The sequence below is a fragment of the Ambystoma mexicanum genome, chromosome 1p (assembly GCF_040938575.1).
Source record: "Ambystoma mexicanum isolate Mex_15411 chromosome 1p, UKY_AmexF1_1, whole genome shotgun sequence".
Classification (NCBI taxonomy): Eukaryota; Metazoa; Chordata; class Amphibia; order Caudata; family Ambystomatidae; genus Ambystoma; species Ambystoma mexicanum.
Genome location: NC_090921.1, coordinates 39,580,154 through 39,724,332, shown reverse-complemented (window position 1 = coordinate 39,724,332; position 144,179 = coordinate 39,580,154). Strand labels below are relative to the sequence as shown.

The 144,179-nt window shown below is 49.7% G+C and overlaps 1 protein-coding gene across 2 annotated transcripts; it reads left to right on the top strand.

Moving 5' to 3' along the window:
* The first annotated feature begins 46,280 nt into the window (after window positions 1-46,280).
* Window positions 46,281-140,410, top strand: LOC138565644 (uncharacterized). 2 transcript variants are annotated; one of them, XM_069642994.1, is made up of 3 exons: window positions 46,281-46,410; window positions 83,684-85,827; window positions 139,096-140,410. In XM_069642994.1, exons 2-3 carry the CDS (start codon window positions 84,813-84,815, stop codon window positions 140,163-140,165), a joined length of 2,085 nt encoding a protein of 694 aa, XP_069499095.1. In that variant the 5' UTR covers window positions 46,281-46,410; window positions 83,684-84,812; the 3' UTR covers window positions 140,166-140,410. The 2 variants fall into 2 exon arrangements, with proteins under 2 accessions (XP_069499095.1, XP_069499096.1); XM_069642995.1 differs by lacking the exon at window positions 46,281-46,410 and adding an exon at window positions 46,590-46,788.
* Window positions 140,411-144,179: the final 3,769 nt, after the last annotated feature.

The following is a 144,179-nucleotide window of genomic DNA, read 5'->3' as shown; positions in this document are numbered from 1 at the left end:
GGAGCACAGTACAGTCTCCGGCTTCTTCTGCAAGAGATGCCACTTCTAATGGAAGCTCTCAGGACCGTCAATGGCCAAGTCTCGATTCCTTGAAAGTCTCTTGCCTTCAAGGACCTGATTTCTGCAAGTAACAAAAACAAAAGTTCCTTTAACAAATGAAAAGTTTGTTTCCAATGTTCGCTGGTTGATGGGTTCACCTCTGGGTCCACCTCTTCTGGGAGCTGACAGTTCACGATTGTTTACCACAGTTTCACATCGGGTGATGGCTTCACCCCTGGTAACCCCTCTTCTGGGCGCTGACCATTCTCAATTGTTTAAAACAGTCCCTCTCTGTCGGGCTCGGACCCCTCTTGACTGCCAGCGCTTGGGTGACGGCTTCACCCCTGGATCTCCCTCTTCTGGGCGTAGACCCCTTGTGATTCTTAACGACAGTTCCATGAAATAATTAACAAACACAAAGTTCTGTTCTTTATGTCTCTTGGGTGATGGCTTCACCCCTGGGTCCCCCTCTTTGGGGCGCCGACCCCTCTTTGCTTTTAGACTCCCTCTGCCGGGTTCACTCTGGCTGTCTCAATTCTTTTTACTTTCACTTCTGGCTTTAACTTTCGTCAATCTTTGGGTGACAACATCTTACCCTTGAATCCCCCTCTGCCGGGCTCTGACCCCTCTCGACTGTGAGCCTCCATCCTCTGGGTTCACTGTGGCCTTCGATTAGGGTGATAGTGGCTCACCCCTGGGACCCCCTTTTCTGGGCGCTGACCTCTCTTTACTTTCACTTGTAAAGCGGGATTCACTTCCCTTGTTTTCTTTCTATGCAGGATTCACTTCCTTTGCTTTCACCTGTGGCGAGATTCACTTCCCTTACGTTCATACAGTTTGTAGATCAAAGTCTTTGGATTGTATAGGGATTTTACTAGAGAATCTGTATGACCACTTTAACCTCTATCGGCGACTCTCCTACGGCCTTCTGGTATCCGTAGTTTCGCTCTGATAGGGATCACCAGAGTCTCTTCAGTTAGCACCCATGTGGTATGGCTACCCTTTGTAGCTGGTCTCCCCTTAACACTTTTTACAGTACATTTACAGTTCATTAAACTTGGTTCAAACTTGCCACTTGCCGATTCTCACTCAACACAGCCCGGTTATTATCGTTTTCCCTTTTGACTCACCGGCTATGATGAATTGCTGGTCTTTTCTCCTTCATTGGAGTCAGGGCCGGTACCACAGTCACAGGAGCTTCCCTTGCTCCTGCTTATCGGTATAGGCTTACCCTGTGTACCGTTGACATCTGCTGCAAGGCAACTGTGCTATTGTTTGCGGTCTTAGGCTCTCTTCCTCGAAGGTTCCCGCGGGTCTGGGATGAAAAGGGCAAAGTCACTTCTCTCCTCGACACCCTCTCGATTCCTGCCGCCTTTCTCCTTCTCTTGAACTGCTGTGCCCGATTAGCCATCTTGTTGTGCTGTCCGCCGTGCTCGCCTTGCTCCCCTTGTGCTCTTTTGCTCCACCTTTTATGCCTGGTTGGGACATGTCAGGTACACAGTTTTATTCAACCATTGTTTGTCAGGTGCGTAAGTGTTTGTGTCAGAAAAGGGAAAGGTTTGAGTGTCAGAGTATCCTACAGAGTCGGAAGGAAAAGAGGTGTTATATAGAATCATTTCCCTCGTGTTTGGGCTTGCGATGATCTCAGAAGGGTAGATTTTGGAGGGTTTCTTAAATGGACGAGAATAACCGGGATGTAGAAAAGAACAGAGAAGATAGTGGGAATGGTAGTATTCTGTCATAATGGATTTGGTGCTTGGAAAATGACAATCGAAGGGACGGGATTGGTAGGGTTTGTGAGACAAATAGGAATAGCCTGGGACTGTGAAGTAAACAAGAGGGATTGTGGGAACTGTTATATTTTACCTGAGTAGCTTGAGAGTGCGGAAAATAATATTCCGAGGGATGGGAAGAAGAATGATGAGGTGTATTCTAATGGAGACCGGGGAAAGAAGAATTCTGGGAGTTATGCTTTTTGGGGGCAACCGGGTTTGGGACCTTGGAGGATTGATTGCGTACGGAGGGGTTGTTGGATCGGGGCAGGATGGATCTAATGGGAGGAAAGGAGACAGATGCAATACAGCCCATGAAAGTCTCAGATATCTTGCCCTCCACTCCTTCACTGACACTACACCGTGTATGACTTGTGGCATTTCCCCAAGCACAACCCCATACTTCCCTTACCTAGGTGATTCCCTTTTGCCCCCAGTGCTGGGATATGAGCGTGTCTAGCTTCCTTTTGCCACCTGAATAAGGGCTCCTCAAAGTTCGCTTGGGAGAACACTCTCAGGTTTCTCACACTACCACGTAGGATATTCAGACACTCTACCCACCACTTTTCCGACACAAACACTTTCTTGCACCATGAAAGACAATGGACTAACACTAGAGCCGTTTACCTGACATGTCCCAAAACAAGTGTCAGGCAATTGACCAGAACCACACACACCTGACGGCCCTTTCCCTTCCCCACAGGGATAAAATTGTGGTGTACCAGAGCACACGACGAGCAAGACAGACAGCACGACGAAACAGCTATACAAGTACGGCAGTTCAAGAGGAGGAGAAAGGTGGCGACAACCGAAGGGGTGACAAGGAGAGAAGAGACCTTGCCCTTTACAACCTAGACACGCAAAGCCTCCCTGAAATGAATCGTAAGACTACAAACAATAGCCAGCGTGTGTTGCAGCAGATGGCAACGGTACACAGAGCATGTCTATGCCTGCTGGGCCTAGAGACCCAAGCTACTCCTCACTGATGATCCCCAACAAGGGTGAAACATGTTTGGGGATGCTTGTGGTCTCGTGCAGAAGGGATGTGACCTAGCAGTTCGGGCTGGACTTCCCCTTTTGGGGTGGGGCCAAGCCTGATTTGCATATGGTCTTTCCCCTTCTGTAATGGCTTGGCAGGTGAAGAACGATGGTCTGGAGGGTTGCCCCGAGCAATGCCAGTGGTCAAGATTCAGTCTAAACCTTCCAGCCATCACCTCTTTGTTTTTGCTTTGTCACCCCGAGTGGGACGGGTATGCCCAGACGTGGGTCCCGTGCTTGCTGGGCCTAGAGACCCAAGCTACTCCTCACTGATGATCCCCAACAAGGGTGAAACATGTTTGGGGATGCTTGTGGTCTCGTGCAGAAGGGATGTGACCTAGCAGTTCGGGCTGGACTTCCCCTTTTGGGGTGGGGCCAAGCCTGATTTGCATATGGTCTTTCCCCTTCTGTAATGGCTTGGCAGGTGAAGAACGATGGTCTGGAGGGTTGCCCCGAGCAATGCCAGTGGTCAAGATTCAGTCTAAACCTTCCAGCCATCACCTCTTTGTTTTTGCTATGCTGATAAGCAGGACAGAGAGAGACGCCTAGTACTGTGGTACCATCCTTGACTCCAGATACAAGAAAAACCAGGCGGTTCATCTCAGCAAGAGTCGAGGGGAGCACCGATAAGAAACCGAACTGTGTCGCACAAAAGATGAACAGTAGCAAAATAAGGAAGGTTCAAAGAACTATTAACATTAAAGGAAAACCAGTTGCAGAGGGGTCTGGCACCACATGGGTGCACACTCGAGAGACTCTGGTTGATTCTGTGTTTTGTGAAAATCTAACGATACCAGAAGGCACTAGGAGAGCCACAAGAAAAGGTCAAAGTGGTTATACAGGGGTCTTGCAAAACCCCTTATACAGTCAAAAGTCTTTGACCTGCACGTCATTGGAAAGCTAAGGGAAATTAATCCTGCATCATGAGTTGATGAAAAAGACTGTGTGATTGGCAAAAGTGAACCCAATAGAGGGATGCCGATAGACCAGGGTTAAGTCTGGAATCCCATGGAACAGTGTGTTGACAAAAGTGAACCCGGCAGAGGGATGCCCACTGTAAACTGTTTAAAAAAACATTAAGATTTGTGAATGCCAGAGGGGAAAATGTTTTGAGCAAAAGCTGTAATGAACCCGACGGAGGGAGGCAAACAGTCGAGACGGCTCTGAGCCCGGAAGTGGGGGGTCCAGGGGTGAAAACCCATCACTTCACTGACACGTGAATGCAACAGAGAAACCTTTTTAATACAGGCCAGAGTGACCCCGACGGAGGGAGGCTGATATTCGATAAAAGGTCTGAACCTGGAAAAGGGGGACCCAGGGGTGAAGAATTCTCACCTAAAGTATATACAGAAAGGAACTTTTGTTTATTATTTTGAACCTATCAGCCCCTCAGCAGCAAGAAACTTAACTACTGAAGGTCCTGATATCAGTAAGAACATTTTGTAGATCTAAGCCTGGAAGAGGGGGATCAAGGGGTGCAAAAGCATCACCCAACTTACATTGGAAAGAAACTTTGTTTTTTATCTTGAACACATCAGGTCCTCGGAGGCAAGAGACTTTTTGTAGAAAAGAGAATTAACCACCGAAGGTTCTGATAGCTGAAGCTGGAACTGTCGTCCCGTGCTGAGAAAGCTTGAGCATGTGCTCTGCTCAGGAGTCCCGCCTTGTCCCGTGCTCAAAACGTGGGGAAGGGAGTCCCCCGGCTACCACATCCTGACTTATCATTTGTGAACACTTCTTTCTTTCTTGTGAACACTATCCCGCACTCTTTTTGGTATTTAGTTGTAAGGATTGGCAATAGTTATTTTTTAGTATATGCCCTTTTATCTGACAAGACTCCACTAGGATTGCCTTATTATTATTTGATGGTTGTAGCTTGCTCCCATCTTAGATTTAGGTTCAGATATGGTGTTGTTCCAACCTGCACAAACAGTTTAATACAAACCCTTGAACTGTGATCACTTGTGTCTGTCTTTACTGTTGCCACCATGAGTTCCTTACAGTTTCCACAAATGGAAAATTGGATAGAAACCAATTGTCTCATTTTGAATGCCTCAAAAACAGAGTCGCTAATAATACCTGCACGACTATCTGTGACTTCCACTTTCAATGTCTCACAAGTAGTTCCATTTCACAAAGTAAACATCAAATTCCAGACATCCGTACATACTTTGGGAGTCTATTTTGACTCTCATTTTCAAATGACCCAACATGTCAATAAAGAAGTTAGTTCTTCTAACTACTACCTGATACAGAGACAAATGAGGCCTTTTAACTCGGAGCATCATGCAGCATCCATAGCTCCAGCAGCCATTAGTTCCAGAATTGACTACGGAAATGCATTATTGCACAGGATTCTATCACTTCTCCCCAAGGGGAGTCTTTCCTTGTGAATCTGGGGAGGTGAACCTGCTACACAATACCCTCCCAAGGATTGAGGCAAGCCGACCTCACTGGGAAAGAATCCCCCTTGGGGACAAGGACTCCTATTCCAGTGAGGAACTCCCTAAACTCAAGATCATCATACCCTCTTTTACAAGATCTTGTGAAGGAAGACAGTAAGACCAAGTCCAGGTTTGTTATTGTCAACCAAGTATACCGTTAAGATCTCTAAGAGAAACTGGGACTTAGAGTTGGGGTACCGTTACTATGGTTACCTTAGAGACACTGGATCCATCACAAGACCTTCATTTGCTGTCGCAGACCCGACCCACAAGACACATATCCTTGCACAAAGGGTGCGACTCGATTCTATACGTTGATCGCGTCATTGCGATGTGTACACAATACAGCTATTTATCCTTATTATATCAGCTAGTGCTTTTTCACATGGTTTTGCAGCGCATCACTTTAGTGTCCTACGCATTCTCCACGGTGACCATTCTGGAACTCGACCATCCACGAGCTTCCCGTTTCTATGGACAGACCTGCAGTTTAAAGCCCATTCTCAGACATTACAGGTAATCATTTAGACACACTTTTATGAATAATTAAAAATGTGCCTTTTAGAACCTTTTAGGAACTGAAAGAGTCACATCAAAATGAGCTTCTTTTTCAGGATGAAATGCATATTTCTTTCATACATGGTTTTATAACCATTGTGACAACATAGGTAATTATGTTCCAATTTTGTATGTACACTATGACCGTAGTAACACCATTCTCTGCCAGATGATGAGGAGGCCTCAGACACTGATCTCCGGCAGAGAGGGGGCAGGTCTGTCACTTCTATAATGAGTACTATACACTCCTCCCTCTCTGAGTACTATACACTCCTCCCTCTCTGAGTACTATACATACTCCCTCTCTGAGTATTATATACTCCTCCCTCCCTCCAGTGACATGGCAATGAAGGAGCAGGTGTCTGGAGGTAGGAGCTCCTCCTGAGCTCTGCTCGGTGCTCTGCTGCTTCTGCCTGAGCATAAGGAGGCCTCAGACACTGATCTCCGGCAGCGAGTGGGGACGTCTGTCACTTCTATAATGAGTACTATACCATAGCTCTCAACCATTTCTGTTGCAAAGGCGGGTGAAATCACCCAATTTTGTTTTTGGCGGGTGAGACGCCCATTGGAATGAATGGGCATGCAGGAGGCTTGGCAGGTGAGTCAGCCCTTTACAAGGCGGGTGACACCCACCAAAAGCGTGTGAGTTGAGAGCTATGCTATACACTCCCCCTCCCTACACTGACATAGCAATGAAGGAGCAGGTGTCTGGGGGTAGGAGCTCCTCCTGAGCTCTGCTCTGTGCTCTGCTGCTTCTGCCTGAGCATGAGGAGGCGGCCTTAGACACTGATCTCCGGCAGAGAGTGGGGAGGTCTGTCACTTCTATAATGAGTACTATACACTCCCCCCTCCCTCCACTGACACAGCAATGAAGGAGCAGGTGTCTGGAGGTAGGCGCTCCTCCTGAGCTCTGCTCAGTGCTCTTCTGCTTCTGCCTGAGCATGAGGAGGCCTGAGACACTGATATCCGGCAGAGAGGGGGGAGGTCTGTCACTTCTATAATGAGTACTATACACTGCCCGCTCCCTCCACAGACACAGCAATGAGGGAGCAGGTGTCTGGGGGTAGGAGCTCCTCCTGAGCTCTGCTCGGTGCTCTGCCTCAGCATGAGGAGGCTTCAAACACTGATCTCCAGCAGAGAGGGGGGAGGTCTGTCACTTCTATAATGAGTACTATACACTCCCCCCTCCCTCCACTGACAGTAATGAAGGAGCAAGTGACTGCAGGTAGGAGCTCCTCCTGAGCTCTGCTCGGTGCTCTGCTTCTTCTGCCTGAGCATGAGGAGGCCTGAGACACTGATCTCTGGAAGAGAGGGGGAGGTCTGTCACTTCTATAATGAGTACTACATACATGCCAACATTCTGTGACCAAAAATCTGTAGGAATCTTAAAGTTTCAAAAATAGTCAGTCGAGGAGGTAATGATAGGAATAGGGCGCGTCAGCAGCCCATTGTCATTGAATGAGCCCGCCGCCGCGGGTGCATTCAATGACAATGAGGCGCCTGCCACGCCTTCTGCCATCACGCCAGCTCGGGGGAGCCCTTGAAAGACTCACCAGAGTTGACGTGGTGGGGGGGCTAATGGCGCCTTTTGTGAAAGGCACTCGCGGCGGAGGGGCGCCTTTAGCCCACCGCCGTGGACGCCTTTTACATCAAAGGCCTGCATGCTGCGCCTTCTCCCGCTACGCCAGCTCGGGGAAGTCCTTGAAAGACTCCCCCGAGCTGGCGTGGTGGGGGGCTAATGGCGCCTTTGACCAAAAGGCACCCGCGGTGGAGGGGCGCTTTTAGCCCACCGCCGTGGGTGCCTTTGACATTAAAAGCCTGCATGCTGCGCCTTCTCCCGCTACGCCAGCTCGGGGGAAGTCCTTGAAAGACTCCCCGAGTTGGCGTGGTGGGGGGCTAATGGCGCCTTTTGCCAAAGGCACCCGCGGCGGAAGGGCGCTTTTAGCCCACCGCCGTGGGTGCCTTTGACATTAACAGCCTGCATGCCGCGCCTTCTCCCGCTACGCCAGCTCGGGGAAGTCCTTGAAAGACTCCCCGAGTTGGCGTGGTGGGGGGCTAATGGCGCCTTTTGCCAAAGGCACCCGCGGCAGAAGGGCGCTTTTACCCCACCGCCGTGGGTGCCTTTGACATTAAAAGCCTGCATGCTGCGCCTTCACCCGCTATGCCAGCTCGGGGAAGTCCTTGAAAGACTCCCCGAGTTGGCGTGGTGGGGGGCTAATGGCGCCTTTTGCCAAAGGCACCCGCGGCGGAAGGGCGCTTTTAGCCCACCGCCGTGGGTGCCTTTGACATTAAAAGCCTGCATGCCGGGCATTCTCCCGGTACGCCAGCTCGGGGGAGCCCTTGAAAGACTCCCCGAGCTGGCGTGGGCAAAAAAAAAAATACTTTTTTTTTTTGTTTTTTTTTTTTACAAAAAAAAATCGGTATTTGATGTCAAAAAATCGGTAGGCGGTAGGACTGCTTAAAAAGCGGTATCCTACCGCCTAAATCGGTAGGGTTGGCAAGTATGGTACTATACACTCCCCCCTCCCTCCACTGACATAGTAATGAAGGAGCAGGTGTCTGGGGGTAGGAGCTCCTCCTGAGCTCTGCTCGGGGCTCTGCTGATTCTGCCTGAGCATGAGGAGGCCTGAGACACTGATCTCTGGCAGAGAGGGGGAGGGCTGTCACTTCTATAATGAGTACGGTACACTCCCCCTCCCTCCAATGACATAGCCAAGAAGGAGCAGGTGTCTGGGGGTAGGCACTCCTCCTGAGCTCTGCTCGGTGCTCTGCTGCTTCTGCCTGAGCATGATGAGGCCTCAGACACTGATCTCTGGCAGAGAGGGGGAGGTCTGTCACTTCTATAATGAGTACTACATACTCCCCCCTCCCTGCACTGACATAGCAATGAAGGAGCAGGTGTCTGGAGGTAGGAGCTCCTCCTGATCTCTGCTCGGTGCTCTGCTGCTTCTGCCTGAGCATGAGGAGGCTTCAGACACTGATATCCGGCAGAGAGGGGGGAGGTAAACTTCTATAATGAGTACTATACACTCCTCTCTCTCTGAGTACTATACACTCCTCCCTCTCTGAGTACTATACACTCCTCCATCTCTGAGTACTATACAATCCCCCCTCCCTCACTGACACAGCAATGAAGGAGCAGGTGTCTGGGGGTAGGCGTCCTCCTGAGCTCTGCTTGGTGCTCTGCTGCTTCTGCCTGAGCATGAGGAGGCTTCAGACACTGATATCCGGCAGAGAGGGGGGAGGTCTGTAACTTCTATAATGAGTACTATACACTCCTCTCTCTCTGAGTACTATACACTCCTCCCTCTCGGAGTACTATACACTAATCCCTCTCGGAGTACTATACAATGACTAATCCCCCACACTAACGTGAGATGGGGGTTTAGATTCTATTAAAGACAAGGAGGCGATTATTATGCATTACAATCTTTACTCTGAAACCACAGCAGCAAAGAAAAAAACGTTTACAAACAAAAAAGTTGTAAAGAACAGAACTAAATAGAGTTCAATGGGCCTCATTCCGAGTACGGCGCTAACCAATGGCGCTATTAACGCCTTGGTTGACGCCGTACCCGGACCGGCAGCGCCTTGGTGGTTGGCGGAATTACCGCCCCATTCCAAGGTTGGCGGGGCGGTAATTCCCCAATCCCCATTTACCCTTCCCCATTCCCATTCCTGCCCCATAGGGCATAATGGGAGTGGGGAAGGCGTCAATTACGCCACCGTAAATTACGGTGGCGTAATTAACATCAAGGTCCCTTAGCGCCATGGTATTTAACGCCTGCTAAAAGCAGGTGTTAAAAGCACCATGGCGCTAAGGGAACTCGGAGTATGGCGGTAAGGGATTACCGCCACCGCTCTCGTTAGCGGTGGCCGCTATCCCTTACCGCCATACTCGGAATGAGGCCCAATGTCAATGTAAGGGAGCTCCCCAATCCATGATGGAGGACAGGTGAAGCCCTGCAGGTGAACAATGAGCAGGGACCCTTCCTTATATAAGTCCATTACTCTAATCTCAATTCCTCTTTCTGTAGCTGTCTTGAACCAAACGTCCACTGCACAGATCAGACGATAAACGATGAAGGCAAATCCAGCGAAGCTCTCGTACCACGCACTCCATAACTTGTAACTGCGAGCCACACTCCCGATGAGAACCTCCACTAGAAGCTGTAAGAACAACAAGCAAGAAGGGTGGGTGGTTGGGAAGAACAACAAACCAAAGAATGTTCACTTGAACCACCTGTGTACATGGGTATCACAGTTGACATATTATATCATATCCAGGGTGGGAGGGTGGGATAATAATCGCCTCCTTGTCTTTAATAGAATCTAAACCCCCATCTCACGTTAGTGTGGGGGATTAGTCATTCTATGACAAGACAGGAGGCTCATATTATGCAAGTTCAAAGCCCTTGCATCTCATTAGTACAACATGATCCATACAATAGAGCCAATATAATAAATAATAAAATAAAACAATAGGAAAGGAAACACTTTAAAATGCTTTCATTAAATAGTCAGCTGGCCGCAAGAGAATTGCCCAAGGCTAGGTTGCCCGAAAAACTGTCTTATAAGGCATAGTCAAATCCACCGCAAGAAAACAGGAAAATGTGCCAATTCCAGCGTTCCTTACAGGTCACCAAAACCAACTGGTTAAAAGAGGGAAAAACATTGAACAAAGTTCTCCTATACTAATAGGTTAGGACAAAACTCATCTGAAATAAATACCTCTGTTGTCCAATCAAACATTTAAAACACTTAAATTCCTACCATCTTTGGGAACCTAGAAAGCAAACCAAAGAAAAATAAGCACCTAGCTCTCCTGGAGATAAAGAAAAGAACCCCATAGGGGTGAAAGTCTTGTAGGTTCCATCCCCTGCATTAAAGGAAGATATCGCATTAAAAACAGGGCATGTCACAGAACTACACTGGGGAACCAAGAGGGAAAGACAAATCTTCAAAAGGTAAAATGGGAGTAAAAGTAATTTTATAAATTTGTAATAGGACAACCCATCCTGAGCGGAGCTGAGAAGCCATAGACTTAACCCACAATTGTGTTCAGACATACGTGTATACTAAGGAAAGATGTCTTCTAGAGGCAGAAGCAGAATGGCCGAGAGGGGCTTCACCTGAGAAGCTAAACCTGTCAAACCGCCAACACGGAGACTTTCAGATCTCCCGAGCTCTCCATGACAAAAGGCAGGGATTTAAAAAACATGACCCTTAAGAGGCCAAACTCTGCAAGGAGAAACAATGTATCTACAACCAATCGTTACCATTATAAATATGTCCAGTGTTTGAACCTTGTTCCTTCCGCCCTGGTTGATAAATCCACTAGAGGATCAAAACTACAAAACTAACCGAAGGAGAACTCCTAACTTCAAAGTCTTAGCAAGATTCTAAACTGCAAAGAACTGATCACTAAACAGTTAAACTGACGTTACACACCAGAAGAGGTGTAAGCTCTAATTCAGCCAATTTGAAGATCCTTGAAGATCACAGCACCCTGAGCTGGCACATTATTGCAAAACGAACTTTTGTGAAAACCCAAAAGGTCCACCTGCCATGTAGGTGACTAGGAGAATCAAGTCGTTGACTAAATATATATATATATATACATATATATATATCCGAGCCCTCTGGGAATCGCACTGGCAGACCCCTTCTGATAGTTAATGTAGACGCTGGAACGCATCGTGATAGAGGGTCGCAATAACTTGTATGGGAAATTAGCAGCACTTCCAGACACCTCTATCCCACCAAGGGATATTGAGCCTTCCCAAAGGAGGAGAACCCTCCCCCACTTATCCAAGGGAAAAACCTTGCAACCCAGAAGAAGGCTACCCTGAGGACCACATTAAAGCCCCGCTTTACACCCTTAGGAGAAACAAATACACTTCTGCACTTCTAACCAATCCCCTGACCGTGGACGGGCTCCGCCGAACCTATTGAAATACCAGAAATGAGCGCAAAGGAAAGTAACTGACGGGGGGAAATGCTCAGTGCGAGTCTGCACTGGTCACGAGCCAGAACTCCTGTAAAAAAGGAACAGAAACCATCGGAAGCTATTCCAAGAGGTGTATATCATGATTGCAATCTCCCCCAGGGATGTCGGGAAGGGGAATGAAGGGGGAAAGAACTCTGGGATAATCATCAATGCCCCGTAAACAAAAGGTTGTGAAAGAAATCTGGGACCACTGTCCCCTCAAACCCTGAGGTCTGAGTCTCTGTATTCGTGTGAGGCTGACTGGCCACTAAGGGAATCAGGGAAAGGAAAATTAAGCCCATTGTACATATCAAAAGCACTTATATAGTACTACGACCCTCAGGTATAAGTGGTACTTATCAGTAATACGAACGGTGTGTGGTGAGGAGTTCACTTATCGATCTTAGCTGGATAAAAGACTAATTTAGACCTTTTTAAATTAGGAACCTGTATCAGTAGGGTCAGCACGGAAGTGAAATAAATAAATAACGAAAGAGGTTAAGCAACTTGAGGGTACAGAAACCTGCTTGAACTCCTCGAGCAGAGGAGAAATTGCAACACACTGTTAGACGGTTAGCTGAACCACAGGTCAAGTTTTTGGGAGGAAAAACCATGAGGCAGGTGCCATAAAGTTATTAATTGCCAACACGTCTATCTGATACCATCAAGTGTTCCCAAACACTCCCTCCAAGTAAAACATGGTTGCTCAACGTACCATGCAACAAAACTGAACAGTTACCCTCTAGCTGACCCTGTCTCCACCAATAGTCCAATAGAATAATGAATGTCCAATGGGACAAATAGTGAGGGAAAACACGTCCCCACTAAAGAGAGCATCAAGCCTTGCAGACCTCAATAGAGGCATAACGCATCATCTTTTTCTTCCTCATGATGAGAGAAAAATTACTGCAGCCTAATCAGCACAGGTATTGGGTGGAGCAATTGATATCGGGGAAAGCAAAACCTAAGGAAAGGACTGAGTTGTCCTGAAACTAACTAAGGTAAAGGGCGTCAGAATTTTACTAAAAGACGAATGTTAACACCAGCGTGATGGCTAGAGAGGAAGGTACAACCCCCCCACATGGGTCTGTTTACAAATACCTCCAGACACTCTTTTCTTTAAAGTACTTAATAAATAAATAATATAAAACATATAAATAATATAAAATATCCAAGAAAGAGGGGTTACGCCCTCACAGGGGTCCGAACCCCCCAGGCCCTTATAGAAGCAAATACCTACTGAGCTATCCGGGCCACTGACAATTCTTAAAAACGCAAATGTGTTCCAGTCAACATTTAAACAAATTGTTTAGCAAAAGAGTACACTGAGCAAGTGCACACTCAACTGCTCACCCTAGCAGTTGTGTGGCAACCAGCAGTACACGAGGGAGCACCTCGAAGTAGAATCCAGGCAAAGCCTGAAACCGAGCAGGTTATGGCATGCTCACAGAAAAATCATGACATCTGCCATATGCAGCACCTAAACAAAGTTGTCAACCTTAAGGGAGGAATACACTGAGCAAGCGTGCCTCCATCTGCTCGCCCGAGCAGGGCGTGATAACCAGCAGTACACGAGGGGGTAGCCTCACAGTAGAACTCAGGCAGAACCTGAAACCGAGCAGGTAATGGCACACAAATAGTTAAGGTAATCACCAGCGCCATATGCAGCACAAAAACAAAGTTTCCAACTTTAAGTGAGGAATACACTGAACCAGTGTACCTCAAACTGCTCCACTGAGCAGGGTGTGGAACCAGCAGTACACGAGGGGTTTACCTCGCAGAAGAACACACGCAAGCCTGCAAACAAGCATGTTTATGGCTCCCATACAGTGAAAGAAATCACCCATGCCATATGCAGCACCTAAACAAAGCTGCCGACCTTAGGGGAGGAATACACTGAGCAAGTGCACCTCAAACTCCTCACCCGAGCAGGGAGTGGAACCAGCAGTACACGAGGGGTTTACCTCGCAAAACAATACAGGCATAGCCTGCACCAAGCAGGTTTACGGCACTTACAGTGAAGGTAACCCTTTATGCCATATGCCGCACTTAAACAAAACAGCATACTAGTAGACTTCGCATCAGGCCCTTGAGCGGGCAGGCTATTGTCAGGTAAATGTTAAAATCTTCATTGTTTAAAAAAACAAAAAATGTAATTAAAATGTATATACTTTAAAATATATCAAAATAAAATATGAACTGGACCCAACGGGAACTGAACCCAGGTCTTCTTGCATGAGAAACAGACAACATCATCATTGAGCTATCCAGCTCTTCGAATGAAACAGAAGCTCTACTAAATAAAGAACACATAGCTCGTGTGGGACCATACTGGGCAGGCAAGCTCATTAGGCTACCGCACCTGGAATTTCCAGGCATCTTGCACTGAAGCGTTTGTAAAATAAACACAGATGGCCATGCGTGCTTGGTCTGAAGCTTTAGCAGCTTCTGTCAAACCAGTGCGTGACGGAACCATAATAGGGCAGGCAAGCCCTCACCCAGGTGTTTACACAAAGAAACAAACATGGAGGCCCACCGCCGTATAAATGAAGAGGAAAAAGGAAAAGAAAAATGAACACTTTTATTTTCTGGTGTGTTTTGCGGTTACAGTCCGTATTCAAGGCTTGAACCCTGGTCGTCCTGCTTGCAGGCGAAGAGCTTGCCTGTCGTGCCACTTGAGCTGCCCTTCCCCCATGTCTGCCAGCCTGAAGCTTAACAGCTTCTTTCATGGGCTGCGCTCACGGGTACAGCAGGAGAATCTCCTCCTTAAATACGCGGCTACATGAAAGGGAAAACGAAACACCCCGTGCACGCCGACCTGAAGCTTAACAGCTTCATTACTGCCCGGCACACAATGGGTCCACAAACGCCTCATAAATCAAGAGGCTCACCATGAAAAGAAAGAAAACACGTGTGCGCCAGGTCTGAAGCAGCAGTTTCAGCTCGACTGGCGCACACGTGTTTTAACATATTACGCTCTAACCCCAGAGGTTTAGAAGCGCGAGCGTATTTCACCCACAATAGTAATTTTTCAAAAAACGTCATGAACGCTTGCCACATTGTGAAATATCACTCGTAGGAGGTAGCAGCCAACAAATACCCAATGTGTGAACACACATTAACCAAACACCTATAAATTAAGCAACGGCCGCACGCAGCCTCTCAGATACAATGTACCCTATCAGTAAACCTCCCTTACATAATAAAGGTACTGAAATATATTCACCAAATATATTATATGTATATAAATTATGGCCTTAATATACTATTAAGGACTACTACTGATGAACATGCAAGACACAACTGAAAGGCGTGACTTAGCTGTGGTATCAGCAGCAAAGAAAGAGGAATTGAGATTAGAGTAATGGACTTATATAAGGAAGGGTCCCTGCTCATTGGTCACCTGCAGGGCTTCACCTGTCCTCCATCATGGATTGGGGAGCTCCCTTACATTGACATTGAACTCTATTTAGTTCTGTTCTTTACAACTTTTTTGTTTGTAAACGTTTTTTTCTTTGCTGCTGTGGTTTCAGAGTAAAGATTGTAATGCATAATATGAGCCTCCTGTCTTGTCATAGAATCCCCCCTCCCTCACTGACACAGCAATGAAGGAGCAGGTGTCTGGGGGTAGGCGTCCTCCTGAGCTCTGCTTGGTGCTCTGCTGCTTCTGCTTGAGCATGAGGAGGCCTCAGACACTGATATCCGGCAGAGAGGGGGGAGGTCTGTAAATACTATAATGAGTACTATACACTCCTCCCTCCCTCACTGACAAAGCAATGAAGGAGCAGGTGTCTGGGGATAGGAGCTTCTCCTGAGCTCTTCTCAGTGCTCTGCTGCTTCTGCCTGAGCATGAGGAGGCCTGAGACACTGATATCCGGCAGAGAGGGGGGAGGTCTGTCACTTCTATAATGAGAACTATACACTCCTCCCTCTCTCCACTGACACAGCAATGAAGGAGCAGCTGTATTGGGGTAGGAGCTCCTCCTGAGCTCTGCTCGGTGCTCTGCTGCTTCTGCCTGAGCATGAGGAGGCCTCAGACACTGATATTCGGCAGAGAGGGGGGAGGTCTGTAACTTCTATAATGAGTACTAGACACTCCTCCCTCTCTGAGTACTATACAATCCCCCCTCCCTCACTGATACAGCAATGAAGGAGCAGGTGTCTGGGGGTAGGCGCTCCTCCTGAGCTCTGCTTGGTGCTCTGCTGGTTCTGCCAGATGATGAGGAGGCCTGAGACACTGATCTCCGGCAGAGAGGGAGGAGGTCTGTCACTTCTATAATCAGTACTATACACTCCCCCCTCCCTCCACTGACACAGCAATGAAGGAGCAGGTGTCTGGGGGCAGGCGCTCCTCCTGAGCTCTGCTCGGTGCTCTGCTGCTTCTGCCAGATGATGAGGAGGCCTCAGACACTGATCTCCGGCAGAGACGGGGGAGGTCTGTCACTTCTATAATCAGTACTATACACTCCCCCCTCCCTCCACTGACACAGCAATGAAGGAGCAGGTGTCTGGGGTAGGAGCTCCTCCTGAGCTGTGCCCGGTGCTCTGCTGCTTCTGCCTGAGCATGAGGGGGCCTCAGACACTGATCTCCTGCAGAGAGGGGGAGGTCTGTCACTTCTATAATGAGTACTATACAACCCCCCCTCCACTGACATGGCAATGAAGGAGCAGGTGTCTGGGGGTAGGAGCTCCTCCTGAGCTCTGCTCGGCGCTCTGCTTCTTCTGCCTGAGCATAAGGAGGCCTCAGGCACTGATCTCTGGCAGAGAGGAGGGAGGTCTGTCACTTCTATAATGAGTACTATACACTCCCCCCTCCCTGCACTGACATAGCAATGAAGGAGCAGGTGTCTGGGGGTAGACGCGCCTCCTGAGCTCTGCTCGGTGCTCTGCTGCTTCTGCCTGAGCACGAGGAGGCCTCAGACACTGTTATCCGGCAGAGAGGGGGGAGGTCTGTCACTTCTATAATGAGTACTATACACTCCCCCCTCCCTACACTGACATAGCAATGAAGGAGCAGGTGTCTGGGGGTAGACGCTCCTCCTGAGCTCTGCTCGGGGCTCTTCTGCTTCTGCCTGAGCATGAGGAGGCCTCAGACACTGTTATCCGGCAGAGAGGGGGGAGGTCTGTCACTTTTATAATGAGTACTATACACTCCCCCCTCCCTGCACTGACATAGCAATGAAGGAGCAGGTGTCTGGGGGTAGACGCTCCTCCTGAGCTCTGTTCGGTGCTCTGCTGCTTCTGCCTGAGCAGGAGGAGGCCTCAGACACTGTTATCCGGCAGAGAGGGGGGGGGTCTGTCACTTCTATAATGAGTACTATACACTCCCCCCTCCCTGCACTGACATAGCAATGAAGGAGCAGGTGTCTGGGGGTAGACGCTCCTCCTGAGCTCTGCTCGGTGCTCTTCTGCTTCTGCCTGAGCATGTGGAGGCCTCAGACACTGTTATCCGGCAGAGAGGGGGGAGGTCTGTCACTTCTATAATGAGTACTATACACTCCCCCCTCCCTGCACTGACCTAGCAATAAAGGAGCAGGTGTCTGGGGATAGGAGCTTCTCCTGAGCTCTGCTCAGTGCTCTGCTGCTTCTGCCTGAGCATGAGGAGGCCTGAGACACTGATATCCGGCAGAGAGGGGGGAGGTCTGTCACTTCTATAATGAGTACTATACACTCCTCCCTCTCTCCACTGACACAGCAATGAAGGAGCAGCTGTATGGGGGTAGGAGCTCCTCCTGAGCTCTGCTCGGTGCTCTGCTGCTTCTGCCTGAGCATGAGGAGGCCTCAGACACTGATATTCGGCAGAGAGGGGGGAGGTCTGTAACTTCTATAATGAGTACTAGACACTCCTCCCTCTCTGAGTACTATACACTCGTCCCTCTCTGAGTACTTTACAATCCCCCCTCCCTCACTGACACAGCAATGAAGGAGCAGGTGTCTGGGGGTAGGCGCTCCTCCTGAGCTCTGCTCGGTGCTCTGCTGGTTCTGCCAGATGATGAGGAGGCCTCAGACACTGATCTCCGGCAGAGAGGGGGGAGGTCTGTCACTTCTATAATCAGTACTATACACTCCCCCCTCCCTCCACTGACACAGCAATGAAGGAGCAGGTGTCTGGGGGTAGGAGCTCCTCCTGAGCTGTGCTCGGTGCTCTGCTGCTTCTGCCTGAGCATGAGGGGGCCTCAGACACTGATCTCCGGCAGAGAGGGGGGAGGTCTGTCACTTCTATAATGAGTACTATACACTCCCCCCCTCCCTGCACTGACATAGCAATGAAGGAGCAGGTGTCTGGGGGCAGGCGCTCCTCCTGAGCTCTGCTCGGTGCTCTGCTGCTTCTGCCTGAGCATGAGGAGGCCTGAGACACTGATCTCCGGCAGAGAGGGGGGAGGTCTGTAACTTCTATAATGAGTACTAGACACTCCTCCCTCTCTGAGTACTATACACTCGTCCCTCTCTGAGTACTATACAATCCCCCCTCCCTCACTGACATAGCAATGAAGGAGCAGGTGTCTGGGGGCAGGCGCTCCTCCTGAGCTCTGCTCGGTGCTCTGCTGCTTCTGCCTGAGCATGAGGAGTCCTCAGACACTGATCTCCGGCAGAGAGGGGGGAGGTCTGTAACTTCTATAATGAGTACTAGACACTCCTCCCTCTCTGAGTACTATACACTCGTCCCTCTCTGAGTACTATACAATCCCCCCTCCCTCACTGACACAGCAATGAAGGAGCAGGTGTCTGGGGGTAGGCGCTCCTCCTGAGCTCTGCTCGGTGCTCTGCTGGTTCTGCCAGATGATGAGGAGGCCTGAGACACTGATCTCCGGCAGAGAGGGGGGAGGTCTGTCACTTCTATAATCAGTACTATACACTCCCCCCTCCCTCCACTGACACAGCAATGAAGGAGCAGGTGTCTGGGGGTAGGGGCTCCTCCTGAGCTGTGCCCGGTGCTCTGCTGCTTCTGCCTGAGCATGAGGGGGCCTCAGACACTGATCTCCTGCAGAGAGGGGGAGGTCTGTCACTTCTATAATGAGTACTATACAACCCTCCCGCCCCCCTCCACTGACATGGCAATGAAGGAGCAGGTGTCTTAGTGTAGGAGCTCCTCCTGAGCTCTGCTCGGCGCTCTGCTTCTTCTGCCTGAGCATAAGGAGGCCTCAGGCACTGATCTCTGGCAGAGAGGACGGAGGTCTGTCACTTCTATAATGAGTACTATACACTCCCCCCTCCCTGCACTGACATAGCAATGAAGGAGCAGGTGTCTGGGGGTAGACGCTCCTCCTGAGCTCTGCTCGGTGCTCTGCTGTTTCTGCCTGAGCATGAGGAGGCCTCAGACACTGTTATCCGGCAGAGAGGGGGGGGTCTGTCACTTCTATAATGAGTACTATACACTCCCCCCTCCCTGCACTGACATAGCAATGAAGGAGCAGGTGTCTGGGGGTAGGAGCTCCTCCTGAGCTCTGCTCGGTGCTCTGCTGGTTCTGCCAGATGATGAGGAGGCCTCAGACACTGATCTCCGGCAGAGAGGGGGGAGGTCTGTCACTTCTATAATCAGTACTATACACTCCCCCCTCCCTCCACTGACACAGCAATGAAGGAGCAGGTGTCTCGGGGTAGGAGCTCCTCCTGAGCTGTGCTCGGTGCTCTGCTGCTTCTGCCTGAGCATGAGGGGGCCTCAGACACTGATCTCCGGCAGAGAGGGGCGAGGTCTGTCACTTCTATAATGAGTACTATACACTCCCCCCCTCCCTGCACTGACATAGCAATGAAGGAGCAGGTGTCTGGGGGCAGGCGCTCCTCCTGAGCTCTGCTCGGTGCTCTGCTGCTTCTGCCTGAGCATGAGGAGGCATGAGACACTGATCTCCGGCAGAGAGGGGGGAGGTCTGTAACTTCTATAATGAGTACTAGACACTCCTCCCTCTCTGAGTACTATACACTCGTCCCTCTCTGAGTACTATACAATCCCCCCTCCCTCACTGACATAGCAATGAAGGAGCAGGTGTCTGGGGGCAGGCGCTCCTCCTGAGCTCTGCTCGGTGCTCTGCTGCTTCTGCCTGAGCATGAGGAGTCCTCAGACACTGATCTCCGGCAGAGAGGGGGGAGGTCTGTAACTTCTATAATGAGTACTAGACACTCCTCCCTCTCTGAGTACTATACACTCGTCCCTCTCTGAGTACTATACAATCCCCCCTCCCTCACTGACACAGCAATGAAGGAGCAGGTGTCTGGGGGTAGGCGCTCCTCCTGAGCTCTGCTCGGTGCTCTGCTGGTTCTGCCAGATGATGAGGAGGCCTGAGACACTGATCTCCGGCAGAGAGGGGGGAGGTCTGTCACTTCTATAATCAGTACTGTACACTCCCCCCTCCCTCCACTGACACAGCAATGAAGGAGCAGGTGTCTGGGGGTAGGGGCTCCTCCTGAGCTGTGCCCGGTGCTCTGCTGCTTCTGCCTGAGCATGAGGGGGCCTCAGACACTGATCTCCTGCAGAGAGGGGGAGGTCTGTCACTTCTATAATGAGTACTATACAACCCTCCCGCCCCCCTCCACTGACATGGCAATGAAGGAGCAGGTGTCTTAGTGTAGGAGCTCCTCCTGAGCTCTGCTCGGCGCTCTGCTTCTTCTGCCTGAGCATAAGGAGGCCTCAGGCACTGATCTCTGGCAGAGAGGACGGAGGTCTGTCACTTCTATAATGAGTACTATACACTCCCCCCTCCCTGCACTGACATAGCAATGAAGGAGCAGGTGTCTGGGGGTAGACGCTCCTCCTGAGCTCTGCTCGGTGCTCTGCTGATTCTGCCTGAGCATGAGGAGTCCTCAGACACTGTTATCCGGCAGAGAGGGGGGAGGTCTGTCACTTCTATAATGAGTACTATACACTCCCCCCTCCCTGCACTGACATAGCAATGAAGGAGCAGGTGTTTGGGGGTAGACGCTCCTCCTGAGCTCTGCTCGGGGCTCTTCTGCTTCTGCCTGAGCATGAGGAGGCCTCAGACACTGTTATCCGGCAGAGAGGGGGGAGGCCTGTCACTTCTATAATGAGTACTATACACTCTCCCCTCCCTGCACTGACATAGCAATGAAGGAGCAGGTGTCTGGGGGTAGACGCTCCTCCTGAGCTCTGTTCGGTGCTCTGCTGCTTCTGCCTGAGCATGAGGAGGCCTCAGACACTGTTATCCGGCAGAGAGGGGGGGGTCTGTCACTTCTATAATGAGTACTATACACTCCCCCCTCCGTGCACTGACATAGCAATGAAGGAGCAGGTGTCTGGGGGTAGATGCTCCTCCTGAGCTCTGCTCGGTGCTCTTCTGCTTCTGCCTGAGCATGAGGAGGCCTCAGCCACTGTTATCCGGCAGAGAGGGGGGAGGTCTGTCACTTCTATAATGAGTACTATACACTCCCCCCTCCCTGCACTGACCTAGCAATAAAGGAGCAGGTGTCTGGGGATAGGAGCTTCTCCTGAGCTCTGCTCAGTGCTCTGCTGCTTCTGCCTGAGCATGAGGAGGCCTGAGACACTGATATCCGGCAGAGAGGGGGGAGGTCTGTCACTTCTATAATGAGTACTATACACTCCTCCCTCTCTCCACTGACACAGCAATGAAGGAGCAGCTGTATGGGGGTAGGAGCTCCTCCTGAGCTCTGCTCGGTGCTCTGCTGCTTCTGCCTGAGCATGAGGAGGCCTCAGACACTGATATTCGGCAGAGAGGGGGGAGGTCTGTAACTTCTATAATGAGTACTAGACACTCCTCCCTCTCTGAGTACTATACACTCGTCCCTCTCTGAGTACTTTACAATCCCCCCTCCCTCACTGACACAGCAATGAAGGAGCAGGTGTCTGGGGATAGGAGCTTCTCCTGAGCTGTGCTCGGTGCTCTGCTGCTTCTGCCTGAGCATGAGGGGGCCTCAGACACTGATCTCCGGCAGAGAGGGGGGAGGTCTGTCACTTCTATAATGAGTACTATACACTCCCCCCTCCCTGCACTGACATAGCAATGAAGGAGCAGGTGTCTGGGGGCAGGAGCTCCTCCTGAGCTCTGCTCGGTGCTCTGCTGCTTCTGCCAGATGATGAGGAGGCCTCAGACACTGATCTCCGGCAGAGAGGGGGGAGGTCTGTAACTTCTATAATGAGTACTAGACACTCCTCCCTCTCTGAGTACTATACACTCGTCCCTCTCTGAGTACTATACAATGACTAATCCCCCACACTAACGTGAGATGGGGGTTTAGATTCTATTAAAGACAAGGAGGCGATTATAATGCATTACAATCTTTACTCTGAAACCACAGCAGCAAAGAAAAAACTTTTACAAACAAAAAAGTTTCAACAACAGAACTAGATAAAGTTCAATGTCAATGCATGGGGAACTCCCCAAACCATCATGGAGGATAGGTCATACCCTGCAGGGGACCAATGAGCAGGGACCCTCCTTTATATATGTCCATTACTCTAACGCCAACCCCTCTTTCTGCAGCTGACTTGCACCAGACGCCCAATGGAACGGTTGAACTGCGTAGCGCAGAGAAAAAGGATCCAGCGAAACCGGAGATCTCAACCTTTCCGCAGCCTGAAGCAATGAAGAAGTTCTTCTGGATAGGACTTCTCACCCGAAATCACGCACTCCAGAACTTGTAACTGCGATCCACACTCCTGAGCAGAACCTCAACTCGTACCTGTAAGAACAACAAGCAAGAAGGGTGGGTGGTTGGGAAGAACAACAAACCAAAGAATGTTCTCACTTGAACCACCTGTGTACATGCGTATCACAATTGTCATATCATATCATATCATATCCAGGGTGGGTGGGAGGGATAATAATCGCCTCCTTGTCTTTAATAGAATCTAAACCCCCATCTCACGTTAGTGTGGGGGATTAGTCATTCTATGACAAGACAGGAGGCTCATATTATGCAAGTTCAAAGCCCTTGCATCTCATTAGTAAGTACAAAATGATCCAATATAATAGATAATATAATAAAATTAAAGGAAAGGTAACATTTTTTAAATGCTTTCATTAAATCAATCTGTTGACCAATCAGAGAATTGCCCAAGACTAGGTTGCCCGAAAAGCTGTCTTATAAGGCAAAGTCAAATCCACTGCAAGAAAAACAGGAATGTGCCAAATCCAGCGTTCCTTACAGGCCACCAAAACCAACTGGTTAAAAGAGGGGAAAACATTGAACAAAGTTTTCCTATACTAATAGGTTAGGACAAAACCATCTGAAATAAACACCTATGTTGTTCAATCAAATATTCAAAACACTTAAATTCGTACCATTTTTGGGGACCTAGAAAGCAAACCAATGAAATCAAACACCTAGCTCTCCTGGAGATAAAGAAAAGTACCCCATAGGGGTGAAAGTCTTATAGGTTCCATCCCATGCATTAAAGGAAGATATCGCATTAGAAACAGGGCATGTCACAGAACTACACTGGGGAACCAAGAGGGAAAGACAAATCTTCAAAAGGGTAAAATGGGAGTAAAAAATCATTTTTATAAATTTTGTAATAGGACAATCCATCCTGAGCGGAGCTGAAAAGCAAGAGAATTAATCTACAATTGTCTTCAGACATATGTGTATACTAAGGAGGGAAGTCTTCTGGAGGCAGAAGCAGAATGGAAGAGAGGGCCCCACCTGAGAAGCTAAACCCGTCAAACCGCCAACACGGAGACCCTCAGACCTCCCGAACTCTTGAAGAAGGACTCTGCTACCATGACAAAAGGCAGATATTATAAACCTGATCCTTAAGAGGCCAAACTTGGCAAGAAGAAAAAATGTATCCGACATCCAATCACTACCATTATAGTGATATCTAAACTTGAACCTTGATCCCTCCTCCCTGGTGATAAATCCCATAGCGGATCAAAAGTAACCGAAGGAGGACACCAAATTTCCAAAATCTTAGCAAGACTCTAAACTGCAAAGAACTGATCACTAAATGGTTAAACTGAAGGTGTACACCAGAAGAGGTCCAACCTATATTTCAGCCAATTTGCAGATCTTTGAAGCTCACAGCACCCTGAGCTGGCACCTTACTGCAAACAAACTCTTGTGAAAACCCCAAAGGTCCATGCAGGTGACTATGATAATCAAGTCATCAACCAAATATATATCCCAGCACTCTGGTAATCGTAGCGGCAGACACCGTCTGAAAGTTAATGTATAGACTCTGGAACGCATCGTGATAGAGGGTCATAACGTGGATGGGGGATAGTATCACTCCCAGACCCCTCTATCCCACCAAGGGATATTGAGCCTTCCCAAAAGAGGAGAAACCTCCCCCACTTATCCAAAGGAAAAACCTTGCAATCCAGAAAGAAAACTACCCTGAGGACCACATTAAAGCCCCGCTTTACACCGTTAAGAGAAATAAATACCCACTAGCGCCTCTAACCAATCCCCTGACTGGACAGACTCCAGTTAACTTATTGAAATACCAGAGATTAGCACAAAGGAAAGTAACAGACGGGAGGGAAATGCTCAGTGCGAGTCTGCACTGGTCACCCGCCAGAACTCCTGTAAAAAGGAAAAAACTGAAACCATTGGATACTCCCAGAGGTGTAATATTATGATGCAATCTCCCCCAAGGATGGCAGGAAAACTGAAACCATTGGATACTCCCAGAGGCGTAATATTATGATGCAATCTCCCCCAAGGATGGCAGGAAGGGGAATGAGGGGGAAAGAACTCTGGATAATTATCAATGCCCTGTAAATGCAAGGTTGAGAAGAAATCTGGGACCACTGTCCCCTCAAACCCTGAGGTCTGAGTCACTGTATTCATGTGAGGCTGACTGGCCACTAAGGGAATCAGGGGAAGGAAAAACTAAGCACATTGTCCATAGCAAAACAGTACTTATACAGTACTACGAACCCTCAGGTATATGAGTGGTGCTTAACACTACTACGAGCGTTGTGTGGTGTGAGGTGTTCACTTATCGATCTCAGCAGGATAAAAGACTGATGTAGACCTTTCCAAAATTAGGAACCTGTATCAGAACGGTCAGCACGGATATGAAAACAGCACTCTAAAGAGGTTAAGCAACGCTCATGAGGGTACAGAAGCCTGCGTGTACTCCTCGAGCAGAGGAGAAGTTGCAACACACTGTTAGACGGTTAGCTGAACCATAGGCCAAGCTTTGGGAGGAAAAACATGAGGCAGGCGCCAGCAAGTTATTATTTGGCAACTCGTCTAACTGATACCATCAAGTGTTTCCAAACACTCCATCCAAGTAAAACATGGTTGCTCAACTTGTCATGTAAAAAACTGAACGGTTACCCTCGAGCTGACCCTGTCTCCACCAGAAACCAAAAGAATAAGGAATGTCCAATGGGACAAAAGTAGGGGAGAACAAAGGTCCCCACTAAAGAGAGCCTTAAGCCCTACAGACCTCAATAGAGGCATAACGCATCATCTTTATTCTTCCTCATGTTGAGAGAAAATACTGTAGCTTAATCAGCACTGGTATTGGGTGGAGCAATTGAGGTCGGGAATCAAAACCTAAGGAAAGGACTGAGTTGTCCTGAAACTAACTAAGGTAAAGGGTGACAGAATTTTTAACTAAAAGATGAATGATAACACCAGAGAGATGGTTAGAGAGGAAGGTACAACCCCATATGGGTCTGTTTACAACCACTTCCACACTCTTTTCTTTAAAGCACTTAATAAATAAAGAATATATAATATATGAAATATATATAAAATATCCAAAGAAGAGGGGTTACGCCCTCACAGGGGACCGAATCCCCAGCCCTTATATAAGCTGATACTCACTGAGCTTTCTGGGCCACTGACAATTCTGAAAAAACGCAAATGTGTTCCAGTCAACACTTAAACATATTGTTTATCAAAGCGTACACTGAGCAAGTGCACCTCAACTGCTCACCCCAGCAGGGTGAGGCAACCAATAGTACACGAGGGAGCACCTCGCAGTAGGAACAAGGCGAAGCCTGAAACCGAGCAGGTTACTGCACGCCTACAAGACCAAACAATGGCGTCAGCCATATGCAGCACCTAAACAAAGCTGCCGACCTTAAGGAAGGAATACACTGAGCAAGTGCACCTCCAACTGCTCGCCCGAGCAGGGCGTGATAATCAGCAGTACACGAGGGGGTAACCTCGCATTAGAACTCAGGCAGAGCCTGAAACCGAGCAGGTTATGGTGCATGCCAGTTAAGGTAATTACCCAAGTTGCCCACTTTAAGGGAGGAAACACTGAGCAAGTGTACCTCAACTGCTCACCCTAGCAGGGTGTGGACACAGCCGTATACAAGGGGACCCCTCGCAGAAACCCCAGGCAACCTTGCCACCGAGCAGGTGACTGCACCTTTCCAGGGAAGATAACCCAAACAAAAGAAAACTGTCAAGTTGAAGGTAGGATACACTGAGCAAGTGCACCTCCAACTGCTCGCCCGAGCAGGGTGTGATAATCAGCAGTACACGAGGGGGTAACCTCGCAATAGAATCAGGCTGAACCTGAAACCGAACTTATGGCACCTACAGTGAAGGCAAAGCACATAACTTAAGAAATAAGTAAATGAATAAATAAACAAAGAAAATAAAATAAAACTGCAGACTGGCAGTGCATCGGGTTCTTGCGCTGGATGGTCAGACTTTGACCTAACAAACCCACAGTCTATCAGTAAACATTCTTTCTTTCCAGCACTAAAGGTAAGGAAATGTGTTGTGTCACCAGGGATACGAAATTACAAACATTTAACAAAACCACATTTTTACTATTAAAATGTTTGTGCTATAATCTTTCTGAAGAAGTCATGAACCAACCAAATGCCCATTAGGAAATCCCTGCTCAACTGAGCAAAAAAGGTGACAATCAAATACCTCCATTGTAAAATACAATTATTTAAAATATAACAATTAAAATATCTAATCTTAAAATATACAAATAAACATGCGCTGGTCGGCCGCGAACCTGGGTCTTCCTGCATGGGAGACCTGCAGCTCTATATTTGAGCTAACTTGGCTCAGTACTGAAACAGAGGCTTTTGTTACAAACATAAGCCACAGGGGCAGGCCGAACCCAAAGCCTGCAGCACCTGGAATCCCCAGGTGACCATAAATCTGTCAAGGGGCACGAATTCAAACAGGCGAAATGAAGAGGGAACAGTGTAAACAACACTGCTCTCGCGCACGCCGGGAGCGAGTTGATTAATGCACTAGAAACACCTGAGTTTACAAGCCGAGAAATTTTTAAAGAAGAAATAAATTAGAGAGCTCCCTCGAACTCACAACCTCATGGACTGTAGTCCGAAATTCAACCATTGCACCACTGCTTCAGCTGAAACAGGAAGTATGAGCATAATACATATTTTCTTTTTGAAAGACACCAAAATGAAACCAACGGCCGCACGCGGCTATCCAGATACATTGTATCAAATACACAAATTCCTTTATAATAAAAGGTAATTAACACATATTTACCATATAAATAATATATGTCATATTCAAACTAATAAAGCCTACTACTGACAAACAATGTAAGACACAACTGAAAGGGGTGACTTAGCTCTGTGGTGTCAGCAGCAAAGAAAGAGGGGTTGGCGTTAGAGTAATGGACATATATAAAGGAGGGTCCCTGCTCATTGGTCCCCTGCAGGGTATGACCTATCCTCCATGATGGTTTGGGGAGTTCCCCATGCATTGACATTGAACTTTATCTAGTTCTGTTGTTGAAACTTTTTTGTTTGTAAAAGTTTTTTCTTTGCTGCTGTGGTTTCAGAGTAAAGATTGTAATGCATAATATGAGCCTCCTGTCTTGTCATAGAATCCCCCCTCCCTCACTGACACAGCAATGAAGGAGCAGGTGTCTGGGGGTAGGCGCTCCTCCTGAGCTCTGCTCGGTGCTCTGCTGGTTCTGCCAGATAATGAGGAGGCCTCAGACACTGATCTCCGGCAGAGAGGGGGGAGGTCTGTAACTTCTATAATGAGTACTAGACACTCCTCCCTCTCTGAGTACTATACACTCGTCCCTCTCTGGGTACTATACAATCCCCCCTCCCTCCACTGACACAGCAATGAAGGAGCAGGTGTCTGGGGGTAGGCGCTCCTCCTGAGCTCTGCTTGGTGCTCTGCTGGTTCTGCCAGATGATGAGGAGGCCTGAGGCACTGATATCCGGCAGAGAACGGGGAGGTCTGTCACTTCTATAATCAGTACTATACACTCCCCCCTCCCTCCACTGACACAGCAATGAAGGAGCAGGTGTCTGGGGGTAGGAGCTCCTCCTGAGCTGTGCCCGGTGCTCTGCTGCTTCTGCCTGAGCATGAGGGGGCATCAGACACTGATCTCCTGCAGAGAGGGGGAGGTCTGTCACTTCTATAATGAGTACTATACAACCCCCCCCACCCCCCTCCACTGACATGGCAATGAAGGAGCAGGTGTCTTAGTGTAGGAGCTCCTCCTGAGCTCTGCTCGGCGCTCTGCTTCTTCTGCCTGAGCATAAGGAGGCCTCAGGCACTGATCTCTGGCAGAGAGGACGGAGGTCTGTCACTTCTATAATGAGTACTATACACTCCCCCCTCCCTGCACTGACATAGCAATGAAGGAGCAGGTGTCTGGGGGTAGACGCTCCTCCTGAGCTCTGCTCGGGGCTCTTCTGCTTCTGCCTGAGCATGAGGAGGCCTCAGACACTGTTATCCGGCAGAGAGGGGGGAGGTCTGTCACTTCTATAATGAGTACTATACACTCCCCCCTCCCTGCACTGACATAGCAATGAAGGAGCAGGTGTCTGGGGGTAGACGCTCCTCCTGAGCTCTGTTCGGTGCTCTGCTGCTTCTGCCTGAGCATGAGGAGGCCTCAGACAATGTTATCCGGCAGAGGGGGGGGGGGTCTGTCACTTCTATAATGAGTACTATACACTCCCCCCTCCCTGCACTGACATAGCAATGAAGGAGCAGGTGTCTGGGGGTAGATGCTCCTCCTGAGCTCTGCTCGGTGCTCTTCTGCTTCTGCCTGAGCATGAGGAGGCCTCAGCCACTGTTATCCGGCAGAGAGGGGGGAGGTCTGTCACTTCTATAATGAGTACTATACACTCCCCCCTCCCTGCACTGACCTAGCAATAAAGGAGCAGGTGTCTGGGGATAGGAGCTTCTCCTGAGCTCTGCTCAGTGCTCTGCTGCTTCTGCCTGAGCATGAGGAGGCCTGAGACACTGATATCCGGCAGAGAGGGGGGAGGTCTGTCACTTCTATAATGAGTACTATACACTCCTCCCTCTCTCCACTGACACAGCAATGAAGGAGCAGCTGTATGGGGGTAGACGCTCCTCCTGAGCTCTGCTCGGGGCTCTTCTGCTTCTGCCTGAGCATGAGGAGGCCTCAGACACTGTTATCCGGCAGAGAGGGGGGAGGTCTGTCACTTTTATAATGAGTACTATACACTCCCCCCTCCCTGCACTGACATAGCAATGAAGGAGCAGGTGTCTGGGGGTAGGCGCTCCTCCTGAGCTCTGCTCGGTGCTCTGCTGGTTCTGCCAAATGATGAGGAGGCCTCAGACACTGATCTCCGGCAGAGAGGGGGGAGGTCTGTCACTTCTATAATCAGTACTATACACTCCCCCCTCCCTCCACTGACACAGCAATGAAGGAGCAGGTGTCTGGGGGTAGGAGCTCCTCCTGAGCTGTGCTCGGTGCTCTGCTGCTTCTGCCTGAGCATGAGGGGGCCTCAGACACTGATCTCCGGCAGAGAGGGGGGAGGTCTGTCACTTCTATAATGAGTACTATACACTCCCCCCTCCCTGCACTGACATAGCAATGAAGGAGCAGGTGTCTGGGGGCAGGCGCTCCTCCTGAGCTCTGCTCGGTGCTCTGCTGCTTCTGCCAGATGATGAGGAGGCCTCAGACACTGATCTCCGGCAGAGAGGGGGGAGGTCTGTAACTTCTATAATGAGTACTAGACACTCCTTCCTCTCTGAGTACTATACACTCGTCCCTCTCTGAGTACTATACAATCCCCCCTCCCTCACTGACACAGCAATGAAGGAGCAGGTGTCTGGGGGTAGGAGCTCCTCCTGAGCTGTGCCCGGTGCTCTGCTGCTTCTGCCTGAGCATGAGGGGGCCTCAGACACTGATCTCCTGCAGAGAGGGGGGAGGTCTGTAACTTCTATAATGAGTACTAGACACTCCTCCCTCTCTGAGTACTATACACTCGTCCCTCTCTGAGTACTTTACAATCCCCCCTCCCTCACTGACACAGCAATGAAGGAGCAGGTGTCTGGGGGTAGGCGCTCCTCCTGAGCTCTGCTCGGTGCTCTGCTGGTTCTGCCAGATGATGAGGAGGCCTCAGACACTGATCTGCGGCAGAGAGGGGGGAGGTCTGTCATTTCTATAATGAGTACTGTTGAGTTCCTGCGACGTCGGAACTCGAACAATAAGTTCCAACAATGATCGGAACTTCGTATGATGCAATATACTCAAATAAATCAAGGCCGCACAATGAGACGCGGGAGCCAGGGTAACAAGATCTGCTTTTCTTTATTGCCGGCGCCAAACTGGCATCGGAGGCGGTAGCCCCGCCTCTTCCCTTCTTGTGGCCACGCCACAACTTTTCATGAACAAGAAGAACGGACATAAACAACAACGAATGAACAACATGTCCATAGAAAGAGGACACAACATCTCCCGCCCACTTAAATGAGGAGCGCACGTTATTTCATTTCTTCTATCCACCGAGTGGGTCGGCGAATGGTCCTTTTGGACGGGCTTCTCCGTGGGGTCTTCTCCCGGTGCACGGGTGTGTCACTGTCGCTGTTGTCCGCGTCTCGTACTTCCACCTGGTACTCTGACTCCACATCTGATGATTCATAGTCAGTCCTCGAGCGATCAGTGATCTGTTCCGAGTGTCCCTCAAAGTTCTTGAAAAATGACGAGTTTCTCGTAATGGTCCCTTTGGGACTGGCTGCTGTTATCATGGAGCCGTTGACGTGCGTCACCTCTAACGGTTCAGGTCTGAACGCCGGGGTGTCCTTGGTGTTTTGTTCCTGCCTTACTAACACCACGTCGCCCACTTGAATGTGACAGGGTTTAGCCTGTCTCTTTTGATCAGTGTATGCTTTTGTCATTTCTTTGCTCCGCTTGTCTCTTTTGATGGCGTCACCAACGGCGGTTGGCGACGGTTGGGCATGGGGATTGTGGGGCAGTTGTGTTCGTATGATGCGCCCAAACATTAGTGTGGACGGACACACCCCTGTGGTGCTGTGTGGAGTGTTCCGGTATTCGCGTAGGAGGGTGCAGATGGCCTGCATGAATGAACGATTTGTGATAGAGCATACTTGGAGAGTTCTCTTGAGGGAGCTCATGAACTTCTCAGCCATTCCGTTTGCTTGTGGCCACAGTGGTGTGATTGTTCTATGCTGGAAGCCAAGGTGTTCCGCGAACATTGCGAAGTCATGACCACTGAATGGTGGGCCATTGTCTGACTTTACTATTGAGGGTATGCCATAATCAGAAAAGGTCTTGTCCAAAGCAGGTATGACAGCTTGGGCACTTGTTGAGTGAATGAGATGTACCTCCGGGAACCGTGACATTTCGTCCACAATTACCAGCACGTATTTCCCGTTTGCCAGGGGTCCAAACATGTCTACGGCCACTCGGTCCCACACCTGCGGAGGCATCTCTGACGGTTGGAGGGGTGCTGGGAATGTTCGGGGCGCCACCGCTTGGCAGGTGAGACAGTTACCTAGGATCTGTTCCACTTGTTCATCCAGTTTTGGGAACCAGACCTTTGTTCTCAGTTGTCTCTTGGTGGACACTATTCCACGGTGGCCAGCGTGAGCTATGTCCAATATTTGTTTCTGCAGGCTAGTGGGGATTACAATTCGGTTCTCTTTGAGAAGCAAACCTTCTGGAGACACGGATAATGAGTGACGTATTAGTTTGAAAACACGAAGTTGAGCCTTTTCTGCTTCTGTCAGTTCTTTGACATGCCACCGGCCCGTTCGCAGACACTCCTTTATAATGGGCATCAGCTTGTCTGCAGATGTGGCTTCCACAAGTTGAGCAATGGAGACATGCTTTGGAAGTGCATTGTTAACTAAGAAGTTAATGTATTGGTTTGCTTTTATGGACTGTCGTTCTACTTGAGCTGGTAGTGGGTATCTGGAGAGAAAATCAGCAGGGTTGTTTTCTTTTCCTGGGCGATGTATGATCTTGAAAGAATATTCTTGTAGACGCAGACCCCACCTGGCAATTCGGGGTGGCATTTTGGCAGTGGGTTTGCCATATATCGTGGTCAGCGCTTGGTGATCGGTCACGACTGTGAATGGGCGGCCATATAAGAAGAGATGGTAGTGCTCACACGCCCATACAACTGCGAGACTTTCCTTTTCAGGTTGCGAGTATGCGCATTCTGCCTTTGATAGACTCCGACTGGCATAGGCTACAATACGCTTGGGTGAGTTGGGTGGTGCTCCCGGTCTGGATTGAGCTAAGATGGCACCCAGGCCTACGGGACTGGCGTCCACTGTGAGTTCCGTGTCGTAATCAGGGTCGTAGTATGCCATGCACGAAGCTGATGATATGCGTCGTTTGATTTCCTGGAATGCCTTTTCGCATTCCGTTGTCCATTCAAATTCCTGGTCTTTGCCGGTGAGAACTCTTAACGGGGTGCTCACTGACGCAAAATCTTGGATATATCTTGTGCAATAGCTCGCCATGCCCAGAAATGATCGTATACCCGATGATGAAGTGGGAGTGGGGGCATCCACCAGGGCTTGTACCTTCTCTGGATCTGGGCGCATGCCCTTGTTCGAAAATATGTGTCCAAAGAACTTGAGTGTGGTCTTGTTAATCTCACATTTTTCCGGGTTGAGCGTGAGGTTGGCATTTTCTAGCGCCATGCAGACCCTTCTTAGCGTGTCATCGTGGCTTTCTTGGGACGTGCCGAAAATGAGAATATCATCACTGTAATTTAAGCAGTGTGGAATGTGTTTAATTATTTGGTGTATTTCATTCTGAAAAATCTCGGCCGCAGATGATACTCCGAAACTTAGTCTCTTGTATCTGAAGAGTCCTAGATGGGTTGAGAATGTGGTTATATATCGTGATGACGGGTGAAGTTCAAGTTGATGGTAGCCTTTATTCAGGTCGAGCTTCGAGAAGATGGTGGCCCCATGTAGAAGGTGTATCATGTCAGTCATGCGTGGAGCTAGATGTCGTTCTCTTTCAATGGCTACGTTTGGAGCACGCATGTCTACGCAGATGCGTATCTTGGAGGTGCCATCTTTCTTGGGTACCGGGACTATTGGTGAAACCCATGGAGTCGGGCCTGACGCTGGTTCGATTATGCCTTGTTGGAGTAATGAGTGAATCTCATCTTCTACTTGCCGTTGTATATTGAGGGGAATGCCCCGGTAATGTTGAGCAATGGGTTTTATCTGTTGATTGATGTGTAGTTTGATTTGCTTATCCTTTAAACACCCCAGTCCTTTGAAGAGTGAAGGAAATATCTTTTGTATCATGTCTTTGGCGCTGGAGGTGTATGCAGACATGATCTGATACATGATGCTAATGAGACCCATTTGTATCGCTGTGCGGAAGCTTAGGATGCTTCCTCCCGGAACTTCCCCTTTGATTACATATATTTTTACTTTCTGGCTCTTCTCCTTGTAGTGACAGTGAGCGTTGAACATTCCTATACAGTCTAGCGGTCTGTTGGACCCGTACGGGTATATTAGCGTGTCAGCTTTCTTTAAGTCTTTCTTCACTTCCAACGATTTGTAAATTATGTCGTTGATAACATTCACAGTGGCACCTGTGTCGATCAGAAATTCTAGATTTTGGCCATTTAATTGGAGTAGCAGGGTCGGACTGTATTCAGCCGCTGTGGCATTTCCGATGGCATGTACGTATGCTCGTTTTCTTTCTCCACTGGATGAAGATGACCTAGTTGCCTGTCTGTCCTGAGGCGAATCATCCACATATCTGATCCTTTGTCTTGTTCTGCGGTGCGGGGAGTGACGTCTGCTCTCTCGGTGGTTAGACGTTTCTCTCTCTCTCCTCCTCGAGGATGGCGCGTATTTCTTGGCTGAACTGTGAGAGCGCCTCCTCCCCTGCGTGGAGCCTCGATGTGAACATTTGCGCGGGCTTTCCCGCCTGGAGCGTCCACCTTCTTGTCTCCCGGCTTCTCTTGTGCTTCCTGAGCCTTGGAGGAATTTAATGTTCTTGCAGACGGACTGGAAGTGGTTTTCCCCCCCGCATTTATCACACTGATGTCCAATCGCAGGGCATGGGCCTACATGGGGAAAACGAAATCCACATCGATAGCATTTCTTTTGTTCTGACGGGCCAACAGGCGTGCGGATGGGGCAGAGAGACGCTGACTTGGCGTTTTGCGTGATGGAGATATTGCCTAGAGACTCAGTTTGTAGGGTTAGTGCAGCGTCTGCTCTTGCAATTTGAAGGATCTCTTCTAGCGTCCTGCTCTTTTGTAGCAATTTTCTGCGAAAATCAGGGGAACCGCACCCTGCGATGGCTTATGATTTTAGTGCCTCTTCAGTGGAGTATTTGTCGAAGTCGCAGTACTTGGCTCTTTTCCTTAGCCTCATGATAAAATTATCCATGCTTTCATCTTTGTCTTGTGTCGTTGTATGGAAGACATGTCTCTCGTAGTCGACATTCCGCAGGGGTGCGAAATACGCATTTAATGAGTCAATTATGCCTTGAAACGAGTTAGTGTTGGCCTCAGGCATTTCGAACACGATGTCCCGCACCATGGGACCCAAGGAGTGAAGCAGGATGCCTCTCAAACGGCGTTCTTCTCTCACACCAGAAGCATCGATGTAAATGTGGAGTTCTTTTGGCCAGCGAGCCCATCTGGGTGCCAGGCTGTTGGTATCAGTCATGTCAAAGTGAGGGACTGCTTGTAGCTGCAGAGATTCAGAGGAGTTGTCCTCTCCATTGCTGGCTGCTCTCGGAGTGGAGCTGGCTTGGGGGCTCTGTAGGCCGCTGTCAGTGTTGTCTGCCGACATGTTGGTTGGTATGACTGGGCTGCGCTGCTCGTGAATATGTGCGGTGGCGCTGCGCTGCTGAGGCACTCTACTCACTGGAGTGGCGCGTGCTGAGGGTCCACCTCCACTTCCTTCCTCAGTACGGCCTCTCCGGCTGAATGTAGGGGCTAGCGGTGATCTGGCCTGCATGGGGCGTCATGGACAGCAGGTGGCCCTTAAATATTGTGCTGCGTGGCTTCTTTCCTGCAGCGTGTGAGTTGGCGGGAGCTTTCCCTCCACCGCCTCTGTTGCTCGGCGCGGCGCCGACGAAACGAATGAAGTGCTGCAGTGCCTGAGGCTGCGGCGTTCCTCCGCGGCCCGCACGCGGTGCCGGAGCTGCCTGTGGGTGGGCGTGGGTGAGTCGTCCTCGTCGCCAATGTTGAGTTCCTGCGACGTCGGAACTCGAACAATAAGTTCCAACAATGATCGGAACTTCGTATGATGCAATATACTCAAATAAATCAAGGCCGCACAATGAGACGCGGGAGCCAGGGTAACAAGATCTGCTTTTCTTTATTGCCGGCGCCAAACTGGCGTCGGAGGCTGTAGCCCCGCCTCTTCCCTTCTTGTGGCCACGCCACAACTTTTCATGAACAAGAAGAACGGACATAAACAACAACGAATGAACAACATGTCCATAGAAAGAGGACACAACAAGTACTATACAACCCCCCCGCCCCCCTCCACTGACATGGCAATGAAGGAGCAGGTGTCTTAGTGTAGGAGCTCCTCCTGAGCTCTGCTCGGCGCTCTGCTTCTTCTGCCTGAGCATAAGGAGGCCTCAGGCACTGATCTCTGGCCGAGAGGACGGAGGTCTGTCACTTCTATAATGAGTACTATACACTCCCCCCTCCCTGCACTGACATAGCAATGAAGGAGCAGGTGTCTGGGGGTAGACGCTCCTCCTGAGCTCTGCTCGGTGCTCTGCTGTTTCTGCCTGAGCATGAGGAGGCCTCAGACACTGTTATCCGGCAGAGAGGGGGGAGGTCTGTCACTTCTATAATGAGTACTATACACTCCCCCCTCCCTGCACTGACATAGCAATGAAGGAGCAGGTGTCTGGGGTAGACGCTCCTCCTGAGCTCTGCTCGGGGCTCTTCTGCTTCTGCCTGAGCATGAGGAGGCCTCCGGCAGAGAGGGGGGAGGTCTGTCACTTCTATAATGAGTACTATACACTCCCCCCTCCCTGCACTGACATAGCAATGAAGGAGCAGGTGTCTGGGGGTAGACGCTCCTCCTGAGCTCTGTTCGGTGCTCTGCTGCTTCTACCTGAGCATGAGGAGGCCTCAGACACTGTTATCCGGCAGAGAGGGGGGGTCTGTCACTTCTATAATGAGTACTATACACTCCCCCCTCCCTGCACTGACCTAGCAATAAAGGAGCAGGTGTCTGGGGATAGGAGCTTCTCCTGAGCTCTGCTCAGCACTCTGCTGCTTCTGCCTGAGCATGAGGAGGCCTGAGACACTGATATCCGGCAGAGAGGGGGGAGGTCTGTCACTTCTATAATGAGTACTATACACTCCTCCCTCTCTCCACTGACACAGCAATGAAGGAGCAGCTGTATGGGGGTAGGAGCTCCTCCTGAGCTCTTCTCGGTGCTCTGCTGCTTCTGCCTGAGCATGAGGAGTCCTCAGACACTGATATTCGGCAGAGAGGGGGGAGGTCTGTAACTTCTATAATGAGTACTAGAAACTCCTCCCTCTCTGAGTACTATACACTTGTCCCTCTCTGAGTACTATACAATCCCCCCTCCCTCACTGACACAGCAATGAAGGAGCAGGTCTCTGGGGGTAGGCACTCCTCCTGAGCTCTGCTCGGTGCTCTGCTGGTTCTGCCAGATGATGAGGAGGCCTCAGACACTGATCTCTGGCAGAGAGGGGGAGGTCTGTCACTTCTATAATGAGTACTATACACTCCCCTCTCCCTCCACTGACACAGCAATGAAGGAGCAGGTGTCTGGGGGTAGACGCTCCTCCTGAGCTCTGCTCGGGGCTCTTCTGCTTCTGCCTGAGCATGAGGAGGCCTCAGACACTGTTATCCGGCAGAGAGGGGGGGGTCTGTCACTTCTATAATGAGTACTATACACTCCCCCCTCCCTGCACTGACATAGCAATGAAGGACAGGTGTCTGGGGGTAGATGCTCCTCCTGAGCTCTGCTCGGTGCTCTTCTGCTTCTGCCTGAGCATGAGGAGGCCTCAGACACTGTTATCCGGCAGAGAGGGGGAGGTCTGTCACTTCTATAATGAGTACTATACACTCCCCCCTCCCTGCACTGACCTAGCAATAAAGGAGCAGGTGTCTGGGGATAGGAGCTTCTCCTGAGCTCTGCTCAGTGCTCTGCTGCTTCTGCCTGAGCATGAGGAGGCCTGAGACACTGATATCCGGCAGAGAGGGGGGAGGTCTGTCACTTCTATAATGAGTACTATACACTCCTCCCTCTCTCCACTGACACAACAATGCAGGAGCAGCTGTATGGGGGTAGGAGCTCCTCCTGAACTCTGCTCGGTGCTCTGCTGCTTCTGCCTGAGCATGAGGAGGCCTCAGACACTGATATTCGGCAGAGAGGGGGAGGTCTGTAATTTCTATAATGAGTACTAGACACTCCTCCCTCTCTGAGTACTATACACTCGTCCCTCTCTGAGTACTATACAATCCCCCCTCCCTCACTGACACAGCAATGAAGGAGCAGGTGTCTGGGGGTAGGCGCTCCTCCTAAGCTCTGCTCGGTGCTCTGCTGGTTCTGCCAGATGATGAGGAGGCCTCAGACACTGATCTCCGGCAGAGAGGGGGGAGGTCTGTCACTTCTATAATCAGTACTATACACTCCCCTCTCCCTCCACTGACACAGCAATGAAGGAGCAGGTGTCTGGGGGCAGGTGCTCCTCTGAGCTCTGCTCGGTGCTCTGCTGCTTCTGCCAGGTGATGAGGAGGCCTCAGACACTGATATTCGGCAGAGAGGGGGAGGTCTGTAATTTCTATAATGAGTACTAGACACTCCTCCCTCTCTGAGTACTATACACTCGTCCCTCTCTGAGTACTATACAATCCCCCCTCCCTCACTGACACAGCAATGAAGGAGCAGGTGTCTGGGGGTAGGCGCTCCTCCTGAGCTCTGCTCGGTGCTCTGCTGGTTCTGCCAGATGATGAGGAGGCCTCAGACAGTGATCTCCAGCAGAGAGGGGGGAGGTCTGTCACTTCTATAATCAGTACTATACACTCCCCCCTCCCTCCACTGACACAGCAATGAAGGAGCAGGTATCTGGGGGTAGGAGCTCCTCCTGAGCTGTGCCCGGTGCTCTGCTGCTTCTGCCTGAGCATGAGGGGGCCTCAGACACTGATCTCCTGCAGAGAGGGGGAGGTCTGTCACTTCTATAATGAGTACTATACAACCCCCCCCCCCTCCACTGACATGGCAATGAAGGAGCAGGTGTCTGGGGGTAGGAGCTCCTCCTGAGCTCTGCTCGGCGCTCTGCTTCTTCTGCCTGAGCATAAGGAGGCCTCAGGCACTGATCTCTGGCAGAGAGGAGGGAGGTCTGTCACTTCTATAATGAGTACTATACACTCCCCCCTCCCTGCACTGACATAGCAATGAAGGAGCAGGTGTCTGGGGGTAGACGCTCCTCCTCAGCTCTGCTCGGTGCTCTGCTGCTTCTGCCTGAGCATGAGGAGGCCTCAGACACTGTTATCCGGCAGAGAGGGGGGAGGTCTGTCACTTCTATAATGAGTACTATACACTCCCCCCTCCCTGCACTGACATAGCAATGAAGGAGCAGGCGTCTGAGGGTAGACGCTCCTCCTGAGCTCTGCTCGGGGCTCTTCTGCTTCTGCCTGAGCATGAGGAGGCCTCAGACACTGTTATCCGGCAGAGAGGGGGGAGGTCTGTCACTTCTATAATGAGTACTATACACTCCCCCCTCCCTGCACTGACATAGAAATGAAGGAGCAGGTGTCTGGGGTAGACGCTCCTCCTGAGCTCTGTTCGGTGCTCTGCTGCTTCTGCCTGAGCATGAGGAGGCCTCAGACACTGTTATCCGGCAGAGAGGGGGGGTCTGTCACTTCTATAATGAGTACTATACACTCCCCCCTCCCTGCACTGACATAGCAATGAAGGAGCAGGTGTCTGGGGGTAGACGCTCCTCCTGAGCTCTGCTCGGTGCTCTTCTGCTTCTGCCTGAGCATGAGGAGGCCTCAGACACTGTTATCCGGCAGAGAGGGGGAGGTCTGTCACTTCTATAATGAGTACTGTACACTCCCCCCTCCCTGCACTGACATAGCAATGAAGGATCAGGTGTCTGGGGATAGGAGCTTCTCCTGAGCTCTGCTCAGTGCTCTGCTGCTTCTGCCTGAGCATGAGGGGGCCTCAGACACTGATCTCCTGCAGAGAGGGGGAGGTCTGTCACTTCTATAATGAGTACTATACAACCCCCCCCCCCTCCACTGACATGGCAATGAAGGAGCAGGTGTCTGGGGGTAGGAGCTCCTCCTGAGCTCTGCTCGGCGCTCTGCTTCTTCTGCCTGAGCATAAGGAGGCCTCAGGCACTGATCTCTGGCAGAGAGGAGGGAGGTCTGTCACTTCTATAATGAGTACTATACACTCCCCCCTCCCTGCACTGACATAGCAATGAAGGAGCAGGTGTCTGGGGGTAGACGCTCCTCCTCAGCTCTGCTCGGTGCTCTGCTGCTTCTGCCTGAGCATGAGGAGGCCTCAGACACTGTTATCCGGCAGAGAGGGGGGAGGTCTGTCACTTCTATAATGAGTACTATACACTCCCCCCTCCCTGCACTGACATAGCAATGAAGGAGCAGGCGTCTGAGGGTAGACGCTCCTCCTGAGCTCTGCTCGGGGCTCTTCTGCTTCTGCCTGAGCATGAGGAGGCCTCAGACACTGTTATCCGGCAGAGAGGGGGGAGGTCTGTCACTTCTATAATGAGTACTATACACTCCCCCCTCCCTGCACTGACATAGAAATGAAGGAGCAGGTGTCTGGGGTAGACGCTCCTCCTGAGCTCTGTTCGGTGCTCTGCTGCTTCTGCCTGAGCATGAGGAGGCCTCAGACACTGTTATCCGGCAGAGAGGGGGGGTCTGTCACTTCTATAATGAGTACTATACACTCCCCCCTCCCTGCACTGACATAGCAATGAAGGAGCAGGTGTCTGGGGGTAGACGCTCCTCCTGAGCTCTGCTCGGTGCTCTTCTGCTTCTGCCTGAGCATGAGGAGGCCTCAGACACTGTTATCCGGCAGAGAGGGGGAGGTCTGTCACTTCTATAATGAGTACTGTACACTCCCCCCTCCCTGCACTGACATAGCAATGAAGGATCAGGTGTCTGGGGATAGGAGCTTCTCCTGAGCTCTGCTCAGTGCTCTGCTGCTTCTGCCTGAGCATGAGGAGGCCTGAGACACTGATATCCGGCAGAGAGGGGGAGGTCTGTCACTTCTATAATGAGTACTATACACTCCTCCCTCTTTCCACTGACACAGCAATGAAGGAGCAGCTGTATGGGGGTAGGAGCTCCTCCTGAGCTCTGCTCGGTGCTCTGCTGCTTCTGCCTGAGCATGAGGAGGCCTCAGACACTGATATTCGGCAGAGACGGGGGAGGTCTGTAACTTCTATAATGAGTACTAGACACTCCTCCCTCTCTGAGTACTATACACTCGTCCCTCTCTGAGTACTATACAATCCCCCCTCACTCACTGACACAGCAATGAAGGAGCAGGTGTCTGGGGGTAGGCGCTCCTCCTGAGCTCTGCTCGGTGCTCTGCTGGTTCTTCCAGATGATGAGGAGGCCTCAGACACTGATCTCCGGCAGAGAGGGGGGAGGTCTGTCACTTCTATAATCAGTACTATACACTCCCCCCTCCCTCCACTGACACAGCAATGAAGGAGCAGGTGTCTGGGGGTAGGAGCTCCTCCTGAGCTGTGGCCGGTGCTCTGCTGCTTCTGCCTGAGCATGAGGGGGCCTCAGACACTGATCTCCTGCAGAGAGGGGGAAGTCTGTCACTTCTATAATGAGTACTATACAACCCCCCCCCTTCACTGACATGGCAATGAAGGAGCAGGTGTCTGGGGGTAGGAGCTCCTCCTGAGCTCTGCTTGGCGCTCTGCTTCTTCTGCCTGAGCATAAGGAGGCCTCAGGCACTGATCTCTGGCAGAGAGGAGGGAGGTCTGTCACTTCTATAATGAGTACTATACACTCCCCCCTCCCTGCACTGACATAGCAATGAAGGAGCAGGTGTCTGGGGGTAGACGCTCCTCCTGAGCTCTGCTCGGTGCTCTGCTGCTTCTGCCTGAGCATGAGGAGGCCTCAGACACTGTTATCCGGCAGAGAGGGGGAGGTCTGTCACTTCTATAATGAGTACTATACACTCCCCCTCCCTGCACTGACATAGCAATGAAGGAGCAGGTGTCTGGGGGTAGACGCTCCTCCTGAGCTCTGCTCGGGGCTCTTCTGCTTCTGCCTGAGCATGAGGAGGCCTCAGACACTGTTATCCGGCAGAGAGGAGGGAGGTCTGTCACTTCTATAATGAGTACTATACACTCCCCCCTCCCTGCACTGACATAGCAATGAAGGAGCAGGTGTCTGGGGGTAGACGCTCCTCCTGAGCTCTGCTCGGTGCTCTGCTGCTTCTGCCTGAGCATGAGGAGGCCTCAGACACTGTTATCCGGCAGAGAGGGGGAGGTCTGTCACTTCTATAATGAGTACTATACACTCCCCCTCCCTGCACTGACATAGCAATGAAGGAGCAGGTGTCTGGGGGTAGACGCTCCTCCTGAGCTCTGTTCGGTGCTCTGCTGCTTCTGCCTGAGCATGAGGAGGCCTCAGACACTGTTATCCGGCAGAGAGGGGGGGGGGTCTGTCACTTCTAATATGAGTACTATACACTCCCCCCGGGTCTGTCACTTCTACAATGAGTACTATACACTCCCCCCTCCCTGCACTGACATAGCAATGAAGGAGCAGGTGTCTGGGGGTAGACGCTCCTCCTGAGCTCTGCTCGGTGCTCTTCTGCTTCTGTCTGAGCATGAGGAGGCCTCAGACACTGTTATCCGGCAGAGAGGGGGGGGGTCTGTCACTTCTATAATGAGTACTATACACTCCACCCTCCCTGCACTGACATAGCAATGAAAGAGCAGGTGTCTGGGGGTAGGAGCTCCTCCTGAGCTGTGCCCGGTGCTCTGCTGCTTCTGCCTGAGCATGAGGAGTCCTCAGACACTGATCTCCGGCAGAGAGGGGGGAGGGCTGTCACTTCTATAATGAGTACTATACACTCCTCCCTCTCTGAGTACTATACACTCCCCCCTCCCTCCACTGACACAGCAATGAAGGAGCAGGTGTCTGGGGGTAGGCGCTCCTCCTGAGCTCTGCTCGGTGCTCTGCTGCTTCTGCCTGAGGATGGGGAGGCCTCAGACACTGATCTCTGGCAGAGAGGGGGGAGGTCTATCACTTCTATAATGAGTACTATACACTCCTCTCTCTCTCTGAGCACTATACACTCCTCCCTCTCTGAGTACTATACACTCCTCCCTGTCTGAGTACTATACACTCCCCCCTCCCTCCACTGACACAGCAATGAAGGAAAAGATGTCTGGGGGAAAGCGCTCCTCCTGAGCTCTGCTCGGTGCTCTGCCGCTTCTGCCTGAGCATGAGGAGGCCTCAGACACTGATATTCGGCAGAGAGGGGGGTGATCTGTAACTTCTATAATGAGTACTATACACTCCTCTCTCTCTGAGTACTATACACTCCTCCCTCTCTGAGTACTATACAATCCCCCCTCCCTCACTGACACAGCAATGAAGGAGCAGGTGTCTGGGGGTAGGCGCTCCTCCTGAGCACTGCTTAGTGCTCTGCTGCTTCTGCCAGATGATGAGGAGGCCTCAGACACAGATCTCTGGCAGAGAGGGGGGAGGTCTGTCACTTCTATAGTCAGTACTATACACTCCCCCCTCCCTCCACTGACACAGCAATGAAGGAGCATGTGTCTGGGGGTAGACGCTTCTCCTGAGCTGTGCCCGGTGCTCTGCTGCTTCTGCCTGAGCATGAGGAGTTCTCAGACACTGATCTCCGGCAGAGAGGGGGAGGTATGTCACTTCTATAATGAGTACTATGCACTCCTCCTTCCCTCCACTGACACAGCAACGAATGAGCAGGTGTCTGGAGGTAGGAGTTCTCCCTGAGCTGTGCTCGGTGTCTGCTACTTCTGCCTGAGCATGAGGAGGCCTCAGACACCGATCTCCGGCAGAGAGGGGGAGGTCTGTCACTTGTATAATGAGTACTATACACTCCCCCCACCCTCCACTGACATAGCAATTAAGGAGCAGGTGTCTGGGGGTAGGAGCTCCTCCTGAGCTGTGCCCTGTGCTCTGCTACTTCTGCCTGAGCATTAGGAGGCCTCAGACACTGATCTCCGGCAGAGAGGGGGAGGTCTGTCACTTCTAAAATGAGTACTATACACTCCCCCCTCCCTGCACTGACATAGCAATGAAGGAGCAGGTGTCTGGAGGTAGGAGCTCCCCCTGAGCTGTGCTCGGTGCTCTGCTACTTCTGCCTGAGCATGAGGAGGTCTTAGACCATAGCTCTCAACCATTTGTCTTGCGGGTGAAATCACCCGATTTTGTTTCTGGCGGGTGAGACGCCCATTGGAATGAATGGGCGTGCAGGAGGCCTGGCGGGTGAGTCAGCCCTTTGCAAGGCGGGTGACACCCGCCAAAAGCGGGTAAGTTGGGAGCTATGTCTTAGACACTGATCTCCGGCAGAGAGGGGGAGGTATGTCACTTCTATAATGAGTACTATACACTCCCCCCACCCTCCACTGACATAGCAATTAAGGAGCAGGTGTCTGGGGGTAGGAGATCCTCCTGAGCTGTGCCCGGTGCTCTGCTGCTTCTGCCTGAGCATGAGGAGGCCTCAGACACTGATCTCCGGCAGAGATGGGGGGGAGGTCTGTCACTTCTATAATGAGTACTATACACTCATCCCTCTCTGAGTACTATACACTCCCCCCTCCCTCCACTGACACAGCAATGAAGGAGCAGGTGTCTGGAGGTAGGAGCTCCCCCTGAGCTGTGCTCGGTGCTCTGCTACTTCTGCCTGAGTATGAGGAGGCCTCAGACACTGATCTCCGGCAGAGAGGGGGAGGTATGTCACTTCTATAATGAGTACTATGCACTCCTCCTTCCCTCCACTGACACAGCAACGAATGAGCAGGTGTCTGGAGGTAGGAGCTCCCCCTGAGCTGTGCTCGGTGCTCTGCTACTTCTACCTGAGCATGAGGAGGCCTCAGACACTGATCTCCGGCAGAGAGGGGGAGGTATGTCACTTCTATAATGAGTACTATACACTCCCCCCTCCCTGCACTGACATAGCAATGAAGGAGCAGGTGTCTGGAGGTAGGAGCTGCCCCTGAGCTGTGCTCGGTGCTCTGCTACTTCTGCCTGAGCATGAGGAGGTCTCAGACAGTGATCTCCTGCAGAGAGGGGGAGGTATGTCACTTTTATAATGAGTACTATACACTCCCCGCACCCTCCACTGACATAGCAATTAAGGAGCAGGTGTCTGGGGGTAGGAGCTCCTCCTGAGCTGTGCCCGGTGCTCTGCCGCTTCTGCCTGAGCATGAGGAGGCCTCAGAAACTGATCTCCGGCAGAGAGGGGGGGGAGGACTGTCACTTATATAATGAGCACTATACACTCCTCCCTCTCTGAGTACTATACACTCCCCCCTCCCTCCACTGACACAGCAATGAAGGAGCAGGTGTCTGGAGGTAGGAGCTCCCCCTGAGATGTGCTTGGTGCTCTGCTACTTCTGCCTGAGCATGAGGAGGCCTCGGACACTGTTATCCAGCAGAGAGGGGGAGGTCTGTCACTTCTATAATGAGTACTATACACTCCTCTCTCTCTGAGTACTATATACTCCTCCCTCTCTGAGTCCTATACACGCCTCCCTCCCTCCACTGACATAGCAATGAAGGAGCAGGTGTCTGGAGGTAGGAGCTCCCCCTGAGCTGTGCTCGGTGCTCTGCTACTTCTGCCTGAGCATGAGGAGGCCTCAGACACTGTTATCCAGCAGAGAGGGGGGAGGTCTGTCACTTCTATAATGAGAACTATACACTCCTCCCTCTCTGAGTACTATACACTCCTCCCTCCCTCCACTGACATAGAAATGAAGGAGCCGGTGTCAGGGGGTAGGAACTCCCCCTGAGCTCTGCTCGGTGCTCTGCTACTTCTGCCTGAGTATGAGGAGGCCTCAGACACTGATCTCCGGCAGAGAGGGGGAGGTATGTCACTTCTATAATGAGTACTATGCACTCCTCCTTCCCTCCACTGACACAGCAACGAATGAGCAGGTGTCTGGAGGTAGGAGCTCCCCCTGAGCTGTGCTCGGTGCTCTGCTACTTCTACCTGAGCATGAGGAGGCCTCAGACACTGATCTCCGGCAGAGAGGGGGAGGTATGTCACTTCTATAATGAGTACTATACACTCCCCCCTCCCTGCACTGACATAGCAATGAAGGAGCAGGTGTCTGGAGGTAGGAGCTGCCCCTGAGCTGTGCTCGGTGCTCTGCTACTTCTGCCTGAGCATGAGGAGGTCTCAGACAGTGATCTCCTGCAGAGAGGGGGAGGTATGTCACTTTTATAATGAGTACTATACACTCCCCGCACCCTCCACTGACATAGCAATTAAGGAGCAGGTGTCTGGGGGTAGGAGCTCCTCCTGAGCTGTGCCCGGTGCTCTGCCGCTTCTGCCTGAGCATGAGGAGGCCTCAGAAACTGATCTCCGGCAGAGAGGGGGGGGAGGACTGTCACTTATATAATGAGCACTATACACTCCTCCCTCTCTGAGTACTATACACTCCCCCCTCCCTCCACTGACACAGCAATGAAGGAGCAGGTGTCTGGAGGTAGGAGCTCCCCCTGAGATGTGCTTGGTGCTCTGCTACTTCTGCCTGAGCATGAGGAGGCCTCGGACACTGTTATCCAGCAGAGAGGGGGAGGTCTGTCACTTCTATAATGAGTACTATACACTCCTCTCTCTCTGAGTACTATATACTCCTCCCTCCCTCCACTGACATAGCAATGAAGGAGCAGGTGTCTGGAGGTAGGAGCTCCCCCTGAGCTGTGCTCGGTGCTCTGCTACTTCTGCCTGAGCATGAGGAGGCCTCAGACACTGTTATCCAGCAGAGAGGGGGGAGGTCTGTCACTTCTATAATGAGAACTATACACTCCTCCCTCTCTGAGTACTATACACTCCTCCCTCCCTCCACTGACATAGAAATGAAGGAGCCGGTGTCAGGGGGTAGGAACTCCCCCTGAGCTCTGCTCGGTGCCCTGCTGATCTCTGGGGGGGAGGGGCGCAAAGCCACTGGTCATGAAAATTGACGGGTTCAAGCCCCGAGGCCGGGGTGTACATGCGTCTACTACAGCTTGTAATTCACTTCACTTTATTTCCTGCGATTTATAAAGTTTGATTTCCGTTTTGGAAGCAGTTTACTTCCGGGTGAAATCGTCTCATTCACTTCCGGTGTCAAGGAGGCATCACCCCGTTCCCCCCGGATGTTCTGCCAGAAGCTCGCGTGCCGCAGAGGAAATAAAATAGGTGAGCACGGTTTAATTTATTTAATGGAGGGTACCAGGCAGCGCCCTGGAGCGCACAGGGCTGAGGCAGATTTTCGGAATAAAAAAATGTGTTAAACTTTGAAAAAACCAGGAGATGCGCAGGAAAAAATAAGCGCAACGCCCCTTCAATAGAAGCCCAAAAACACGCGGCCTCCCATCCAAACAAGCGCAGGCCTAAAACACCGCGGATAGGCCCCAAAAGTCAGTCCCGCTGCAACATACATAATATGTTACACCAGGAGGCTTTGATTCCCATTTCTAGTATTCTGACAATTAGTGTCTCTGCATTACGTTGCATGTTTGGAATTTATCAAAGCGTGTCCGTGGCTCTGCTGCTCTGTGCCCCAGCTGGCCCTTGGTGAGTTGGTCCTCAGCCCCGTGAGTCGGTCTCCCCTCTGGCCCTTGGTGAGTTGCTCTCCTTTGGTCCCCAGCTCTGTGATTCTGTCTCCCTTCTGGTCCTTGGTGAGTTGCTCCCCTTTGGTCCTCAGCTCTGTGAGTCGGTCTCCCCTCTGGCCCTTTGTGAGTTGCTCTCCTTTGGTCCCCAGCTCTGTGATTCTGTCTCCCCTCTGGCCCTTGGTGAGTTGCTCCCCTTTGGTCCTCAGCTCTGTGGGTCTGTCTCCCCTCTGGCCCTTTGTGAGTTGCTCTCCTTTGGTCCCCAGCTCTGTGATTCTGTCTCCCCTCTGGCCCTTGGTGAGTTGCTCCCCTTTGGTCCTACAGCCCCGTGAGTCTGTCTCCCCTCTGGCCCTTGGTGAGTTGCTCCCCTTTGGTCCTCAGCTCTGTGAGTCTGTCTCCCCTCTGGCCCTTGGTGAGTTGCTCCTCAGCCCCATGAGTCGGTCTCCCCTCTGGCCCTTGGTGAGTTGCTCCCCTTTGGTCCTCAGCCCCGTGAGTCTGTCTCCCCTCTGGTCCGTGGTGAGTCGCTCCCCTTTGGTGCTCAGCTCTGTGAGTCTGTCTCCCTTCTGGTCCTTGGTGAGTTGCTCCCCTTTGGTCCTCAGCTCTGTGAGTCTGTCACCCCTCTGGTCCTTGGTGAGTCGCTCCCCTTTGGTCCTCAGCTCTGTGAGTCTGTCTCCCCTCTGGTCCTTGGTGAGTTGCTCCCCTTTGGTCCTCAGCTCTGTGAGTCTGTCACCCCTCTGGTCCTTGGTGAGTTGCTCCCCTTTGGTCCTCAGCTCTGTGAGTCTGTCTCCCCTCTGGCCCTTGGTGAGTTGCTCCTCAGCCCCGTGAGTCGGTCTCCCCTCTGGCCCTTGGTGAGTTGCTCCCCTTTGGTCCTCAGCTCTGTGAGTCTATCTCCCCTCTGGCCCTTGGTGAGTTGCTCCCCTTTGGTCCTACAGCCCCGTGAGTCTGTCTCCCCTCTGGCCTTTGGTGAGTTGCTCCCCTTTGGTCCTCAGCTCTGTGAGTCTGTCTCCCCTCTGGCCCTTGGTGAGTTGCTCCTCAGCCCCGTGAGTCGGTCTCCCCTCTGGCCCTTGGTGCGTTGCTCCCCTTTGGTCCTACAGCCCCGTGAGTCGGTCTCCCCTCTGGCCCTTGGTGAGTTGCTCAGCTCCGTGAGTCGGTTTCCCCTCTGGCCCTTGGTGAGTTGGTCCTCAGCTCTGTGAGTCGGTCTCCCCTCTGGCCCTTGGTGAGTTGGTCCTCAGCTCTGTGAGTCGGTCTCCCCTCTGGCCCTTGGTGAGTTGCTCCCCTTTGGTCCTACAGCCCCGTGAGTCGGTCTCCCCTCTGGCCCTTGGTGAGTTGCTCCCCTTTGGTGCTCAGCTCCGTGAGTCGGTTTCCCCTCTGGCCCTTGGTGAGTTGGTCCTCATCTCTGTGAGTCGGTCTCCCCTCTGGCCCTTGGTGAGTTGGTCCTCATCTCTGTGAGTCGGTCTCCCCTCTGGCCCTTGGTGAGTTGGTCCTCAGCTCTGTGAGTCGGTCTCCCCTCTGGCCCTTGGTGAGTTGCTCCCCTTTGGTGCTCAGCCCCGTGAGTCTGTCTCCCCTCTGGCCCTTGGTGAGTTGGTCCTCAGCTCTGTGAGTCGGTCTCCCCTTTGGCCCTTGGTGAGTTGCTCCCCTTTGGTCCTCAGCCCCGTGAGTCGATCTCTCCTCTGGCCCTTGGTGAGTTGCTCCCCTTTGGTCCTCAGCCCTGTGAGTCTGTCTCCCATCTGGGCTTTGGCTCTCCTGCAAAGCTGTCAGGGAGCCCCACATCCTATGGGACAAGGTGGTCCAGTCTCTGCATTTCCTGTTGAATGCTAGACTGACATTTTGGTCCTCCCCATTATAGGTATGGGCCTACAGGTACCAGCATGCAAGTGAAAACCAAGGGCTCATGGTATCGTGCATGCAAAGGGCCCATTGGTCAGCTGTGCCCTTGTGATGTGCTCCTTTGGCCTATCGTGCCTCTGGACCTTGACTCCCTGATGAGTCATTTTCCTCTGGTCCAGGGCGCCCTTGCAGAGATGCCAAGATGCCAAATGTCATATGTGACAACGTAAGCCACTCTGCTAATTTCTCGTTGAATGCTGGGTTTGGTATTTTTGTTCTTCCCGCTACAAGTATGGGCATAAATGTACCAGAATGCAAAGGGAAAGCCCTGGTCTCAGAATCCGCAGGTTTATCACTCACACTTTCCTTACCACTAGGCCACTCCTCACCTGATGATTTTGTGTGTGTCTTTACTGATGCGTCGGACGAGCTTTCCAGCTTTTCCCTCCAGGCAGTTGTTGTCTTGGTGGCCTTGTTCTTTCGTTTGACGGAATAGGGGTGAGCTCCCCCGGAGGTCACCTTGCCTAGAAAGCTATGAGCCCGGCAGCGGGGGACTCCGGGGAGCCCACCCCAAACCAGGGAAAAGCTTTGCTGAAAAACCCTGGAAGATCTTGTAGCTGAAGTAAGCAGTGGTGGTTGTAGTTATCCAGATAGACAGTTGTAGGTGTGTGCTGGTATCCGGACTCCAATACCCAGCATACACGAGTAGAAATGTATAGTTCCAACGTACTCAGTTTCAGAATGTAAGTCACTGTGAAGCAGAGCCGCAATGTCCAGCTCTGTCGTGCTAGAGTTCAGAGAGTACGGGACCACAATAACCAGCATGCACTGGTAAATCTTCGTAATGGATTAATGAATAGAAATCCAGTGCGGAACAGCACAGGCAGTACAGAACTCTGGTGTACTGAAACAAAGTAGCACTTCCAGCCTAGAGCATCAGCATCTGATGGCAGGTGAGATGCTGAGGGAGGAACGCGTGCAGGAAGGCAGCGCCGGGGTGCTGCTCAACAGCGAAAGCACAACACACAGGTAAGCAATTAGAATGGGAGGAACACCACGGGAAGCGGTAAAAGGAAAAGACCGGCAGAAAAACCAGGAAGGCAGGCAAAGAATCACAGAGGAACAATGGGAGGTAGAGAACGAGCATTGTGAAACTCACATAGGTAGCAAGAAAGTTGCAACGCACAGGTGTTCTCATTTCCCAGGTATATTTTAGGTGTAACAACAAAAAGTCTAGACCGCACCATGCAGTGTCTCTGAGTCTAAGTCCTTCTTCCACATCGCCCATCTGCTCCATACTTTCCATGGGCGATATGACACCTGGTCTTACTCATGGTGTCACGCCGAACACAGGTGTACTTGGCAGCTATTCCTTTGTGAGTTGTTGTCTGGTCTGTCACTTCTCTGATCGTTGACTGCCTAGTGAGTCACTCTAATGTGGTCAGTCACCCTTCTGGTCCTTAATCTGGTTAATCAACCCCTGGTCATTGGCTTCCTTGTGAGTTGCATCTCTGGTACCATCATGTCTCTGGTGCTTGGGTTGTGGTTGGCTTTGCTGGTGCAAGTCCGTCTGCATTGTACCCTAACCCCATGTAAGAATGAGCAGTGCCATACATGCCAACATGCCCCCATTCCATCCGGCAGTGCTAGATCAGTCCTCATTTTAACTTTGTATTCTGGGACCTCTTGCCGCAGACTGTTATAAATCGGGAGTGACAAGTGCCAGAAGGCACAGTTAAATCTAGGACTGCACTAGCATACCCTGACTGGCCGGTATGCCTTATTGCAACTGGGAGTATCTTTGAGGAGTCCGTGAGCAGTCATAATGGAAGACCTTTGAAACTTGTCAGAAACCGTGGTCCCTACATTTTTGCCATGTCATTGACACCTGATTTAGCAACACTTAGCCTAAAATTACATTTTATGGTATAAGAAGGCATACCACCTGGGGAAAGGTTGTTTTGCATTGATGTAAGCAAATAAATGTGACCTACTGTTATGTTTCCAAAGTGGAAAATGTTGTCTCCTGTTGTTATTACATAGCATGTTCAGCAAGATATGGTATTTGTATTTTGTTTGTTTATATAGCGCGCCGGGCCCAAAGGCATCTGGGCGCATATCTTAGGAGGCAAAGTTACGAATTACATACAAGAAAACATAAGGTGGCTCTACCAACTTACAGACAACATGTGGGTAGAGCTACTGTATGACAAGAATAAATACAATATAAAATACAAAGCATGTACAGGCAAGAAAGATATACATAAGGTGTCTACGTACAGGAGATATGAGCAGAGAGTAGTACAGAGGTAATATGCACAAGAGCTACACATTAGGATGCGAGAGATTAGTGGCAGATTGACCGTATCCGTAGTATAGCGTCTGATATCTTATGTGTTTTGTGCTAAGAGCCACCCTTTGGTTTTGCTCTTAAAGGAATGAAAGGAAGGTTCAGCTCTGATAGCATTCGGAAGGGTATTCCAGAGCTTGGAGGCCAGGACAGGGAAGCTAGCAGCGTCTGCTTTTTGAAGTTTAAATCTAGGCAGGGATAGGCATGGGCTTGGGCCGCTCCCATGGGTCGAGAGGAAGTGTGGGGTGTGAGACGGTTGGCAAAGTAAATAGGAGCCTGGTTGGACAGGCACTTGTGAGGGCAAGTGTTTTCAGAGAGATTCTATGCTTAACAGGAAGCCAATGTGGGGTACGTCTGTGGTTAGAGATGTGGTGGTTTCTAGGTATGTTTAAGGCAAGGCAACTCGGTCCAGGGTGCCTAAACCCCCTCACACACCCCTGTGGTAACCCAGACAGAATGGCACCACTTTGGAGGGTCTCTGTACAGAGCCCGCCAAAAGTGGAACAAAGGGCTCGACCTTTGGTTTAGGAGTCACAGAGACGAACACAGACGCCATTTTAAAAACCGAGTTCTGGCAGAAAATACCATCCGATAGACTTATTTAAGATAAGTAGACCGGTGGTATGTTAGAGATTAAGGAGAAAAAGTATCAATCTCCAACAATGGGAAGAATCCCATAGGGTTATATTCGGGGTCGAATATAACAAGTAGTTTCCACTGCCACCAGCCAAAACTCGACGATGGGGGACGGGACAGTGCCCCCTCGAATAACAGACCTAGGAGTAATCGAATTACCCCTACTAGTACGTCCATAATAGGATGGTTTGTACTAGTTCTGTTAGTAAATTTAGGTCTAGTAAAGCCAATGGTGACTTTACATGCCCGGGGAGACAGTAGTCAGTCCCTGGGTATGGAGTCTATGATGGAGGTCCGCTAGGACGCCCCAGTGCTACGGCACGGAGGGTGTGGTGTAACACACATAGCAAAACATATGAGACCCTATGGAGTAAAAGACCCCATAGCCCATAGAACACATTGACATTCAAAGGAATTACACACATTCATGTCCAAGAGTGGGAGAAAAAGAGTCTCACTCTTGGCAGGATGGAAAAAAGCAAACTCCAGAAATCCAGCAAAGCTGCTGGGGGACTCACTAGGTTAGGAAATTCAGCCTAAACAGAGAATTCTCCCTAACACCAGGATTCTGGCTATATCTAGGGGAAGAAAACTAAATAGTAAGCTATGGTCCATAGAAATATTCCTATAAGGACCTTTTTGAGCTTTGTCGATCTGGGTTTTCACTTTGGTGTGCAGCCTGGTCTGAAGAGTCTCCGTGAAATACTAGTGAATAAGTCAACAATGCTTATCAATCAAGGACTTGGAGTGGATAGGAAATATGGCAGATTTTCTATCAAACCAGTTTTAAACTTTTATGAAGGGAAAATGGTCCCCAAGCTTATCTATTCCTTAGAATTATTTGACGATAGTATCTTTAAACTGCTGGATAAAATTGAGGCCACATTTTTCTACGAATACTCAAGATTTCAAATGCTGTTCCACTAGCCGCTTTAAAATTTGAAGTAGGGATCATTTCACTTGGGGCTTGCATTCAGTGGCGTTTGCTTTCACTTTTTTAAAAACTATAATTTCCTCAATGACCAACTCCTTGTACGAGGACTTTGGTGCACTTCTTTCTCCAAATAACGTCGTCTCAAGTAAAATGCAATTCCTAAAAGCATTGGGAGCCAAATGGATAAGACAACCGTGATCGGCAATCCAGATATAGTAAGGAAGGTACAACTGTGAACGGCAATCCAGATATAGTAAAGAAGGTACTCTATGATCAGGATTGGGTGATAACTATGGATCTCTTCCATTCTTATTCCTCCATGATGCACCTGGCACAAGAACATATAGTTTATTGTGTTACAATTCCCCAGCCATTTCTATAGATTTATCCTCCTGAGGTTACAGTGGAATGTACTCTTAGCTAAAGAGATCTTGTTTAGGGGCACCTTATTACTGAAAAGGAGATTGGTTGCAGGTTTTGTAATGAGGGATCTACCAAAACAGTAAAGCATTTGGTGTTGGAATGTATTGCGTTGAGGGAACGAATGGAGAAATTACTGACTGGGCGTATTACTTTTGATGCTGATTATATTTGGAAGAGATGTGTAAACATTATCAATGTTCCTGAGTGGTTGGCGTTGGCTGGCCTTTATAAAAACAATGTATTTTTTTATAATTCTGGCTATTATTGGGCCTGTTTTAATTATGTATCGCTATATGTCTGTTTTTATCTCAATGGAAGTGAAGAAGTATTGTTTTTTTTAGTAATGTTTCTATTATGTATGAATGGTGTCAACAAATCTGAAATGCATTCTTTTTCTGTTTTTGTAAAAGTTTTTTTTAAACCAAATACATATTTTTAAAAACACTATTTGATCCTGGCACTATTTCTAACAACTCATAATCAGGAGGCTTCCTCCTGAGGTGTGTTGACCTATCCTTCAGCCAGTTTTCAATGGATGTGCTTCACTTTAGTCTCTAGTGATTACTTTTATCAGTTCATAGAGGTCATGCATTGTTTTGGACCTTTGAATCTTTTCCTGTTTTCTTCTATAAGGGTTGAGCCGTTTCTCCCCCTCTGGTAAACCTGTCATGGAATTATCTTTTCCTTCTGGGCCTTTTCCTATTTTCCTGAACAGTTCCAGCTGGTTCCCAGGGTTCCTGCCCATACCCAGTTCTTTTAATCCACTTAGGCCTTATTTGGTATGAATGATTATGAGCTGGGTCATTCCCATAATATATGGGAATTCAGTTCTGTATGTACTGACTGTACAACACTTTCTTGTGGATTAAGACGAGTATAAACAGCTGAACATTAATTCTCATTCATTCTTGTTATGCTTTCTCACTCTTGACAGTGACAAGTATGAGCATTCCAATATCAATGGTTTTCATCCACTCCACCGGGTCTCCTGTTATCCCTATTACTTTCAGTTTGTAGGGCTAGCGTTACCAGGGTGTGTTAGTTGAGGATTGGCTTCCCCTCCCCCTAAACTGGATTCTCCTGTCCTTTCACCAGCCTCTCTTCCCTCCATTCGTCTTGGATGACAATTCAGTATTTCTGTTGTCAGCTTCTTCTGAGCTGATTGTAGCAAAACAGTTTTTGCATTGTCTCTCTCCCTCTGCCTCGTGCTGAAGTTAGCATTTATCCCAGTGAAACTCGCAGGCTCCTCTTGTATTTCCCTAGCCCGCCCCCCATTCTTCTTTCCCCTTCTTCGTCCCAGTGGAATGGGAATTTAAAAGGAGGATTTCCAGTTTGTTATTGTAATAACACATACTGACCTTTTCTTCACAGATCGTCTCCTCAGAGGTTTAAAGGTGTTATTTTGCCCTCTAGGGATTTCCTCCTGGGAATCCTGGTCCCCAAAGGAGGGTTCTCTCCCAGTGAGGTTGAACTTGCTTCTACTACTAGTGAGAGTATTGCATAGCGGGCTTAATTCCTTAGCCTCACAGGGGGTGCTCACCCTTTGGAGGGAAGGGATGAATACCTGTGATTTGTCAGTCTGGACCCCTTTTTCATGAATTGACAAGACGCTGGAGGGCCCCAGAGCAGAGACTAGATCTCTGGCATGCATTCCTCCTTCGTCTTGTCGCTGTGTATTTTAGGATTCTAGCAGTGGGACTGGGTGCACTGGATGAGAGGTCTCCCCATCACAGACAACACCCCACAGCTACACAGGAATCCCAAGAGACTTAGGGTAAGTACATACCCAAGCCAACACAGGACCTCAGCATTGAAGAAAATTTTGCAGCAGGTGGACTTCAGGATCTGCAGCCAAAAACCTGGTCAGTGGATTCCTTGTCCAGGTGACTGAAAAGAGGACCTTGGAAGGGACTTTGCAGCAGGGATTAATGAAGGAGGCTCTAGGCAAGGTTTTTCTCATGGCTGAATGCAGTTCTGCAGATTTGGCGCCTTTTCAAGGAGCACAGAAGAAGACAGAAAATCACAGTTGAATTCTCATTGTTACAAAGGTCCAGCACTCTGTTGAGGGGACTTGTTGAACTCGATTCTTGTCTCTGGATATCCACCGCACAATGGCACGTGGTCCCAGGGTATTGGGGTATTGCAGCAACACAAGGTCGCAGCAACACAAGGTCGCAGCAACGCGTGGGATTGCTCAAAATGCAGGTCGTCTTGCGTCTAGTGGGTCTCACCAGGCTCTTGATCGTCATTTCCAGTGTCCCCAGGTCGATTGGAAGGAAGGGCTACAGCAGACTCTCCCTGCATTTTACAACAAGGGGCGGTCTGGTTGTCCATTCAGGACAGCCAGCCCCCCACTGGGATTTGTCCCCATTCAGACAAGGAGGAAGACAAAGGGCTGTGGAGTTTTTGGACTCCTCCCTCGCTTCTTGCCCTCACAGACCGACTGGAGACTGGGCGCAGAGTCCAGGCGACTCCCACCGAAGATAAAAATCACACAAATTAATTTCCCACCCTGGATGTCAGGGGAAGGAACAAGAAAGGAGAAGAAACACTAAAATGGTGAAAAAAGAAGACAGGCTTATTTTGGTAAAAATTAGCACCCTTAGGTGCCTTTATTGCAGCTGTGAACACAGCCCGCGGTAAAGGTGCACCAAATTAATACAAGGTATCACTGCCACCAGCTATTGAAGGTAAGCTTCTCCAGCATAGGGTCTGGCATGGATTCACATGCTCATGAATATTCCCCGTCGACAGGCTGGGAATCCTCGGTAAAGAAAAAACCAGTATCAGTTTCGTTTCTGATCTGTCTTTCGTAGTAGTAACCAATCACTGATCTCTGCGTCATACTGACCACAGCCAATGACTGCCCTCTACCTAAGCCCCGCCTCTGGCAGCCATCTTCAGATTTTTACCGCACGTTCAAGTGTTGGGATCCTCGTGCTATTGCTCTCGAGCGTTAGTGCTATTTTTTTCAAGTTTTTTCTCCTTTTGTCTTTACTGCCTACATGAGGACAAGACGCACATGGAGAAGGACTGTGCGTTTTGCGGCAATATGTCGGAGCGGACCATGACGGACCGCCATCAACGTCTCGCCAACTGGCTGGAAGGTAAGAGCCCGTCAGGCGAGAAGAAGAAATCCGAGCGGTCTTCTAAGACCTTTGAGGACGCCCCGGCGACGGGGGTCCAACACAAGGCCAAGCACCGCGAGTCCGCTGGCACCGCGAGCGCCGAACGGTCGGGCTCTACGGGCGCCAGACAGGGCGCATCCTCCCCGGCACCATCAACCACAAGCCAACGCTCTGGTTCGGGTAAGAGGAAGGCCGAGCACCCGGCGAAGCTCCTGGAGAGGCCCCGGTTGAGCTCGAAGGCCCCATCGGAGGGAGAGCGAGGCAGTGACCCTTCCCCCAAGGAGAAGGCGGTGAGCGCACCTAAGGTGGGGCAGGAGGTCGTCGTGGATTCGGCCTCAACCTCTGAGGAAGAGCTAATCGAAGTCTTAAGCCACGGCGTTGGCGTGGAAGAAGACCAGCCCGTCAGGAGGGACCCCGATGTAGGAGACGACGATAACGTTGAGGGTGCGGACGGGGCCCCTGACCGCCTGTCGGACTCCCCTCAACCAGTGCCGCAAGACAACTCGGTGGCCATTTTGTTGGCTATACAGTCCTTATGCTCGGAGATGAGGACGAGACTGCCGTTACCACCAGCGGAAGAACCGCTCCCGACGGGGGACCCGGAGCCAGGCCCTTCTGGGAGCCCTCCCCCTAAGAGAAGAAGGATTCATCCTCCACCTCCTGTTCAGCCATCGTGCTCTGTTCAGCCCTCCTCCCCGTCCACGACTCGTGGGGATGATACGGGGACTGACACGGCCGCGACGGGTACGGACGATGAGGTTTACGACGAGGATCTGCCATCGTCACCTCCCACCCGGGCTTCCCCTCCCGACGAGATTGGATTGTTTCACTCCATGATCGCCAGGGCATCCGAGCTTTTCCAGCTCTGCCCGGAAGAGAAGAAGAAGGAAGGTTTCCTTTATCAACGGCGCGAGGCCAAGAGGAAGACGGTCCTCTCCGTACCTCTACTGGACGACATTTGGGATGAGGGCCTCGCCCTCCTCAAGAACCCATCCACGACGCCGGCTAGAAGGGATCGGTACGAGAAGAAGTACCAGGTCCCGGACGCGGCCCCCTTGTGCCTTCGGGCACAGCCGACCCCGGACTCGGTCGTCTCCGCGGCGGCCAGGGAGAAAGCAGGGGTGGAGGGCGCGGCCTCTACGTCGACCTCCCCGCCGGACGGCGAGGGAAAGAAATTGGATACGATGGGACGCAGGGTCATCTCGTCTGCAGCGACGACGATTAAGGCGGCCAACGCCTTGGCTATCGTAGCCCGCTACGACAGGGAGTTGTGGTACAAACTGGCCCCCCTGCTGGACTTCCTACCGGACGACATGAGGGCGGATGCCCTAGAGATCTTGCAGGAAGGAGAGGTGGCGTCGGACCACGCCATTACGATTGCGAGGGACATCGCTGACACTGGATTTCGCCAGTTGGGCAACGGCGTGTGCCTTAGGCGGCGTGGATGGCTCAAGGCTACTGACTTCCGTCAGGACGTGCAGACCAGAGTCTTGGACATGCTGTTCGACAGAAACGACCTGTTTGGGAAAACAGTGGACGATTCCCTTCAAGCCATCAAGGCAGACACGGAGACGGCCTGGGCTCTTGGGGTTCTCCAGCAACGGCGGCCGCCCTTTCGAAGCGGCGGAGGCAAACAGGGTGGCTCCAAAGGTTCCGGCGGCGGATTTTCCACCTACCGTCAAGCGGCCCGTTCGTCGTCGCAGGAAGCTTACAGGGGAGGAGGCAAGTCAAGTGGACCCAGCCGTCGTTGCCAAGGAGGTCAAGGCGGCAAAGCCTCATCGAAGCAGGACTGAACCGGCCGTGGGGTCGGGCCCCCACCGAAGCACCCCGGTGGGAGGCCGGCTGGCGAGCTTCGTCAGCGTGTGGGAGTCCATCTCCACCGACCGTTGGGTGCTGGACGCCCTAGCCCAGGGTCACGCGCTCGAGTTTCTAAAGAGGTGTCCGCACGTCCCCCGTGTGGCCAGGAAAGAACATCACGTCCCTCAACTTCTCTTGGAGGTAAAGGCGATGCTCAAGAAGGGCGCCATCGAGCTCGTCCCAAAGAGGCTTCGGGGCTCCGGAGTTTACTCAAGATCCTGGACCTACGACGACTGAACAAATTCATCAAGGCACAGAAGTTCCGGATGGTCACCCTCCAACACGTCCTGGGTCAGCTGGAGGAGGGAGATTTCCTGTCGTCGTTGGATTAGGAGGATGCCTACTTCCATATTCCCATCCTAAAGGGACACCGAAAGTTTCTCAGGTTCGTGGTCCAAGGGCGTCACTATCAGTTCAGAGCCCTTCCCTTCGGACTGAGGTCGGCACCCAGGGTGTTCACCAAGTGCCTTGCACCGGTGGCGGCGCAGCTGCGCCGAGAGGGGATCCACCCCTACCTGGACGACTGGCTCATCCGAGCGAAGACGAAGGAGCTCGCCTTGGAACACACGGCAAGGACCGTCCAACTTCTCACGGACCTGGGATTCTCCATAAACTACGCCAAGTCCCACCTGGTGCCCGCGCAAGACGCACTGTTTCTGGGAGCGAAGCTCGACACAGTGTCGCTTCTGGCCTCTCCGTCGGAGGAAAGTACGAGGGCCATTTTGGGCAAGGTGCAGCGGATGCTGGTTGCGGACGCGGCCAGAGTGAGGTCCATCAAGTCCCTCCTCGGAATGATATCTTCTTGCTTCGAGGAGAGGATCACACTCGACGAGAGTTTCCGGCGAGCGATCCGGTGGTGGGGCACCCGCGCGCATCTGACGGCGGGCATGGACTTCCAGACCCCCGGCCACCAGGAGACAGTGACCATGATGCCTCCCTGGAAGGGTGGGGAGCGCACACCGAAAATCTGCACGCGAGGCCTTTGGCTACCGACGGAGAAGTCCCTCCATATCAACGTCCTGGAGCTCGGTGCAGTGTTTTGGGCCCTCGGGTCCTTCCTTCCGTCCCTCAAGGGCAAGGTGGTGAGGATCTTCACCGACAACACCACCACCATGTTCTACATCAGGAAACAGGGCGGACCCAGGACCCCAGCCCTGTCCAGGGAGGCGCAGGATCTGTGGCATTGGGCCGTCGCCCAAGGGATGTTTCTGGTGCCGTTTCATCTGGCAGGGATAAAAAACACCATCGCCGACTCACTCAGCAGGGAGCTGCGCTCGTGCCACGAGTGGGAACTACGACAGGATCTAGTGGACCGCCTCTTCCGACGGTGGGGCACACCCCAGAGCGATCTGTTCGCGACGGCGACGAACTCCAAGTGCCGGAGGTTCGCCAGCAGGTTTCCCCAGCCGAGGAGCATGGGCGATGCTTTCTCGTTCCCCTGGGAGGGCCTATTTCTATACGTGTTCCCTCCATTGCCATTGCTGATCTGGCTCATCAACCAGCTCAAGAGGTCACGGTGCAGGATGATCCTCGTCGCACCTGCGTGGCCGAGGCAGATATGGTTCCCGGAACTTCTGGACTTGTCAGCGTCCCCGTCAATCAAGCTGCCAGTGGACGCGGATCTTCTCTCCAGGGAAGGAGGCGCCATCCTCCATCACGACCCAAAGTCACTGAACTTGCAGGCCTGGCTCCTGCAGCGTTTGGAGGATACGACATACCGGCCGACTGCAGAGAGGTTCTTGCAAAGGCCAGGGCGTCCTCAACTCTTAAATGCTACGGACACAAAAGGAAGAGGTTCTCTGTCTGGTGCCACGCACAGAAGATTAACCCTCTACGGATTACGGCTCCCCAAGTACTGCCGTACCTACTGACGCTGGCCAAAGCTGGACTGGTGCACACGTCCATCAAGATTCATCTTGCTGCGATCTCCCGATACACCAGAACCACGGGACGGACGTCTTTGTGGTCTCATCGTCTCGTGAAAGAATTCATGAAGGGACTGTTCAGATCGTTCCCGCCGGTGAAAGCTCCGGCCCCGGCGTGGGAGCTCAACGTGGTGCTGACCAAGCTCATGGGACCTCCGTTCGAGCCTCTGCACTCGGCTCTGCTGAAGTTCTTGTCGTGGAAAACAGCGTTTCTTGTGGCCATCACCTCCGCACGACGGGTGGGAGAGATCCAGGCCCTTTCCTGCAAGCCCCCGTACTTGACTTTTCACGACACGAGGGTAGTGCTCAGGACGCACCCCTCCTTCATGCCCAAGGTGCCGTCGGACTTCCACCTCAACGAACCCTTGGTGTTGCCTGTTTTCGTCCCGTCGCCTTCGTCGCCGGCTGAAAGGACTTTGCACTCGTTGGATGTGGCTAGAGCGCTGAAGTTCTACGTGGACCGCACGAAGTGTTTTCCGGCTGTATCATGTACTGTCATCGGTTGGCAAACCTACCGCTGCCTGGCCGTCCAAGAGCCCATTCCACCAGAGCGATCGCAGCTACCACGGCGTTCCTATCTGGTGTGCCCTTGCTGGACATCTGCAGGGCTGCTACGTGGAGGTCGACGCACACCTTCACGAAATTCTACTGCGTCGATCGGGATTCCAGGGTCGGCCAAGAAGTGCTGCGCAACCTGTTCGCCTGAGGTGAGCCTGGTGAGGAGGTAAGATTTGCTTAATGTTGAGTTTGATGTAATGCTTAATGTTGAGCCTTTGCCACCTCCCGTGGTTGTGCATGTGTGTACTGCTATGTATTCTTTATTCATGAGCATGTGAATCCATGCCAGACCCCATGCTGGAGAAGGAACAAGTTACTTACCTGTAACTGTTGTTCTCCAGCATGGGTCTGGCATGGATTCACATGCGAACCCTCCCGCCTACCCCTCTGCGGCTCTTCACTTGGTCATACTGCCACTTCAAGTGCTACCAAATCTGAAGATGGCTGCCAGAGGCGGGGCTTAGGTAGAGGGCAGTCATTGGCTGTGGTCAGCATGACGCAGAGATCAGTCATTGGTTACTACTACGAAAGACAGATCAGAAACGAAACTGATACTGGTTTTTTCTTTACCGAGGATTCCCAGCCTGACGACGGGGAATATTCATGAGCATGTGAATCCATGCCAGACCCATGCTGGAGAACAACAGTTACAGGTAAGTAACTTGTTCCTTGTCCCTATAACAGAATTGTTAGTTTTAGTGTGAAAGGGGATACATTGTATCTCCCCAGCACTCCACATAAGGTGGGGTGTACTGGTTTCACAAAATGTAAAAGGGATCCAAAGATCTTTTCTACCCTTGGGAACTGTACTTCTCTCAAGGTTAGCCAGACAAAGTTAAAAGGAGAGCCCCTAGGGCAACCCAGCAACAACAGGCACTTATTGCCAAAAAGTTGTCAAATAGGATAACTTTAAAAAGACACTATGGAGAGTCTAAAAAAATGACACCCATAAAAAGAGTACAAGATTCTGTGAGTGTGAAAAAGGTTCCCACTCACTGAGGTATTAAGGACAAATATCCCACTAGTAAAGCAAAAGGTTCTGGGGTTTACCCAGGTCAGGAAGATTAACCATTTCTATGAAAATCTTACCTAACATGGAGCATGATTTGTTAGCGATTAGAGATGAAAGAGGAGATCCAAGAGGGGGCAGTATGTTTGATTCCTAATGAGTGTAACCTGTCTAGGAGGATGGTGTGGTTTATGGTATCAAAGGTGTCAGAGAGGTCAAGAAGGATGAGTACAAGGCAGCCTTCTACATCCGCTGTTCTTTTTAGATTGTCCCAGGCGGACTCTTGGGAGGATTCTGTTCCTCTGAGGGGTCGGAAGTCAGATTGTGCAGGATCCAGGAAGTTGTTGGCTTAAGTGAAAAAGCCAAGCTGCTTGCATTCTGCACGGTCCATGAATTTGGCCATGGAGCGGGTGTTGGGAGATGGGACGGTAGTTCTGAGGGGTCGATGTGGGGGCAGGAGGGGGGGGGTTGGCGAAGTGGGTTGAGTAGGTTTTGTTTTTTGAGGGGTTTGATGTAGGAGGTTTTTAAGGCTTCTGGGAAGGTCCCCGATGTTAGGGAGTGATTGAGGATTGAGTGTGCGATACTGCCTGCACAGGTTGAGGCTAGGATGTTTTTGCGGATGGTTGGCAGGCAGGAGTCCTTGGGGGAGCCCTAATTGCTGGCTTTGTGCTAGGAGCGAGAGGAACTCCTGGTGTGAGTTTTGAGAGAAAAGGGTGAAGATTTGTATATCGAAAGGGGGTTTCGTCATTGGTCGGGGTGTGTGTGTCGGGGCAGGGGCATGTGTTTCAATGTAGAGATGATGGCGGAGTGTTTGTCGATGGTGGCATTGTAAAAGTGTTCTGATAATGTGTCACATAGGGATTAGGAGATGGGTGGGGGGTAGAGCAGGCTGGAGAGTTGAATTTGGAAATTATTCTATGCAGTTCCTTGCTTGGGCTTCAAGAGTTTAAGATTATGTTCCCATAGAATGCTTTCTTGGTTTTTCTGATTTCCAATCTATATGCTCTGTTTTTTTTCTGTGCCGTAGGGATGGTTTTCCAGGTCTGTTCCGGACGGTGCTGGAGGGTTTTTAGTGATTTGAGGTAGGCGTTGAACCACTTGGGTGTGGGCCCTGATCTCTGAGGGGGCTGTTTTGTTGAGGAGAGGGGTGCGAGGACGCTCAAGAGCCAGTGGTCGAGTTTGATGGGGGTATGGGGGGGCCTTCCTATAGGCAGAGTGCTGGGAGTGAGGTCGGTGCTGGTCACGTGTGGCCCGTGGTCGTTAGGGACAGTGCTGCTCTTGGTAATTCCAAAGCCTTTCCAAACACCCACTCTGCGTCATTTAAAAATAGGTCATTTTGTTAAATGTGTTCGCACTGATGGATGTACTAACTGTTACCATGGAGGAAACCACAGACCCGACCAGCATCCAAATGGGAAGGCCAAGCGACTTGCACATAAACATATTGTGTAGCTTTTGATGTTGTCTAAATTATAATACTAACGCACATTTTCTATTGAACCCTGGTATAAATATATACATTGATTTAAGAACTGAGATTCTTTATCGACCCCTATTCGGGAGTCAACAACCATCACACTCACCTTTTCAAATAATTTGTTTATACTAATCCTTCACATGCGACTACACATCATCTTGTTCTTGCTAATATATGGAACACTGTAGCCCATAGGCGTGACTACTAGGCCAAAGTGTGATTCTGATTGGCTGTGTGGCGGGGGATGTAAGAGGGGGCCTGGTGCTAAATTGGCGTATTAGTCGTTCCATTGAAGTTATCTGCCCAGTTATAAAGAGCTGAAGGAGGTTAAAGTTGGTTAATAAGGGGCAAATGCATCTTGTTGGGTGTCATGTCCCTGGGTGATCGGGGGATAATGGGACCCCATGGCTGGGTGTGCATGGAGTTTCGAGAGTGTTACAAGCCTGGTCTCTGTTAATTAGTGGACAGGGTGAGTGCCGTGTGGCGTTGGGCTGGCCCCAACCATAGCTGTAGTTGTTGAGGAGGGGAGGATGTAAGTTAATACTATATTCGGACTGTGGACACGGTTTGGCTATCTGACCCCTGGGGGCAGCCGTGGAATTAAGGTGTGCAATGCAGAGTGCTCAGGTGGGGGGATGGGAAGGCATAGTCGCAGCTAGCAGAAGGCCAGTTGCTGTGTGTGTGCGGCAAGGCGATCCAAGCCAGCATGAGGCGATGCCAAGGGTAGTTTACCAAGGAATCCAGGGAGGGGGGGTCCATGTCAAAATAATAGCTTAGCATGTGGCAATTAAGTTGGTAACAGGGGCACACATGAGGCATTGGTGATCCAATTACAGTTTTTACACTAATGTTCATAAACCGTTCCCAGGAAGACGTTGAGCTCATGATCAGAGTTTAGGCCTAAACTCACACTTATGTATTTGTAGATTAACATGGCCTCAGGTTGTCGTAACCTAATTAGTCTGTCACCACCTCTGGGATCACATGGGATATCTTCGAGCCCCATAAATTTGATATCTTCTTTCTTGTCCAGCTGATGTTTTTCCTCCCAATGTAGATCCAGCAGATATCTTGCATCTTGTGGGTTGAGTAGAGCTAGATGTTCTCTTATATTCTAGTCCTCAATTCTCTGATGGTGCTACCAATGTATTTTAGGTTGCAAGTGCAGGTGATGCCATAAAGCACACATTTCGATTTACAATTGATAAATTCTGTGACTTTGTGGTTCTGTGTGCCATTGAAGTTAAGAGTCTTGGCGTTCCTCGCATGAGGACACATGGTGCATGTTCCACATTTGTGAAAGCCTACTGCCTTCGTAGACGTAAGCCAAGTCTGATTCTTGACTTTTAGGGGTGCCATGCATGATGGACTCACCATGGTGCGTCGGGTGGGTGCTCTGGTTTATGTTAGTTGTGGCCTGGGGGTTATCCATTGTTTGATATCCGTATCAATACTTATGAGGTGCCAGTGTTTCTGGAGTATTTCCTGGACCTGATGACTGTCATGGTTGAACCTGCTCACATATCTGATTGCTTCTTCTTGGACTTCTGTTCTTGTTTTGCCTTTGGGAGTCAGTAAGGTCTTGCAAGCCCTGTTTGTTGCCATGTTGAGTACCGATTCGATCGCCTTTTCAGTATATCCTCTTTCTGAGGATCTGTTTTTTTTATAAAAGTTCACATTCTCCGTCAAAGGATTCTTTACAGCTGCAGTTTAATTTTGCTCTAATGAATTCTCCTTTGGGGATGATATCAATTTCAGTTCTGCGATGACAGCTGGTAGCAAACGTACAGAGTTGACCTCCGTTGGTTTTCTGTATCAGTTCCTGATTATTCACTGTGGTATTTATGTCCAGGAAGTCAATTGAGTAGTCGCTATGTGTACCTGTTAGTTCGAGGCCAAACTGGTTGCTGTTGAGTTATTATTTGTAGCAGTTATGCTGATCTGTAATGCCCATCCATATCATCAGGACGTCGTCAATATATCGATACCATTTATGGATGAATTAGTTGAAGCCTGAATTTGAGAATGCGTGGACATGTTCATAATGATTCATAAATAGATTGGCCGTTGCTGGAGCGTAAGTTGCTCCCATCGCGGTTCCCTTAGGTTGTTTGTAAAAGACTTGGTTGAAGTGGAGTGTGGTGTTGGTCAGTGAAAATTCTAGGAATTCTTCAGTCAGTTCCAGGTGGGAGTAGAAGGATGCCGAAGTTTTGCTGAAGGTAAAGTAAATGTTTTTTTTTTTTAAGTGCCAGGTTATGGTCAATTGCAGTGTACAAGGCCTTGACATCCAAGGTGACTAGCAGGTAATGTGGTTCCCAAATGAACTCTTGGAGGACGAGTAAGGTATGCCTTGTGCCTCTGGGGTACGTGGGTATTTTCGGGACCTCTGGTGCAAGGATGTTTTTTCTTTTTTAAATAATTTTTATTGGTTTTCACAAAAAACAAAACACAACCCACACACCCGACATTTCCGGTTACCTGCTTCATAGCATACATTTACATGTTAATTTATTGCATTCCTCTCCCTCCCCCCCACTTTAACTCGAGCTTCCACCTCAGTTCCACGGGTTCCCCTTCTCTGGGGGCTCATCCCCTTCATCATTCTCAGACGTGCCACATTCACTGGGTTCAGCTAGGGAGGATCCTGACAGTGTGGCTACCATTTGTCTCCATGCTATTAGAGGTCCCACTTTGTCTCCCCCCCCCCCTTCTGCTTGCAGCCTCATACCATGCTATTGTCTCGGCATCTGCCCATTTCAGGAGATCGTTCCACCATACCTCCAATCTGGGTCTGTGAGCCGCTTTCCATCCCTTGGCTATTCTCCTTTTGGCCAGAATGTAGGCCAGGTCCTTGAGTTTACAAACTGCTTTAAGTTCCGTGGTCTGGTAAATCCCTCCCATCTTGCACGCCCATACAGATTCCACATCTAGCTTAATTCCCTTCTCAGATAGACGTAGCTTGACTTCCTCCCAAAATGTTCCCACCTCCGGGCACGCCCAGAACATATGGATCATCCCAGCATCCACCTCCCCACACTTGGGGCATTTTTGTACATCTATACTCCCGAACTTGGCGATCCTAAGGGGGGTTATGTATGCCCTGTGGGTGACATATAGCTGAATCTGCTGCAGCCTGGCATTCCTGGACACTTTTTTAATGATATCTCTGGGCCCTTTCCCACTGTCCAACTTGCATGGATTCTCCCACTTCCTCCTCCCACTCTCGTCTCAATTGGATCAACTCCTTACCCACTCAAGACATCACTAGTTCATAGATCCGGGATATTTCGTGCCCACCCTCCGAGACATCATGCATCGTTTCTATGGTAGTGTCGGGTTGTTCTGCTAGTACCGCCTCAGACCACGTCTCCTTTACCCGCTTGATTATCCTGGTATATGTAATATGTTGCCCCCTGTGTACACCTGTTTCATCCGCTATCGTTTGGAAGTCCTGTGCCTTCCCTTCTTGCCATATATCTCCCAGGGTCGCCAGGCCTACCGGTTCCCAATATTTGCGGATCCCTTTCCTCAGTTGCTCATCCACCCAGCGTAGCGCCACGAGTGGCGCCTGCGGGGAGCTTGGAGCCGGGTTTCCCACAGCTTGGCACGCTTTGCGCCATGTCTTCCAGCCTAGTTCCAGCAATCCCGAGCACCCTTGCAGCTCTGGTTTGGGTAGCCATATCAGTTCTTTTAGGAAGTATGGGTCGCATTCACCCCTCAGCAGTCTAGATTCTGCTGTCTCGTCTTCCGACAGCCACCTAGCGACATATTGTAGCTGTCCTGCCAAGTAGTATATTTCGAAGTTCGGCAGGTTTATGCCCCCTCTGTCATACGTATTCTGCTGTTTCCATAGAGCTATTCTGTTTCTGGAGTTGTGCCATAGGAAACCCCTACATAAGCTCTGGAGTTTAGTAAAGAAGCGTTTGGCAACATGTATGGGATATTTGCAAAAAAGTGTAGTAGCCTAGGCAGGACCACCATCTTGAGCAAGGCTGCCCTCCCCACCATGGCTAGGGGGAGCTTTGCACAGAACCCCATGCTGTTCCTAATACCTTCCACTGCCCTCTCTGTGTTGTATTTGTGGTCATTTGCGATCAGGTGGTATATGTTAATCCCCAGGTATCTGAATGTTCTAGTCTGCCAGGGTATCTGCAAGATAGGTAATTTCTCCTGTGGGACTCCTCTGTATGTCCCCAGGGGAAACATGCATGACTTTTTGGGGTTTACCGCTATGCCTGAGAGTCGCGTAGTGCTCCATCACCTCCAAGACATATTGCAGGTTTTCCTCTGGGAAACGCAAGTATAGCAGCATATCATCCACATACAATGATATCAAGTGCGGTCCCCCTTTAGTATGGACCCCTATTTCCTCGTACTGCTGTCTTAGACAAATCGCTAGTGGTTCTAAAGCCAGGATATATAGCATTGGGGACCATGGGCATCCATGTCTCGTGCCTCTGCTAAGTTGCCATTTGTCTGAAATGATCGCCCCTGTTTTGACCCTGGCTATAGGGGAGCTGTACACCATTTTCACCCACCGCAGGTACCCAGTTCCCATCCCGTACTCTTTCAAGGCCGCCATCATCCATGGCCACCTTACGGAGTCGAAGGCTTTCACTGCATCTAGCGAGACTATTGCTATTTCGCTCGGGTCTCCCTCTGCCTGTTCTATGATGTGGTGTAGCCTTCTGTGGTTATCGGATATGCTTCTGCCTGGGACGGAGCCGGTTTGATTGGGGTGTATATGTTTGTTTATTACCCTCTTCAGTCGGTTTGCTAGCACTGTCGTGAGGATTTTGCTGTCCTGGTTTAGCATGGATAGGGGTCTGTATGACCCACAATCCGAGCTTGGCTTATCGGGTTTGAGGAGCAGAATGATTACCGCCTCCCTAAGAGATTCTGGGAGTCTCCCTTTCTCAAAGGCCTGGTTGAGCATTGCCAGTAGCGGGGGGAGCACTTCCAGTCTATATGTTTTCTAAAATTCGCTGGGGTGTCCATCTGTCCCCGGGGCTTTGCACGTGGGCAGATGTACTACCACTGTCTGTAGTTCCTCTAGTGTGATAGGGGCATCTAGGTTCTCCCTTTCCTCCTTGCTCAATTTAGGTAATCCTATGTCTTCTAGTGTCTCCCGGGTCTCCTGCTCTGCAGTCTCCCCTGCGTCTTCGTAGAGGTGTTTGTAGAATCTGAGGAATCCCTCGTTCACTCCCTTCTGGGTGTTCTAGACTTGGCCTTCTTCACCCATTATCTCCCTGATTGCTGGTCTCGGTGTCTCGTTCTTATATAGCCATGCGAGCAGCCTCCCCGGTTTGTCCCCCCCTGCATGTTGTCTTTCGATGTATTTTTTGTAGTTCAGATTACAGAGCCTCTCCCAGAGCCCACCACAAGCCTGTTGTAATTGGCCAACCTGATCAGCGTCCTCCTGTGAGGTGCCCACCCTTTTCATGATTCCTTCTAGTTTATTTTCCGTCTCATGTAGCGCTCGCTCTATGCCCCCTTGGAGCCCTCTAGATTTAGATATGGCCACCCCCCCTCATTACCACCTTAAGGGCCTCCCAAAGCGATCCCTCCGACTCCACACTCCCCGTGTTATTGTCAAAATACCCGGTTATCTCCTCCCTTAGGTCCTCTCGGAATGCAGTATCCTTCAGTGCTTCGACCCTGAGCCTCCATGTTGGGATTCTGGCTCTGTGAGGCTGGTGTCGCCACACCAGGACCAGAGGGGAATGGTCCGATAAAATTTGCGCCTTGTATTCTGAACCCGTCATTTCCCCAGTTAGTTCCGGAGTGGCGAAAAAGGAATCCATTCTCGTGTACCGGTTGTGTGGGGCGGCGTGGTGTGAGTAGTAGTGCCTATCGTTCGGGTGTTGCTGCCTCCATATATCTTCTAGACCAAAGTCTCAGCAGGGCCTGTAGAGTTTCTGCTGCGGGGCTGGGTTTATCTAATTTAGTGTCCGACCTATCCATTTTGGGGTTCAGTGTGCAATTGAAATCCCCTCCCCGTATGACCGCGCCTGCTATGTGGGGGCTGATTTTACAATATAACGTCTTGAAGTAGGCCACTGTGTCTTCGTTGGGGGCGTATGTGTTTATGATGCACAGTTTCCTGTTCTCTAACAGCCCCCGCATCACTACCATCCTCCCGTCTGGTTCCACTGTGGCCTGAAGCACTTGGAAGGGCACGTGTGGTGCCACCCAAATGATCACCCCTCTGGCGTAGGCTGAGTACGTTGCTCCTATGGTGGTCTCTCTCCACTTTTTCTTAACCACCTCTAGTTTCTCCTTGGTGAGGTGGGTTTCTTGCAAAAGGGCTATATCTACTTTTCGCTTTCTCAGATACATCATTACCTTATTTCTCTTCAGGTAGCTGTTGAGGCCTCTGACATTCCAGGTTACTATTCTAAGGTCTCCCATTGTCGGCCATATCTTATCCCTTCTCCCTCCCTCCTAGTCCTCCACTTCGATTTAGCCTGGCCAGAGTGTAAGCTCGTTCCCTGTCCAATTTCAACATAAACTCCCCAATTAGCCCCCGATCCCAAGTCTCCCCAACTAATTTCACTGCACACCTCCCCCTTCCCTCCCCTCCTCCCTCCCTTCCCGTTCCCAACTGTAGCCCAGCTCCATCCCGGTCAAGTGGCACAGCGAGTAGAGCGCTCGCTTTGACACCCGTGCAGAGCCTGTTAACGCAGGTTCGAATCCCGGCGGGGCCAAACTCAGCCTTTCATCCTTCCGAGGTCGATAAATGAGCACCACACACCGTGGGTAATAATAAGCAGCGCTCGGATACCTGAGGGTTTGTAGCGCTATATAAAAGCCTAATTATTATTATTATTATTATTATTATCCCTGGTTCTCAGCCTATCCTGCATTTGGTTCTTTCCTCAGTGATACCGATCTCAAGAACCCAGCAAGGGGGTTGCCGATCTAACGGTAGCCTACCTGAGCTATTTATGGGGGTGTGAGAGCGAGTCCCTCAAGTCTCCTGCAATTTTGCATTATTTCACCCTACCCGGACTATTATGATTATGCAACCCATCTCACGATTATCCCAGCAGGCATCGCCCTATCTTATATTCCAGTCCCAGTGTCTGGTTTGACAGCGCCTCGTATATTGCCGTCACTGATTTACTTATCTGCTCCATCTGCTTTCTGGTTGTCCTTTTCCGACGGGCAGTTGTGGGCATCCAACCACTCTATCGTTTCCTCAGGGGTGTCGAAGAACAGGGCTCTGTTATTGAGGTACACCTTCAGTCTCGCCGAGTACATCAACATGTATTTGTAGCCCGCCTCTCGCAGTCTTTTCTTCACTGACCCATAGTTCATTCGTAGTCTCTGCACCAGAAATGTGTAGTCCGCTGTGATATTCGCCGATGCCCTTTGTATCGTGCCTCCTTTCCGGAAATGTTCTAGGATCTTCTCCCTGCATCGATAGTTCAGGATTTTGGCAATTATTGGTCTTGGGGTGGCGGAGGGGCGGGTACCTGGTGATGGTCTCGTAGTTAAGGCTCTGTGCGCCCTCTCCACTGCAAAACCTTGGGTGAGCGCCCCTCCGCCTATTTCTTGCAACAGCATCGTCTTGACATAGTCCGTTGGGTTTGATCCCTCTGCTCCTTCTGGTAATCCCGCGATGCGTATGTTGTTTCTCCGAGCACGTCCTTCCGCTCTGTTTTCCAGGTTACTCACTCAGGATGTGGATCTCCGATGTGTGGGACGCACATGCAGCTGTGTTTGGGGCCACCTCTTTTTCCAGTTTGCCAGTGCGTTCCGCTAGCGCTCTGACATCTTGTCTGAGCAGATTCACATCCTCCTGGACTGCTCCAACTTTGAGTTCCAGTGCTGCTTTTAGTTCGACCATGGCGGACTCCAGTTTAGTTTCCCACGTTAGTTTCAGGTCCGCAATCACTTCTAGGATCTACTGGTCATTGCGAGCCGTGGTGAGGTCTGTGGAGGGGGTCTTCTCCTTGCTCCTAGCCTGTTCCGTCGACTGCGGGGTCCTAGCGTATTCCTCCAGCATGGGTTGTTTCGCTTTTATCTTGGTCTGTTTGTTTGCCATCTCGCCGTTATCATGTGCCTCGAATTAGGCTGGCGAGGGTGAGGCTTCTCGCGCTACGAGACTGTTTTGTGGTCAGCTATGGTTCCTGCGGGCGGCTGCGGTTTGGCCCAAGTACGCTGTTCGTATTGTCCCTCGAGTGGGTTGTGCTCTCCCACGTCCCTGGCTGCTGTTACTTCTGCTGCCTTGGTGCACCGGCTCTTGTTGGGCCTTGTCACTGCCACCACTCCCAGGAATTAGCTGCTGTGTGCTTCAGTGTGCCAGTTGCACTCGTTACTTGTTCTGCGTTATGCCAGGGCTTGCCACCCCGGTGCACCCCTACGTGTCCCTTGTAATGTGCCAGTGCCTTGCCCGAGGCTGTTATGTTTATAGTTCTGCGTGGGGCAGTCTCACGTTGCCTGGCTCACGGCCTGCCAGCCAGCGCCTTTGATGCTTTCAGAAGATTCTGAGCCCGCAACCTGGAGTTCGTGCGTTTTGCGCTCCTGTGTTGCGCATGGATTGGGCCCGACGGGCGTACACAAAGCCTAGTCTTGTTCTGGGCCCCCTTGAGTTTGGCTACAGGGAACCGCGCCTCTCTGGCGCCAAAAATATTGTTTTGGGCCACAGCAGGGCTCTTCGTTCCCACCTTTCGGTCCGGGTCTTTCCACCTGCAACTCTCCTCAGCTAATTGCCTTGGCCCACGCCGCCTCATGCGTGGGCTCCTTGCTGTGGCAGGCGGGCTCCCACTCTCTCCCAGTGGAGGCCCACCAAGCTTGGTATGTTGCTGGCCCACTTCAAAGTCGGTGCTATGGAGCACCGTGCGTGCGCCTTCAGGCACGCAGCAAGTGCCCTCACAGTTGGCTCGGGGGAGGCGCAGGGCACCGTCCTGGCTTGTGCTTCCAGGCGGGCCACCGAATTATCCACAGCCGGGCTGATCGCTGGTCTCGCCTGTGTCACGGCGGTATGTCTAATACGTCTGCCCAGTCATGTGCCCATATCTAGAAACCCCACAGTCTCGTGGGTGCCTTTGTTTCTGTCCGTTGGGCATCTCCCTGGGCTAGCCGTGCACCCGTGTCCACGACTTGTGCTGGCGATGCGCGTTCCCCCGTACCTGTAGTCTGCGCGAGCCTTTCCGCTCCCTGTGCTGTCTGTCCGGAGGTTGTTGCCCAGTGTCCCTCTTATGCGTTGGCTGTGTTGGTGTGCCTGCTCAGATGGGTCCTCGCGTAGTATTGTATCGCTGTGAGCCCTCCGCCACTCCGTGGCGTGTGGGCGCCTGATGTGTCGGTTCCCCACCTTCCTTGTACTGGCTTCCGTGTTATTTGTCGGGGCCCCTCACACTTGGGCAATGGCCTGTGCGCTGGCTGCTGTCTTTTCAGGGCTGAGTTCCACGGCCAGTCAATGACCGCTCACCTTGCGGCTGGTGTGGGGTGCGCAGTCCCCGCCGGTGCTCTGCTACGGTATCTGGTGCAAGGACGTTGTTGATATATTTGGCAAAGGGTTCGGTAATCCAACCACCCACGCTCCGTACTGGTCTTCCTTCTAGTATTTTTGTAAATGGCTTATGCACTTTCGGGAGAAAGTAGATGGTGGGCATTCTGGGATGTTTGGGTTGGAGAAAATTCCACTCCTCATCAGTTAATAGCCCACATTTATGCCATTTGTTAAGAAGTTCATTGGCTAGTTTTGTGATGTTGTTAGTGGGGTTGCTGAAATTTTTTCTTGGCACCCTTATATTGACAGATGTGTTGTGGCCATATTAATATAGTCAGTTCTGTCAAGTATGACTATATTGCCACCCTTTTCTGCTTCTTGGATTATTATACAAGTGTTTTCTTTTAGGGTTTTCATGGATCATTGTTGCAGCACACGTCACCCAGAAGAGACAGACAATCCAGAATGTTTCAGTATTGCTTGCATACCCGCCCACACAATCCACACCCTCTAAATTATTTTTTAATGTTCCCTGTTTCCCCATTATTGTCATGTTTCTGCATCTCTGCCTATAGGTGGCACAGTCTGCAGAACTGCAGGGTGTTTTCTACCATCTCCAGAAAAGACCTTGAATCATTATTTAACAGTTCTGTATATCCGAAAACATGGACTTCAATTCCCATAATGCACCTTGTGGCAGTTCTCATTCCCTGGTTGGACTTCAATTCCTATAATGCACCTTGTGGCAGTTCTCATTCCCTGGTTGTTCTTATGCATCAGTCTTGGAACCACAATCCCCAGAACCCCTGGAGATCAGTGCTACTTTCACTTTCCTGGGACCGGAGAAGGAGGAGGCAGATTACCTTCAGGTGTGCTGGTCCAGGTGCTGCTAATTAGCCCGCTTCAGCATAGGACATTATGTAAGCAGCTGCCTGCAGAAGTACAGAGCTCTGGCATTAAGTTCGCTCCCAGCCCTTGTGCCTCGATCCTCGATATTCTGCTGTTTCCTGTTGCTGACATAACTTGCTTCAGTTCCTGTTCCAATACCCTGTGCTTCCTGCACTGCAGCCCTGCTCCCCTGTTGCAGTCTGTTCCCTGTCTGCAGCCCCTTGCTCGCTACCACGTATTATCTCGTTCCCTGTCTGCTAATAGACAATTGTGCTCATGATGTGGACTTCACTCTTCCTAGTGTGAGGGACTTGTCCGCCACCATGGAATCGCAAACCACTGTACTGCAGGATGATTGGCTATTAAGGGAGACAGAATACACTGGGTCTCATTACGAGTGTGGCAGTCCGGAACCAAGGGTGCCGGTAAGTTTACTGGCACCCTTGTTTCCGGATCGCCACACTAAGAGTCTGCCTGCCGGGGCCGTAGAGTTTGGGAAATAGAGAGGTGGTGAGGGTCCATACAAGAAGTGGAAGAGTTCTGAGTTCTGTGGAAAGGGAGAGAAGTCAAGTGAGATGATGGGTAGCGTGGAGTGAAAGAGATGATTGGGATGGGGCAGAGTTGAGATGGTTAAGGGCAAAGGAGAGCAGTAAAAGGGAAAAGAGGCAGCAATGGCATTGCCTTGTTAAAGGAATGATGGAAGCTATAGTGGGTGCACAGCAAAGCCAAGTCTCGTAGGTGAAGAAGCAAAGCGGCTAGGGAGTTCACCCTTAGCAGTCAGCCCTTTACTGGAGTCCCCCGGGGCTCAGTCACCCCAGTCACGATGGGTTATGTGAGGTGCAGGCACAGAATTGCCCAATGGCGTGCAGGGGGGCGGTGGGCCCAGTAGCCACGCAATGTTGAGCAGGCTGGCAGATGGACACCTGAGCAGCCTCAGTCTTGATGGTGCCGGGGGCGGAGGGGTGGCAAGTAAGAGGCTGCATCGGTCTAGAGTTTGGAGGCCTTGCTCTGAGGCTGTGGCCATGGCGCGGCTGTCCCGCCGAGGGGCAGACTGGATGTGGCCTCACCTTGGAGCAGAAGGAAGGAGTCCCTTGATGTTTGTCTAATGGCATACTGGAAGAGGCGGGGTCAAGCACCACTTGCTACTGAGCAGGCTGAGAGATGGAACTCCTGGGCAGATGCTGTGGAGGCACTGGTAAGAGGCTGGAGGGAGGAGGCCTTTTCCTGAATGTGCAGTTCTTGCTGGAGTGCCCTTGTTTCTTGTATCTCTTGCTGTGTATTTATTATCATTCTGTAGATGTTGCTTTGCTCCTTATCTGTAGCATATGATGCCTTCACTTTTGCTCATGTATGTGTCTGGAACCCTCACCCACATGTGGTACAGCCACCAGGGTCAGCTCCTTTGTTGCCAGGCTGAATCTGGGAACATGGTTGGACTCAACACTACCTTGGTGCAGTCGGCAAGCGTCACAAGTTCCTGACACTAGAAGCAAGCTCCGACAAAGATGGCCAAAGCGTCAACCTGGAAGCATCGACCATCAGGACAACCAGTCGACCTCTAAAAGTGTGAAGGACTCTCCTAAATGAAAATAAATGTCTCTCAACTGCCATGGGACACCTCCAGACCATTTTCCTTTGGGTAATTAGACCATGGGTACATAGCCTTCCCGGGGTGAAAGAGAAAGCCCTGTGCACTGGTATTTAGCGGGCATTATTAATATTGTTATGCGCACTTGACGTCCATGTAAATTATGTGATGGTGTTACAGACTCCACGCTGTTGTTAACCCCTCGTCTCCCCTCAGAGCACCTACCTTTTTCCATTGCCCTAGACCCTCCAGTAAGTGTAGAAGCTGGCGAGGCAGTCGATTGTCTATTGTTTGTATTTGGCAGGGTTTGTTTTGAAGAAGATGGGGTTTCATATCTCTTCCATATATTGTGGCTCTCAGTATTATTGCCCCGTGCCCACTTCTGTTTGATCTTTATTAGAAATGACAATGCTGTGAATAATAGTAGGGCATAGCCCTTCATAGCTGACCCTTTAAGCTGATGACTCATTGATGCTCATCTTGGTCGCAGCTTCTCCCCCCACCCACTGCATCCTTTCAAATTCTGGACCACTTTGCTAAGGTTTCTGCTATAAAGTGAATAGGGCCAACACTGAAATATTTGCCATATCACTCACCTGTCACAAGGCCTCTGTTTAGAGGTCTCTATGTTGGGTTAGAGAGGGACCGAGCTACCAGAACAATCCTAAAAGCATCTGGCTTCCTGAGAGCTGTGAGTCCGCGGCTGGAGAAAATCTGCAACCCAAGCAAAGCGGTGGAAGAGCACCCACCTGTTTGCCCCAATGATGAGCGATGACAACCTCCATGAGAAATAAAGGTCCTTTTTTTGTTTCTTGAGACTTTAAGAAACTTTGCATTACTTTGCTTTGCACCTTTCTTTTGGCGTGAACCCCTCATGTTGGATTTCTGGAGAAACTCATTATTGCTTGGGTGGTCTCCTTTGGAGTAAGATGGGAGGACCCTTTTTGTTGAAAGCGTGGCTCCATCCTTACACATCACATCCTGACACTTTCAGACATGAATATTCTGGCATTTCATTTATCACCTTCTATCACTTCCTTTTTGTACTGTACACAAAGAGTATTAAATGTCTTGAAATCTTGTGTATCAGATTCTCCTTTCTGTGAGCATTGTGCTAGTGTGACAATCACACTCATGCTACAGCCCTTTTACCACCGCCCCCACTTCTCTACTAAGGATATGGCTATACACAAGGTTTCCGGTCATTGCTTACGGGACAAGGATTCCAATATTCACTGTACACTTCAGTGCTGAGTAGCAGTTTTGTGCTTTTTACTAGCACACGTTGATATTGAGAATTTCTCAACTGGATAAACAGTGATGAGACTGCTGGGCTGTCATGAAATCCAACTCTCTTAAGCCACTACAATAACTTGTCTCTCGAGGGAGACACTTCTTTCCCTTGCTAGGACTTGTCCAATGGTGCTTCATGTCCTGAACTTATGGAAATTAGTAACGTAAACTGTTATCAAAATACTCTGCCCTGTGTAAAAATCCCCCATTACATAAATGGAAAGAAGTCAACTGGATAATACTCGGGCAAGCAGCTATGATTTGTTATTTTAAAGTAACCATGCTTAACGGCTCTCTTGTGCGTGGTTGATGTGGTCATGCAACTGGTTCCCTAAATTTGCATCCGTACTGCTTCACAAATCTACAGCAACCGTTTGCTTCTTTTGCCCTTTGCTCCAGTTTCTGCATCAATGCTATACAGGATGTTGAGTGAAGAAGAAAGCATCCCAGGCACGCTTGTAGCAGGGCCCGATAGGATGCAATCTTCAAGAAGCCACTGACTGTGCACTGTGAGAAACCTGAAGGTGTCTTCCTAGCTAGTCACCGGGGATCTGTCATCCAGGTGGCCAGGACACGGCCATTGCTATTGGATCCAGTTCCTGGGGTTGGACCAGTGAGGGAGGATCACCTGGATGGGGGGTCTTCTTGGAGCGGGACAGCGACTGGGGAATGCGTTATCCCGCTTCTTTCAACACCTTTTCCCTATCCTATCCCATAGGACATTCAAGACCACTGCCCTCCCCTTCCGACACGAATACATTTGCTCGACACACCAGAGAACGAACTAACACCAGACCCATGTACCTGACATGTCCCAATTAAAAGGTCAGACAATTCATCAGAATTTCACACACACCTGACGGCCCTTTCCCTTCCCTTCCCCACAGGAATAAAAGGTGACGCAAGAGGGCACAGTACGAGCAAGGGAGACCGCACGACGAGACAGCTATCCAGACCCGCCAGTCAAGAGGAGGAGAAAGGCGGCAGATATCGAGAGGCGGACGAGATACACGACCTTGGCCTTTTTGACAAAACCCTGAGAACCCTCTTCTGAAAGAAACATAAGACCAAGGACAATATCCCTAGTGTGCTGCAGCAGATATCAACGGTACACAGGGCAAGCCTACGCCAAGAAGCAGGAGCGGGGGGAGACTCCTGCTTCTGTGGTACTGGCCTTGACTCCAGTAAAGAAGAAAGCCAAGTGGCTCATCAAAGCCGGTGAGTCGAGGGGAGAGCTGATAAGAACAGGGCTGTGATGAATGAAAGTCACAAAGTGAGAAAGTTCAAAGAACTGTAAAATAGTAAAGGGGGAAACCAGCTGCAGAAGGGGATCTGCACCACTTGGGTGCTACTCCGAGAAACTCTGGTTGAGTAAAACTACAGAAACCACAAGGCTGTAGGAGAGCCGCCATAAGTCAAGTAGTCCGACAGGAGATCAAGCAAAATACCCATACAGTCGAAAGCCTTTGAACTGCAAACTTTAAAGAAAGAAAGGGAAGTCAATCCCGTAAACAGTGAAAGTGAAAGTGAATGTGAAGGTGAAGTTGGCAAGTGTGAACCCGCACGCGAGATGCTGACAAGAAGGGGGCAAGGTCTAAAGTACCAAGAAACAGTGTGTTGACAAGAGTAAACCCGGCCGAAGGGTTGTCCACTGGAACTGTTTAAAAGACTTTAAAATTTGTGAGCGAAGGAAAAGCCATAGTGTACCCGGAGGAGGGAGGCTGAAAGTAAAGAGGGGTCAGCGCCCAGAAGAAGGGGACCCAGGGATGAAGAATCCTCACCCTCCTTGAAACTTGTTTTGTTATTGAATACGTCAGGCCCTCGAAGGCAAGAGACTTTCAAGGAAACAAGACTTAACCAGCAACGGTCCTTATGGCTGCAAGCGGAACTGTCGACTCGTGCTGGGAAAGCTTGAGTGTGTACTGTGCTCCAAGATCCCACCTTACCCCCGTGCTCCAAGCTACCGCATCCTGACCTATTATTTGTGAACACTTCTTTCTTTTCTTGAAAACCATCCCACAGACTTTTTGTATTAGTTGTAAGGTTTGGCAACAGGTTTCTTAGTATAGGCCCTTTTATTTGACACAACACTAAAAGGACTGCTTTATTTTCATTTGATGGTCGATGCTTGCTCCCATCTTAGATTTAGGTCTAGATTAGGCGTTTTCCAACCTGCATACAGTTTAATAAACACTCTTGAGCTGTGATCACTTGTGTCTGTCTTTACTGTTGTCACCATGAGTTCCTCACAGCACCGATGGATGAATCTGAGTTATACGCAATATGTGGTACATGGTTTGTATCCCCCACCTCCCGTTATGTAGCAAGGTAGATTACTCCCGGCGGACCACTGATGAACATTTAGGAAAGCGAGAGGAACAAACCTACGTTCTGATGACTAGTTGCAAAGGCTAGGGCTAGTGTCTGGGGTGTCCATCCTGAAAACCTCACCCCATTTGTAGCCTGGGTCTTTTCTTGCTGAGATCGTCTCTCCCGGCTCTTTATAGGCATTTGCACAACACCAATGACTCGGGGGGGGGGGGGGTGGCGATGGGGGGGGGGGGGGCTTCCTTGTATATTTTGTAAGGTGCCCAAGTAAATTGAATCATTGACACATATAATATTAGACTGCGCCGGACTCGGGGGAAGTGAGATTTATGCATAACAATATGCCTTTGCACTCGTTGGAGTTTGGGTCACATTCGTTTGCGGCATTGAAAACTCATTAACCATAAATTCTGAGTCTTGTATATTCGTGAAATGGAAGTCTCTGTATTAGTGTTTGTTTTATTCTGCTAGGTTAACACATTTTGTACGGTACATTTTTAGTTTGGAACACTTTTTAATTTAATATATGTTTCTATCTTCCGTATTGTGTAAGGTTTTAATAAACCTTTGAAAATGGAATTAAGGTGTTTAAAAAAGGGGCTCATAGGGCCGTCCCCACTCTCGCCTATAGAACGGAAGACCCTGCCTAACCCAGGCGCCCCTACTCTGCAGGTTGGTATATACTGCTTCTTTATGCCTATCGTCAAGTTCTGACTGGCCTTCTGTGAGGGCCTAAAGTTAATTGCCTTATCCATCTAACCTCTCTGGGACATCATAGGTGGGACCTACTCTACGGTTGAGTTATTCTTCCAGCAACTCCAGCCACAATCCATCCTCTTTCTGGCCCTGATAGTCCCCTACCTATCTCTGTTCTCCCTTCCTCCCACTACTCTCTACCCTCAAATAATACTATTTCCTACTCTCTTCCATGCTACTCTCCACTCCACCTATCCCATCTCCACTAGCACTCTCCCCTCACCCATCCCCTACTCTACCTTCTACTCTGTCGCTCTCCTCTTACACTCTTGCTCATCCACCTTACATCCACACTCGCAACACAATACCACTCGCTCTCACCAACCAATACCTCACCTTTTTATTTCAATTGTCTACACACTCCAGTCACTGTCTTTCCTACTGTTGATCCCTTCATCTGCCACTTCCTCTTCCTTCTCCTCTAACATCCCCCAAACAACCCACACCTTCCTGTTTCCTGCCACACTTCTTATCCTCTCCTCCTTCTCCTATTGTTGGTCTTGCCCTAGCCAATTTTGCTTTGTTTTTCCCATCCGGGAGGTGTTACCAATGCCATAATACGTTTAAAAAGGGGCAAATCCCCATCCCTTCTTTCTGCATGGGTCCACCGTTCCAGGATAATGCCAGTCCATGTTGGAAAATGTTTCAGTTTGTGTTAGAGGGATAGGAATGTCTCTGGTTTTATCAGGAAGCCTCTCCCCTGCAAGTTTTGTAGTAAGTAGGTCCTGATATAGGAGCTCTGTTTCAGCTGATGGATCACATTGTGCGCTGGTGTCAGCTGGCAACGTGCAGCATTCTTTGAAGCAGTGCAACCTCTTTGCTGCTACCCTTGGCCAGTCCCTCTTCCATTTGGGCAGAGCAATCTGATAAATAGTGTAGTCTGCCTGGAGGCTCTGGTGGGCTGTCCGCCAAGACCTTTGTTGCCTGAAATGAAAAGATAGATTGAAGAGGTATGGGGTGATCCACAGTGGTACGATGGGGACAGATACTGGGTTCCTCCCACTTGCACACCTCCCTCTGCTGTACGGAGGGCTTTAGCTCACACCCTAGTAGGCATCCAGCCATGGGCTTAGTGGCGATCCCTGCCCGCTTGACCATCACACCATTTAGTGTGTGAAGATTAGGTGGTGGGGCCGATGGGGAAGCCTAGTGACTAGACTGGTGTGGTGAGGGATGTGTGCAGATTGTCTGTGGGGCGTTTTCATTCCAGGGATGAGGTTGGTTTCTGTTTGTGGGTCATACAAGGAAGTATTCAGTTTTGTTTCGGTTGAGCTGGAGCCTGTGGAAGGTTGTCTGGGTAGTGATGCTGTAGAGACAGTTTTTGAGGGTGTGAGGTTGTGCGGGAGAAGAGATTTGCAAGTTTATTTTCATTTCTTCTGGATACTTTTGAAAGTGAATGTTGTGGTTGCTCAGAGTCGGTCTTGAGGGATTTAAGATGTAGTTTAAAGAGGAGGTGAGATAGAATCCCATATTTAATTTTTAAAAATGTTTACAATTTTTTTTATAGTTGTACATCAACCTTTACAAAATAGAACTACTTCTTGTCATAAAATTCATCCAGTATATTTAAATAGGATGGGGTTTAATTGATGGAGGGCATGAGACGATGTGTGCCCTGCCAGTGAGGATGGAAGTAAACCAGTCGAGCACAGTGCCTGAGAATTTTATCCTGTGGGATAGGATGTTTAGGATGCTTTGGTTGATTATGTCAACTGTTGCAGAAACGTAAGGAGAGCTAGTTGGTCTGTAAACCTTTTTTTGGTGATATTGTGAAGGTCCAGAATGTGGAGTGTCGCAGTCCCAGTGCTGTGGCTGAGCGGATACCTATTTGGAAGGGTTTGAGGAGGTTCGTTCTGGTGATGTCCTGTCGGAGTTTGCTTGCAACAAAGCATTCCATGATTCTGGATAAGTGTGGCAGGTTTGTGATGAGACAGTTGATTTCAGTGAGCATGTGCCTGAGTGTTGGTTTCTGTGACAGGGACCCCTCCCAACCTGTGGCAAGGGGCCTATCCTGTGTTTGCCAGAGCCAGTCCTGCCTCAAAGGTGGGGTAAGGGAGTTGGAAGGGCCCCAGTTCCTTGAACCTGTGTCTGGCTGCAACTGTCGAGTACCACCTGTTATTACCCCATACCTGCTGTGCCCTGTTCTGGTCAGTATACCTTTTCATCTCTTCCAGGACTACAGAGCCCAGAAGTCCTTGTGGGGGAGTAGGGAATGAGCAACCCAACAGCGAAGCGGTGAACAGCTTGTGGTACATACTACATACCAGTCCCCCTCCACCCCAACCCCCCCCGGAAGCTCCAAAATACCCTAATAAGAACTTTAGGATTGATTGTTTTGGTCGAGACTGACATTGCAGAACTCCGGTGGACCCGTGTTCAAGATTGCGTCGTGGCTTCATAGGCATTTTAAAGCCTTGTATCTGCATGACATGACCCCCGGTCTAGAACAAGATGGGGACTGGCCTGGGAGCCAGGGGGATGCCATGACCAATGAAAGGGAGTGGAAGAGCATGAAAGAGGGCACCGTAAACGGGGCACTTAGTTCTTCGGTTTTGCAAGTGAGATGAAGTCCGACTGAGGGACCAGACGGAGGAAGGACAGTGCTTCAGAGCCCAGAGGAAGATTATGGAGGGTGCGTGCCGGATGAGGTATTGGATGGTGAGAGTTGGTGGTACTTGTGTATATGGTGGGGAAGGGAGTAGTTTCTTACCTGTAACTCCATTTCTCCAGCATTGGTATCTTTCATGGATTCACATGCTTAGAATATTCCCCGTCGTCAGACTGGGAACCCTCGGTACACATATATAGTCATTTCCAATAGGAAAAACTTCCGACACTTGTGTGTCCTATCCCCGTCTACGTCCTCTACGGGGCCGCCCACGTACGCCCCGTTGGACGTGATGGTATATAAGCCCCGCCCCCGCGGGTCCCTTCAGATTTCAACCGTCTCCAAAGATAGTGGGATCTCCTCGTGTAGTTTCTTCGGATACTTATCGAATTATATTCTAACTCCTGCGAGTTTGTTGTCTGGTCCTGCAATAATGTCGGGTAAGCCTCTTTTCCGCCCGTGTGCCACGTGCGGTCTAAAGCCCGGACCTTCACACCGCCCGACTAGATCGGTCGTGGGCCCAACTGCTCCAACAGTCCAGGAGGAAGGTGAGCTCTCGGACTCCCTCTCTGAACAGGGGTCAGCTTCTGATATCTCCCTCTCGCCGTCGAGGGACCCATCATGGGTTTCGGATGTGGAGGTGGAACCTCCGAAAAGTCCCATTCACCCGTCACCACCGGATGACATAGGGGCCTTCCATTCCATGATGGAAAAGGCCTGCAAGGAGTTCGGTCTGACCCAACAGGAAGAAAAGAAGGACTGCTTCCTCTTTGACCACATGGGCAAGAATAGGCGTTCCATTTTTTCGATACCGATACTGGACCACGTATGGAAAGAGGGCGTCCAAACCATGCGGCACCCATTCTCTGAACCTGCGGTCAAGGGCCGCATAGAGAAAAAATTTAAAGTTCCAGACTCGACGCCAAAATGCCTCCTGGGGTGTTCGTACCTTCAGCACAGTGTGGGCTCGTTTTTGGCTTCACCGTCCTCCGACTGCTCCCTGGGTGTTGCCTTGTATGTGTGCTACAACAGTGCTGCTCCAAAGTAAGTCGCTTTGGCAATTGCGGGTCTGTATCACGCCCCATTTCTCCAGCACACGTGGTCTGCTCTTCCACAGTGCCTCTTCGATGTCTTGACTTCGGTGAATAGGATACCGGTGCATCCTATGTTGTTTTGTTCGGCTTCTGTCTCTCGTGGTTTCTAGTTGCTCAGGACTCACACCCTCTCTGAAGTGGCAGTCCTCTGCGAGCTGTCATCAGGCTCCTCCCACCACGCTAACTGCATGCCTGTCTGCTCCTGCTGGTCTAGAGCGTCTCCCTCTGTTGCTCATGGAGGAACCTAAATACAGTGCAATCGAGAAGGAGAGAATCGGCCAGAGGTTTGAGGAACACCGGCCGGTTGCACTGTATTTAGGTTCCTCCCTGAACTGAGGAGGAGATTCCATTGGTCCTGAATTTCAAAAAGAGGTGGTAACGGTACGTGTCAGAAACCAAGCCATCCACCTTAAAAGGGCCCTGAACCTGATAACCCTGTTCAGTTCCCATATAGCCCATAAGTGTTTGAGACATTGCAATGGGGGGTAGGGAGGTGAAAGGGAATCCCTACTTAGACATTCCTTGTCACCATAGGGTGGGGTCATCCTCCAGTGGTGACCTCACTGGCACAGTACATGCATCATTTATGGCAACTAATTGTTATTTATTGGATGGATACAGTTAGAAAAGAGGGGTCATGGGAAGGGGACATACCATACAATTTGGACCCATTTACTCTACAGTTTGGTTATAAACATTCTTTTCAATTTTTCCTCTTTTTCAGACGCCTGCGACTTGGACAATCAAAAATCTGTTTATGGAAAAGAAAATATATAATTGTAGTACTTACCTGACCTCCAAGAGCAACACCACCAGGCAGAACAGATTTAACTACACTGCTACAAGATCCAAGCCAAATCACCTTTCCTCTTCTAGATCGTCTGGAAACAAAAACAACCCTACCAACCTGGATCCCCTGGAACCCTGGCCAGCTCTCACAGCGTGAAGCTCCTGCAAGCCAGACCATCTTTTGCAGCTTGGACCCTCTGCAAGCCGGACCAGCTCTCGTAGCTTGGACCCTCTGCAAGCCGGACCAGCTCTCGTAGCTTGGACCCTCTGCAAGCCGGACCAGCTCTCGTAGCTTGGACCCTCTGCAAGCCGGACCAGCTCTCGTAGCCGGGAACCTCTGCAAGCCGGACCAGCTCTCGTAGCCGGGAACCTCTGCAAGCCGGACCAGCTCTCGTAGCCGGGAACCTCTGCAAGCCGGACCAGCTCTCGTAGCCGGGAACCTCTGCAAGCCGGACCAGCTCTCGTAGCCGGGAACCTCTGCAAGCCGGACCAGCTCTCGTAGCCGGGAACCTCTGCAAGCCGGACCAGCTCTCGTAGCCGGGAACCTCTGCAAGCCGGACCAGCTCTCGTAGCCGGGAACCTCTGCAAGCCGGACCAGCTCTCGTAGCCGGGAACCTCTGCAAGCCGGACCAGCTCTCGTAGCCGGGAACCTCTGCAAGCCGGACCAGCTCTCGTAGCCGGGAACCTCTGCAAGCCGGACCAGCTCTCGTAGCCGGGAACCTCTGCAAGCCGGACCAGCTCTCGTAGCCGGGAACCTCTGCAAGCCGGACCAGCTCTCGTAGCCGGGAACGTCTGCAAGCCGGACCAGCTCTCGTAGCCGGGAACGTCTGCAAGCCGGACCAGCTCTCGTAGCCGGGAACGTCTGCAAGCCGGACCAGCTCTCGTAGCCGGGAACCTCTGCAAGCCGGACCAGCTCTCGTAGCCGGGAACCTCTGCAAGCCGGACCAGCTCTCGCAGCCTGGAGCCTCTGCAAGCCAGAACAGTTCTCGCAGCCTGGAACCTCAAAGAGCCTAAAGACTTCGTCTCTGGACAAGGGAAGGCAGGTAGAGAATTGGAATTTACCAATGCCGTACACCATATTGAAAAGATCCTGTCAGGACCCTGACCCCAAAAATGATCAAATACATGATCAAACACAGGAAGCAATCAGCTTGTTGGCAAGTAAAGGTAATATTCTGGCGGCATCCAGTAGGAACGGTGCTTGGCAGATCCATGAATCTGTGCCTGCTGTTTCGGAAGTACCAAACATGGTCTCCTTAGCCACACTACAGCGCCTTGAAGAAAAAATAGATCACTTGCAGAATACCATGGAGGGCATGCCTGTTACGGTTACAGAGCTCATGAAGCAAATCTGGCTAACGAGAGCCGAGGACTACTTGAAGGATAATGTAGCATCAGTGGAGGTTCGGAGTCCAGTGACGATCAGAGACGGCAATGTCAGCACGTTTACAGGGGACTCGAGCTGGTGTCCTCAACCAAGGTTTCCTCCTGTACCAGGACACCAACAGGACCAGTATATACAACCAGGGATGCCCACTGGCCAGGACCAACCAATTCTGTGTGTACAAACAGTGTTCACTGATGAGCAAAGCCAACAACAGGACCAGTGCATGCAACCAGTCTTCCCCGATGGAGATGACCAGCAACAAAAACAGTGCATTAAAGACATGTCCCCTGATGAACAGAACCTCAGTTTGAGCCTCAAGCTGGAACCACCTTGTCCTGACGACCAGGAGCAAGAAGAGACACAAGTGCGTCAGAGCATGTTTTCTGAAGAACCGAGTCAAGAACTGAATTGCAAACTAGAACCATTGTGCCCTGATGAGCAGAACTGCAAGCTAGAACACGTGGTACCAGTTGGGCATGATGTTGATGAAGATGACCAGCTAGAACCAGTGTCTCCTGATGGCCCAGTTGCAGGTCAGGAGCACAATTCCACACCACTGTGTCCTACTGGGCATTGTTCACTTGATGCGTTGCCCTCCCCGGGATCAGATGCACTTCCTGTAGATGGAGCCGTCTTCACAGACTCATTGGTGAAAAGAAATGCAGAATCCAGCGTTCTGAAAGCTGCCCCAGGTGTGTATGTTTCATCAATTGTTATGCATTTGTAGTTTGGGATTTGATGTAGTTTAATATAGAACCCAGCGTTCTGAAAGCCGCCCCAGGCGTGTATGTTTCATCGATTGTTATGCATTTGTAGTTTGGGATTTGATGTAGTTAATATAGAACCCAGCGTTCTGAAAGCCGCCCCAGGTATGTATGTTTCATCGATTGTTATGCATTTGTAGTTTTGGATTTTATGTAGTGCAAATCTACCTGGGAAGCAGCAGAGCCCTGCACATGTCGTAGAGGGTTAACGTATGAGGCAAGTGGGGGGAACAATATGTGAAGATGGAGCACCAGGAGCCTATGTATTGAACAACGTCCCTTCCTGAACTGCAAGAGCATTGGCACCATGCAGACTGCCACCAGAAGGGTGTTCATTAGGCAGGGGCAATGCACATCGACTGGCACCGACTCAGGCCTCAAGTGTCCTCTTCATATTCAACCCTCCGCAGCTCGTCCCATTTGATTATTTTCTTTTGTAATGTTTTAAAGGGCAAATTACAATTGACACAATATCAACACATTCATTTACACATCTTATCTTGTTTACACAATCCGCTTTCTCCAAAGGGGAGATGGCCTTCTGGCGCAGGTGGATCTAGGTCATGCGACTTCAGTCCCGCGTCCCTGCCAATCACTGCTAATCTATTGGTCACTTCTCGTTTTGCTGCTTTTTCTTTTCCCCAGCCCTTTCTTTCCCTGCTTTTTTCTTTTTATTGATTTTCTATAACAAATATACATCCAAATAAACCATACAAAAAGAATAAACAAACTGAAGAAACATTGTTAAAACATATAAACTACCCCCTGCTACCAATATTCCCGCCCCTTCCCCTCCCCCCCGCCCCCCCCCCCCCCCGCTTCATGTGTACATAGGCTCAAAAACCAATCTAGGAGTCAGTCAGTGTCCAACAGTTTCAATCTTTGTGGGCATAGCAGTGCTCTATAATCACCCTTCAAATAACACCATACGAGTGCTTCTTCGTTTAAGCATGGTCGGTCGGACCATTCCCGGGTATCTGGTAGAAGGCCCGAAAAGTTGACGCCGCAGGAGAAGGGCTTGGCCAAGTCAAAGGACTCCTCATCGAAGCGCTTGTCTTCCGGGGACCATCACAGGTCGTCCTCTAGCATAGAGTACTCTAAACACCGGTCCAGCGCTGCCAAGCAGGTCCGGTCTCCGGTGACATCTACACAGCAGGTAGCGGTACCGACGATGACCTCTTCGACGGTGGGCCCGTCGTAGACGGTTGCTCTCCAATCTACAGTTCTGTCGTTGACGGTGGTGTCATCCACTCCGGCGACGACAGTGTTTGATAAGGGACCAATGCTTTTCTCGTCCACGAGAATTGACACGGAAGGATTGTTGCTGACTAGTGGGGCATGGCAGTCTTCCGCCTTCGACTCGCTTATGCCTTGACACCATTCTACATCAAGATACGGCAGCTTTTTCAGTGTCTTCGGAGGTGGACGACGAACAGGAGCCTGTGCTGGGCCTGTCGGCTTTGGGACTGCAAAGTGTTGGGCCCTCGACGTCGGTGGGACGGGGAGCTGGTCCTGCTACTTATCCACTGGTTAACTCGCAGTATATGTTGTTGCTCCAAGTTCTGTCCACGCTGCAATCGTTGTTGGGCCAGCCGGAGGCGAGGTTGCCTCCTTGGAATGTGACCCCGGTGGGGCCTGCACTGGAAGTTCTGGGTGTGCCTCCATGTGAATCTCCTCCGGCAGGGTTGCCGGTGAGAGAAGACTGTCCACGATCATAGGATGAGGAGGGCGAACTGCCAGAGTCAGAGACCGGCAGTGTTCCACAGGTACTATGTCTACTGGTTCATCGTCACCGACGAGGGATGACGCATGGGACACGGACAGGGAGGTGGAACAGCCTCGGAGTCTGGCGCAGCGTCCCCTCCCACCCCCGATGATGTTGGGGCGTTCCATGCCATGATGGCTAAGGCGTGTGTGGAGTTTGGGTTGACACCAGAGGAAGAGCGGAAGGATTGCTTCCTGTTCGATCACATGGGCAAGAGAAGGAAAGCTGTATTCTCTGTGCCTATTCTGGACCACACATGGCAGGAGGGCCTGCGCACGATGCGCCATCCTTTTTCGGAGCCGGCTGTCAAAGATAGACTTGAGAAAAAGTTCAAGGCCCCAGAATGTACCCCGAAGTGCTTGGTGTCGCAGCCCACGCCTGAGTCTGTGGTGTCGCTGGCGGCCAGCCGTAAGGCCCGGAGTCAGCACAAGTGTGTTACTCCTCCGGACAGTGAGGCAAGAAGACAGGAGGCCTTCGGGAAGAAGGTTTTGACTGTTGGGGCGACGACGGTGAAAGTGGCTAATTCCTTAGTGATCATGGCACGCTATGATCGTGAGATGTGGCATAGGCTGGTGCCTATTTTGAAACATCTGCCAGAGGAGCACCACAAGAACGCCATGCTATTGGTGTGTGAAGATGAGGAGGCTTTCAGTCACAGTATAAATACTGCCGTTGGCCTGGCGGAGTCCGGGTTTAAGCAGATTAACAATGGGGTAGTGCTTTGTCGCCAAGCCTGGCTAAAGTGCACTGACTTTCGCCCGGAGGTGCATTATAAAGTTATCGACATGCCCTGTGAGGGGGAGCATTTGTTTCGTGAAAAAATTGATGAGGCCCTCAAAGGGATGAAGGAGGACACAGAGACGGCTAAGTCCTTAGGGGCTTTGCAGAGTGGACGCTCTTTTCGCTCCTTTCGCCCGTTCCCGGGGGCTTTGGGTAATGCCCGGTTTGCTTCCACCAGGGATGGGGTTACTATCAATCAAGTTATTCCTCCCAGGGGTACCGGAGGTCGGCGCAGTCTGCACAGAAGAGTCGGGACTTTCAGGCTCAGCGGAAAAGGGGTTCGCAGTCCTCCACCTCTAAGGGGAGGCAAGCTAAACCACAACAATGACTGCCTTCAGGACAATCTACTGGGGGGCAGGGTGGTGATGCACGTGGACGAATGGTGCAAAATAACGTTGGATCGTTGGGTGTTGGACACAGTGCGTCTGGGCCACTCGTTGGAGTTCAAGTGTTCCTCAGTTTCCATTCCACCGGTGTATGCCTTGCAACAACATTTTCACGTCCTGCGGCAGGAGGTGGTTCTTATACTAGAGAAAGGGGCTATAGAACCATTTCCAGTGGCAGAGAGAGGCCAAGGGGTTTATTCCTGCTACTTTGTGGTGAAGAAACCCAACGGCAAATGGTGACCCATTCTGGATCTTCGGGCGTTGAACAAGACTCTGCAACGCCTGAAGTTCAAGATGCTCACTCTTCAGGAAGTCATCCGGTCGGTACAGCCCGACGAATTTCTGGCATTGTTGGATTTACAGGACGCATACTTTCACATTCCCATGCGTCGACAGCACTGCAGATATCTACGGTTTGTCGTAGGAGCGGACTGTTACCAGTTTCGGGTACTCCCATTTGGTTTGAAGTCGTCCCCCAGGACGTTTACAAAGTGTTTGGCACCAGTGGCAGCATTTCTCCGACGGGAGGGTCATCACGTATACCCGTACCTGGACGACTGGCTGGTGAGAGGTTTGTCGCCAAGGGATGCGCAGGAAAGTCTCGGAGCTACCATGCAGCTGTTGCAACGACTGGGATTCGCCATCAACTTCGAGAAATCATTTCTGAAGCCTTCCAAGGCATTGGTGTTTCTGGGGGTGGAGTTTGAGACTCGACTGGGACTGGTGAAGCCCTCAGGCGAGCGGGTGCTGAAGCTCCTGCAAAGGGCAGCCAAGTGGAAGATCGGCACAAGGGTGTTAGTCCGGACCTACATGTCACTGCTGGGGGCCATGGCGGCATGCATTCCGCTGCTGATAAACTGTCGTCTCTTCATGAGGCCGGTTCAAGAGTTCCACCCGTACCGGTGGGCGCAGAGTCGCGGTTCTTGGTCCGACAAGATGGTGGTCAACGACACTCTGGTGGACAATCTTCGATGGTGGAAGTGCTTGGACAATCTGGTTCGGGGCATGCCGTTGCTGGAGCCGGAGTTCCAATTTACGATTGTAGCAGATGCCTCTCAGATGGGATGGGGGTGCATCTAGGCAACTCAAAGTTCAAGGCCTGTGGTCTCGGGAGGAATCCCGGTTCCACATCAATGTGCTCGAGTTGAGAGCAGTACACTGGGCCCTCATGCGTTTCTGCCGTGCATACGCGGTTCGGTGGCGAGGGTGTTGACAGACAATACCACCACAATGTTTTATCTCCGGAAACGGGGGCACGCATTCCAGGGTGCTGTCGAGGGAAGCACAGGACCTTTGGCATTGGACTCTGCTGCATGACATCGGCATTGTGGCTTATCTCCCGGGAGTGTTGAATGTGCAGGCAGATGCGCTCAGCGGGACGTCGGTCAGCTGCACGAGTGGCAGCTGAACGTGCAGCAGGTTTCCATAATCTTCCGGAAGTGGGGCCATCCCCCATTGGATCATTTTACGATGGAAAAAACAAACAGTGTTGGGAGTTCGCCAACAGGTGGGCTCACCCCGAGTCTCTGGGGAGTGTCTGGGGGATGGGTTCCCGTGGACGGGCCGGTTCGTATATGCATTTCCCCCATTTCCGCTCATACGGCAGGTCCTCCAGTCGATTTGGAGATGCCAATGCCGTGTGATTCTTGTGGCTCCGTTCTGGTCCAGGCAGCCGTGGTTCTCTGATCTCCTTCACTTGTCGGTAGCAGAGCTGCAGGCATTGGTAGTCGACCCGCCATACTTGAGATTCTTGAAGGACAAGGTTATTTTGGCCACCAATCCGCACTTATCCCCAAAGTGCCAACGGCATTTCACAAACTCTTTTATTGTTTTGCCCTCATTTTTTGCTGCAGCATCCACACCAGCAGAACAGGCTCTGCATTCTCTGGACGTTAAGAGGGCGTTGAAGTTTTATTTGAATCAAACTCATTATTTCAGAAAATCTAAACAGCTGTTTGTGGTTTATGGGCAGTCCAACAAGGGACGGGCATCTCCAAACAAAGACTTTCTCGTTGGGTGTCCTCTGCTATTTCGTTATGCCACACTAAAGCTGGGAAGCCTTTGGGAAGGACTCTGAAGGCACACTCAACACGGTCTAGGGCTTTGTCGGCAGCATTGTGGTCGGGGATTCTGCTGGTGGGCATTTGCCAGGCGGCCTCCTGGGCGGAGCTGCATACTTTTACCCGGCATTGCTGTCTGGGGCAGCAGCATGGTGAGGATGTGCAGGTGGGACGGGCGGTCCTGCAACGCCTATTCCAATAAGGTAAGCCCCGCAGCTTCAGGGTGTTTATTTTTTAACTTGGTCACTGGATGGGTTTATTGTCTCATGTATGTGATTCTGTTTATGTATTGGATTGCCTTTACACTCCACCACGCATGATTGGTACTGCTATGTAATGTATTCACATCATGTGAATCCATGAAAGATCCAATGCTGGAGAAGGGGGTAGTTTCTTACCTGTAGCTCCATTTCTCCAGCGTTGGTATCTTTCATGGATTCACATGCGCCCGCCGGCCGCCCCTGCAGGCAAACCTTGGTTCAGGTTCCCTCTACTTTGGCCCCTTCTCCCCCATTCTGTTTGCTCTCACAATTGAACCCATGGCTGAGTTCGTTCGTCTGGTAGAAACGTGTACATAGAGGCATCAGAATGACAAGCCCTCCGCAGATGATATTGCTCTACGTGGATGATACTCTGCTTTATATTCGAGACCCTGAGCTAAACCTGGAACCCATCATGACCGACATACATGACTTTGCACGCTACTCTGGGTATAAAATCCATAACTCTAAATCTGAACTGTTTCCTCTCATGCCCGCCAGTAAATGCCCATCCAATATTAATGGATTTAAATGGTCTCAAATACGAGTCCACTGCTTAGGCACTATCGTATCCAGCGGAAAAAAAACACTATGCAGACCATTATGAGGATTGTTTACAGATACTAACAGCTAAACTCCAATTGTGGACCAAGCTCCCCATCTCTTTATACGAACGTTGTGGCACTTCTCAAAATAGTCATTCTCCCCAAAACTACTGTTCTATTTTGGTAATGTTCCCCTCTGTAGCTTTGTGAAGAATGCCTTGCCTGGCCAATCACTAGCTACGTCATTTATATGAGGAGGGAGGGCTCCAAGAATGAAATGGGACAAACTGGTGGAGCCATACTCGAGCAGCGGTATTGCAGCACTTCAAACCTTGATGGCACAGGCCCCATTCGCGAAACACTGGTTCGACCCTGGTGACACAGCCACACATATTCCTATAGAGAAATATGCATCTTCCCCTACTGACCTCAGGTCTGCCATTTTTAGCCAGAGCAACAAAGACCCCTGCAAGTTTGACCTCGTCAGCACTACTGCACATGCATGGTTCAGGATATACAGAAGAATCGGGGTAGCTGTTCCATATGACCCTGAGGTTCCGCTCTGGCACTTCCCTGGTATTTCCCCCCCACCTTAGATAAAACATTGCAGATAACATGGGACCCGGATAAACAGCTAAAAATGCGGAACATGTTCCCAGAAGGTACGTATGTGAGTCTGGGTGATTTTGTGAACACTGCTCGGGGTGGACAGCTTAAACAACATCAATATCACCGCATGAGTGCTGTGTTTACCGCGAGATGGCCAACGTTTCCTGAAGAACCCACTACACATGAATGCATACGTGCCATGATAGCAACTAATGGGGCAAAGAAGGGGCTCTCTAATTTATATGCCTTAGTGCAAACACCTTCCAGATCTCTTAACACTATAAAAACAACCTGGGAAACGGACTTGGGTGTAACGCTGAGTGTGGAACAATGGCTTCGATGCTGCCAACTAACCAAATCTGTCTATTTGAACACTGGCTTACGCTTAATCAATTTAAGATTCTCAATCGGGTCCATTATATCCTGGCCAAGTTGGCTTAAGTTTGGGGTCGATTGCTCTGGGGAATGTCTGAAATGTGGCGAACCAACTGCAAACGCTTTTCATATGTACTGGGCATGTCCTTTGATAACTGTGTTCTGGAGTTCTGTTGCAGAGATCCTTGAAAAGATTACGTCAATCCCGGCATCGTTGCCCCCCTTGAAATATTTGTTCAGGGACATCACTTAGGTAGCTGAAACCACCAGACGCATATGTAATGTGGCATGTGTTGTTGCAAAACGTTGTATATTGAAATGTTGGAAAGCCACAAATGCCCCTCGTATTGATGACTTTTTACGTGAGCTTACATTTGTCAATGAATGCGAAGAGCAATATGTACTCACTAAGTCGGTGACTAGCCGCCCCAAAGACATATGGGCCTCTTTCAGAGACTACCTACGTAACATGTTAACAGCATGGCATCCTCGGCAGAGCATAGCCGGTCGGAACTCCCCACAGTACTTCTCGGTTCCAGCATTGAACCCCTGCATTTACTGCAGGGAGCTGTTTGAAACCAATCGGATCCCTCCAACAACTAGACCACCCACTTCAGTCAAGCTCAGCAATCTTCATTCCGGTTGCTCTCTTCCTCGTCAGTCTTTTCTTCATTCCGGTTGTCCTCTTCCTCGTGTCAATCTTTCTTTATTCACCATTTCTTTTTGTTAAAGTCCTTCTCGTGGTTTACTCTGCACGCCAAACCAGGATTGGTCCCTTTGTTCATTGCTTTTTCATGGTCTTCCACACAGAAGCCCTCCTTTAGGCGCCTGAGAGTCTGGGTAGGCCGGATGTGAGAGAGGGGTTTTAGGACCCCTGCCATGGGTTCCCTTGGTAACCCAAGTCGCACTCCTATCTGATTGGCTAAGGGGACTGGCCTTGCCAGGGCAGCCACCCTGCTGTGTGATTGACAGCCAGGCTGTATGAATGGGGGGAAAACTGCATAAAAAGCAGGTCTCTTGGACTGGAAGAGCAGAGTCGCCACTGGAACGAAAGAACCAACGATGAACTGGAAGAAGAGGACTCCTACAACGACTGAACCGATCGGTGAAGCCATGCTGCAGATCCGAATCTCCAGAATCCGACGACAGAGAAGATCCTCCAGGAAATCTCTTCCCATGAGCTGGTGGGACTAACCAGTTCACCCCAACTGCAAGCCAGGACCCCTCCTCTGGTCGAATTCGCTGTACAGAGCTACAGTGGGCCGGATAGCCAGGAAGGTCGGACCCTGCTTGGGTTTTAAGGAGCGCACTTTTTATTCATTGCTTTGCTCTGCTGCTGGTTTCTTCCCTGGGTAGCGCAGGACCCTCCAGACTTCCTACTTCTGATCAGTCCGACAGTCGCTTCAGGAACCGTGAGCCTGCAGGAACTACCAGGAACTTCTGCCTCAGCTACAGCTCCCTCCGTTTTAAGGTACTGTGAAAATCCGGTTGTGCGTTTTGTTCAGCCGCGGTGAAAGTGTTTGAAATCTTTCCCAATCCGAGGGCTTGTCCTTCTCTTAACTTTGAACTAACTTTTCTACCAACCAACCTCGTCCGGAAACCGTGCCACGGACTTTACAGCAAACTACCCTGAATTGTATTATCATGAGCAAAAGACTTTTGAACCATTGACTTTGGCCCTAAGCCTTTTCTATCTGATTTTATCATTGTAGTGTCTCTTGTTCGCTTGCCCTGAGTACTTACCTGTTGGTGTGGATCCATTTCTGTTAACTTTTGTCTTTCCCTCCCTTTTAAATTGCTGGAGTGCCATTTTGCTCCCACTTCATTTTGTGAGCTTAACTTGTCTGGAATTTAAAGGAAGTGGTGTGGTGTATTAAGAGTGTGAATTTTTTTTTTTTAAGACTGCTTATAATAGTGTAGTGTTATACAAAAGAGTGAAATAAATGTATATTCTTTTACTTGAAAACCTTGAGTCAGTGTTTGCCTGAATCATAGTAATTTCTGTCCTTTGTGTAACTATTTGATACTGCTCACTTACTCTTGAGATAAGTCTGCCTGCTCTGCTACTGCTACCACTTTAACTGTGTAGTACAGGCTTGTACCAAAGGTGAAATTGTACTGTCACTTGAAGTCTTAATTGTGTGTGGTGTTCCCAAAGGGTGCTGCATATAATTCTGCCTAACACTGGCCCCTAATTGAAACGGGAGGCACATTCCCTACAGCTTATACCACAAACTGATTTATACAGTCTCAGTATTTGGGGATATCTTAAATATACCAGTGATAATAGGAACTTGAGGAAAACGTATGCCCCTAGATCTTGATAGAGTTGTGTTGTAGAAAAGTCCTGGCAGGAGAGTATACCAGGCACTGGCTAGTCTGGGGCCGGCACTCAAGTTGTGTAAAAGAACTGTGCAAAAGAACCTGACAGGGGAGTATACCTGGTGTTATGTGAGCTTGGGACTTGCAAGTTGAGGTAGTTTGAAAGCAAATTCATACTATTAGGATTTCGAATTGCAATGAATTTGGAAAAGCTTTGGGTAAAATGTGTTATTTACTCTGGAGTGAATTGCACCGCCAACAGGAGGGTGTTATCCTCTTGTTCTACATAGAAATTGGTTATTCTTTTGAACTTTTGTTTTGGTGGAGCGAAACCTGGAGAAGGGAGCCATTCCCTGGAACTGTGAACAATTTCCATTTGTGTCGCACACTCAGCTCATGCTGCACACTCTGTTAATAATCCCAGTATTCCCTCAGCCCGACGATGTCCTTCAGTTACCTCTCACAAGTTCCGGGACTCGCATTTGCAGTGAGAACCTTTTTATGGACGTGCACAACATGTCGGCTGCACCCCGCAGTCCCGGTTACGTCCGTTTCTCCACTGGCAATTGCCGTGGCGACTGGGAAACGGGAAAAGCAGGAGAACGCTTCCGCGTCGCGTGACCACGGTATTCCACTCACATGATTCGTTCTCGCGCTCACGTGATGCGGCTCCGTCCCACGTGATCAGGAAGTAGATGGTACAAAAGCCGTGCTCGCGGTAACTACATCGCTTCACAGCTGTTTCCTGCAACTCTGTTGAGCATCGCGTATCCGGTTTGCTGATCTATTTTGGAATTCGAACTCGACTTTTGCTTCACTGACTTCTTTTGGATTGCCCTCTCGATTTCTGGTACTCGATCTTTGGACTGATATTCCTGGTACACGAATCTGGATTGTTATATGGACTCCATTGGATTTCCCCACTAATTTGGTATCCCGTTCTCCTGAACTTCATTCAGCTCTGCTTGGAGTAGCACAGGAACTCCATCAGTGGTTCCTCAACAGGTGGGCCGTTTCCTGCAACAACCAGTGTGCTTTCCACAGTCCAATAACAGCAAGGACTGCTGCCCGCGTGAGTCCCGGAACTACCCCTTCTCCACCCCATATGGTTAGCAGCCCTTGTCCTGCCATCACATGGTAAGTAACTTCCTGCGCCTTCACATATTGAATTACTGTGATTGTCTGGCACTTAACCCTGTTTCCTTTGCAGCTTCCTTGGGGTTCCAGCACTTCGTGGTTCCGGATTTATCCCACCTGTGGCTTCAAGGGTTGCACAGAGAGTGACTTTGCGTATCTTTCTGTGTGGCACTTGGGGATGGAGGTCTCTCATATCTGCACGACAATCAAGTTACGACAGACTGTGAAGCCTCAGTCGTGTGGGTATGGAGGGAACCACGGATGACCCCATGGCTGCTATGATCCAGGCCATCACGGTACTTCGTGCTGACATGACTGCCGTTAACGCGGCTATCCATCAACGCCTTGGCTCATTACAGAGCGTTCAGCATCCCCTATCTGCGGACCCTGAATTCGGGAACACCGCCCCTGCACCACCCCTGCTTCCAACTCCCAACGCTCAAAATCCTGTCCCTGTGGTTTTGCCCTCTCCATTCCTGTTAGCAGCCCCTGAATGATTTCATGGCGATCCCAGGAAATTTAGAACGTTCCTCAACCAATGCAAACTGCATTTCTTGTGCAGGCCCTTGGCTTTCCCAGACTACCACCAAGGCTGCATTCACGTTGTCACACTTAGCCGGCACAGCTGCAGCATGGGCTAATCCTTTATTAGAGAATAACCACCCTGCCCTTTATGATTTTGACCTTCTCGTCACGGAAATGTCACGGGTGTTTGATACCAGACACAAAGCCCAGTCCCGTGATTTAGAGTTACTGGAGGTAAACCAGGGTAGGGGGTCTCTTATTGAATACATTACCCGATTCAATCAATTAGCGGCCGAAACATCATGGCCAGAAAGCAAGAAATCAGTGGTTTGAGTAATTCTATGAAAGACACACTCTCAGTTGTCCCCTCCTTGCCATCCCAGTTCCATGGTCTTGTAGATTTAGCACTCCAGGTGGATGACCGTCGATCTGAACGTAGGTCTGAAGCCAAGTTTTCCCAAACCACGACCTTGTCTGCTCCCTCGTCCTCCTCTGAAGCCTTGGGGGAACCCATGCAGATCGGGGGTGTTCGGAGCCCGATTACCTCGGTGGAAAGAGAACGAAGAAGGGCGGACAACGCTTGTTTCTATTGTGGCTTGGATGGGCATTTTGTCAAGGAATGTCCTTGTCATCCAAAACCAAAGAACCAGTTTTTTCGGACTGCTCGATCATAGATCCGGGGGCTGGATCGAGCACTCCTTGCCTTACCCCGGATCCTGTTCCCGCTTTCGGCCGTGTCAGGCCCATCCATGTACAGGCTGTCCTCCAACCCACTCCAGGTACTAAACATCCAGTCACAATCATCATTGATTCAGGGGCCATAGGGAACTACATTGAGATAACTTTAGCCCATTCCTTAAATCTACCACTAGTGAACAAAACACGACCTGAACCTGTACAGGTTGTTGACGGTACTGCCCTAGCCTCTGGTCCCATCAAACAGCAGACGGCACCGTTAATACTGACAATCCAGTCAGTTCACAAAGAAACCATAAGCTTCGATCTGATAGCCATGCCACAGTTCAGTGTTATCTTGGGGATACCTTGGTTACAAGAACATAACCCGCTTATCAACTGGAGAACGGGTCAGGTGCAGTTCGAGTCCTATATTTGTCAGAACTTCTGTCTTCTCACAAGCAGAGAGGAGGTATCAGCGCTGGGGGATGTTGCTCATCTCACCTTACAAGACATTGAGGGCCCCTCTGAATCACATGTAGTGGGTATGATCGCCTCAAACATCTCTGCAGAATACCAAGATTATGTCCAGGTGTTCGATCGGGTTCCTCTGAGGTTCTTCCACCACACCACCCCTATGATTGCCCCATTGATTTGACCTCCGGCGCCACAGTACCCACGGTCCGCATTTATTCACTCCCCCCTCGCCCCCCCCAGAAGAACAAGCCTTGAAAGAGTACAGACAGAAATCCTTACGTTAATAGGCAATATACGCCCTTCCAGTTCATCAACTGCTAGTCCTGTATTCTTTCTTCCAAAGAAGGAATGCGATCTCCGTCCCTGTGTGGACTATCGCCAACTCAACGCCATTACAGAAAAAAAACGATACCCGATACCCCTTATAACACCACTGCTAGATCGCCTGACACACGCTTCTGTTTATACCAAATTGGATCTGAGTCCGCAAAGGGGACGAGTGGAAGACCGCCTTTTGTACTCGGTATGGCCTATACGAGTATACAGTCATGCCCTTTGGTTTATGTAACGCTCCGGCTACGTTTCAGCACTTCATGAACGACATCTTTAGTGACATCTTGGATGTCTTTGTGGTGGTTTATCTAGACGATATCCTCATTTACTCTCATGATCTGGACGAACACGTGCCACACGTCCGAGAAGTACTGTCCCGCCTGAGGAAGGGAGGCCAACGCCCTGAATATCCTGACATATAATTTCTTGGCCACTTCTCTTTAGCATAACATTGTTTCCCACACTAGAAGTAAGGATTGGCAATAGGTTTATAGGCCCTTTTATTTTGACAGGCTCGACTAGGACTGCATTATTATTATTTGATGGTCGTAGCTTGCTCCCATCTTTAATTTAGGATTTGATAGGCGTTTTTCAAACCCAATTGTATTTCAATAAACACCTTTCAACTGTGATCACTTGTGTCGATTTGATACTATGCCTTCCCTACATTACCAAAGCCAATAGAAAAATAACTTCGGCAGTTGTCTTGCCCTCCCTGAAGGAACCATGAGAGCAAGCTCAGTGCAGAAAGGAAGGCGGAAGTAGACCGGGGCGGCAAGAAGGGAGCTGGAAGATTCAAAGCCATTCCAGGACAAAAGGACCATACAGTGAGCTGGCAGACAGAGGCTCCAGCCGTTCCTGTAAACTGGGGAGCATGTAGAGGAAAAACCCTGCTGCTAGGAGGAAGGCGGCGACTGTAGAGTTGCCACAATCCGAACGAAGTCCACGAAAGCCACAGGAGCCCAGCAGCTGATTACAAGCGTCAAGGAGAAACCGGAATCCTCGCAGACCAAGCACAAAGGTACCCAGGTTACGGAAAGTGGCAAGTAAGAAGGGGAGAGAAAAACCATCAATAGACCTTGATAGAGTTGAAGAAACCTTCAAACATTGGGTCGTATGATATAGTACTTGGCAGGAGAGTGAACTGAGCCTATCAAGAAAGAAGTATAAGCAAGAAAGGTGAGTTTTGGACCACCACCCATAAGAGGAAAATGTCATCACTTATCCTCAGTCACAGTACCTTCCCCATGACAGTGTGAAATACATTGGAAAACCTAGAGAGGGTTAGGGGGAGGGAATCGTCCGCCTAACATTTGTTTATAAGAGGCTTTCTTTTCATTGTACATTGGCGGGGTGCAGATGCAAGAAAACTTCAGACACTTCTGATTTGCACTTTCTTTTTGGAGAACTTTTATTTTCATCACCTGGGGATGAACATGGATCAACCACCCAGAAGAAGGAAGTCATTTGCCAGAACTAAGCAGATCACCACTTTCCTTTTGTTTTGCTTAGCTTAGAGTGTAAGGGATGTAAATAGGAATTTGACACAGGACGGTGGGTTATATGCTTTAGACGGAGGTGCTGACGGAAAACCCTTCTTAGAACTAGGGTCAGGAAGTGTTTTCTCTTTATTTTCTCATGAATAAAAGTCTTTTGCAACCGTCAAGCCACCCTTACAGCACATATATGAAAGTAACCAAAAATCCCAAGTGTAAAATGCTAGGTTGATGCAAGGTATCTCCGCTGCACTGCACTGCGTTGTACGATGCTGTGTGCTCTGTCACAGAGTTACCAAAAAGGTAAAAGGACAAGAGGGAAACAGTTTCCCAGTACTGATAGTCTGAGTGTCTAGTCAGTTTCCCCATAACAAAAATGAGCAACAGGCCAGGGGAGTGAAGCTGGAATAGTCGGGACAGGTTTAAAAACAAAAGCAAGGGGGGCGGTGTGTGCGTGGCCAAGCGGCACCTAAAATGCCGGCATAGGTGAGAGGCTCCCCGGAACAGCGAGATATTTTTCCAAAATACCAACTTCTCAAACAACATTGAGATACACTATATAGCAGCAGGTCTTTATACTGTGGTGTTTACAAACCGAAACGTACACAGAACTCGCTTACCTTGAAGTGGAAGACTTTGCGTGTGAGGAAACGTGACATTCCTGTCCCGCCAAGTTCATCTCTTTTGGGTCTTCCTATGGACTTCCATGGTGAGACAGGCCGGAGAGGATAAGCAAAACTGCCTCAGAACACCAAAAGGCAGCGTCGCGCTCATGCTGCCTGTGAGTGCTTCATTTGTCGTCTGTCTCTCCTCGCTGAGGTAAATCTTCCCGAGTAGTTGCCACAATACGCTGTGCAGTTGCTCCCATTGTTGCGAAGATACGCTTTCAGGGAAAGGGTTCTTGTCACCCTCTGTGTGCCCATAACGTTTTCTTTTGTTTGCGCACCCTCTCCGGCGCTCACCAGGGTGCATGTATTATCCCTTACATGGCTACCTGGCTTTCTGATTCACGGTGTAACTCCCTGGCTCATACAAGGTCTCTGTGGCCTACTCAGTACTGACCCCGGTGTCTGAAAAATGGATTGCGTGCCTCCTATTGAACTAACCTATTTCTGTCATATTTTATTTACATTTCCTCACAACACTAAAGGCACTCCAACACCAGATAATTCATCATTTATTTTGTGCTTGGAAAAGATTCTGGAAGAATTTAGCAATATTCGCTCTTCCATCTCTACATTAAATTCTCGTTCCTCCAACATTTAAGATGAAATTAAAGGCTTCAAACATGAAATAAAAAAGTTTTTATGCAGACTGGATGAAGCTTAGGAAAGAATTTCTGTTGTTGAAGGTAAGAGTTGAAGGCCTCGAAAATATGCAGCAAAAAATTCTTCAACTTGAACTTCACGCTACAGAATTAGACAGAGACAACATAGAAGCAGATGAACCCATAGATTTTCTTAACAAATGGATCCCCTCTGCTTTAGGAATTACTTTTTTGCCCCCATTGGAACTGCAACGGGCTCATCGAATAAAGCCTCGATTCTCGGGCAATAAATCTACTCCCAGACCATTCATTTCTTGTTTTCTGTGACCTCAACAAGCGCGCCAAACTTTACTAGATGCCAGAAAGATTTCTCCTATTCTCTGTCAAGGACATGAAGATCTTCATCTCTCCAGACTTTTCCAAAATTACCCAAACCAAAAGGAAGACATTTCTAGATATGCGAAATCTCATGAAGACCCTCGGCATCTGATATGGACTAAATGGAACCAGCGAAAATGATAATCACCATACCGAATGGGCCGACTAAAGAATTAACGGAACCCAGCGATCTCTACAACCTGCTCCAGTCTCTTCAATGTACTCCAATGGACACTACCTCACTAGAATCAACATCCTGCTCCACTATATCAGACCCCCGTTCTCAATAACCTCCATTTAAAAGATCAAAGAATCAACATGCCAAGTTTCTCGAAACGTAGCAAATCTGTCTCATCAATCCCTCAAGGTTCCTCTTCTAACTGTTCTTGTCCCAGAGACAAATCAAGATATCCTCAGAACCTGCTCTTTCTACATTGCAAACTTGATTATACTATGACTCTTCTTTCAGTCTACCCTCATTTACTCATGTCAACAATGTGTCGATATGTATATTGTTCTCATAACCTTCATATCGTAACCCCATTTATTTTTCTTCTGCATATTGCCTCGTGTACTCCCTGTTACTATAATATTGGTCATTATCTTTATCTCCTGTAAAGCCAGCTCTTTCTCACCCTTGCCTCCCTCGTCTCAGTGCTCTTGTATCCCCCATGATTATTTTTTCTATTATTGTTATAACTGGATTCTTCTCATTCTTACTACTTACTCTTTCATACATGACTACTTTTACCTTAATATATTCCTTGCGTTCTCCCATCTGTCCTCTTCCCTTTTGTTATAGTCCCTTCCTTGTGTTCTTCCCCATATACCCTAGTGGTTCTTTAATGCATACAAAGTTAGTATTCGATCTGTTCATCACATATCTTAATGACATATATATTGCCTGCATGTTCTATTGTATTCATTTGTACTGCATACTCTGGTCATGCTATATATTTATTCATGATTACTAATGCCTATTAAGCTTATACTTGGAACGTTAAAGGGTTAAATCATCCCATCAAACGTAACAAAGTTATTACCCAACTCTCAAAAATGAAGGTAGACATTGCTTGCCTTCAAGAGACCCATTTAGACTCGGACAGTGAAAATCGCAAAATCGAAGCTTCATGGACTAACCACACATTTTTCTTGAACGCCTTAGACAAAAAAGGCTGGGTCTCCATTTCAATTAATAAACACCTGCCCTTCTCCCTTATCAGTGAAGATAAAGATCCCGAAGGCTGCTGGATCATTATTGAAGCTACTCTTAACCACTTACCAGTAACTATTATCAATGTATATGGTCCCAACGTCTCTAACCCCCTGTTTTGATCCAACTTTAAGGCAAAATCTGTTCAAAAGATTGTAGATAGACTTATTTTATGTGGAGATGTTTATCAAATTATAGATTTTTCTCTCAATAGTAAATCTACCTCCAATTTTGTTAACTCCAAATCCCACAATAATTTTCTCAATATGATATGCTACATAACCTTAATCTGATTGACTCTTGCCGTTTTTGCCATCCAGACATAAAAGACTGTTTTACTCTCCTCTTCATTATTCTTTCTCTAGACTAGATTACATCTTCGTTAACCCTTTATTAACCTCTGCCATTATTAATTCAGAGATTGGCTGCATTACCATTTCTGATCATGCCCCAGTATCTACCATTTTAGAATGGATACCTATACCCAAAATCTCCCAAAGATGGAAATGTAACTCTTTCTTACATGAGGATAGCTCCTTCTTCAAGAAACAAACTCTTTTATTGATCATTTCTTTCTCCGTAATCGCCCGGAACATACTTCTTTCCATAATAATTAGGATGCCTTCAAAGCCACCCTATGTGGTTTTATTATTCAATTCTCCGCTACTAAAAAATGACTATCTGAATCCACTCATAATACACTATTAACCTTCAATAAAGATCTTGAGAGATCATACTATGCTACCCTGATCCCACTATTGCAAAATCATTTTGAATAGACCTATTGATTCAATAAATTATGCACTGACAAAGCTGCTAATTCCATACTCTGCTCTAAATCAAAATTTTATTGTGGATCCAACAAAGCCGGAAAAAAATGGTGGTATCTTATTTAAAAAGAAAGAAAGAAAAATCGCTCCTCATTCACTTCACCTCCTCTGAAGGCAACAGACGGACTAGTCAGAAAGATATAAATGGAGCCTTTCTAGACTTCTATTCTAACTTATTTTCCTCTGATGCCTCAATAAAAGAATCTGAAATGTAGTCCTTTTTTTCAAGGCCCAGTTCCTGATGTATTTTCCATTGATTTTTATAAAACATTTATTGATTCCATCTCTCTGAAACCTTTACAATTATATTCTCATTTTGCCAAAATTGGCCAATGCCCTGGCTCCTTTGGCGAAGCCCTGCTTGTATTCTTCCCCAAACCTGATAAAGACCCCTCTCTAGTTAAAAATGACAGACCTATCTACCTTATCAACTCTGATTTTAAAATATTTGCCAAACTCTTAGCTAAACGATTAGAAAAATATCTTCCCAAACTCATACATTTGATTAATCAGGTTTTTATTAAAGATCAATACTCCTCCAATACTAGATTACTTTTTAATATTACATCACATTTCCAAAAATCCAATGACCCCCTTGGCTCTTCTTGCATTAGATATGGAAGAAAGCCTTTGATCGTGTCTCTTGGACCGTTGTTTCGTTCATTAGAATGGCATGGATGTTCCCCTTACTTGATCAATCTTATTCATTGGTATGACATGGCAATCTTTTCATATTAAATATCTAGGGCTTCACATCTCCAAAGATATTCATGCTACAATTACTCTTAACACCAATCAATTACTCTTAACACCAATCTTTTGATAGAAAAAGATAAAGAATGGTTCTTATCTTGGTGGGGACGCCTTGATACTATAAAAATCACGATGAGCCCCATAATCTTCTATTTAATATCCATGATCCCTGTTGCAAATTCTACAAAAAATGGATTCCTTACTTCTTAAATTCTTATAGTATCCAACAACGCCAAGAATTGCATAATAAACTTAGATTCCCAAAGCTTCTAGGAGGAGTAAAATTTCCCAACTTTCAACTGTATCCTAAATCTTTTATTTTAAAACATCTAATCGCATTTCACCCCTTAAGTACCAGGCCATTATGCAAATCTATGCAAAAAGATGAGCATACTCGTCCTTGGCACTTTAGGGGTTAAACACTACGAAAATCACATTAGTGACGCCCCTCATGGATTAATATAGAGGCAAATATTATTGGCCCGTTCTCTCTCTCTCTCATTTCTTAGCCACTTCCACATGGCCTAACATCACCTTAATCCCTTTTCTACATTTCTTCAAATCCATTTGGAATAAACTTACTCCCAACTTTTACTGTAACTGAACCAGGAGACATTTTCCTTTGGTTTACTAAACACTGACCTATCAAATCTAATACTATTGATATGCATAGATGGTACCTATCAGGTATCAAAATGGTTAAACATTTGTTGCATGGTTCTATTGAAATCCCTTTCGCACAGCTTTGTATACAATACAATATCCCCAAATCTGATCTACACCTTCACGCATCTCTAATCAAATCGCTTACTAAACCCTCACCCACTTTAACCCAAATATTCCCTTCCCCCTTACTAACTTGTTTAAATAGTAATCCTTACATTAAAGCTGCCAAATTATATACATATCTAAATGATCCCTTGTCTCCCAACTTGTTGAATTCTAGTATCTTTAGGCAATGAAACTAAGAAACTAAGAAGATCTGAACCGATGAAATACACATAGCAGTATATAAAAGCTAATGTGAACGCAAATACAGAGAAGCGAACAGAACTAAGGAGCACGTAGAACTGATGAGGGCGTATAAAATTAACTTTGCTGAACCAACAAACGTATAGACTAGGTGAACGCGTGGATAGACAATCGTATACAAGCGAACGAGCATATAGAGAGGATGACCGTTGAGGGCGGATGTGTGTTGAGGGCGGATGTGTGTTGCGGGCGGATGTGTGTTGCGGGCGGATGAGTGTGGAGGGCGGCCGGGTGTGGAGGGCGGCCGGGTGTGGAGGGCGGCCGGGTGTGGAGGGCGGCCGGGTGTGGCGGCCGGCCGGGTGTGGCGGCCGGCCGGGTGTGGAGGGCGGCCGGCCGGGTGTGGAGGGCGGCCGGCCGGGTGTGGAGGGCGGCCGGCCGGGTGTGAAGGGCGGCCGGCCGGGTGTGAAGGGCGGCCGGGTGTAGAGAGCGGCCTGGTGTGGAGGGCGGCCGGATGTAGTGAGTGAAGACATATGTGGAGTGAAGACGTGTGTGGAGTGAAGACGTGTGTGGAGTGAAGACGTGTGTGGAGTGAAGACGTGTTGTGGCGAGAGGACGTGTTGTGGCGAGAGGACGCGTTGTGGCGAGAGGACGTGTGGAGGGCTGACGAATGTGCAGAACGGACAAATGCTTAACTGCATGACGTCCATATTATACCTAGAAGAACATACCTCATATCACACCCCACGCTTACTCTCTCCTTACTCCACCACCCAACTAGAACACAGGGATACTATGACACCATTCGGTATAACTGTTCTCATATCAACATCTGACGCCGCTCACTCCACATCACTCTATGTAATCACTGCTGGTCTCGCACCCCCAGCCAGGCGTTCTCCTCAGGCCTTACGCTGCCACTCTCGGTCTGGATAATTCCTGCCAGATTCGAACACATACTCCTAACCTCTCACCCACCACACCTACCGCTATGAAGCAGCTCCCACAGGAATTTTCACACCAGCTGCACACATACCAGATGCGCACTCGCACCTTTTGGACCCTCTCTCCTCCCTCTACTGACAAGAACTTCGGTTCCCAAGGGCGTTCAACCTACCAGCGCCTTCAGACCATACCAATGGTATATAAGGCGCTATATAAGTGCAAAATAACATAACAACATAACATAACAATGAGAGCTTGATTGGAACTTTCAACCCACATCAGAAATGTGGTAAAAAATATGGAAACTATATTACTCAACATCTGTAGCTGCCGACCTAACCCAAACTCATTTCCATTCCTTACACCCCTGAGAATTGCAAAAGTAGCGGGTAACACATCTAACAATGGTTGGTCATGTCATTTACCAAATGCCAATTTTATTCATTTAATTTTTGTGCATAAATTTGTATATGCGTTTTGCCAAAAATCTGGATATGCTTGCAAAAGATATTTCATGTTAGAGAACATTTGTCAGTCTCAAATCTTATGATTGGCTCTATTGTTAACCCTTATATGCAACGGATTGAATCACCAGCACTATTTAATGTATTTATCAGCATTGCTTACCACAATATTACTTACACCTGGAAACATACTTCCAACTTGTCTTATAACACCTGGTGGAACTCCATCTGCTCTACTCATCGGATTGAAAAATGTCACGCAATTTCTGTCGATTTGTTTACACAAAATTAACAAAAAAGGAATGTTTTTATTCAATACCTTTTAATAAATAATACTGAATAAGTAAAATTAATGATATATCACCAGTGCCACTAAATGTTAGCCCGCTCCTTCACCTTCCCTATTGTATTCCGTCTTGTTTGTCTCCCGTGTCCGTCTCATTATTAATTCGCAAAAATAATCGTTTCCCATTTATTATATCAACTTGTTATATCAATTTTAATGGTTTAATGTTCCATAAAAGTATAAAAATGTTAATACGTTATGTTTATATTACTTGTAAACGAACATGCCTAATACAAAAATATTAAACAAAAAAAAAGGCAAGAAATGTGGGTATCCATAGAATAAGGAGAGAAAGTTTCCTAAAGAGAAATCTTTTCTAACGCCTCTCACCGAACAAAGGACAGAAGATTGCACTCCCAGCAATCCCCAGATGATCCATTGTAACCGCTGGGAAAATCGGAATTAGATGGGGATAAGTAAGCATACCTGCGCCCCTTCCCCCTGTCCTCCATAGGATAGCGTTGGGTGCATGCACCCAGTCTTCTTACTTATCTGTGGTTGTCGAACCCGTCTCAAGTATTCTGCCCGTGGGTTAGGAAAAGAGGAGATAACTTGCCTCTTATGACAAATTGTTATTGAACTTGAAAATACTTTTGAACTGTCTTACATCTCCACATCAAGCCCATTGCATCCCTGTAGAGGACACCTTCCCTGGAGAAACCCGTGTTTGTCACCTATGACTTTTGGGCACAAGGCCCCTTACATCCTGGAGCTGGGCCTCTTAGGTAAAGGGAATTGTACTTGTGGCTGGTTCTGATCACTTTACCTACATCTGAGCACTTATCAATTCCCCTGGTTCGTTATTGAGTGACATTAGTAACTGCTAGTTTCATTTCTTGGTGTGTTCTTGAAGGCCTAAATAAATAACTGTACTATTTTAAAACTGTTTAAACTGAATTATTACTGGCTCATTGGGGCCCCTAACCAAGTGCTCACTCTCCTGAGACTAAGCCTCAACTGCTCTCCACACTACCTTTATTGGGCTTTGGCTAATCCCTCAGAGTTCCCCTGTTCACCATAACTAGGTTGGCCTCATCAGGGTTGATTTTAGAAACCCATCTGCCCAGCAAGAGCAATTCAGGCACCAGGATGTGGACTTGGACCAGCCAGTCCCAACCCCCACCTCAGCCCAAACACACAGACCGCCCCTTAGGCCGCTAAAGCAGCAGCTTTCTCCAGTAAAGGCCATTCCACTTTACATTCCTGAGAGGGCAGGAAGAAGGACAAAGAACGATATGGTGAAAGGACCGGCAAGTGTCTCGTGGCACGGCCACCTTAGAGTGGTATCCACTCCAAGTAGCCGGTTGCAGTAATTGCAAACAGGCATAAGTATAAGTCAAAATGATGGTAGAAAAATATCCACTACCACTGGCCCATCCTGCACACATTATAATTGCAACTACAACGTTACAAAAGTAGAAGTTAAAAGGATACAATGTATCCTTACCGCACTTGACTATAAGGGGATGTGTGCATCTTTAGAAATACAATACATTCACTAAGGGAGAAAGTCTCCCAGTACTGAGTCTTAGGGACTGCTCAGGTTCCCCATAAGAGTGAGCAAGAAGCAAGGAAGTAAAGCAGAGGGCTTAACTTGCATCCCTATAAATCAGCAAGCAGAAATTAGCCAAATGCTAGGGTATCCCAAGCAGCAAAAAAAAAAACCTTTGCTTACACTTCTCAAGTCTTCTGAAGGCAGGATCTTCATGCAGGATCCAGACTGGTTGGGCCCACCAGTCCATGGGTTAAAGCACGACTAGCCCCTTCAGGTGATCAATGGAGGGAGACCGGGAGTTGGCGGGACGCAATGCTGGGTTCTCTTCCTGGACTGCTCTTTTTATACCAAATTAGAGCCGTAGCACCCATCCCTCCAATGGTTAGAATCTGCACCAAAAAGACCAGGGTTGTCCAATCATGGACTGGTTTTTGACCCTCCTCTGCAAAGCAAAACATACCCAGGCTAAGCCGTCCCAGTCCACACAGCCGGTCAGATACTCACGCCATCGCTTTGCCCGGGAAACTCTAGGTTTTGCTCAGGAAACCGTGCAACATATATGGTACTTCCTGACATGAGAAGGCATCCATGCCAAGGGACAAGATCTCTCAAGGTGAAGGGAAAAAACTTGTTACAAAAAAGTTACTAAAAGACAAAAAGGGGAACGCTGCAAAAAATGTAAACTCACCATAACACCATAGGAAAATGGAAGAGCGGAGCAGAGTAACCAGAACTAAGAGCACAAGGAGGTAGTGGTGTATTCTGCAGGAAGAGATCCGCTTCAGTCACTGTAGAAGCTCATGGCTCACTTTACACCCCTGTATAAACTACCGTCCTCATCAGAGCTAGCTGGAATCTTCCTGGAACACATTTTCCACCTACATGGACTTCCTTCCAAGATCATATCAGACCGAGGACCTCAATACGTCCCACAATTTTGGAAACATCTCTGTCGCGTTCTGGGAATCCAACGCGCTCTCTCATCAGGTTATCATCCACAAACCAATGGAGCTACGTAACGTGTAAACCGGACCCTGGCACAATACCTTCGTTGTTTCGCCACAAAGGTTCAGGATGACTGGTCGCTCCTAATACCCGTGGCTGAGTTTGCGTACAACAATTCCGATCATTCGGCAATCAAGACCAACCCCTTTTATTGCAGTCAAGGATTCCATCCATCAGTGTTACCCTCTGTTCTTCCACATCCCACACCTGTTCCTACCGTTGACTCCTGGATGGAAACACTCATCAATGTACACAAGGAAGCCAAGGAACACTTAGAGAAGGCCAGAATACGGACTAAACAAAATGCTGATTCTAAAAGAAGACCAGGGCCTTCATATGCAGTTGGTGATCAAGTCTCGTTGTCCTTGAAGCTACTACCCCGACACTTGAGGCCAAACAAACTGGCCCCCCGGTACTATGGTCCATTTCCCATCAAGGAAATCATAAATCCTGTCTCATACCGATTCAAGCTATCCGACTCCTGGAAGAAGATTCACCCAGTTTTTCACACTTCTTTATTAAAACCCTACATCCGATCTTCCCGGAAATCTTGCAGACCCCCTCCGGTGGTGGTGGACGACCAAGTGGAATATGAAGTGTCCCGAATATGCGATTCCAGGTATAAACGGGGTCAGCTTCAATACCTGGTTGAATGGAAAGGATATCTTCCAAGTGAAAGAACCTGGGAACCAGGTTCTAACCTGAATACCCCTCGATTGCTCAGAAGATACCATCTCATACACCCGGGCAAACCCGGTGGAACAAGTCTTCGGAGGAGGCATGCTGTCATGATCCACAGAACACGCCCCTTTTGGACCTCATGGTCCTTGTCACAACGGGGCTTGCACTCCTTGATCTCCCAATATGGCCGTCTGACGTGCAACATCTTCCTTGTCTTTACGTCAGATGTAGCGTATTTACAAATAGGCCGCGCCCCCGCGGGTCCGCGCGTCTAAATGCTACTGCAAGCAGCGACTAGACGTGTGCTCCGTAGTTCGCTACACTGTTACCCTTGTTCCTGGACCTCCTAATTCCATTCCCATTACCCTCTTCCTTCTTCCTTGTTTCCCAGACTCGTGTGCTGTGTGCTCACCTTCTTCGTTCCTGGATCCCGGAGTGTCTGAATCCTGGAGCTCTGAACGCACGCTGGAGCCAGAAAAGGCTTGTGCAGGCTTATACAAGACCAGGTCCGTGCATAAGAAGACACCGCCCAAGAAATCCTGCAAGGATCGCTCCCAGGTGAGAAAGGGGGAATTCCGTGACACTGAGAGGTATTACATCGAATGACATTGCTAGGATATTTTTTGCAGATACCTCTAGATTGGATCAGGTAATGGTGTTTTACAAGTCAAAACTGGTTATGGACACTGTCCTGAAAGAAAGAGACAGTCTTAGATGCCTTGGATATGATCTGGTTACCTGTGTCCCTAAATCATCAAGTGGACAGGCAGGGCGAGCTGACCTGGGGAAAATGGGGAAGAACTAACTTGCAACAACATCTACAGAGACAGGCTATAGTTGAAGAACAAGTACTGTCTCTAAAAAGGAAAATAATGGCATTGGAGGAATCTATAGACTGGTCTTGGTTGCTACCGTTTCACTTGAGTTAGACTTGCATTGGATGCCCTTCGGACAGTCAGCCCGTGCCTGGACCTCAAGCCAATCATGCATGGTTGTTCTCAGTTGCACGTCTTAACACGATAGGCCCTGCTCACCTTTATAACAACTGGGAGTTAGCGGCCTGCATGAAACAGTACACCTTGATTAACTTGCAAGAGACCTGGCTAAAGAAGGCCCCAGCGTTTGATGGCTACACGGTCTTGCATCAAGCAGCACATCAGGGGGTGAACGGGCGTCCTTTTGGGGGTCTAGTTACTCTCATAAAATCCTCTCCCTTTTGTGAAATTATTTCCTCACGTGATCTTATTTGGAATATTAGTCACTCACATTAGATTCAACTCTCGTAACATCTTGATGGTAAAAACGGATTGGCATAGTGGTATGGGTCAGTGTTTCGATCTAATATCGATCGGGGTGTGTGGCGGATTGGCTTAGTGTTACATCAGATGGCCAGGTTATGATGGTAGGGGACCTAAACTCAGATTGTATGGGGGCCTTGGAACACCGTAATTCTTGGCGGAGTAAGGAGATGGGATGAAAATGAAAAATGGAAGAGCATGGTTGGCCTTTTTTTTTTTTTTTTTTTTTTTTAAACTCTGGTCTTGTCCCTCTTAATGGTGCCTTTAGTGGCGAGATTCCACACTCATCCACATGGACAATTGGAAAGATCTCCTCTACAATTGGTTTCGTTTTTGTGGATGGGGAGGGGATGGAAAGATGCATGGATTTTTAGGTATTGCCTATGAATATCAGTGACCACTCACTTCCTGTTGCCCACTTTTCTTTGGAAGATCTGCAGGTGTCAATCATGCAGGCAGAACAAATGGCTCCAGGTAGAGGCATAGTTACATCTAACCAGCAAGGGAATAGACTGTTCTGGTCTCCCTCGCGAATTAATAGAGCAAATAAGGACCTGGTGGGTAGATTGGCAGAGATATCTAGTAATGAACAGGCAGCAGTTTTTGCGCTTGATAACTTTGAACCCTTTATCTCCAATGCAATGGGGAATTCATCACAAAGGGATGGGGGGAAAACGACCATGCAGGCAACCGCACCCTCACGTTTACGATCTGGACCTGATTTAAAAAAAGAAGGGAAGGGAAGGGAGGAAACGTAAAAGACGCATTAAGAAGGATGCCCTTTTGAATTCCTCAATCTCTGAATTAGAAAGATCCATCAGGCCCAGAACAACTGCATCTGAAACACGAGCGAGCGGCGGCTACAGATCGATGCTGAGCCTATGTTGGCAGTGCTGGTTCAAAAAACACCAGTGCATTTTGGTCTCTCATTAAATCTGGAGGAAATGGACCGGTTGGAACCCTGGTGAATGCGTTGGGGGAAGTGAAGTGGGTGGAGCATTTTGAGGGCCTGTATGCATCTCCAACTCTGGGTGGGACACGTATAGAGTCATTTGGCGTGTAAAGAGAAGGTTCCTTCTCTAAACCTGTTCGGGAAATTGATAACTGTAATAAGTAGATATAGTAATTCCAATGCACCAGGCCCAAATGGTCTTTCAAATCGCAACCTCAGACAGAATGGACATTAACTGCTGCGAGAGCCGCTTCCCCTTTAATGCCGAGGATCATTCAGCACAAGTTGCCAATGTGCGTTGCTCCCGCTCCACCCGTGAAGCACTAGAAGCCACATTTCCAAATCTTGACCCCACAAAGTAGAATTTGCTTTCTAAGCTTGCGACAGCTCACCGTGGTAGTCTCGCCTGTCCTCTGTTCAAGCACGGGCTAGATAAGCAAATAGTTAACAACTATCTAAGTTGGGCTCTAAAAGTAACAGTGTCTGCCAAATCCTTTCGCGGAGCGTGCAACAATGTTTCTCATCACCGGGAGAAGTCAGAGTGCCGGTGCTCGCGGCCATGTCGCGAAATCACTCGGTGGCATGCTGCACGTTTACCAGCACACAAAGGCTTACCCATTCTTCAGTGTACAACGCCCCACCACAAACCACCAATAACCACTTTCAGACCACTTCCTGTCTGCGTCGCGCTGGACTGGTTTTCCTAAAGTTAATCGGGTTCACAGTGCTACACAATGCCCCTCCTCCTCCTGAAGTAAACGCAGGAAACAGACTACAGAGCGTGTAATGGCCCACCAATAACCACTTTCAGACCACTTCTTGTCCGTGCGGGAAACAGTCTGCTGTGAGGCAGGCATCGTACCAAGAGAGGGAGAGAGAGAGACTCAAAAGTAACAGTTTGAAAACCTTTATTATAAACTTTGTAGGGTTGGTGTAAATGCCTAACTGGCCCTATCTCTAATGGGTTTGTTCCCTTAACTGATGCTTCTAAGGACCGTCGATGTCCAAAACCAAAGTCTGTCTGTGTCAAAACCTATGCTTGCCCTGACTCTTAAAACAAATGTGATGTTGGGTCTTCTTAAAGAAAAAAATGGTGGGTCAAAAAGAAATGCAAACCAAGGCTGGTTTCAGGTAGCCTTACCATCAGGTTTAGTTCTGCCAGTTTTATCATAAATAGTTCTGCGCAAAAGAGGTGCCCTCAGAATCTTCCCGGTAGGGCTCTGGTAGCAAGTCAATCAAGTTCACAATGAGCATCATTATAAGATTGCCGGTCTGGGAACTACGGTACCAGGTCGGGCCTGGCGGGCAGAGCGGCACCCACAAACACAGCATGTCTGATGCACCTGCGCTCGTGAATGGGCAAATACCGGGTCCGGCGGGGCCGGAATGCCCCGGTAATTGCCTAAATTTTTGGAAGTTTGGAAGTTTTGGAAGTTTGGCAGCAGCCTGCCGGTTGTACCGGCAAGGCTACCACCAAACATCTAATGAGGCCCAATGTCTCTGGGTCTCTTGGTTTTCCCTTCCCCAAGCTCTTACCCTTCTGGTTCCAAAAGAGAGTGTTCCGTTTTGGTCTGAGTTCCCTTCCCCAAGTCTAGGCATCTCTCCTTTCAACAGTATCTCTCGCAATTTCTTCTTGAGCCTCTCAGGGGTTCCTTCCCGAAGTCTAGCCCCCCCCCCCCCTTGTCTCAAATGGAGATTCAGTTCCTTTGGGTTCTCTGGGATACCATTCCCCAAGCCCTAACCCCTCTGGTTCCGAAAGAAGAGAGACCAATCATTTGAGGCCACCGGGGTTCCCTTCCCCAATCCTAGGCTTCTTGTCTCAAATAAAGATTCACACTTCCTTTCACAGTTTCTAGGCCTCTGTGTTCCCTTCCCTAAGCCTTGGCCTTTCTTCTTATAACAAGTCTCTCAATTTTCTGTGGGCCTCTCAGGGTGCCCTTGCCCAAGCCTGAGCCTCTCAGGGTGCCCTTCCCCCAAGCCTAGGCCCCTCTTGTCTCACACCAAAGGTCACCTTGTCAGGATGTACCTCTCAAAGCATAGTTCTTTCACAGGGCAGTAGCAGAGACTTTCGAGAGCGCATGGTTTTTTCTCCTCCCATGCAGGACCCCCAGACTCCTAGCCCCTCTACTTGCACTCTGTACTTTTCTCCGGGCACCTTATCCTTCCTGTGCCTCTTTCACTCTGTCTTTGTTGTTTTACACTTGTATTCCTTTGTGGTGCCGCTTGCATCCTTCTTTTCCTTTGCTGTGCACACTTGCACACTCCTTGTACTCTGCCTCTGCCCTGCCTCTTGCTCACTCCTTTTACTTTGCCGTGCCTTTTGCACACTTCTCTCTTTTGGGTCACTCACATCCTCTCTTTGCTTTCCGTTCTTTTGGGTCACTCGTACCCTCTTTGCTTTCCGTTCTTAAAAACCTCGCTGTTCTGCTTTTCCTGGTTTCGTGCCGCTAGCGCACTTTCTTTCACTTGCTTTCTCTGGTTTTCCGATTTCCGTGATGCTTGCACCTTCCGAGCTCCTGCTCCAGCCACTCCTCTCCTTCTCCCTCTGCCTCTTCCCCTACCTCTCCCAGTAGCACGGCGCTAGTGGGCAATTTCCTCAGGATGTGTGGGTCGAGGTCATGGGCTCACCCCCATCCCCTCAGACAACCCTGGGACCATCAAACATCCCAGGGGAACAAGCACTGGCCTGGATACAGCCAACAGGTTACAGCTTTCCCCGACACTGCTCCCTCGACACGCTGTAACCCCTCTGACACACTCCTCTACGCAGGTGATCCTACCCCGCTCGTCCACCCCCAGGGTTGGGATCCAGAAGTGATGGCCCCAGGTTTCTCAGACTGCACAGCGTGTAATCGCCCACCAATAACCACTTTCAGGCCGCTTCTTGTCTCCTGTTGAAGCTGGCCTGGGACAAACAGGAATTGCATCTGGGGTCTCGGCTAATCCGTTTGTTTACAGACTTCTCGATATCAGTCCAGCAAGAACACAGCCAATTCATGGGTGTGAATAAACTCTTTTGTGAATGCAATATACAGTATGCTATGCTGTATCCAGCCAGGCTGCGCTTTCAGTTTTAGGAATAATTGTACTTTTTTTTAAGTGCCCCAGGAGGCAGTCAAGTTTATCCAGCCTGGGCTGCCCTCAGGATCTCCCAGGACCTGAAGTGGATGGTTGTGTTGTATTATTGGTAGATGCTAATGCATAAAGCTGCAATGTGGCTGAATTTACTAATTGTGGAATAAGCTAAAATGCCGTAGAAAAGCGCCATGAGCGGCGATGGTTAATCCGCTGCAATTGCAAACTTGTTGTTGGTGGGGGCGGGAAGTGGGGTGGACAATGACACTGCGAGTTGTGGGAGGGCAGTGTGGGTTTGGGTGGGCTATAAAGGGAACGGTTAGGTAGTATAGTATAAAAATACTTGGTGGCATGCAATTTTCGGTTGTGTGGAATGACATGCGAGGTTAGTCACACATGTACTGTACTTGAATTACCATGCATGGGACATGTGGCGTAATGAGTCAGATTAAATTGCTGAGCTGGAATCTTAGGGGACTTGCTAATTGTATAAAGGTCAGGAAGATTGTGCACAAGCAAATCGCCTTGGTGTTAGTATACTCTTCCTTCAGGAGTTACATCTCATGGAACAGTTGGCCCTGAAAGTGGCTCTGAACTGGGGCAAGCAGCGGCATTTCACATCGTATTCCACTAAAGCCTGTGGCGTCATGATACTGATACATAAAGCCTTACAGTTCACTTGTCAACGGTCCATCATAGATATGAACAGATGGTATGGTATGTTTTGTTACATGGTTATTATGTATGTATGTATGTATGAATGAAGGATAGTTATGACCCCATCTTTGATGATGCTAATTTCTATTTGGACGTCCTGCAACAGTTTTTTTTTTTAAAAACTATTTTTATTGGTTTTTACAATCAACAAACACCAAAACGCACCCGACAGTGCAAGTAATTAGCTTCCAAACATCATTTACATTAACGGAAATGTACCACTGCCATCTCCTTACCCCCCCCCCCCCCAACCCAAGCCTACTCCATTACACCATCAGTTATCATTCCTCCGGGGCACCCCACATTCCGTGCTCCCCGAGGTGTCGTGTTCCCTTGGACTGGCCTGGGCGGACCAAGATAATGTGGCCACTAGTTCTCTCCAGGCCATCAGCGATCCCACTTCATCGTCCTCCCCCCTGTAGGCCGCTTCATGCCATACTGCCGTTTCCGCTTCAGCCCATTTCTGAAGATCATGCCACCACACCTCTAACCTGGGTCTGTGGCACACTTTCCATCCCATAGCTATTCTGCGTTTGGCTAGAATGTAGGCCAAGTCCTTAGGTTTGCTCCCATGTTTCAGGTTACGTGGTCTAGTGAATCCCCCCACCATGCATGCCCACACAGATTCCACATCTAGCTTAATTCCTTTCTCAGTTAAGCGATGGGAGACTTCACCCCAGAATTTCCCAATCTCCGGGCACGCCCAGAACATAACGTCCTGCAACAGTTAGCTGAGATCCCCATGCCCGATATTTTGTGGCGTGGGGACTTTATCACTATAATGGATGTGACTTCGAACCGGTCTAATACAAGCCCACGTAATATTACGAAGGTGGCTCGCACAATAGCAAACGGAGTGCGAGAACTGGACATGGTGGACATATGGAGAATACGTTTTAGGGAGAGAAAGGAATGCACTTTTTCTCAGCAGTGCATGAAATACACTCCCATATTAATCTATTGTTCATCTCGGAGGCCTTGCTCTCAGACATACCGTATTGTGTAATATACTCAAGGACTCTTTGTCTGACCACTCACCGTGCGGTTAGTATTAAATTGGTCCTCTGAGGGGCAACATACACCCTCTTGGAGATTCAAGTCAGAAGCATCGTGATCCAGCTTTTGCACTCAGTTTGCAGGAGAGTATAGAATTTGTATTTGTATTTATTTATTTTTTTTAGAATGTGGGCTCTGTCTGGGCCATTGCTATGCTGTGCCAGGCCTTTAAAGTGTACGTCAGGGGCATCACCATGGCGTCTGAATTTGAGGTCTTGTAGTCCATCAGGCGTGAACTCCAAGCGGTGGAAATGATTGAGAGTATTGCAGGATCGATATATACAAGAGACCCTACACCTGAAACGCTAGCTGAGACAAAATTCCAACTTGATAGCTTACGAGACTTGGCACAGAGGGAGATCAGGTTTTTGGATAGGCCAGTTATGGTGCGCAGTTATGGGGAAGCTGACCGGCCAGGGCGACTGCTTGCACTAGAAGAAGGCATGACCCCTATTACGTACATTGATGATGGATCAGGTGAAAGGGTGTACATGGACACAGACATAAATGTAGTGTCCTGTCCCTTTTACATAGTATTGTACCAGCCCAAAGGGGATGCCTCTGGGGCTGAAATAAAGGAGTACCTAGAAGCAATACCAATGTAACTGTTGTCTAGAGACGCGGCAGATGTTCTCGAGTCACCACTGACAGCGGAAGAGGTCAAGGAGGCGATCATGAGATTGCCAAATGGTAAGGCGCCAGAGACGGATGGGTTGGTGGCAGAGTTTTACAAGGGATACGGTGACATGCTGACCCTTTGATTGAGATGTGGGAGGAGGTGCTGGGTAATGGGCAACTCTCGGAGGCAGTGCGGGAGGCCATGGTAACATTATTTTTAAAGCCTAGTAAGGTCCCTAATAAATGTGCCGTGTACCACCTGCTCTCTTTAATAAATGTGGACGCAAACATATTTGCAAAGACAATTGCTAACCGGCTACTACCACTGATGCCTCATTTAATCCAGAAGGATCAGTCTGGGTTTATACCCGGGAGGGCCACAGCTCTAAATTTGAGAAGATTATGTAATGTGATGTCTGTAGTCACCCCCGACTCCTGAGCTGCCGCAATATCCTTGGACATGCAGAAGGCATTTCATACCGTACACTGGCCGTTTCTGTTCCAAGTACTGGAGAATATATGGGCCTCGATTTATATTGTGGGTTTAATTGTTATATACTGCACCAATAGCCAGGGCAAACACAAACGGGACTACGTCTGGGGTCATTTGGTGGAAGGCAGTATGAGGCAGGGGTGCCCGTTATCCCTGCTATTGTTTCCCTTGGTAATAGAACCGTTTGCGGACCTTATTATTATATTCCAGCAAATGCGGTCTCCGACTGGGAGGAACCCAACGTTAATATCACTTTATGCAGATGATATATTGCTGTATATATTGCTGTATATCCGTGATCTCTTGGAGAACGGTGCTACAGTGTTAAAAACAGTATAAGAACTTGGGAGGTTCTCAGGACTACATCGCAAGAGATAAAAAGTGTTCCCCTTAATTGGCGTCTCCCTAGAACTATCTGAAGCACATGACCTAAGAATTGTGGTGACCTCATTGAAATATCTGTGTATAGTGGTACACTAATCGCTGGATGAGACGGTAGCATTGAATTATTCTCCATATATATTGTAACTCAAAACTAAGCTGGTCAACTGGGGGGAAATGCCAATGCCGATGGGTCGGCTTTCACTGATCAAAATGATGCTGTATCTGTTCCATAATAAACCAGCATGGCCGGTCACAGCGGTGTTCAAAGAGCTATGGTTGTTATACACATCATTTGTCTGGGGTAACCGTGGGGTTCGCATGTGGTGGCTATCGCTGACCAGCCCCTGGGAGGAAGGTGGGGTAAGCGTGCCACACTTTGAATTACACTACCTAGCTGCCCAGTGACTATATGCAGTGTGTTGGCAAAAATCAGATGATCCCACACCGCATCTGTCTAGAAAAGAGTGCAGCAGGTGGAGTCCCTTTACGTACTATTCTCTATGGTGCCAAGGACAAACCTGGGGTCCGTTAGATCATGTGGAGGCTTCAAGGAAAGCTCGGACAAGGCTTCGAAGTTACGGGGAAAAGAGTCCTATGACAGGCAAGCTCCTATATGGGGAGTGCAAGACCTAGCGCTGACACTAGACCCATTGATTGAAAAGAAAAGAGCTGGAGGGCGGCGGGAGTTGCCACTGTGGGGTGTATGTACGTTCAGGGGGAAGTTCATTACTTGGGAAGACTGCAAGGAGTATGTTGGGGAATGACCGCTACAGATTATGTGCTACTTCCAAGCGAGCCACTGATCATCCCAGGGGCGTCATATATACATGAGGCTATTGCGGGGGTAAGGGCTGAAAGCATATTGTACAAGCGCCTACACAGTGAACTTGGCTCCAATGGCCCAAATAATGAAGCAAAGTGGCAACGGGATTTTCTCCATTTCCCGAGAAGCGGCGGCTTGATATTTGCATTCGAAGTAAAAAGATTTCATACAACTCCAAATTTCGCCTCATCCAACGTATGATTGTAAATAGGCTACACTATTCTCCTGCCAAGGCCCGGTTGTTTGATAAAGATTGTACGGGCAAATGCACCACCTGTGCTGAAGGCGAGGTAGACTTATTACACATGCTGCATATCTGCCCACAGTTGTCCACGTGTTGGGAGGGAGTGGCTGCTATACTGTGTGAAGTGATTGGGCAACGGGGACCCTTACCCCCGCAGGTGTGTTTTCTAAGCTTCAGTATGAAAATGGCTGAGGAGAAACGTAGATTCCTGAACCTAGGACTGCTGATTGCCAGAAGATGTTTATTGATGGCATGGACTTTGCAATGGCCACCAATGGTTGATGAATGATTTCACGATGTACCTTGGGCTAATGACATGGAAGAGGTCTATGGGACCCTTGTCCATGCTAGCAGTAGGCCTAAAGACATTTGGCCAGACTTCCGCCAATAACTGGGTGATCATTTTGGGAGGGATACAGAGTCTGATGAGAGCAGTATGATCGGCGTGGGATTATATTGGAATTGTTATAGTGTTGGAAATGTGTGATTTATATGTACTGTGGACTTTGTATTGTCACCAAGTAAACCTAAAGAAACTTTTTTTTACTTTTTTTGAAAAGACCTATGTTCCTTCCAAGCTTGTGACATGTTCACAGTCCCGGCATATTCATTGTTGTCCCCTAATTGAAGCAGAGGTCTGAGCAGATTGAACAGTCTAAATCTCCCACCCCATCCCCCTACCACAACCCTGCGTCTAAATTAACACTCGTTGAATGGTGTGGGTTTCTTCTATCAATGCCTCAGAGACAATGGTTCTCATAGTGTCTGTGTATAACCATTGTCGGCTCCCTTCCAGGACTTTCCCCCTCGTTTCCGCATCCCACTCCGTACACCCACTGGGATAGTCTGCGTGATTATCTTTCTCCAGTCCCCATTTGAGCAGCAAGGCACACCATTCAGCTTGAAATTCTTCAATCCTATCATTCACTACCACAGTAAGCTTCCCCATTATCATCATGTTGTGCACTTTTCCTTCCCATACCACTTTCGTTAAAAAAATAAATATATTATTTATTTATTTATATAGCGCTACAAACCCTCGGGCATCTGCGTGCTGCTTATTGCCCATGGTGTGTGGTGCTCATTTATCGACCTCGGAAGGATGAAAGGCTGAGTTTGGCCCTGCCGGGATTCGAACCTGCATCAGCAGGCTCTGCACAGATGTCAAAGCGAGCGCTCTACTCGCTGCGATATCTGAACGGATATATTTGTGGGGAGCGTTTCATTTTTCCAACATTGGGTTATGGCCAATCTCGCCGCTGTTAACATAGCTTTCCACATCTTCTGAATTCTATGTTCTTCCCTATCTTTTTGTGGGAACCCTAGTAAAGCTTGCTAATGGGATGGTCCTAGGCCAATTGGTCTAGGCCCAACCCTATCCCTGTGATCTCTTTCATCCAGCTCAACACCTCTTTCTAAAACACTGGTACCTTGGGGCACATAGGAGATGCTCCCGCAAACATTTTGGACAATTTCACTGGGTCCCTGTGCCATCCCATTAGCTTTTTAAAGTTGTGCTCTATCGTCGAAGTAAACAATCCTCCCTGGAAGAGCACTCTGTATATTCGTGCCCACTCCTCCTCAGGGATCACTTTACCCACCAACCCTGCCCAATACCTCTGGAAGGTCTCGTTCATAGCTTTGTATAGGTTGGACAGTATGCCCTTCCTTGTTGCGGATTGGTCTAGGACTTTTTCCACAGCTGTTCATTTTTTAGCTGCCCCTTCGCCCACTTTGTCAGGATACCCTTAATGCGGAGATATTTGAATATTGAAATTGAGTCCCCTCCCAGTACATCCCGTACCTTAACCCATTCCTGGAAGCTTCCAACCTCAAACAGTTGTCCCACCCTCTCAAGCCCTGCATCCAACCACCTCTGTGAACGGGCAAATCCCTGGTGTCCCAACTCAAACGGCGGCCCTGTGTGTCTCTGTATTCTGGCCAAACTGACCAAACAAACTCCCAGTGTAGGGTGGGGCGAGACGTTCCAGTATCGATCTTAGCCGGGACCAAAAGTAATCCCTGACCTTCAGAGGGTGTGCAACAAGATCTTCCAGGTAGGTCCAATAGGTCCTCAGATCTACCCTCATATGTTCCAGCAGCCCCCTGATTTGTGCCGCCTTATAATATAATTGGATGTCCGGGAACCCAAATCCCCTTTGTCCCTTAGAAGGGTAAGGGTTGCCATTTTCACCTTGGGGTCTTGTTTCTCCATATGTTTCCCCATATAAATCTACGGAGCTGCCCTGTGACTTCCAAGAAAAACTTTTCCGGGAGCTGTCTCAGAATGGCTGCAAATAAGTATAGCAGTCTGGGGAGCAGTCTGGGGAGCAGGTTCATTTGTATGGAGGTCATCCTACCGTACCATGTCAGTATCAATGGGTGCCACCTCTTTAGGTCAGCCATCAGCTGAGCACGGAAGGGATTATAGTTAGTCCCCACCATCTCCTCTAGATTCCTTGTTACCCAAATGCCCAGGTATTGAATGCTCCTCTGGTTAACTGTCATGTCTTGATAGCTCTCTTTCGTGTCTAGGAGGGGACTCTGCTCCAGTAACGGCAGGATAGCAGATTTTCCCACATTGATTTTGAGTCCCGAGAGGCAGCCATATACCGCAGTCTGGGTCATTAGACCCGGGAGGGAGACTTGGACATTCATAAGGTAGGCCAGTAGATCGTCAGAAAACAGTGAGATATTGCATTCGATTTCTCCCCACACTATACCCTTGATTCGGTCGTTCATTCGAATTGCAATTACCAGTGATATGATATGGCATTTGTAACGTGCCTATACACAAGTGTTTCAAGGCGCGACGAGGCGGGGGGGGGGGAAACAAGGGGAGAACAGACAACGATCCTACTAGGCCCGGTGTCCTTCAGATCGCGCAAGTGCAATGGTAGGGGGACTGGGAAAAGTGCAAGTGCAAGGGGAAGGGGAGAGGGGAAGTGCAGTTCATGGTTAGTAGAATACAAGATAAATAATAGGGCCAGCTGGTGGCAAGTGCAAGGTAAGTGCCGGGAGAAGGGGCTGTAGGATACAGAGACAGTCCCGTAGTGCAGGTAGGCAGTGCAGGGAAGAGTGGCAGGGCCAAGGACCGAGATTGGTGAGTGGCCAGTTGCAGATTCAGTGCAGGTTCAGTGATTTTAGCAGGGGAGAGAGGGAGAGAAAGTGGAGGCAAAGAGGAAGGTTTTGAGGTGCTTCCGGAACCGGAGATGGTTCTCCTCAAGTTTCAGGGAGGCAGGAAGGCTGTTCCAGAGGGAGGCCCCTGCTGCGGAGAGAGATCTACCCCCAGCTCGTTGCTTGGAGAAGCGGCTGACCCTGAGGTAGTTGGAGGTGGATGAGCGAAGAGCTCGAGAAGGAAGATATTTAGGAAGAGAGAGTTGAAGGTATTTTGGGCCAAGGCCCCAGAAGGCCTTGTGGACAATGCAGAGGGTTTTGAACTTAATCCTCGCGGCCACTGGGAGCCAGTGTAGCGATTTCAGTCCTGGTGAGATACGGTCCCTGGGCTTGAGGCCAAGGACAAGTCTCGCAGTCCTGTTCTGGATGAGTTGCAAAGGGCGGAGAGTAGAGGCAGGAAGATTTAGATAGAGGATGTTACAGTAGTCCAGCTTCGAGAGAACCAGGGCTCTGGAGACAGTGAGCTTCTGGGGGAAGGAGAGGAAAGGAAGGATACCTCTGAGGAGGTGTAGCAGGTATTGTGACTTCTTAGAAACGTCAGATATGTGAGGAGAGAAAGAGAGTGTGGAGTCGAAGATGACCCTGAGGTTTTTTGCCTTGCAAGAAGAGGGCCAAGGGAGGGTGGGTGTGCCGATAAGTAGAATCTCAGTCTTACTGGCATTAAGGCAGAGGTCGTTGGCGGCACACCATTCCTGGATAGCAGAAAGACAGTCGGAGATAGGGGAAGAGGAGGCCGAGGGTAGCCTGAAAATGAGCTGGTTATCATCCGCATAGCACTGGAAGTTGGGACAGAGAGCGGCGATGCGGTGAGCAAGAAGTGGCAGGTACTGGTTGAACAGCCAGGGGGAGAGGTTAGATCCCTGGGGGACACCACAGGTAGAGAAAAAGATGTCAGAGAGGAAGGAACCCAGTTGAACCTGGGCGGGTCGATTGGAGAGGAAGGAGGTCAGCCACGTCAGAGCCTGACCAGTGATACCCAGGTTATCACGGAGACGGTGAGCAGGATGGTGTGGTTGACAGTGTCAAAGGCAGAAGAGAGGTCGAGCAAAATGAGAACACAATGGGTGTTAGAGTCAAGGTTTGAGAGCAGGTCCTCACGGATGTCCAGGAGAGCAGTTTCCGTGCTTCTGGCAGCTCTGAAGCCAGACTGATGGTCATGAAGACTACCAACAGATTCAGCATGGAGAGTAAGCTGGGAGATGGCCAGTTTCTCCAGGAGCTTGCCCAGGAAGGAAGTGATAGAGATTGGGCGATAGTTAGCTGGGCAGGAGGAGTCGGAAGAGGGTTTATTAAGAAGGGGGTGCACAAGGGAGTGCTTGAGGGGGGATGGGAAGACTCCGAAGGAGTGATTGCAGAAGTCAGCCAGGGCAGGCGCCAGGGAGTCGATGTGGTCCTTGATAGTTTTGGCGGAACAGGGCTGGACCTGTTTTGACAAGACTTTCATAGATCGGACTTGTCTCGAAACCTCGTCAGCAGAAAAAAGGGGAAAGGCAGAGAAGGTGGGAGGAGGGGTGGCTGCAGAAGGGCCAGAGGGAGAGCAGGGAATAGAGGAGGGGAGGTGATGGGAGGAGAGTGAGGACAGAATGTCCTGAGTTTTTGAAATGAAGTGAGAGGCCAGTGCCGTGCAAAGGGCCTGGGAGGGGTCAGGAGAGGTGGAGACGGCGGCAGGGTTGGCCAGCTCCCTGCAGATTTTAAAGAGTTCGGCCGAATTGTTAGATGCTGCAGAGATGCGGGCTTGGATAAGGGCTCTCTTCTTAGTGAGAACGGAGAGCCGGTATTGCCTTTGGAGCAGGCGGCAGGCCAGTTTGTCAGAGGATGAACATGAAGCGCGCCATTTCCTCTCTGCCACCCTGCACTTGCGTTTAAGGGTGACGAGATCAGAGTCGTACCAGGAGTTACATTTGGCTTTGGGCTTCAGGCGGATTCTCATGACAGGGGCAAGGATATCAAGGGTATCAGATATAGCAGAGTGGAGAGTGGAGAGGGCTGTGTCAGGGTGGGAGTCAGCCGAAGGCGGAGGGGGGCGAGAAGGTGGAAGCGAAAGCCTCAACTGACATGCGATTCATGGGTCGGATGACCGCGAAGGTGGGTGGCAGTGATGAGGGTGGCTTTGCCTGTGGGGTAGGGAAGGTGAGGTGGGAGGATAGGAGAAAGTGATAACTCCAGGAGAGAGGGACAGAGAAGGGAAGGTCAGAAGAGATCAGAGCATCAAGAGTGTGTCCTGCAGAATGTGTCGGCCCAGACGGGAGAATATAGAGTGAGAGAGAGTTGCAGAGGTCGCGAAAGAGTCCAGAGGGAGGACAGGAGGCATCAAGGTGGATATTGAAGTCTCCAAGAAAGAGGAGTTGAGTGGTTGAGGACAGGAGTGAGGAGGAGAGGTCAGCCCACTCAGAAAGGAAGGAGGAAATTTGACCAGGTGGCCGATAGATAGTAGCCACGGTAAGGGAATGGCTAGGAGAGCGAGAGAGAGTCGGCAGACAAGGCATTCAAAGGAGGAGTAGGTCTGCGTAGGGGTGACAGTGGCAGGAATCCACTCGGGGAAGATAAGGGCCACACCCCCCCAGCACGGTTGGGCCTGGGCAAGGAGAGGATCTTGTAACCGTCAGGTAGGAGTGTGTCAAAGCTGGTGACAGAGCTGGCCGTGAACCATGTCTCAGTGAGACCGAGGATGTCAAGGTCCAGTTCCTCAAGAAGGCGACAGATATCAGAGGAATGTTTGACGGCAGAGCGAGAGTTGAGAGTGGCAATGAGGAGAAGGTTGCCATCCTTAAAGGACTTCCGGGGAGGGGTACAGATCAGAGGTACGCCCTGAGGAGGTGAAGAGGAAGGAGCAAGAGAGAGGGCAGGGTGAGAGGGTGGAGGCAAGGTATCCGAGGACAGAGAAGAGGGGACAGCAGGAGAGGAAAGGAAGTTCATGAGGCGCAGGAAGCGTCTATCAAAGAGGTGGAGGTTGGCCTGAGGGTCTTGGACCAAGACGGTCCCATTAGCGTAGACATTAACGATGGCCTTAGAGGAGCGGAAGGGGGCCAAGAGGACATCTCAACGGGTGCCACCATTAATGGGAGAAGAGGAGAAGGGAGAGAGCATAGAGACCATATGAAGGGTCCATTGGTCAGGGGAAGGCACGAAAAAGAGGATGTCAGTAAGAGTTTCCTTGGAGGAGGCACTGGTATAGGTGTCAGCGATAGGGAGGCCTGGGTTGGAGACCAGGATATCCTTTTTAAACTTATTCCTACCAGATTTAGTGAGGAGAGCAGGATAGTCAATGGAGAAGCAGTTAGAGAAGATAGGAGCGATAGAGAGCACCATGGAATAAGGTGGGAGTGGGGGGGAAGACAGACGAGAGCAAGCGGACAGGAGTGAAAGCAGCAAGCCCTAGTTTACCACAATTACAGAGCAACAGTAGCACAGTAAATACGAATTAGGTACCCAGTGGAGAGGCCACCTAAGTTTGAGAGTCCTGCAAGGGGAGAAAAAGCCCTAGTTTACCACAATTAGCGGTACACACTGAAGTGTAGAAACCATGTAAGTGAAAAGGAAAGGAAGGTGTAGGATGTTGGGCTGGGCAGCAGGTGGAGCTAACCAGAAAGAATGGTGGACCGGCGCCTGGCGTCCCCTGCGGACACTTGCAGACACAGGGAGCCGCAGCCTTAGGAGCCGTCCTTTGCCTAAGGGGGCCCTTAGCCGAGGGAGGCTGCCGGGCAGGGAGGCTGCCCCGGGGGGTGGGAATTTAAGGCAGGAGGAGAGGAAGGGGAGGGGGGGTGTGGGCGGGCAGGGAGGCGGGAAGGGAGTGGGGAGAGGAGGACCAGGAAGTGCGGTGGAGGGAGGGGGCAGGGGGCAGCACAATGCGCTTGGAGCGCCAACAAGCAAAAAAAATGCCTGAATTAAACTTACTGCAGGCCCAACAGGGCCTGGAAGGCAGCCTCACAGCAGGCCACACAGGGCTACGGGTGACCGCTCAATCCCGCTCAGGCTCAACAAGAGTGGCTCCATTGTGAGGGCGTTCAACAGTGGGGAGAGAGGGCATCCCTGCCTAGTACCTCTCGTGAGTTTGAAGGTCTCCGTGAGTCCCCTGTTTATCCGAATCTTTGCCCTGGGCTTGTTATATACTTCTGCCACCCATTTCAGGAAGTTTGTTCGCAGCCCTATCCTTCCCAGGCCACTAGGCATGCATCCAGACCTCCCACTTGTGCCCTGTGAATCAGGTTGATAGTCTTCCTGATGTTATCTGATCCTTGTCTTCCCCTAATGAATCCCACTTGGTCCCCATGCACTACAAGTGGCATAAACCCTCCAGTCCTGTTCCCAGGACCTTTGCCAGTATCTTTACATCTACATTGAGGAGGGAAATGGGCATAAAAGAAGTGCACGTAGTGGTGTTATTCCCCATCTTTGGGATCACAACAATGATTGCCGCCATCATCGTGGGGGTGCGGGGTGGGTTCACCTCCCAGGCATGCCTCAAATACCTTTACTAGAAACGGGGCTAACAGGGATTAAATAGTTTGGAAAATGTTATCTTTTGTTTTGGTTGTTTGTTTCGTGAAACCGTCTTCTCCCGGGGCAGTCCCTGATTTCATCCCGGTGATGACTTCCTCTATGGTTATGAGGTTCTCAAGGTTTTCCACCATCTCTTTGTGGAGCCCTGGGATTGGTAACCTTCTCAGGAATTCGTCTATTTGGGTCTCCTCCCCCACCCATTCCGACGAGTAGAGGGGACTGAAGTATTTTACAAATTCACTCCCAATGCTCTTGATGTCCTATAGGCACCTATTCTCCTAGTCTTAATAGCCCTTATGGTTCTCCTCTTTTTCTCCTCCCTCAGTCTCCAGGCCAGGATCCTATCTGCCCTGCCCCCCTTCTTGTGGAATTTCTGTTTAAGGAACAGGAGTTTTTTTCTGTGTCCTGTGTCAGGACGTCTTTCAATTGTCTTATACAGTCAGAGCTCTTTCACCTTGGCAGGCAAAATATACTGTCCTTGGGTACCTGCCGGTTGTATCTGCTCTATTTTCTTACAGAGCGTGACCTCCCTCTCCCCCCCTTTCTCTCTTTTTCTTGGAACCTATTCTCATCAGAGTCCCCCGAATAGTTGCCTTGAAGCCCTCCCAGACTAATTGGATTCCCACCTTCCCTGTGTCATTGAAAAGGAAGTACTCCTTGATTCCCCTAAGCAGTTCCTGTTGCACTGCTTTCTCCAGCATGAGGTCTGGCATGGATTCACATGTTCATGAATATTTCCCGTCGTCAGGCTGGAAATCCTAGGTAAAGAAAAAATCAGTATCAGTTTCGTTTCTGATCTGTCTTTCTTAGTAGTAACCAATCACTGATCTCTAGGTCATACTGCCCCCAGCCAATGACTGCCCTCTCCCTAAGTCCCGCCTCTGGCAGCCATCCTCAGATTTTTACCGCACGCTCAAGTGTTGGGAGTCCTCGTGTTTAGCTCTCGAGTTTTTTTACTGCATTTTCACGCTTTTTCAGGAGAATTTCAAATTTTTTCGGTTTAATCGAGCCTCAAGCTCCACCGTTTCTACTTCCGATAACGGGGACCCGTGTCGGATTCTTCTACGCCCATCAAGGGTGAAGATTTCATCGAGCCACGCTTTTGGAGGACTCCAGAACTTTCTCAGGCCCATCTCGGACATGGTCCAGGAGAAGGAAAGCTCGACGCCCGGGAAGCTGTTCAGGGTCTGCCCTGCATGCCAGCTTCAGAATGTCTTCAAGGAGGATGAACACTCCCTTTGCCTCTACTGCCTGCATGAGGACAAGACGCACGTGGAGAAGGACTGTGCGTTTTGCGGGAACATGTCGAAGCGGACCATAAAGGACCGCCATCTGCGTCTCGCCAACTGGCTGGAAGGGAAGAGCCCGTCAGGCGAGAAAAAGAAGAAGTCTGAGCGGTCTTCTAAGACCTTTGAGGGCACCCCGGCGACAGGGGCCCAACAGAAGGCCAAGCACCGCAAGTCTGCGGGCACCGGGAGCGCCGAACGGTCGGGCTCTTCGGTTGTCAGGCAGGGCGCAGCCTCCCCGGCGCCATCAACCACGAGCCAACGCTCTGGCTCGGGTAAGAGGAAGTCCGAGCACCCGGCGAAGCTTCTGGAGAGGCCCCGGTCGAGCTCGAAGGCCAATTCGGAGGGGGAGCGAGGCGGTGATCCCCCTTCCCCCCCCCTAAGGAGAAGGCAGTGAGCGCACCTAAGGTGACGAAAGTCTTGATCCACCCGGCCAAGGCCTCTATCGAGACAGTCGCGGCGGCCCTGGCTCAGCCTGTGGAGGCTACACCAGTGGAGGCGACCTCGGGGCCCAGAGTCTCCCTGCCACTGTGGGGGGGAGTCCTCTTTCAAGCCCATCGACAGGACCCCCCGTGAAACCTCCGACGGAGAAGAAAAAGGGGGGGCAGGAGGCCATTGTGGATTCGATCAGCTCCTCTTCAGAGGTTGAGGCCGAAGTCTTAAGCCATGGCATTGGCGTGGAGGAAGACCAGCCCGTCGGGAGGGACCCCGACGAGGGGGACGACGAGAACGTCGAGGGTACCGACGAAGTTCCTGTCCGCCCGTCGGAACCCCCTCAACCAGTGCCGCAAGACAACTCGGTGGCCATTTTGTTGGCTATACAGTCCTTATGCTCGGAGATAAGGACGAGATCACCCCTTCTGGGAGCCCTCCTCCTAAGAGAAGGATTCATCCTCCACCTCCTTTTCAACCATCACGCCCGTCTCAGCCCTCCTCCCCATCCATGACGCGGGGGGATGACACGGGGACGGACACGGCTGCGACGGGTACAGACGACGAAGTTTACGGCGAGGATCCTCCATCGTCACCTCCTCCCCGGGCTTCCCCGCCCAACGAGATTGGATTGTTTCATGCCATGATCGCCAGGGCATCCAAGCTTTTCCAGCTCTGCCCAGAAGAGAAGAAGAAGGAAGGCTTCCTTTATCAACGGCGCGAGACCAAGAGGAAGACGGTCCTCGCTGTACCCCTACTGGACGATATCTGGGATGAGGGTATCTCCCTCCTCAAGAACCCATCCACAATGCCTGCGAGAAGGGATCGGTACGAGAAGAAGTACCGGGTCCCGGACGTGGCCCCCTTGTGCCTTCGGGCACAGTCGACCCCGGACTCGGTCGTCTCCGCGGCGGCCAGGAAGAAAGCGGGGGTGGGGGAGCATCGGCCTCCATGTCAACTTCCCCCCTCGGACGGCGAGGGAAAGAAATTGGACACGATGATGGGACGCAGAGTCATCTCATCGGCAGCGACGACGATTAAGGCTGCCAACGCCTTGGCTATCGTAGCACGCTACGACAGGGAGTTGTGGTACAAGATCGCCCCCCCTGCTGGACTTCCTACCGGACGACAAGAGGGCTGAGGCCCTGGAGATCTTGTAGGAAGGGGAAGTGGCGTCGGACCACGCCATTACGGTAGCGACGGACATCGCTGATACTGGTTTTCGCCAGTTGGGCAACGGCGTGTGCCTTAGACGGCGTGGATGGCTCAAGGCAACAGACTTCCGGCAGGATGTGCAGACCAGAGTTTTGGACATGCCGTTCGACGGGAACAACCTGTTTGGGAAAACAGTGGACGATTCCCTGCAAGCCATCAAGACGGACACGGAGACGGCCCGGGCTCTTGGTGTTCTCCAGCAACGACGGCCGCCCTTTCGGAGCACCGGAGGCAAGCAGGGTGCCTCCAAAGGTTCCGGCGGCGGATATTCCACCTACCGCCAAGTGGCCCGTTCGTCGTCACAGGAAGCCTACAGGGGACGAGGCAAGTCGGGCGGACCCCGCCGTCGTCGCCAGGGAGGACAAGGCGGCAAAGCCTCGTCGAAGCAGGACTGAACCGGCCATGGGGTCGGGCCCCCACCGAAGCAACCCGGTGGGAGGCCGGCTGGCGAACTTCATCGGTGTGTGGGAGTCCATCTCCACCGACCGTTGGGTGCTGGATGCCCTGGCCCAGGGTCACGCGCTCGAGTTTCTAAAGAAGTGCCCGCGCGTCCGTCCCCCCCCCACCCCCCCTGTGGCCAGGAAGGAACATCACGTCCCTCAACTTCTCTTGGAGGTAAAGGCGATGCTCAAGAAAGGCGCCATCGAGCTCGTCCCAAAGAGGCTTCGGGGCTCCGGAGTTTACTCCAGATACTTCCTCGTGAAGAAGACAGGAGGATGGCGACCCATCCTGGACCTACGACGACTGAGCAAATTCATCAAGGCACAGAAGTTCCGGATGGTCACCCTCCAGCACGTCCTGGGTCAGCTGGAGGAGGGCGATTTCCTGTCGTCGTTGGATTTGGAGGATGCCTACTTCCATATCCCCATTCTAAAGGGACACCGAAAGTTTCTCAGATTCGTGGTCCAAGGGCGGCACTACCAGTTCAGAGCCCTTCCCTTCGGATTGAGGTCGGCACCCAGGGTGTTCACCAAGTGCCTCGCACCGGTGGCAGCGCGGCTGCGCCTGGAGGGGATCCACGTCTACCCCTACCTGGACGACTGGCTCATCCGAGCAAAGACAAGGGAGCTCGCCGCGGAACACACACGGCGAGGACCGTCCAACTACTCACGGACCTGGGATTCTCCATAAACTATGCCAAGTCCCACCTGGTGCACGCGAAAGACGCACTGTTTCTGGGAGCGAAACACGACACAGTGGCGCTTCTGGCCTCGCCGTCGGAGGAAAGAACGAGGGCCATCTTAGGCAAGGTGCAGCGGAATGATGTCTTCTTGCATTTATCTCATCCGCCTGTGCAGGCTTCGGATGCGCCCGTTGCAGGAGTTCCTGGACGCTCGCTGGGTCCAGATGACGGGCAGCTTCGAGGACAGGCTAACACTCGACAAGAGTTTCCGACGAGCGATCCGGTGGTGGGGCACCCGTGCGCATCTGATGGCGGGCATGGACTTCCAGACCCCGGGCCACCAGAAGACAGTGACCACGGATGCCTCCCTGGAAGGGTGGGGAGCGCACACCGAAAATCTGCACGCGAGAGGCCTTTGGCTTCCGACGGAGAAATCCCTCCATATCAACGTCCTGGAGCTCCGTGCAGTGTTTTGGGCAAGGTGGTGAGGATCTTCACCGACAACACCACCACCATGTTCTACATCAGGAAGCAGGGCGGTACCAGATCCCCAGCCCTGTCCAAGGAGGCGCAGGATCTGTGGCATTGGGCCGTCGCCCAAGGGATGTTCCTGGTGCCGTTTCATCTGGCAGGAATAAAAAACACCATCGCCGACTCGCTCAGCAGAGAGCTGCGCTCGTGCCACGAGTGGGAACTACGACAGGATCTAGTGGACCGCCTCTTCCGACGCTGGGGCACGCCCCAGATCGATCTGTTTGCGACGGCGACGAACTCCAAGTGACGGAGGTTCGCCAGCAGGTTTCCCCAGCCGAGGAGCATGGGCGATGCTTTCTAGTTCCCCTGGGAGGGCCTATTTCTGTACGCATTCCCTCCTTTACCGTTGCTGATCCGGCTCTTCAACCAGCTCAAGAGGTCACGGTGCAGGATGATACTCGTCGCACCCGCGTGGCCGAGGCAGATATGGTTCCCGGACCTTCTGGACTTGTCAGCGTCCCCGTCAATCAAGCTGCCAGTGGACGCGGATCTTCTCTCCAGGGAAGGAGGCGACATCCTCCATCACGACCCAAAGTCGCTGAACTTGCAGGCCTGGCTCCTGCAGCGCTAAAGTTTGGAGGTTACGACATACCGGCCGACTGCAGAGAGGTTCTTGCAAAGGCCAGGGCGTCCTCAACTCTTAAATGCTACGGACACAAATGGAAGAGGTTCTCTGTCTGGTGCCACGCACAGAATATTAACCCTCTACGGATTACGGCTCCGCAAGTACTGCTGTACCTACTGACGCTGGCCAAGGCTGGACTAGCGCACGCTTCCATCAAGATTCATCTTGCTGGGATCTCCCGATACACCAGAACCACGGGACGGACGTCCTTGAGGTCTCGTCGTCTGGTGAAGGAGTTCATGAAGGGACTGTTCAGATCGTTCCCGCCGGTGAAGGCGCCGGCCGCGGCGTGGGAGCTCAACGTGGTGCTGACCAAGCTCATGGGACCTCCGTTCGAGCCTCTGCACTCAGCTTCTTTGACGTTCTTGTCGTGGAAAACAGCGTTCCTTGTAGCCATCACCTCCGCACAACGAGTGGGAGAGATCCAGGCCATTTCCTGCAAGCCCCCGTACTTGATTTTTCACGACACGAGGGTAGTGCTCAGGATGCACCCCTCCTTCATGCCCAAGGTGCCGTCGGACTTCCACCTCAACGAACCCTTGGTGTTGCCTGTTTTCTTCCCGTCGCCTTCGTCGCCGGCTGAAAGGGCTTTGCACTCGCTGGATGTGGCTAGAGCGCTGAAGTTCTACGTGGACCGCACGAAGAGCTTTCGGAAGACGTTGCAATTTTTTGTGAACTTTGGACCTGTCAATCAGGGGAAGGCTCTCTCAAAGGCTTCCATTTCCAGATGGCTCTCGGGCTGTATCATGTACTGTCATCGGTTGGCAAACCGACCGCTGCCCGGCCGTCCGAGAGCCCATTCCACCAGAGCGATCGCAGCTACCACAGCGTTCCTATCTGGTGTGCCCCTGCTGGACATCTGCAGGGCTGCTACGTGGAGGTCGGCGCACACCTTCACGAAATTCTACTGCGTCGACCGGGATTCCAGGGAGGAGTCCAGGGTCGGCCAAGCAGTGCTGCGCAACGTGTTCGCCTAAGGTGAGCCTGGTGAGGAGGTAAGATTTGCTTAATGTTGAGTTTGATGTAATGCTTAATGTTGAGCCTTTGCCACCTCCCGTGGTTGTGCATGTGTGTACTGCTATGTATTCTTTATTCATGAGCATGTGAATCCATGCCAGACCCCATGCTGGAGAAGGAACAAGTTACTTACCTGTAACTGTTGTTCTCCAGCACTGTTGTTCTCCAGCATGGGTGTGGCATGGATTCACATGCGAACCCTCCCGCCTACCCCTCTGCGGCTCTTCACTTGGTCATACTGCCTCTTCACGTGCTACCAAATCTGAAGATGGCTGCCAGAGGTGGGGCTTAGGTAGAGGGCAGTCATTGGCTGTGGTCAGCATGACGCAGAGATCAGTGATTGGTTACTACTACGAAAGACAGATCAGAAACGAAACTGATACTGGTTTTTTCTTTACCGAGGATTCCCAGCCTGACGACGGGGAATATTCATGAGCATGTGAATCCATGCCAGACCCATGCTGGAGAACAACAGTTACAGGTAAGTAACTTGTTCCTTTTGCACTCTTCTTGCAAATACAATGAGGGAGATTACTCCTGATGCACTCTTCTTGCAAATACAATGAGGGAGATTACTCCCGATGCACTCTTCTTGCAAATACAATGAGGGAGATTACTCCCGATGCACTCTTCTTGCAAATACAATGAGGGAGATTACTCCCGATGCACTCTTCTTGCAATCTTCTTGAAAATACAGTGAGGGAGATTACTCCTTATGCACTCTTCTTGCAAATACAATGAGGGAGATTACTCCCGATGCACTCTTCTTGCAAATACAGTGAGGGAGATTACTCCTGATGCACTCTTCTTGCAATCTTCTTGCAAATACAATGAAGGAGATTACTCCTGATGCACTCTTCTTGCAATGCAAATACAGTGAGGGAGATTACTCCTGATGCACTCTTCTTGCAAATACAATGAGGGAGATTACTCCTGATGCACTCTTCCTTTCAGATACAATGAGGTAGATTACTCCTGATGCACTCTTCTTGCAAATACAATGAGGGAGATTACTCCTGATGCACTCTTCCTTTCAGATACAATGAGAGAGATTACTCCCGATGCACTCTTCTTGCAAATACAGTGAGGGAGTTTACTCCCGATGCTCTCTTCTTGCAAATACAGTGAGGGAGATTACTCCCGATGCACTCTTCTTGCAAATACAATGAGGGAGATTACTCCCGATGCACTCTTCTTGCAAATACAATGAGGGAGATTACTCCCGATGCACTCTTCTTGCAAATACAATGAGGGAGATTACTCCCGATGCACTCTTCCTTTCAGATACAATGAGGGAGATTACTCCTGATGCACTCTTCCTTTCAGATACAATGAGGTAGATTACACCTGATGCACTCTTCTTGCAAATACAGTGACAGAGATTACTCCTGATGCACTCTTCTTGCAAATACAATGAGGGAGATTACTCCCGATGCACTCTTCTTGCAAATACAATGAGGGAGATTACTCCCGATGCACTCTTCTTGCAAATACAATGAGGGAGATTACTCCCGATGCACTCTTCTTGCAAATACAATGAGGTAGATTACTTCTTATGCACTCTTCTTGCAAATACAATGAGGGAGATTACTCCTGATCCACTCTTCTTGCAAATACAATGAGGGAGATTACTCCCGATGCACTCTTCTTGCAAATACAATGAGGGAGATTACTCCCGATGAACTCTTCTTGCAAATATAGTGAGGGAGATTACTCCTGATGCAATCTTCCTTTCAGATACAATGAGGGAGATTACTTCTGATGCACTCTTCTTGCAAATACAATGAGGGAGATTACTCCCGATGCACTCTTCTTGCAAATACAATGAGGGAGATTAGTCCTTATGCACTCTTCTTGCAAATACAGTGAGGGAGATTACTCCTGATGCACTCTACTTGCAAATACAATGTGGGAGATTACTCCCGATGCACTCTTCTTGCAATCTTCTTGCAAATACAGTGAGGGCGATTACTCCCGATGAACTCTTCTTGCAAATACAATGAGGGAGATTACTCCTGATGCACTCTTTCTTTCAGATACAATGAGAGAGATTACTCCCGATGCACTCTTCTTGCAAATACAGTGAGGGAGTTTACTCCCGATGCTCTCTTCTTGCAAATACAGTGAGGGAGATTACTCCCGATGCACTCTTCTTGCAAATACAATGAGGGAGATTACTCCCGATGCACTCTTCTTGCAATCTTGCAAATACAGTGAGGGAGATTACTCCTGATGCACTCTACTTGCAAATACAATGTGGGAGATTACTCCCGATGCACTCTTCTTGCAATCTTCTTGCAAATACAGTGAGGGCGATTACTCCCGATGAACTCTTCTTGCAAATATAGTGAGGGAGATTACCTCTGATGCACTCTTCTTGCAAATACAATGAGGGAGATTACTCCTGATGCAATCTTCCTTTCAGATACAATGAGGGAGATTACTCCTGATGCACTCTTGCAAATACAATGAGGGAGATTACTCCCGATGCACTCTTCTTGCAAATACAGTGAGGGAGATTACCTCTGATGCACTCTTCTTGCAAATACAATGAGGGAGATTACTCCTGATGCACTCTTCTTGCAAATACAGTGAGGGAGATTACTCCCGATGCACTCTTCCTTTCAGATACAATGAGGGAGATTACTTCCGATGCACTCTTCTTGCAAATACAATGAGGGAGATTACTCCCTATGCACTTTCTTGCAATCTTCTTGCAAATACAGTGAGGGAGATTACTCCTGATGCACTCTTCTTGCAAATACAATGAGGGAGATTACTCCCTATGCACTCTTCTTGCAATCTTCTTGCAAATACAGTGAGGGAGATTACTCCTGATGCACTCTTCCTTTCAGATACAATGAGGGAGATTACTCCCGATGCACTCTTCCTTTCAGATACAATGAGGGAGATTACTTCTGATGCACTCTTCTTGCAAATACAATGAGGGAGATTACACCCGATGCACTCTTCTTGCAAATACGGTGAGGGAGATTACTCCTGATGCACTCTTCTTGCAATCTTCTTGCAAATACAGTGAGGGAGATTACTTCCAATGCACTCTTCTTGCAAATATAGTGATTGCACTCTTCTTGCAAATACAGTGAGGGAGATTACTCCCGATGCACTCTTCTTGCAAATACAGTGAGGGAGATTACTCCCGATGCACTCTTCTTGCAAATACAGTGAGGGAGATTACTCCCGATGCACTCTTCCTTTCAGATACAATGAGGGAGATTACTCCCGATGCACTCTTCTTGCAAATACAATGAGGGAGATTACTCCCGATGCACTCTTCTTGCAATCTTCTTGCAAATACAGTGAGGGAGATTACTTCCAATGCACTCTTCTTGCAAATATAGTGATTGCACTCTTCTTGCAAATACAGTGAGGGAGTTTACTCTTGATGCACTCTTCTTGCAAATACAGTGAGGGAGATTACTCCTGATGCACTCTTCTTACAAATACAGCGAGGGAGATTACACTCGATGCACTCTTCCTTTCAGATACAATGAGGGAGATTACTCCCGATGCACTCTTCTTGCAAATACAGTGAGGGAGTTTACTCCTGATGCACTCTTCCTTTCAGATACAGTGAGGGAGATTACTCCTGATGTACTCTTCTTGCAAATACAATGAGGGAGATTACTCCCGATGCACTGTTCTTGCAATCTTCTTGCAAATACAGTGAGGGAGATTACTCCTGATGCACTCTTCTTGCAAATACAATGAGGGAGATTACTCCCGATGCACTCTTCTTGCAAATACGGTGAGGGAGATTACTCCTGATGCACTCTTCTTGCAATCTTCTTGCAAATACAGTGAGGGAGATTACTTCCAATGCACTCTTCTTGCAAATATAGTGATTGCACTCTTCTTGCAAATACAGTGAGGGAGTTTACTCCTGATGCACTCTTCTTGCAAATACAGTGAGGGAGATTACTCCTGATGCACTCTTCTTACAAATACAGCGAGGGAGATTACACTCGATGCACTCTTCCTTTCAGATACAATGAGGGAGATTACTGCCGATGCACTCTTCTTGCAAATACAGTGAGGGAGTTTACTCCTGATGCACTCTTCCTTTCAGATACAGTGAGGGAGATTACTCCTGATGCACTCTTCTTGCAAATACAATGAGGGAGATTACTCCCGATGCACTCTTCTTGCAAATACGGTGAGGGAGATTACTCCTGATGCACTCTTCTTGCACTCTTCTTGCACTCTTCTTGCAATCTTCTTGCAAATACAGTGAGGGAGATTACTTCCAATGCACTCTTCTTGCAAATATAGTGATTGCACTCTTCTTGCAAATACAGTGAGGGAGATTACTCCCGATGCACTCTTCTTGCAAATACAGTGAGGGAGATTACTCCCGATGCACTCTTCTTGCAAATACGGTGAGGGAGATTACTCCTGATGCACTCTTCTTGCAATCTTCTTGCAAATACAGTGAGGGAGATTACTCCTTATGCACTCTTCTTGCAAATACAGTGAGGGAGATTACTACTTATGCACTCCTCTTGCAAATACAGTGAGGGAGAGCACTCTTTAACTGTCACACTTTGTTCAATCTTGGAGCACACTTGTGAAGAAATAATTAGCGGGAACATTGGACAAGAGCAGAGTTTATCAGTATGTCCTCAGTTGCTGTGGAGTTCTTTTCTGCAAGCACTAAGAGATTTTGAGCGGTATGAAGCACGATTTCACGAACACTCCAGTTTGAGGAGTTTGTTCTCAGGGCAGCGTCCCTTATGGCACCACAGATTTTGGCATTTGTGGAGAAGGTGATGGGAGATTCAAACAAATTAAGATGGGATTTGCGGATATTTGCAAGTAGCAAGTAGATCATATTCCTGTTTTATCCGGGTTGGGTTTGGGCTGAGAAATGTGTTCTAACACAAGGGAGGGACCATGAATCCTCTTCTGAAGAGGTCACTGTTGGACATTAACAAATTATGTTTTCTCTACTTCACCGTACATATTTCCCATTTTACCCGTCTGACTTAGCTTTACAAGCTCTACAAATATATTGTTTTAGACATGCATGTTATTTCTTTTTCTGCTTCACTCCCAAACTTTAGTAAAGTGCAACTAAAATCTTTGTTGGTTTCTACCTCATATTTTCCAACTATGTAGAAATTCACCACCATTTAGCACACAATCTGGCATTACTGACGGGTGAAACACCACATTCTGAGCAGCCTGAGAGCTGATCCAGGTCCCACACAACAAGGATAAAAACATTTGCACCCACAAACTAAATGTGTGTGCCGATGCGGTTTAATATAACCAAAAACAGACTGAATGCCATGTTGGCTTCACTCTTAGCTCACCCAAAGAAGTGTTTGTCCTTTTAAGTGTTAGTTATTGCATCATAAATGACACTCAAAATTGTCTGTCACCTCTATTAGTTGTGATAGTTGTGTCAATAGGGGTTGTACTTTTTTATCTGCTGTAGTGACTGAACACAAACAAACCTTTGTGCTGTGAAGTGGGATAAAATAAATACTGTAATCTTTCCTTTTTTCAACAGAAAGTTGGGCCATTACCAAGTCTAAGAGGTTGCGAGGAGCTGACCCAAGATGGAGTGCTGTCCAGAGGAAGAAGAGAAACTTTGCTGAAGATGGACATGACCAGTCCACTGCATGGGACAAGAAATCAACAAGCTCGCAGGACAGTCAAACACCTGGTGCATGTACCGAACATGGGGAAAGCTTTACAGATCCATCCAACATCATAGGACATAAGGGATCTCCTATTAAAGGGAAACCCCAAAAAGGCACGTACCGTGGAAAGCGGTTTACCCAGCATTCACTACTTATGGTACATTTGAAGAACTGCTTCAAGGAGCAAGCTTTTCCAGGCAGGGTAATTGGAAAGTGCTTTCCTAACCAGTCCAACCTTATCCTACGTAAGCGATCCCACAGGGGGGAAAACCGGTATAAGTGTATAGAGTGTGAAAAATGCTTCAGTCAGCGCTGCAATCTGTACACACATCGGAGAATACATACAGGAGACAGGCCATACCAGTGCACTGCATGTGAGAAAAACTTCACTCAGAAAGCCAATCTAGACACACATCAGAGAATCCATACTGGGGAGAGGCCGTTCCAGTGCACTGCATGTGAGAAAAACTTCACTCAGAAATCCAGTCTAGAACAACATCAAAGAATCCATACTGGGGAGAGGCCATACCAGTGCACTGTATGTGAGAAAAGCTTTACTCATAAATACAACCTAGACCAACATCAGAGAACTCATACTGGGGATAGGCCATTCCAGTGCACTGCATGTGAGAAAAGCTTCGCTCAGAAATCCAACCTAGACACACATCAGAGGATGCATACTGGGGAGAGGCCATTCCAGTGCACTGCATGTGAGAAAAGCTTCGCTCAGAAATCCACTCTAGAACAACATCAAAGAATCCATACTGGGGAGAGGCCATTCCAGTGCACTGCATGTGAGAAAAGCTTTACTCATAAATCCAACCTAGACCAACATCAGAGAACCCATACTGGGGAGAGGCCATTCCAGTGCACTGCATGCGGGAAAAGCTTCACTCATAAATCCGGTCTACACAAACACAAGAGGATTCATACTTAGGAAAGCCTGTTATACCATATAGAGTGTGTTAAAAGCTTTATATATAATCTATGCAATGATGAAAGAATTTGTTCTTGTAAGGAGACGTTTTACACCCTCATTCAAAGAATATGTTCATATTTTTACTCATTTGTCGTGTTTTAGAAGATGGCAGAAAACCCATGTTGGGGTTGCTGGGAATTAGGAGGGGTTTGGTTATAATAGGTTTTAATGTTTGTAGATAAAGAACACCTTCGCTGATGTTAGTCCATGGTCCACTGTATTTATTGGTCCCCAATTGAAGAAGAACCCTGAGCAGATGACCGTATCCTGGGGTGTAGCTAACTTTACCATCCAAAATGGCCTTTCCCCTTGAAATTGCACCCACGTATTGGCAGAATACAGATGGTATTATTCTCTTTTGCTTTACTTTTTCAGGTAATGTGTGCAATCCATTGACCAAACGTGGAATCTTGACCACTTCTTGGGTATTCTCTGACTGGAGTTCAGAGGAATGGATTTAAGTGATGGAAGTGGCGTGGGTGTTTTCTCAGCCGATATGGTTGACGCCCTGCATTGGACATTGCCTGGTGTGGGGATCCTTCCCTGTTTCTAACCTTATATTTGTTTTACATTACAGGTGACATGGCTCATATTGCTAATGGATCGTTGTTGCCTCTAATGCAAATAAAAATGTTAATAGAGAACTTGGAATGCATAATTAAAGTATGAAGGTTTGAAGACTGTGCTGGGCTTATAACGGTTGGGGGGAGTGGTGCTGCTGTGCACAGTGCAGAGTGTTCTCCTAGAGGGACATGGCTAATCCACAAATGCTGTTAATTTCTTCGGGGGCGTACACAATGATACAACTTGTAAAATGTTAATCTGCAGAAGCCTCAGAACAACAAAAACATTTTTAAGAAACCAGAAGCGCAAGAAAAGCCCTCTGCAATCACTCATTTGCCACTGGCTTCTTCCCATAACCATTCAAGTACTCTCTTATGCACCCTCTCCTAAAAAAGGTCATCTGCTGTTTGTTTGTTTGTTTGTTTTATTCATTTATAATGCGCACCAGACCCGAGGGTAAGAGGGTGCAGCAGTACAGGACATGCAAGGCATAGGTTACATAGTTACGTAATTACACATAATACTAGAAATATATACAGGCTGTATCAGTAATACAGTAAATTATATACAAATATTATACAGTTTACAGGTAATATATCAACAGAGTGGAGGGGGGAGAGGTGGTATTGGCTAGTTGATCAATTGCTTCAAATGGTTGATGTAATTGGATCTGAATTTAAGGTAGGATTTCTCCTCACGTAAAGTGACCCGTCTTGCCCAGCTAACTTCTCGCCCCTTTTTGGGCAAACACATGGAGAAGCTGGTGTTCTCCAGCATGGGGTCAGGCATGGATTCACATGCTCATGAATATTCCCCGTCGTCAGGCCGGGAATCCTCGGTATAGAAAAAAATCAGTATTGGTCTCGTTTCTGATCTGTCTTTCTTAGTAGTAACCAATCACTGGTCTCTGGGTCATACTGCCCCCAGTCAATGGCTGCCCTCTCCCTAAGCCCCGCCTCTGGCAACCATCCTCAGATTTTTACCGCACGTTGCACGTGCTGTAGCTCTCGAGCTTTTGCTGCGTTTTCATGCTTTTTCAGGAGATTTTTCTCATTTTTCGGTTCAATAGAGCCTCAAGCTCCACCGTTTCTACATCCGATCAACGGGGATCCATTTCGGAGTTTTCTACGCCCCTCAAGGGTGAAGATTTTGTCGAGTTACGCTTTTGGAGGATTCCAGAAGTTCCGAGGCCTACCCCAGGCATGGCCCAGGAGAAAGGAAGCAAGACGCCCGGGAAGCTGTTCAGGTCCTGCCCTGGATGCCAGCTTCAGAATGTTTTCAAGGAGGACGAGCATTCGTTATGCCTCTACTGTCTCCATGAGGACAAGACACACACGGAGAAGGACTGTGCGTTTTGTGGGAACATGTCGGAGCAGACCATGAAGGATCGCCACCTCCGTCTCGCCAACTGGTTGGAAGGGAAGAGCCTGTCCGGCGAGAAGAAGAAAAAGAAGTCTGAGCCGTCTTCTAAGTCCTGTGAGGGCGCCCCGGCGATGGGGGCCCAACAAAAGGCCAAGCACTGTGAGTCCGCGGGCACCGGGAGCGCCGAACGGTCAGGCTCCTTGGCTGCCAGGCAGGGCGCATCCTCACCGGCGCCATCAACCACGAGCCAACGCTCTGGCTCGGGTAAGAGGAAGTCCAAGAACCCGGCGAAGCTTCTGGAGAGGCCCCGGTCGATCTCGAAGATTCTGGCAGAGGGGGAGCGAGGCTCGGACCCTCCCCCCAAGGTGAAGGTCCCAGCCGTACAGAAGGTGACGATGGCCTTAATTCACCCTGCTAAGACATCGATTGAGGATGTCGCAGCGGCCCTGGCTCAGCCTGTGGAGGCTACGCCAGTGGAGGCGATCTCGGGACCCACAGTCTCCCTGCCACCACAGAGGGAGTCGTCTTTCAGGCCCATTGAGAAGACCCCCATGAAGTCCTTGTTGGAAAAGGTGGGGGAGGGGCAGGTGGCCATCGTGGATATGGACACAACCTCTGAAGAAGAGCTCATCGAAGTCGTGGAAGAGGCTCAGCCCATCGGGAGGGATCCCGACGAGGGCGACGACGGGAGTGACGGTGTCGCCGACAAGGTTCCTCAAGAGCCCTCGCGCCCGTCATTTCTGGCGCCGCAGGACACCTCGGTGGCCATTTTGTCAGCGATTCAGTCCTTATGCTCGGAGATGAGGACAAGGTTGCCCCCTCCCCCCGACGGAGGTACCTGAGCCAGACCCGACGGGGGAACGGGAGCCAGGACCTTCGGAAAGTCCACCGCATAAGAGGAGGACGACGCATCCTACGCCACCTCTCCCACCTCTGTGGCCTGCTCTGCCTTCCCCCCCGTCCACTACCCACGGGGATGATACAGGCACAGACACGGCTACGACAGGTACACATGACGACGGAGGCGACGACGGGACGTGTCCCCCGTTGCCCCCTGCTCGGGCGTCCCCGCCCGACGAGATTGGATCCTTTCATGCCATGCTTTCCAGGGCATCCGAGCTCTTCCAGCTCTGCCCAGAAAAGAAGAAGGAAGGGTTCCTTAACCAACGGTGCGAGGATAAAAGGAAGACTGTCCTCGCCGTACCACTTCTTGATGACATCTGGGATGAGGGGCTCGCCCTCCTCAAGAACCCTGCCACGGCGCCGGCAAAGAGGGACCGGTACGAGAAAAAGTACCGGGTCCCCGACGCTGCCCCATTGTGCCTTCGGGCGCAACCTACCCCGGATTCAGTCGTCTCAGTGGCAGCAAAGAAGAAAGCTGGGGGTGCATCGGCCTCCACATCAACGTCCCCGCCGGACGGCGAGGGCAGGAAGCTGGACATGATGGGACGACGGGTCATCTCATCCGCAGCGACGACTATCAAGGCGGCCAACGCCCTGGCTATCGTAGCCCGCTACGACAGGGAGTTGTGGTTCAAAATCGCCCCTCTGTTAGACTTCCTTCCGGACGCCAAAAGGGCTGAGGCCCTTGAAATCCTACAGGAAGGTGAGATTGCTTCGGACTACGCTATCACGGTGGCAACGGACATCGCCGACACCGGTTTCCGTCAGTTGGGCAACAGCGTTTGCCTTAGACGAGGATGGCTCAAGGCGACGGATTTCCGCCAGGACGTACAAACCAAGGTTTTGGACATGCCCTTCGACAGGAACAACCTGTTTGGGAAGGCGGTTGATGAGTCCCTTCAGGCCATCAAGACGGACACGGAGACTGCCTGGGCACTGGGAGTGCTCCCAACGACGACGGCCGTCCTTTCGGAGCTCCGGAGGCAGACAAGATACCTCCAAGGGATCCGGCAGTGGCTCCTCCACGTACCGCCAAGCGGCAAGATCTTCGTCCCAGGAAGCCTACAGGGGACGCGGCAAGTCAGGTGGTGCCCGTCGTCACTCGACAGGGAAGTCAAGGAGGCCTCCAAACAAGATTGAACC

Bases quoted from the DNA above. Each gene is read 5' to 3' on its own strand.
- LOC138565644 (XM_069642994.1), top strand. From the start codon at position 84,813: ATGCCGTACACCATATTGAAAAGATCCTGTCAGGACCCTGACCCCAAA. The intron at 85,828-139,095 runs GTGTGTATGTTT...TTTTTTCAACAG, and splicing joins CGTTCTGAAAGCTGCCCCAG to AAAGTTGGGCCATTACCAAG.